This window comes from Nomascus leucogenys, chromosome 7b, assembly GCF_006542625.1.
Source record: "Nomascus leucogenys isolate Asia chromosome 7b, Asia_NLE_v1, whole genome shotgun sequence".
Classification (NCBI taxonomy): domain Eukaryota; kingdom Metazoa; phylum Chordata; class Mammalia; order Primates; family Hylobatidae; genus Nomascus; species Nomascus leucogenys.
This window is the reverse complement of record NC_044387.1, coordinates 49,788,555-49,927,435: the sequence shown is the minus strand read 5'-3', so window position 1 is coordinate 49,927,435 and position 138,881 is coordinate 49,788,555. Positions and strand designations below refer to the sequence as shown.

The following is a 138,881-nucleotide window of genomic DNA, read 5'->3' as shown; positions in this document are numbered from 1 at the left end:
CCATCCCACATGAATGCACACTGATTCTGATCCTATTCTCTGAGGGGAATAGACAAGACCTCAGTATCTGCTTCAATGGTGTAACTGTGCACCTGCAGCCATAGCATTCTGTTCCAGGAGATCCCCATCTGGCACAGATATTGCTAATGCCACTATTGCCTGTCTGGGTCTGTGCAAATCCAAATTCATGTTTCCAAATCATTCAACTATTGTAGAGATCAGTCCAGTAAACTGAAAAGGAGGATCCCAGAAGTAATCACAGGTACTGCGGGAGAGGAGAGAGCTGTCCCAGAGGGCACAGTCCTGTTGAAATTCCTCTGCTCCTTGGGAAGAAACAGCCCAGAAAAAGCCCCAGGGGCTGCGTCTCATCTGGGTTCCTGGATGAGGCACACCCCCTACTGCACTGAGATTCCACAGAAGCTGGGGGTGAAGTGCAAACACCATCTTTGGTTCATCCTTGGGATTTTCTTTTTATCACACACTCGTCATTTTGTCCACAATGTCCAAAATTTCTAAATTGCTGTCTAATAGATACAGAGGTTCTGCGTGAGCTGATGACAAAGCTCTGGGGTTGGATAGTGGTGATATTTGCACATTTTTACTGTACTTATTGCTGCTTAATTACACACTTGAAAATGATTAAAAGGATGAAACAGTTTGTTATGTTTATTTTACCATAATAAAAATATTGCATACTCTGGAAGCAAAGTAATACCAGTGTAATTTTGAAACTATACAACTTAAAAATAGAAATAATTGTGTACTAAGCACCATTTTCCCTGTTCTATATGCTACAACTCAACTTTCTCTATCTCTGTCTCTCATTCTTTCTCTAATTAACAATGATCTTGTGACTGGTCCAAAGTCACGCATTTCCAGTGTTTCAGGAATGTCCATTGAATCTGTTAATTTGTTGCCAGGAAATATACTCAAATTTCTCATGCTCGTATTTGATGGGCAGCTGTCTCCAGCCAGCATTTCTAAACCAGATCCTTTGTCAAGGCTTGCAAAGAATTTTATAAACAGTAGTCCCCAAGATGACAGTGTTCACTGTTGGCAGCAGGACTGTTTCCACGCAGTAGGGCTATGCTGGGTGTGCAGTGGAGCCGTGCACACTGTGCCCACGGGGCAGATTCTGTGCTGCTGACTCTGATCCCTGTGCTTGGGAGGACCATGTCCACTGCTGAGTCTACATCCAAATGTGATTCTCAAGAAAAAGGTCATTCATAGCTATTGGACACTGAGTCACATAGAGGAACAGATGGTAGCTGAGGACACCTTATCTCTGATGAGCATAAGGGGATTAGATCTGCTGGTGGAATAGGAAGCTGAAGAAACCTGTGGCTCTAAACATGGAATTTCCAGCCCTCAGTCTCTGCTGTCCATGCCCCTCTCATCTATATGTTCCTGGGAGATGTGGACCACTGGGGTTAGAGGTGAAGGGGATTGGGAAGTTTTCATGTTCTCTGTCACCATCTCCCTTACTTATCTAACACACTCTTCTACACCTACTTTATTTGAGCTTCTGCTCTACAAATGTGCCTGACCTCTAAATTAGAGACTTTTGAAAGTGCAGACGGATGCAGGAACTCGTCCATCTGGAGAACTTTCCACCACATGACGCAGTGAACATGTCTCCGCAAGGCTCCGAATTTCAAGGGATTTTGGGATTTCAAAGAAAACGAAATCTTTGGATGAACCACAATCCAAAAGGGAAGCATCACACATTTCGCTGCTGCTTGGGCCTCAGTGAGGACTGACTCAGCCAGTCTCAGGCTCCTGGAGACCTCCTGGGAGATCTGCATTAAGAAATTCTTTTCAGCACAATCTGGGGCAGGTAAGGGGCCCTTACTCTGATATTCTTCTCCTTGATAATTTTTCTTTCACAGAAGAATTAGGACCTTTGATTCTGGAAAGTTCAAAGCCCACAGACAAAGTCTCCTCAATCTCTCATGACAGCCTGTGCTGTGCATTCCCAAAAGGAAGAGCATCTTCCCTGCATGAAGAGCTAGGAGTAGAGAGGGAGCTTTTCCCAGGGTGAGCAGGGCAGAAGCCACGTTGGTCAGTGGGAAGGAAACATACTCAGCTCACGTCTGATCTGGAATGACTTATCCATACTTGTGCAGGGTCACCCGCATGTGAGCACGATCTATTTGCTCCATGAGTAAATACCTTGTATGACTCTTGGGTACAATCTTACCATAGGAAACATTTCTCTGCCTATTGCTTCAACCAGTGTTTTTCATAATTCACTGTAGGACACCTGCATAAGGTAAGCACGTCAGGTGTGGGATGTATTGAATAGGAAAAGCAGAGGATTCCTGTATCAATGCTCACAGCTTGTATTCATGGCCATAACTCATGGAAATGGAAAAAAAAAGAGAAAAAAATGATATTCTGCTCAAAAAAGCACTGAGACATACTATTGTATTAATATATCTACAACGTATTAATTGAGCTAATGGAACATTAACTTAGATAGATCATTTTTATGCCGGGATTCCTAAACCTTAAACATTGTATTAAAAATTATGTCAGGTTAAAAGGTCATCAAAAGGCCAATGTTTGATTAAACTCTGGAGTCTTTTACTTTGGGCTGCGATCGACCAATGAGTGCAGGGAGCTGGCTGCCCTCCCAGGCCCTGACTGGCTCCATGTCCAGGTAGAGCAGCGCTCCCCACACGCAGCTGGAGGAACTGATGAGGGGAAGCTGTTTGCATCAGGGCCTCAAATATTTGGCTCAGAATTTTCCCATGTCCCCTCCCCAAACCCAGGCTGGTCCCAGGACACTCAGAAGAGCTCATCATTATGGGTCTAGGACTTCCCTGGTCCTGCTCTTCTTTCTTCCTTCCCCAGTAGCCTTAGGATTGTCACTCCCTCTCATAAGCCCTTCCTTTCCCTGTCAAGTGCACTCCCTAAATTCTCTGCTCCTGGGCCAGCCAATCTCTAGAACTTCAGGGAAAGAAGTGCTGGGTCACCCACATGGGGATCCAGAAAGCTGGCTAAGGACGAGGCAGGGTAGGTCCTCACAGGGCTGCGTGGTGGGCATCGGGTAGAGGGGAGTCACGGGGACCCACTCCCCTGAGTGTCTTCAGGGCCAGGTGAACCAGGGAGGAGCTGGAACCTGGTTTGGACCCACACAAACCACACCTGTCCCCACACAGTAGCATCTTCCTGGAGGTCAAGAGTGATTTTGTTTGCTATGCTGCCCCAGATCACCTAATTTCTTACCTGTGAATTTCACACACTACACATCATGCCCATCCCGAAATTCTTCACTTGTGGGCAAATGTCACATCTGACCTGAACTGGTTTACATCCCAGATCCCCTTCAGGCTTCCCACTGTCCTTTCAGATCCTCACACACCCAAGACCTTTCCCTGCAGGGCACAGACACAGCTCCCTGCACACGCTTCCATCACTTGTCTCTTCACTCCTTCCTCAAAGGAACTCCACAGACTCTTCTTCAGGGAGGCCTCCTCCGATCACTGAAGCTACAGCAGCCAGCCAGTCAGCTTCTGTCGCAACTTTCCATGATTATCTGCATACAGCCTACAATTCCAAGTTTATTCTTCCATTTCACTATTTTTGATTGATTTACTTCTATTGATCATTGCGTTATCAGTCAGAAATGCTTTTTCACTACAAGAACATGCGTGGCAGGAACCAGGGAGCATCCAATTTTCTTCCACAAAAATAAGTCTGCATGTGCTTGGTGGTTGTTTTCCAGATGCTCTCCAGTTCCATAGGAAGCTCAAGTATTTCTAACTCTCCATTCCCTTTCAATGCGATGTTGACTTTGCTTTCATTGTTGTTGATGTAAGACCTCAGCATGGCTGCTGCAGCTCCAGCTATCACACCCATGTTCAAGAGAAAAAGCAAAGCACAAATCCAAATTAGTCCTTCCTTCATAAGAGGAAAGGTTCCCTGACAGCAACCTCAGCCATCTGACTCTTACATCCCATGGATCAGTGGTAGGCTACATGGTCACTCCTGGCTGGGAGACACTGGAAATTTGCCTGGCTTTCAATTGAATATAGGGGATGACACCTGGGTAGAAAGTGGTAGGGAGTATCTGCTGGGTCTGTAAACCCAGTCTGCCTACTGCACTGACCCAGCAACAGGACAGGAAACTCCTCAGAGCAAGGACTGTGTCTTCCTCATGCTGAATTCCTAAAATGCAGTCTTGCCAGGACAGAGAGGGTCGGGGTGAATATTTGTTGGGTGAATGAGCTTCTGTCTCTGTTGTATTGCAGGAGTCACCACCAATGCACATTGGCCCTGTATTTGTATCCAGAACCAGTCAAAGCCACCCCTGAGTCCTGCGTCCCTCAGTACCAAGCTCCAGTCCCCCTTCAGGACCACCCCCCACCCAGTGACACGTGCGGGGAGCCTCAGGAGAGCTCTGTCACCTCTTCCTTCACGTGGGAGTGTTTGTATTTCCATCAGAAATCTGAGTGCTTTGTGCCAGGTCCTGAGGCAGGAATGGGGCACACAGAGGACAGGAATTTCTTCCCTGAAGTCAGAAGTCCATGAATCAATAAATCACGGACCTGAGCAGCAGATTCTGAAGCTACGCCTGGACCCAGGAGGCCCCTTAGCCTCCAGCTGACAGTGTGGAGAGGCCACGAGGGGGCAGCAGAGAGTAACCTGGCAGAAACACCTGGGGATGGGGTGGGCCTGGTCATCAGGGAGATGCTGACATGCAGGGAGGGTCCGTGACCATGACCTGAGACCTGGAGGAAGGGAGTTTCTTCTTTTCTTAAACTGTTTGTCCTTGACACTGATGTCTAAAATCTGAATTCCTGGTTCTCAGATCTGACTCTTGGAGAAGGTGCCTATTTTTCTGACACAGATTCAGGCACCTTGCCCCTTCCCATGGCCCCAGCCCCCGTCACACTGTCACACATGCCATCCCATTCTGTAGTCACACATATCCCACCTCCATGCCCTTTGCTCTGGGACCTCCTATTCTACAGACACAGGGGCTGGCCACTCCTCCATGTCCACTGTCCCCAGTCTTTCCCGACAGTCCTGGCGAACCTCTAAAATTACAGCTCTTGATTTCCTTATGAGGCACAAAATACTTGCTCATTAACCTTTCATTGATTTCAGTTTTTATCCATTGATACATCTTCCCAGCAACTGAAGACAACTTAGTTGTAATAAACATTCACTTCCAGGGTCTTGGAGTTTGCAGCCCCCTCTCATTTTCTCATGAAGCAAACATTTCCTTCACCTCCTGATCTGTCTCTGGTCCTGACAGGACCTTGGGGATACTGAGGCACAGCACCTATGACCCGGCACTAGAACTCACAGTCAAGATAGAAACTTAACTGCATCCCATGGATCTTCCAACACTCCGTGTGCACTTGGCAATGAAGGAATTTCATTCTCCTCTAGCACTGAGGGGCTGTGCCCTGAGGTGGGGCTTGTACCTGTCAAAGGCTTCTGCTGGCCCCTGTAGAGTGGGAATGAAGAGGGTCCCTGCATTGAGCTCTGGAATGTGTCTTCAAAATGGGAGGCCTATACCAGACATCTCATGTCTGACATAAAATATTTACGACCAGGACATTTCTAGAGACACAGACAAAAGCTAACCACCTCCCTCCTGAGCCAGGATGGAAGAGAGGAGGGGACTGTGGACTTGATATAATTCCCCCATCACCACTGTGACTCTGGCAACCTCTTGAACAGGGCCAAAAACTATCCCATAAGAAGGACTTTGTACCCCCTAGAAAACGAAGAGAAAATCAGCTCTGAGCTTTTCCATGACCAACCCAGCCAAGCAGCAAGGATGGGCACAATCTGGGTAAAGATGTGAGCCCAGACCATGAGACCAGTGGGTGAAGGAAAATCGCATGGGCTGAGGGGGTGTGTAAGCAGGGGCTACCCCTCCTCTCTCTGTGTCCCTTGGACTGACCTCTTTTCTGGAAACCGCAAAGCTCCTCCAGCAGCAGCCCCTGACTCTGCTGATTTGCATCATGGGCTGTTCTCTTCAGCAAAGGTATAAGAGAGGCCTGGGAGGAACCTGCCCAGCCTGGGCCTCAGGAAGCAGGACTGGCGGTGCCTCAGCCATGGCCTGGACCCCTCTCCTTCTCGGCCTCCTGGCTCACTGCACAGGTGCTGTCCCAAGGGTCTCACCAACCTGCCCAGCCCCAGGACTCTGGGTCCAGTGTGTCCTTGACTCTGAGCTCAGGGGGACCCTTCTTGTGGTGGGCAGGATGCTCATGACCCTGCTGTGGGGTGAGGGGCTTTTGGGGCTGAGGTCCCCCCACACTCTGCTCAAAGGCTTGTGAGAGCCTGAGGGCAGCACCTGCCAGGACGAAGTAGTGGGTTTTCAGTTCAAAAGCTCCACGCAACAGGAAAGTCCACGGGCCACTGGGACTGAGGCTGATGGCAGGGGATACCATGAAGGTTCACAGACTCTCTGGAGATTGTCCAGGCCAGGAGCGCAGGGGATTTTAGAAGAAGGATCTTTCTCCTGCAAGCCAAAGTCTACCTTTTTTTTTCTTTTTATCTTTTCAGGCTCTGTGACCTCCTATGAGCTGACTCAGCCACGCCCAGTGTCAGTGGCCCCAGGACAGACAGCCAGGATCACCTGTGGGGGAAATGACATTGGAAATAAATATGTGTACTGGTACCAGCAGAAGCCAGGCCAGGCCCCTGTGCTGGTCATCTATGAGGATAGCAACCGGCCCTCAGGGATCCCTGAGCGATTCTCTGGCTCCAACTCAGGGAACACCGCCACCCTGACGATGAGCGCGGTCGAGGCTGGGGATGAGGCCGACTATTACTGTCAGGTGTGGGACAGCAGTAGTAAACATGACACAGTGACACAGGCAGATGGGGAAGTGAGACAAAAACACCCTCCCAGCCTCGGTCACCCTCTTGCTCCAGCACTGGGAGGCCTGTGGATAAAGCCATGAGTGAATCTGGCCCGGTTCACCTGGATCTGAGCCTTTCAGGCTGCCCTTCCCTCCAGCCCCCTCCAGGAGTCTCTACAGACCATACATCAGGCATACACATGGCCTGGAAAGACCAGAATCATCTGGTGACTTGGGGCTGTTGTGTGAGTTAGAGAATGAAGGCCTGGGTGGAAAGACAGACAGAGGCAACCTCTGTCCACTGTCCTGTCCCTGGATGGTCATATGGTGGGGACGGGGCCTGTCCTTGGACCAGCTGTCTGGATCAGGCTCCCAACTACTGCCCAATTCTGCTGAGGTCCTGGGCCTGAGGCTGCGTGGCAGTCTGTGATTCCCAACAGAGCAAACCAGAGGAGGGGACACTGTGAAGTCTGCCCAGATCCCCTCTTCAACATGACCCACCTGGCACTGCTGAGAAGCCCAGGAGCTCAGAGCTGTGCCCACACTGGGAAGTGCTGCTGGTTGCAGAAAGCTTCCTCAAGTTTATGTCCCTTCTCAGTGAGGTTCGGTTTCATGAACCAAGATCTCAAATCCCTGCCTCAATGTAAGATGGCACTGAATGAAGGGCCTCCCAGCTCCAGAGCTCCCTGTGTGGACACCTCAGGCCTCAATGTCAACTCCATCACGAGTCAGGGTCTCCTTCTGCCCCGTGTTGCCTCCCTCACTCCCTTCTGAATCTTCTGTGCATGGACATCTCTGCTGCAGAGTTGGCTTCCAGTGAACCCCATCTAAGATGGCCAGCTGTCCCCATCATGGGTCATCAGGGACCTGAGGAGGCCACTATGCACTGGAAACTCTGGTTTCTGTCCAAATTTGCAGAGTAAATGTTGAAATGCCCAGTCTGATGTTTCCTTGAATTTTTATGGAATGAAAAGGGAGCCTGACATGCCAGGTGCTCTGGGTTGAGGGAGAGTTGGAGTCAGATCTCCCTGCAGGGAAGCCCGGGGCAGGGGGAGCAGCCTCACCACACACAGGAACCACAGATAACCCGCAGGGTGAGCTGCAGGATGGACGCTGCCCACCTCCACCCTCCACATCCTCTGTAAATGTTGCTCCTTTCTACAACTCCAACCAGATATGTAGATGTGGTGAACTAGGTAAACCACGGATCACTCATCACATCAAAACCCACTGCAGGACACCCTGGTCAACAAAGAACCCAATCACATCCCCATCAACTACATAGTTTCCAAATTTTCCATCTCCAGAAAAATAACAATAGAAATATACATGAAATTCGATGTAATTTATCTCATAAATTTCATGTTGATTACATGTGAAAATGGTAGTATTTTGCTCTACTGAAATAAATAAAATATATTTTATATATATCTGAATTTATTTGTCTTATCTTTTCATATTTAATGTGGTGACTGGACACTAGGGGGTCACAGGAGGATCGTGTCATACTGTTACGGGACCGAGCTCCTTACAACTCTTTCAGGTGACAGGTGCTGTCGAGTAACCTGCTGCAAGCAGCCCCATCTCCACCAGACCATGTAAGTGTGAACCCAGGAATAGGCACTGGAACAATAGCGAGACGAACCTGCTTGTGCGGAAGACAGTGCCCTTGAGCCCTGCTCCTGCTCCATCCTACATGTGCCGCATTCATTTCATGGTGTAATATTTCGTGCCCTCCCTGAGCTCATGACTGAGCAGATATGGCATGTCTGACTGTGTGGTTACTGGTGTCTCATGTGGTTCTGGATGTAACAAAGCCCTCGAATATAGAAGACGTTGTTTTCAAAAGGAAATAATTCTCTACTGCACATGACATAAACTTGTTGCTAAATCCCATGGGTCTACAGTAGGATTCTCCTCTGAAGCCTTGCCTTAAGCACAAGGTTTCAGTTCCTATGTCCAGTTCCTCTATTATGGTAGAGTCTGCTAGTTTCTATGGCACAACAGCAGGACACTCACTCCCCCACCTGCACCTGCTACAGAGCCTTTCTGCTCTTGGCCCCAAAACACTGGGTGACACAGTTCACAGACCCATGATTTATAGTGTCAGTATTCAGGCCTCAGGGGTCCCTGATGGCTTCTCTGGCTCCAAGTCTGGAAACACAGCCTCCACGACCATCTCTGGGTTCCAGGCTGAGGATGAGTCTGATTATTACTGCAACTCACATAGGAGACATGGCACTTTCCACAGTGGTCCAAGTTCATGGGGAATTGAGACCCAAACCTGCCCTGGGCTCTCAGGCTCTCTCTTGTTCTGAAGATGCTTCCTCACCCTGTGCAAGGGGCTTCTTGCAGCACCGCCTTGAGAATTTCCCCTCTCCCAGCTCCTCTCCTTTCTCACCAGGAAGTCCAAAAGGAAACCTGCTCTGCGGTTTCTCATCCAGGACAGTGACAGCTTCCTGATGCTTGTGTGCTGTGGTCCCTGAATGTGCAACTCTTCCTAGCTCTTCAAATGCAGGCACATAGTGAGAAAAGCTGCCTGACTGGTGCATTCACTGCTGTTTTTAGGAATGTCCTCACCCAAAATGCATCCTCCTCCCACACTGTGAAGAACAATCTGGACAGAAGTCATTACGGGGAGTTTCAAGAAACTGCATCTTATTCAATTGTGTCCACCATGGTCTGGTAAAGATGGCCCTCCTGGATGGACTATTCCTCTGCATGTCTGTCCTGAAGCAGTGACCACTGTGAGAAGATCTGAACATGTTTGTGAGGTATTAAGGACGAGAGGAAGCTGTTGTTTTTATTATTCTTTTGTTTTTGTTTTTGAAACAAACTTTTGCTCTGTCACCAGGCTGGAGTGCAGTGGCAGAATCTTGCCTTACTGAAATCTCAGCCTCCCAGGCTCTACCAATGCTCCCTGCCTCAGTCTCCTGAGTAGCTGAGATAACAGGCGCCTAGCTACTCCTGAGTAGCTGAGATAACTGGCTAATTTTTGTGTATTTAGTAGAGACGGGGTTTCACCATGTTGGCAAGGCTGGTCTTGAACTCCTGATCTCAGGTGATGCACCCACCTCAGCCTCTCAAAGGGATGGGAATACACGCATGAGCCACTGCACCTGGCCGTGTTTTTTTCTTTTTATTTTTGCTCCTCCTCTTTGCCTCAATACCTCAGGTTGCTGAGCTGGGGAGATTTTGAGTGACAGGCTCAGTGCTCCCTCAAAATCCTCCTGTCTCACATTGCTGAGGCCCTGTCCTGGAAACTCCCCAAAAGTGGATGGTGTCCCCATAGGTTGGGAGTTTTCAAAATGGCCCCACAGGGAAGAGTTAACCTGAGTCCATTCCTTCTTCCTCATTGACATCCAGCATTTGTAATTTCCATGGGTGTCAATACTTTTGTAGCTGAAATCTTTCTTAATCTACTAAAGGTGAGAATGAATTTAATAAATATTCAGACATTAGTTGCATCCAATATTTAAATTTTATGAGTCAATTGGTAGACATAGCCATTATTATATATAATTTAGGCTTCATAAATTTTGATTAAATAGATTTTATTAAAAACAAAGTTACCATTTTATTATGTGTTTAGACTATATCAACATGTTGTGTACCTGAAATATCCACAAGAAAATATATTTCAAAAACCAAATTGTATTTATTGTCTATTGTTGCACAAAAATTGCTCCCTAATAGTTAGCATGGTAAGAGAACATGTGTTTGTGATCTTGTCACTTCGGTGCATATGGAATTGAGAGCAGCTTAGTTTTGTGGTTCTGGTTCTGGGTTGGTCATGAAATTGCAGCCAAGCTGTCAGGCCAGGATGCATTCAGAGGCCAGAGCAGGTGGCCAGGCTCAGCCTGAGGGGCTTCCACCGTCCCTAACCTGTTTCGCTGATGTGGAAAACTCAGAGGAAAAGGAGAGAGTGAAGTGTAAGGTGCCTGTCCTGGTCCCCCATGTCAAAGACCATCCCATACATGCACCATTTCTTATTCTTTCCCGCAACATCCTAGGCATAGAGCACTGCCCATTCATTCTAAGGCTGTAGAGTATTCCACAGTAGAATTTTAGCCATGCAACCTCTAATGGTTAACACCATGATTTTGATCTTACAAATCACACTGCAGCAAGCATCACTATGCCGACTCCTTTGAGTTCTTGTGTGCATATGATCATAGGATAAATTTTCAGAAGTGGAATTACTGGGTCAAAAGGATGTGCATTTGTAATGTTTACCCATCGTTTTCACATTCCACTCCAGAGGGGTTCTACCAGTTTACAATGCCAGCCCTAAATATTGATTGGAATTCATTGGTGAAAGTGCAAATTTTTGCCAACCTATCAGGTATAAAAAAGTTATCTTGTTACACTTTTATTTTTGATTTCTCCTATTGTGCTTGAAGTTGAGCATTTGCTCAAATGTTTCAGTGCTCATTATTTTTTAAAATTTGGTAAACTTTTTCTTCAATGTATAAATAAGAAGTATTTTAGTCTTGCCACACATGAGTCAACTTTGGGGATACTATGTAGGTACTGACAGCACCATCTGCAATGTAATCATTAAAATATATAAAAACCATTTTTAACCCATTAACCATCCCCAGATAATAGCTGATTTCTTATTAGAAGTAATGCAAGCCAGAGTCAGTGGAGTTATATTTAGAAAATATTAAATGAAAAAACTTACTACCCAAAGCAATCTACAAACTCAATGCAATTCCTTTCAAAATACCAATGACATTATTCACAGAAATTTAAAAAAACCTCTAAAATTGGTATAAAACCAAGAAAGATCCTGAATAGCCAAAGCAATACTGAGCAAAATGAACACAGCTGAAGATATCACATTACTAGAATTAAAATATACTACAAACTATAGTAACCAAAACAGGAAGATATTGGCAATCAGACACTGAGACCAATATAACAGAATAGACAACCCAGAAATAAACCCATCTATCATACGGAGCCAACTGATTTTCAACAAAGCTGCCAAGAACATACACTGAGAAAATGGCACAATTTTCAATAAACGGTTCTAAGAAAACTGTATACTCATGTACAGAACAATGAAACTAGACACTTATCCCCCCATATAAAAATATCAACTACAAATGGATTAAAGACTCAAATATAAGACCCAGACTATAAAACTACTAGAAGGGAACTTAGAGAACATTGGGGAAGAACAATTCTTTAGGACATTGGTCTAGATAAAAGTTGTATGGCCAAGAGGCAACAACAAATAATAAAGATATGGGACATCATTAAACTAAAAAGCTCCTGAAAAGCAAAGGAAACAATCAACAGAGTAAAGACAACGTGTAGAATGAGAGAAAATATTTGCAAACTGCTCACCTGACAAGGACCTAATATTCAGTATAAGAAAATTAAAAACCTGAAATAACTAATCAGCAACAACAAAAAAACTAATCATACCATTAAATACTGGGCCAAGAATTTGAAGAGACTTTTCTCAATAGAAGACATACTAATGGCCAACAGGCGTATGAGAAAAATGTTGAACATCACTAATCAGCGAGGGGATTAAAATCAAAACCCCAGTGAGATATAATCTCACCCTAGCTGGAATGGCTACGATCAAAAAGACAAAAAATACAAACGCTGATGAAGATGTGCGACTTCATATTTCTCTAGTCCGATTCTCTGGGAACAATGAGAGTGCTCTCTTTGCTCTCCCTCTAGTAACTATTTTTCGCACACAAAAATATGGACCCTACTGGGAAATAATGCCTAAGACCACCAACACCTTAATTGTTTGTTCATCGCACTAGAAATGAAACTGTTTTCTGAATAATATTAACTTCTATCTGTGTCTATCACCATTGTATCAATGTTTGTGTGATCCTATAAAGTTTAGAAGGCTTAGAAGAATGCCCTTGCTTTTTGCAATACAAAAATGGCCTAACAGATACAGATGATATATAGATATAGATACAGATATAGATATAGATATAGATACAGATACAGATACAGATACAGATATAGATATAGATATAGATACAGATATATAGATATAGATATAGATGGTATAGACATAGATATAGATAGATAGGGGGTTGTATCTTGAAATTTGTTTCTCTAAGGGACTTATTTCACAGCTAATTTGAAATTGTTCTGGTTTTAAACATTGTAGAATGATAACACAATTGGTGAACCAATCATTCTGTGTTGAGGTTAACAGTATTATTTTACTTCAATTCTCACTAAATGAGAGTAGTTTTTATACGGAGGGGCCATGCCCTAACAATACCACATACTGGGGTTGTTCTCAGACTATGAGGTTCTGTCCACACCAAGCCAGGATGAGAATTTTATTTGTCAAACTGCTCTCTCCACTTGTTTGTATCCCATAATATCCCCCCAAAATGAGCATGATTTCATTTTTTGTGCTGCTTGTGTGTTCTCTTACATTTAATACATGTACCAAAAAGTTGTCTTTGTTTTTAAAATAAAATTTTATGCTATCTTTTAATCTATGTCCCTATAGAATAATCTTGATCCATACACATTTGTTATCACAGAAAGAACAAGATAAATTTCCTCTCTCTCGAATAAATGCCATGACCGCTGCTTTTGGGACATTATTTTTCTTAAATTATTTTTTATACAGAAATTCATATAACTTACTTTAAATTTCTTTTCAAAGTAATCACATTTCTTTCATGTGAAAAATTAAATACCTTCTTTTATCAAAAATTATCTTAATACAAAATATGTATTGTTTTACTTTTAGAAGAACTGGAAACTACCCACATGTTACTAACCTAAAAATACATGCTCTGGGTTTATATGGTGTTAACATTATTCCAAATTTTAGGGAAGAGGTATTTAAATGTCATGCACTTTGTTTTTAAATTTAGAAAATGTTTCAACCTTTTGCCTGGGCATGGTGGCTCATGCCTAGAATCCCTGCACTTTGGGAGGCCGAGGTGGGAGGATCACCTGAGCTCAGGAGCTCAAGACCAGCCTGGGCAACATGGTGAAACCCCATCTCTACAAAAACTTTCAAAAATTGGCCAGGCATGGTGGCACCACCTGCAGTCCCAGCTACTCGAGAGGCTGAGATGGGAGGATTGCTGGAGCCAGAGAAGTTGAGGCTACAGAAGGTAAACTGTTGAGGCTAAAACATGGTAAATATTTAATTGTTCACTTAAAAGAAATGTTGGTTACATTGAAAAGAAATTTGATTAACATAAGTTAGATAAATATCTGCTTAAAAAATAATTTAAGCGAGCTGTTAGCACTACTGCATTCCAGCCTGGACAACAGAGCAAAATCTGTTGAAAGAAAGAAAAAGAAGGACAGAAGGGAAGGGAAGAGGAAAGGGAAAGGGGAATGGGAAGAGGAAGACAGGGGGAGGGGGAGGGGTGGAGGAGGGAGAGGGAAGGGGAGAGAGAGAGAAGGAGACAGAGAGAGAAAGGAAAGAAATAAAGAAAAAGAGAAGAAAGAAAGAAAGAAAGAAAGAAAGAAAGAAAGAAAGAAAGAAAGAAAGAAAGAAGAAAGGGAAGGAAAAAAGGAAGGAAGGAAGGGGAAAGAAAGAAAAAATATTTCAAGCTTTTCAGTAGCAGAGACACTTTGTAATCAATAAGCAACAGAACCCCCCCAAAAAAATCTACAGTCTAACCAACAATACAATTATAAACTTCTGACTTCTGATTCAGATATCAAAACCATTTCAATAATAAATATATGGTATGAAAACCTCACAAAGGTCAAGTAGAATGTATTATATTTGAAAGAAATTACGAGTTGAGAGTAGGAAATTTATAAATTTAATCAAACAAATTAAAGCATTATGAGGAAGTTGTACTGCTAATGTATTATTTGGCAAGTGGAACACCAAGATATTCTTAAGGAAGTTGCAAGTATCATTTTTTTGAGACGGAATCTCGCTCTGTCGCCCAGGCTGGAGTGCAGTGGCGCGATCTCGGCTCACTGCAAGCTCCGCCTCCCGGGTTCACGCCATTCTCCTGCCTCGTCCTCCCGAGTAACTGGGACTACAGGCGCCCGCCCCCACGCCTGGCTAATTTTTTGTATTTTTAGTAGAGACAGGGTTTCACCATGTTAGGCAGGATGGTCTGCATCTCCTGACCTCTTGATGCGCCCGCCTCGGCCTCCCAAAGTGCTGGGGTTACAGGCGTGAGCCACCGCGCCCGGCCGCAAATATCTTTTAAGATGTTATCATTGAAGTGGATTTTAAAAGTGAGGACATGAACACCTTTAAAAAATATTCAGGGATAAAGAGAGAAAATTACATTTAGATTGTGTACATATATACAATGTATTTTAAAAGATAAGCTTGGCCAGGCGCAGTGGCTCACGCTTGTGATCCCAGCACTTTGGGAGGCTGAGGTGGGGGCGGATCATGAGGTCAGGAGATCCAGACCATCCTGGCCAACATGGTGAAACCCCGTCTCCACTAAAAATACAAAAATTAGCTGGGCGTGGTGGGGGACACCTGTAATCCCAGCTACTGGGGAGGGTGAAGCAGGAGAATCGCTTGAACCCAGGAGGCGGAGGTTGCAGTGAGCCGAGATTGCACCACTGCACTCCAGCCTGGCAGTAGAGTGAGACTCTATCAAAAAATAAAAAATAAAAAAATAAGCTTGTCTCTTTTTATTCCTTAAATAAAAGGAGCAGACACTTAAATTCCTTGCCTTTTATTTTAAAATTTAGAAAATGCTTACAGCTTCCCACAGTGAAATTTATACTAAGATAGATAATCTAATCAATGGATAATAATATCAAAACAGAATTCTTTGACAAATCTATTTTCTTGATTTTTAAGTCTAAATGTATACTCAAAAAATAAACTATTTATAATTGATTCTGCTGTTTGAAAATATTTACTGATCATTTACCTTGCACCAAGTGACCTCCAGCTCTGAAGATAAGTCAGCGGTAAAATATACAAAGTTGCCCAGCTTCGTTAAACTTAAATTCTAATGAGGAAAAAAGGAGTAATTGATCAGGGACTTTAAAACAGGAGTGTTGTGATATGGCTTGGAATTCTAACTCCATCCTGTGCTTGCTGTGTGGAGACTGGAGTGAAAAATAGGGCGATGACAGAAGCTTAAATTCATATAGAACATGGCTAGCCTGTATTTTGAAGGCCCCTGAAATAAGAATGTATAACAGTTTGCATTATTTCTCCAAGAAACCTCTGCAGTAGAACTTTGGCCTTGTGAGGGAAGTACTATAGTCACCAAGCGGTGAGGGTGGGAAGGTGAATTTGCAAATACCTTTTGGAATTACTGCACTTTAAAGGTAAAGCTGGCAGGATTTTCATACATGTCAGATCTGAAAATCTGTGTGTGTGTGTGTGTGTGTGTGTGTGTGTGTGTGTGTGTGAGAAAAAGAGAGAATTAGAACCAGACAGATACAGAGAGACAATGACAGAGCTGCAGAGACAGAGAGAATTAAAAGCGGACACCACGAATATTGAGCTGAGAAACTATAAAATGGGAATTACCATTAAACAGAATAGGAAAGAGCAGTTTTGGGGAAGTGTCAGTGGCTCCATGTGGACTTATGAATTTTGATATTCCCAAACCACATCCAAGTGGAGAAGTCCGACAGTGTTGTGTGTAGTCTACTGTTATGGTATCATATAAAATATCAGGAAATAAATGACACAAAAATTAGTAAGAAAGCAAAGATAAGAAAGATAAAAGTCCTGAGTCTAGTGGTTATCTAATACCTAAAATGTAGTAGGCTGGGCGTGGTGGCTCATGCCTGTAATTCCAGCACTTTGGGAGGCCAAGTTGGGCAGATCTCCTGGGGTTGGGAGTTGGAGGCCAGCCTGACCAACACAGAGACACCCCATCTCTACTAAAAGTACAAAATTAGCCAGGCGTGGTGGCGCATGCCTGTAATACTCAGGAGGCTGAGGCAAGAGAATTGCTTGAACCCAGGAGGTGGAGGTTGCAGTGAGTCGAGATCGCATCATTGCTCTCCAGCCTGGGCAACCAGAGCAAAACTTCGTCCAGAAAGAAAGAAAGAAAGAAAGAAAGAGAGAGAGAGAGAGAGAGAGAGAGAGAGAGGAAGGAAGGAAGGAAGGAAGGAAGGAAGGAAGGAAGGAAGGAAGGAAGGAAGGAAAGAAGAAAAGAAAAAGAAAATTAGCAAAGATGGGAAGAAACCAGCAAAAAAGTACTAGGGATAATTATCAAAAATGTCAAGAGGAAAGTAGGTTAAGTGTTCTAGAATTCTATCAAAGAAAGTTTTGGAAAAAAAGAGGGAGAGATCAACTGCATTAAATGCTGCTGATACATAAATTAAGCAAAGGCTGAGGAATGATGCTTCAATTCATCATTTAACAATATGGATACCGTTTGTGCTTTGATAAGAGCAATTTTCTTGGAATGAGTAGGTGAGAAACCATATTGAAGTGGTTTCTCAAAGGAACACCTGATCTCTGGATTCTTAAGGAAACTTTTTATTGAACAGTGGAGGCACAAATTGGATTAGTTTTAATCTCCGGGGTCGGGACACACTCTAAACATGTGCCTCTGCATGCCTCGCTTTTTAAAGCTAGGTATCCTATTGTCTTTCGATAACAAAATAATCACCTGCAAAACCAACACACATTGAATGCACACGCTTTACAAAGACTGATACTAGAGGTTGTTGGAGAGGATGTGGTTCCACGTAATAGCTTACGAGTCACTGATGGGCAAATAAGCTGGTAAAATATCTTTGGAAAACTCACCATACCTTTTATACTTAAATATTCAGATACCAAACACCAGAAAATCCATATTGTAATATATTTCCATGAGAAAAAACAAGAGACCTGTATTAAAATGTTGATTATTATTAAAAATAATCCCACTGGGTTTCCTGACTTTTTTATTAGCAAGTCAGTCGCTGCCTGTTTTCAGTAGCACAACCTCTATTTAACATATGTTTTGTATTTTTAATCAGCCACTTAGAAAAAATATTATATTTTATATCAATTCTACGTTCAGTGCCAAAACCAGCATTTTGTACATTTCACAGAATTATTTGTTGAATAAATAATGAATAACTTAAATAAGTTATAGTATCTATATATAAATAATATATCATCTCCGAATACAGTGATAACATTTGTTATGTAGAAAATGATTTCAATCTCAGTTAAAAATATTTTGGGCATAGGAGTTACTGTCATATAAAGATTCTCGCATTGTTTTGTTTGTATGAAAATGTTTGTAGTTAATGTACATTTTTGGTACTTAAGCCTTTTGCTCTTGCTGCCATAGCAAATAGTGTGCCGATTAAGAATATGAACCTGAGTTTTATTTCATTTTCACAGATTTCTTAATAAAATATATGCCACCTTATTTGGTTTAATACATAAGCAAAGAGCCATCCACTCCACCATTGCCACTTGTCCCTCCTCTAATACAGCTCCTTAAGATGTTACTGATAGCAGAGGACTTTGTGTTCAACCTAAGCACATTATAGCCCTTTTATTTTCAACTAGGTATGAGGTAAAATAATTCAGCACCAGTAAAACAAACACTCCTTAAATAATAACCCTTTTTCTTAGCCTGTTCAACAAAACGCAGCAAGACAGAGTACACTTCTCTTTCCCAGCAAATCAGTGTTGCCACTACACTCTCTACGCTCTGAAAACTTGTATTATTGGCTTTCTTACAAACACCCTTTGAGCTTATAATTTAGATGTCATCAAATAATGTACAAAAATATACGCTACTTCCTCCCCCTTCTCTTCTCTTCTTACCAGACTATTGCCAGTTTGCTTTTCTATCCAACTCCTTTCTCCTGTCTACTTGATTTTTAAAAGACTTTCTACATGTTTACTATCTTGGTATTGTAGAGGCCAACTATGTGGTCAAACTACACATATAGGAAGAGCTGAATTATGTGCAAGCATTTTTAAACAAACGATTCCTACTCAGTTTTCTGTGATTATTTCATATAATCAAACGTCTTCCAGATACACACCCCAAACGAATGGTTGTCAAGCTCTGCTTTGTGGTCTAATTTTATCAGAATTATCCAAAATTCTTATGATAAATACAGATGAATTAGCATAACTCCAGATTTATGAAATCAAAATTTCCAGAACCCAGGAATATGCATTGAAAAAATGTATTCCTCAGGTGGTGCTGATGTGATATGGGATCTGAGTTTAGAATCCAAGGAAGATTACCCTCCTTGGCCTCTAGTTGACCAGAGTTATCTAGTTGACCAGAGTTGCTCTCTTGTTATCCAGAGGCCCTCTTTCCCTTTCACATTCTGCCCTCTCTCCTTCTGCACCTTCCTCCTCTCCTCCCTCCACTTCTGCTCCTCCAGATCTCAAACCCTCCTCCATCGATTCTCCTAAAACTCCAAATAGTCAGTTGCCACTAAAGTCCCTCTGTCCCATGAACAAGATTTGTGGGCAAATGTAGAATTTAAGGTTGGACTGAGCTGAATCAAGAGCTGCAATTAAAGATTTCCCTAAACCCAGCAGGGACCAGCAAACACTGATAGAAGATTAGAGATTTCTTGTGAGTGCAAAGGGCTCAGATTGACCTGAAGCTATAGACCAAATCTTACGGTCCCCTCAAATTCATGTGTTAAAATCTAATTCCCTATATGATGGGATTTGGAGGTGAGGCCTTGGAAGGTGATTAGATTAGGAAAGCAGAGACTGTATGAATGGGATCAGTGTCCCTATCAAAGGGACTGCTGAGAGCTCCCTCATCTCTTCTGTCATGTGAGGACACAGTAAAAAGATGGCAGTCTATGAACAAGGAAGGCAGCCCTCACCAGACACGAAACCTGCTGACCAGTTGACATTGGATTTTACCATCTCCAGAAGCATGAGAAATGAATTTGTTTCTCTGCTACCTAGCGTAATGCATTATCTTTTGGCACCCAGATTGGCTAAAGTACCAACGTATCAACTTGTATGTGTAATTTTTGAAACTCTGATGCCAAATCTCTGATGGCAACAGGTGATTGATCTGCTGGAGGAATGGGCTGACATGATCCCTCTTTCCACAATAAGCCAGAGAGTAAAAACAAGCAAAAGTAGGTCAAGGTCTTCTAAAAGCCGTACCTGAAAGGTTTCCAGTAACAGTTGATTAGATGGTAATTCGATCACACAAACAACCACAGCAAAGAGACACAACTATCAGAGATGTTCAGGATAGCCTCTAAAACAACATCTGACAACATCAGGGAGTTAAAGAATACATGAAATTTCAAAAAGTCAAACTATTTAAATGTCATTGTAGAAACTTGTAATTTTAACACTATGGATAAATTCTAGGGCAGGTGGTGGCATGGCATGGCGAATTTGGGGCCCAAGTGCTGAGTTTCGAAGCTTCGGTTTTGATACCCTTTGGAGATGCCCCCTGGCCTCCTCACCCCTGCCCACCTGTCAGGAAGAGGCTGTCCTGGGCATCACCTCAGGGACAAACAGCCCAGAAGCCCAGTTGAGCGCAGACCTCCAAGGCTGGAGGAAGAAGCCGCCTCTGGGAGCAGGAGGAGCTGCTGGAACCCCTCCTCCCAGGCTTCTTTTCCTGCTCTCCAGCGCCTCTTGCAGGCAGGCAAACCACCCCAGCAGGAGCAGCAGCAGGCCCTTCAGCTGCAGGGCTGCAGCTCCGCCGAATGAGAGAAGCCTCTCTCTGGTGAGTCAGAGGAGCGCAGGCCATATACCCGGGTCTCTGCCTCCACGTTTCCCACCGTGCCCAGGACAGAGCCCAGCGTGGGAGATGCGGGCTGGGGCCGTGCTGGCCACCCCCTCTCTTCCACCTCTTGCTCCAGCCATGCTTTCAGCTCCAGGGCTGAGGCCAGTGGCTAGAGCAGGTCTCACGATGCCAGGTAGCTCCTCACTGGGCTGGTCCTTGGCAGGACCAGGACAGGGGCAGGAGGGACTTGGACCTGCCTTTAGCTCCAGTTCTGTCCCTGAAGGGGGCTCTTCCCCTGGTGCTGGCACTGGCTCATCAGCTGGTGCTGGAAGTTCCTGTATTGCTGCACATGGAATAGGAGCTGAGAAAGAAGAAAGACTCACCAACGTCAGTCACTGTCCACTGGAATTTTCACACACAGAATCAACCTCGCTGAATTTAAGGTATCCCAGCCCGAAAAGACTGCCCCTGCAAAGGCTCATAGACTATAGGCCACCTCACCGTGTGCCTGTGCCTCGATGAACTCCAGAGGCTCCAGCTGGACAAGGACAATGTGCAGATGTGGCGCCAATGGGATCAATGGCCCCAAATGGCCAGAGGTGCCTGGAGTGAAAGATGAGTGAGGTATTGCCCCTCACAAGAGGGCTTGAGCTGCGGGGATCCGCCCGCACACCCTGACCCAAATGACGCATGAATAAAATGTACACTGACACACAGTTATTCTGCTTTGCCAGTCCTGCTGAGTGTCCCCCGCCTGCACACCAAGGGAGGTTTGTCACTGCAGCCGGCCCTGAGCAGCTCGCACTGCAGGCATTTATTTAGTATAGAACTTACAACGGAAGCTTTGAGTAAATACTCCTGTGGATAATTAACATGGTTGAGAGTAGTTCTACGAATGATTAAAGCTCAGGTGCCATGGTTTAAAGTAAATACCATTGGGGGCAGTTTCCCGGGTCTACCTCCCCCCTCCTCCCCAAGAGGACCATCTGGCTCAAAGGTTAGTTAATGGAAGTAGGGTAAACAGACTTAACTGGGGAAGCCTCTATTGTCCCTAGCATTTACCCCATGAGCTAATGCTCTAAGGTAAGAAGCGGCTGCCTTCAGCCTGTTCCATTATTACAAGCTATGTAACCTTTCCGCCTTCCAAAAGGTTTGTGACTATTCCCTATAACTTTCCCTAATATTTCCCTTTAATATTTCTGCCACCATCCTGAGTGAATCCCAACAGATGAGCCTGCTTCGGCATTGTGGGAAAAGGCTCTCGCTCTGGGCCCTCCTGAAGCAGGAGCCTCAAGATGTGCGGATGCAGCAAGAGAACATCTTCCCCTCCTGAGCGTCTCCCACCGAGGGAGCTGGCTGCGGGGCTGTCCCTGGGATGTGGATGCCTGATTACCAGAGTTCTAAGTTCAGTTAGAGTCCATCACCAAGGAAGTGAAGTCACTTCTTTAAGTTTCCGTATCCTTGGCTCCTTCCTTCCATAAAACCTACTCAGAACTCTCTGGGCTGCTGGCTGCTCATCCTCCCCCCAGGTCAGCTCCTCACCTGTACACAGGTAAGTCCACCCAGTGTCTGCTTGTACACCTGTGCCTGATGTGCACCTGGGGCCTAGGAATCCACTTAGGGCCTGCGATCCAACAGGAGCCTAATGTTGATTAAAACTAATTTTGATTATTCCTATGGAGAAGGAAAGGCCTTCTAACAACAAGCAGCAGAGTTCCACATCAAATAGGTAAAAATGATCAAAATCTTGTAAAAGAAAAGTATCTTAATTTTAATCACTGAAATGTTAACTTTTTGATAAATAAGGTTATAATGAAAAATGAAACAATACTAATAAAACAACAGTTGCAGGAAATGCTACTGAGTTTGGTTGTTTGTGGTTTGAACACTGAAAGGTCCCACCTAGTTATGGTCATAATTGCCTACCTTAATCTTCTTGTTCTTATGAGTAATAGAAAAAACACAATGACAGTGATGGTGATGATGGTTGAAATACACAACTGAAGTTTAGCGGCAGAAACATCAGGTGCCCCCAATTACAATGCAGCTGTTCTTACTGGGGTGAGAAAAAAAATCTTGTTTTCAATATATACGGGAAGCAGGAGTGCATGTAGATATGACTGCATTTCTCTGGACTTATGTTTTTCACAGAAGAGCTACAGTTTATCCTGCACTCTCCATTCTGTGATCAAAAACCATGGAACAGAGAAGAGCATTTCAACCTGAGACTCAATTATAAGAATTGCGTGTGCCCCACCTCCCTGCAACCATATATGCCACCTCTCTGTGCTGAGCCAGAGGGGTTCACATATGGCACAGACTGAGGCTGGACTCAATAGTCCTTACCCTCGCAGGTGACAGGCGTTCTGGGGTCACTTGGAGGAGGGAAGCTCCTGGGCTCTGTCTTCTCCACCAGCAGGGGGCAGCAGAGCTGCAGACAGAAGAGAGGCTGAGGCTGCCCAGAAGGAGCCTAAGAGGGAGGCCAGCCCTGAAGGCTCAAGAAGTGTCAAAGGATCAGTCCTCAATTTGGAAGTCCAGTAAAGTGCATCCTATCCCCCCGGGCTGCAGTAACTCCGTCCTGACTGTAAGACTCACACAGCGTCACTCAGGACATTGACAGGAGCCCAGGGACAGTGAGAGCCTCACCTGGGAAATGCAGCTGGAGGTGCCTGGGCCCGGGTGTCAGCCCGGGCAGCTTCCACAGGGCTGGGATTCCCTGGGAGACACCCCGAGGTCGAGGTGCTCTAGGAGGGGGCCACGGTTTGAGAAGACAGGGTTTCCAGGGCCTGAGCTCTTCACCTGGTATTGCTGCCTGAGCCTCCTGCCACTCTCATGGTCTTGTCCCTCTCTGATCAACAGCATTCTGGGGAGCTGAGCCCTCAGTCCTGGGAACTTCCAGAGACACCCCCACCCCTTCTCCCTCCGCCTTTCCTTCCATCTCCAGGCACACTCTGACTCAGGGGGCAGCTCCTGTGCTCAGGGGAGTCTCAGGTGGGTGGGGTGGTGCACTCAGGACCCTGGCTCCAGGATGTGGCATTTCCAGCCTCCTGGAGGAGATGCTCTCCACAGGGAAGGGGATTCTCACCTGCCTCAGGCCACAGCTCTGGCCACCAGGTGGTCTTTGGTTCAGTGACGGGATACACCTCATTGCAGGAACAATGCACCCACCCTGCAGACCCCACACCCTGTCCAAAGGCTGTGTCCCTGGGATGCTCACAGAGACCATGGGGCTTAAAGTTGAATTTCCCACCAATATTTCATGTAAACTTGTAAAAAGCACAAGAAAACCACACTGGACTGAGAACTCTGGTGCTATTTTGGTGCTTTTTACAAGTTTACATAAAATATTGATTGGAAAAATAAACAATGGCAGAGCTGAGGATGGCAATGGCTGGTCTACTGTGGGGATGGGGATGGCCTAAAAGGATCAGCACCATTGGTGAAATGACATCAGACGTCCTGATGACTCCACATGGGTGACTGGTTCCTTAAATGACTCAACTATTCTCACTGAAATACTTAAAAAGTGTCCTAATGACACAATCCATCATTTAGATGAAATGACCAGGATGGGACATTTCCTCCAGCCAGGAAGACTGTGGACAAATTCATGAACTGGGCTGGCCCAGTTCACCTGGATCTGAGAACCCCTGGATCTGAGTCCCTCCAGCCCTCCAGGCAGACTCTGAAGAGGGAGCGTTAAGAGTGGATTCGGAATTAGGTGACCAGGATGTATTGGGGTGTGGGGACTCAGCCGTGACTTAGGGAAATGGGGCCTGATTGAATCATCGGACTGAGGTAGACATCCATCAGTTGGGCTCTGGATTTCCATAGGTCATGACAAGCCAGTCCTTGGCCTGAATATCCTGGATCAGTCCCCAGAACTGCCCAGCTTAGGCTCAAGTCATTCTCTACAGAAAAACCAGTGGAGTGGACACTGTAGGATCTGCCCAGATTCTTTCTTCTGAGCTCACCCACCCAGCACTGCTGGGAGCTTGTGGCAGCTGAAAGCTGTGCCTTCCCTGGGAACTGCGGCTTAGTGCAGAAAACTGCCTCCTCCAGGTTTATGCCCTTCCTCAGCAAGGTTAGGTTTCATGACTGCCTGAGGCCAAGTTCTCAAGACTCTGCCTCAATATAGGAGGAACTGAAAATCCTCCCAGCTCCACAGCTCCCTGTAGGAAAGACTGAGACCTCAGTGTGGGTCAGGGTCTCCTGCCTGGTGTTGCCTCCCTCACATCCTCTGTGCATGAATTCCTCATCTCAGAGTCTGCTTCCAGGGAACCCAAATTAAGATCCCCAGCCATCCCCAACATGGGCCATGAGGGACCTCAGGAGGCCACTGCACACTGGAAAGCACCCGTTTATTCCTAAATTAGCACTGTGAGTATCCAAATGCCCAATAAGAGCTGAGTGTTTCTTGCCTTTGTATGGAATGAGAAGGGAGCCTGACTCGCCAGGTGCTCTGGGTTCTGAGGGAGAGTTGGAGTCAGATCTCCCTGCAGGGAAACCCAGGGCAGGAGGAGCAGCCTCACCCCATGCAGGGACCACAGATGCACCCGCAGGCTGAGCTGCAGGATGGACACTGCCCACCTCCACCCTCCACATCCTGTGCAAAAAATCATTCTTTCCACCCCTCCTTCAGCCTATCAAAGTTGACACTTAAAAAGCCACCACAGCCCACCCTTGTCAACAGGAAACCCATTCACATCTCCATCAGCCACACAATCTCCACAGATACTTCCAAAAATAATAACAAAGCCATGCAAAGTGTATGATACATATCATAAATAATTGTACTTAGATATATGAAAATGATACTCTTTTTGATATGCTAAGTAAATAAAATATATTATTTAAACTCATTGACTTCTTCTCTTTGTATTTATAACATGATGACTAGACAGTGGGATTCCCATGAGGCTCACATCATATTGTGATTGAACAGGGCTGGTCTGCACGGCTTCAGGTTACAGGGGCTGTGGAGTGACCTGGTGCAGGAAGCCCCATCTCCATCCATAGGACATCAGTGTGAACCCAGGCAGAGGCGCTGGTATAAGACAGATGAGAACACAGGCGTGAACCACCTGCTTGTGCAGGGGACTGAGCCTTCACTTTGAGCCAAAGAAGTTTCTTTTCCTATCTTCAATCCTGAACAAGAGGGCTTTCTGGATGTCTTTTTGTTTTCAGGTTTGTGCCCCTTCAGGTTTGGGGCTGTCTGGAGTCCCAGCCAGGTGACAGTGAGGAAATCCAGGAGTCTCACACTGACCCTGTTGCATTTCATCTGCTGGGGCCCCTGTCTGCATCTGCCTGGCTGTGAGCCTCAGCCAAGCTCACCTGCACCCTGAGCAGTGAGCACAGCACCTACACCATTGAATGGTATCAACAGAGACCAAGGAGGTCCCCCCAGTGTATAATGGAGGTTAAGAGTGATGGCAGCGACAGCAAGGGGAACAAGATCCCCAGTCACTTATTGGGCTCCAGGCCTGGGGCTGAATGCTACTTAATTATCTTCAACCTCCAATCTGAGGATGAGGCCAAGTATTACTGTGGAGAGAGCCACATGTTTGATGGTGAGGATGGGTGAGCCACAGTGACACAAAGAAGTGAGGCCAAAACATACCCCCTCCCCTTCCTCTTCAAGGACTGAGAGTGAGAAGCCCTATGTCATCTCCATTGACCCTGAGAATGTTGACTCTCCCCCTTGCAAATTTCATCGTCTCACATGTCCTCCCTCAAGACACCCCTAGGCAGAGGCAGATGCAGGCCACGATTGAGGCCATTTTGATAACTCATCATTCTGTTTCCACCACACCAGCCTGTGAGGACCACGTCGGGAGAGACCAGAACAGCCCAGGCAGGAAAAGGGCCCCGAGAGAGGGGCCGGGCTGAGATGACTGCATCCAGTGAGTGCCATTGCACCCTGTGCCCCTGCCTGAGGGGACTGTCATGGGGCTCTGCCTGAGGAGGCAACATGGATCTTGACATGTCCCCAGCCATTTATGAGAACTGTAGTTGTGTGCATCCTCATTAACACTCAATATTATTGTCAGCTTTTGTTTAAAGTCACTCTAATAGATCTGTAGCGATTCCTATTAATTTTTTAACTTGTATTTTCTTAGTAACATCAGGCTGAGCATCTTTTCAGGTGCTTGTTACCTGTATATCTTCTTTGGTGAAAAGCTTAATCAAATCTTCATCTATTTTTAAAATTTACTTTTCCCCACATTCCCCTTCATGCAATATTTTTCAAAACTGGTGAATAAATGAAAGTTTTGCTGACATTTAAAAACTCACAGAATTGTTCACCACCAGACTGTGGCTATTAGAAGGGTAAAGGATATCCCTAGACAGAAGGAAAGTGATGTCACATTGAAATGTGAATTTACACAAAAAAGTGAAAACATCAGGCTGGGCCCAGTGGCTCATGTCTGTAATTTCAGCACTTTGGGAGACTGAGGCAGGAGTATTGCTTGAGCACAGGAGTTTGAGGCTGATGTGAGGTATGATCCTACCACTGCAGTCCAGCCTGGGCAACATATTAAGAATCTGTCTCTATTTTAAAAAAAGGAAATTAAAAAATTAAACATCAGATACGGTAACTACATAGATACTTGTGAAAACCTCTGTATTATGTTAATGCCAATAAAATACAGTTCACTGATCAAAGATAAAGTAATAAAATACATTGTGATTTATAATGAAAATAAGGGCAAGTTATATGACAAAGAGAGCGCAAAAGCTGTGGTGAGTGAAGAACCTGTTACCAAGGTCTCATATGGGAATGTGTAACAACTGCAGGTAGATTTTCATAAGATCTCTATATACATAAACCCTAAAGTAGTCATTAAATCAAACCTTTTGATCAAAAAAGAATTAGAGCTAATAAGCTATATTAGGGTTATCCACAGAAACAAAATCGATAAGATACATATGTGTGTATGACATACATATGTGTATATACACATGCATGTATGTGTATATATTGAGAGAGAGAGAGAAACTTAACAGAAGAAATTGGTTCATAGGATTGTCACGTCTGACAAGGATAAAAATCTCGGGCAGGCTGAAGGCTGGAAATTCAGGTAAGAGTTGATGTTGCAGTCCTGAGCCTGAATTCAGCAAGACAGGACTTAAGAAATCCTCAGTGTTTGCTCTAAACACTTTCCTTTTTTTTTTCTTTTCTTTTTTTTTTTTTTTGAGACAGAGTCTCACTCTGTCACCCAGGCTGGGTTACAGCGGTGCGATCTCAGCTCACTGCAATTGCCGCCTCCCAGCTTCAGGTGATTCTTGTGCCTCATCCTCCCAGGTAGCTGGGATTACAGGTGTGCACCATCACACCCATCTAATTTTTGTATTTTTAGTAGAGACCGGGTTTCTCCATGATGACCAGGCTGGTCTCGAACTCCTGGCCTCAAGTGATCCTCCTGCCTCCCTGGCCTCCCAAAGTGCTGGGATTACAGATGTGAGCCACCAGGCCTGGCCTGCTCTATACACTTTCTGCTCATTAATGAGGCCCACCAAATTGTGATGAGTAATCTGCTTATACAAAGTCTACTGAGTTAAATGTGAGTCATATCTGGAAAATATCTTCACATAAACTTCTATGTTTGTATTGGACAAAATCAACCTGGAACCACATCCTAGTCAATGTGCCACTTAAAATTAACCATCACTTAAGCCAGCATGAAGATAGAAAGGAATCATTTTTTAAAACAATCGAAAACAGAGACAGAGAAAGGGAAAGAAAAACAGGGAACATATCCATAGACTGTATTTTTTAAGTCATTTTTTGAGGTTTTCTATTGTTTTCCTGTTTTCTATTTCATTGATATTTGGCTCTTAACTATATTAATACCTTTTCTCTATTTAACTTGAATTTCAATGCTCTCCTTTTCCTTAGATTTATGAGGTAGCACCTTAGTTTATTTTAGATCTTGCTTCTTTCCACTGCCAAACATTCAATCCAATAGATTTATTTAAAACTACTTACTTATATCCATTTTTAAAATTTTAATACATTGTGTTTTTGTGTTTAAAAAGTTCAGTATTTTCTAATTTTGTTGTGATTTTTTTCTTTGACTTGGGAAATATGTAGTTTTATCTTCCTTCATTTCCAAAAAATTGAAGATTTACCACAGCTCATCATGTATCAATTCCATTTAATTAGTTAATTATGCATTAAATCATACCTTGCATGAGCTTCATCTTTTCAAATTTGTTAATATTTGTTTTGTGGCCTAGAATAGGAAGTATCATGAAAAATGTTCCCTGTGTATTTGAAATAGCAATGTTTATTCTGCTGTTGTGGGTGTAGTTTTCTACAAATTTAATTAGCCTAAGTTGGCTAATAGTTCAAATATATATTCCTACTTTTTTGTGTATTTATTTTGTAGGTCTGTGACAGAGAGCTATTCAAATGAACAACACTAATTGCAGAATTTCCCATTGCTTCTTTTGAGAGAGGAAAATTTCCAGTCGTGGTTCTTAATACCTTTATTCTCCTGACAAAAGGTCACGAGACATTATATTTTGGCTTTTAAAAATCATAAATCTGGCTAAGACATCCATGAACAAATTTGAAGACATACACATTGAATAAAATATGAAAATTAAAAGAAAGGTAACTGCATATGTAAAACATTGCTATCACAGCACCTGACTCATGGGAAATGGATAAAAAGTATTATAAATTCAATTACATTTACTTACACATTAAACAAATATGAATTTAAACCAATTCACTGAACTGTCTCATATACTATTTAGGTGACGAAGATTGATTGGTGCACAAAAAAGACAAGAATACCTGCTCTCAGGGTGACATCATGGAAGATGGTGGAGCAGGAAGCTCCAGCAAATGGTCCCTCCTGTGAAATTACTTGAAGTAGCAAGAGTCATGAAATTAACTCTCATAAAACAATAGAATCTTGTCCCACATTTGCAGTATTCAGGGATGTGCCAATGAAGAGAGAGACATAAAATAATCCCTGTCAGGTCAATTTCTGGCCATGGAAATAATTGAACAGAAACTGCATGGATCACTCTGACAAGGAAGCTGGTCCTTACCAAAATATTTTGGAAATGTCACTACGCAATTGAATAACAGCACCTTTCAGCAAGCAACATCAGCAAAGGCAGAGAAGAGAGACAATCTGATTTTGAGAGTGACAATATCATAACATCCAAAATACCCAGATCTCAAGAAAAGTTTACAAAGCAGACAAACGTAAAAGAAAGCACGACCCACTAAAAGGAAAGAAATAAATCAACTGCATGCATTCCTGAGGAAGCACAGGCATTGCACGTGCTACACAAATACTTCAAATGAACTGCCTGTATGTGCTCAAAAAGCAAAAGGACTCCATGGAAACTGAACTAAAGGAAAGCAGGGAAATGATGTTTGAACAAGCATGAAATATCAATAATGACAAGTTTTATAAAGGAACCAAGCAGAAATACTGAAACTGCAAAGTTCAATAGCTGAAATCAAAATCTCTCCAGAGGAGTTAAGTGGTGGTGTGAGCAGACAGAATAATCGGTGAACTTGAAGATACATCATTGAAATTACACAGGATGAACATAAATTTAAAAAAAAAAGAATAAATGAAATGAACAAAGCCTAAGAGACATATGAGACAACATCAAGCACATCAATATTGCTTTATGGGAGTTTCAGAAAGAGAAGAAAAATAGGAAAGGAAAAATAAAATACATAAAGAAAAGTAGCTCAAAACTTCTAAGTTTGATGAAAGATTAGAATCTATACTTTCGAGGAGCTCAATAAACTCCAAGCAAGTTAAACTGAAATCCGCAGTGAGACACATTCTGATCAAAGCATCAAAAGCCAAATACAAAAGGAAAGGTGTAAATAGTAACAAAAGGAGAGTTGGGGTAGCTAAAGTAATTTCAGACAATACAGGCTTCAAGTTAAAAATGCTTACAAGAGACAAAGAAAGGCGTTATAATTGATGAAATAATCAACTAGTCAAAAAGATAGAATAATTATACACCAAGGGATAGCACTTCAAAATACATAAAGGAAGACCAATTCGAAAAAAAATATGTAGATCTATAATATAACTTGGAGACTTCACTTCTCCACTTTTATTGACCATCTAGGCCGGGCATGGTGGCTCATGCCTGTAATCCCAGCACTTTGGGAGTCTGAGGCGGGTGGATCACAAGGTTAAGAGATCGAGACCATCCTGGCTAACACGATGAAACCCTGTCTCTACTAAAAATACAAAAAAAAAAAAAAATTAGCTGGGCATGATGGTGGGTGCCTGTAGTCCCAGCTACTCGGGAGGCTGAGGCAGGAGAATGGCATGGACCCAGGAGGCGGAGCTTGCAGTGAGCAGAGATCATGCCACTGCACTCCAGCCTGGGCGACAGAGCAAGACTCCATCTCCAAAAAAAAAAAGAAGATAATGAGAGGAGACACAAATAAGTAAAATCAGAAATTTGGGACAATAGTACAAAGCTTATGGAAATTTAAATTATAATAGAAGAACACATAAGCAATTGTATGCTAAATCTTAGAAGCTATGGACAAATTCATAGTAAACACAGATTGCCAATCTGACTCAAGAAAAAAGAGAAAAAAAAGAGAAAAAAATATTGAAAATAAGGGAAGTAAATCAGCAATGGAAACTTCCCAAAAAAGAAAAACTCAAAACCAGATGGCCTCACTGGTAATTCTGCTAAATTTAAAAAGGAATTGATATCAACCATAATCAATCTCTTCCCAAAATAGATTAGGAGGAAGTACTTCCCAGCACATTCGAAGACCCTAGCATTAGCCTGACACCAAAGGCAAACAAGGATAGTATTAAAAAAAAACTAAAGGCTAATATTCCTTAAGAATAAGCATGCAAAAATCCTCAGCAAAATAAAAGCAAACCAAATCCAACGTTAAGGGGAATAAAGGATTTCAAAGATGGTTCTACATAAGAACACGAATCAATGTAATACACATTAACAGAGTGACAGAAAAAGTGTATGATCATCTGAGTAGATGCAGAAAAAGTGTTTCACAAAATTCACATTTTCCTGACTTAAAAAAAAAACAACTCAGCAAACTCGGAATAGAAGGAAACTTCTACAAACTAATAAAGGACCTTTATCTAAAGCCGCAGTGTACATCACATTAAATAGTGGAAGAGTAAAAGCTTCCCTACTACGAGGGACAAAACAAGGACTCCTGCCTTCACAACTATTATTTGACTTTTGTACAGAAGTTTTAGTCAAAGCTCTTAGGCAAAGAAAGAAACAATAGGTATCTAGAATGGAAATGAAGGAGTTAAATCATCCCTATTTGCACAGAACCCCATTCTAAATGTACAATATCCCAAAGAATACACGCACAGAAAAACTAACAAAGTGAATAAACACATTGAACAAAGTTTCAAGGTACAGGAACAACTCCTGGACTCGCCACAACTTTTTTCTGTTATCCTGGGCATTAGTTCTCTTGGCCTCAATGTTATCTTTAAAACTGGGACGCTTATACTGCAGTTAAGAAATTCTTTTCTAAAAAAAGAAAAAAATCCAAGAAGACACAAAAAGAACCTGTTAGTTAAAGATGCAATAAGTGAATCTCAGAGGGTGGACACAGGTTGGTGGGGTCCTGTCCATCTCTGGGGGCATTTTCTGGAGTGTGGGAATGCATGTTCCCAGATGTATTAGCGAGATACTCGCAATTTTCTCAAAACAACAGACAAGGATAGTGTAGAAATCCTCCCACCACAAATTGTGAACAGTGTGTGATGAAATAAAAATAATAGTCATAGAAAAAGATGGCGATGATGATGATAATGACTTAAGTACACAACTAAGGTTTAGTGATAGAAACATCAGGTGTTCCCAAATTCAATGCAGCTTTTCTTATAAGAACGGGGACACCAGTCTTAGTTCCCATATATTTAGGAATTGAGGGTCCCCATGAGGTGTCGCTGCATTTCTCTGGACTTTTATGTTTATCACAGAAGAGCTACAGCTTACCCTGCACTCTCCAGCCTGCAATCAAAAATCATAGACCAAAGAACATTTCAGCACAAGACTCTATTATGGGAATTGCACCTCCCCACCTTCCTGAAACCATATACACGACCTTTCTGTGCTGACATGAGAAAACCACAGTGGATCACACTGGACTCCTTTGTCCCCACCCTCCCAGATGACAGGTGCTGTGGGGTCACCCAGAGGAGAAAAGTTCTCCTAGGCTCAGTCTCGTCCACCAGCAGGGGGCAGCAGAGCTGCAGCCAGGAGCAGCCAGAGGCTGGGGCTGCCCAGGTGGAGCCTAAGGGGTAGGCAGCCCTGGGAGGTCTACAGGTGTCCAAAGTTCAGTAGTAAGATTGGAAGTCAGGACAGTCCATCCTATTGCTTCTGGTTACAGCGACCATGTTCTGAGGGTCAGACTCAAACAGCATCACCCAGGACACTGACAAGAGCCGGGGCACAATGAGAGCCTCACCTGGGAAATGCAGCTGGAGGCACCTGGGCCCAGGTGTCAGTCTGGGCAGCTCCCACAGTGCTGGAATCCCCTGGAAGATGCCCCAATGTTGAGGTGCTCTAGGAGGGGGCCCAGTATGAGAGGATGGGCCTCCCAGGGCTCAAGTCCTTCACCCAGGATGGCCGCCTGAGCGTCCTGCCACTCTCAGGGCCTCGCCCCTCCCTCTCCAGCAGTGTCCTGGGGAGCTGAACCCTGTCCTGGGCACTTCCAGGGATGCCTGACCCCTCCTCCCTCTGCCTCTCCTTCCAGCTCGAGGCTGACTCTGACTCAGGGGGCAGCTCCTGTGCACAGGTGAGTCTCAGGTGGGTGGGGTGGCACATTCAGGGCCCCAGTTCCTGGGTGGGGCATCCCCAGCCTCCTGGAGATGCTCTGCAGAGGGAAGGGGATTCTCACCTGATTCAGGCCGCAGCTCTGACCACGAGGCTGTCCTTGGCTCAGTGACAGAGTCTGCTGCATTGCAGAGACCAGGGACCACCCACCATCCAGAGCTCACACTCTGTGCAAAGGCTGTGTCCCTGGGATGTTTGCAGAGACCACTGGGCCTAAAGTTGAATTTCCCATCAATATTTCATGTAAACTTGTAAAAAGCACCAGAAAAACACACTGGACTGAGAACCCCAATGCTTTTCTGGTGCCTTTTTCAAGTTTACACAAAATACTCATAGGAAAAAATAAATAAATAATGGAAGAGCTGAGGATGGCAATGGCTGATCTATGTGGGGATGAGGGATGGCCTAGAAGGCGCAGCACCATGACTGAAATCAGAGCAGATGTCCAGATGACACCACAAGGGTGTGGGGTTGCTTAAATGAACCACCTACTCCTAATAAATAATTAACAAATATCCTGATGACACAGTACATTATTTAGATGAAATGGCCAGGATGGGACTAAGTAATTCTGGGGGACCCAGAGAGGAGATGAAGGAGAGGGAATATGGTGGGTCCTTTGTCCACCTGCTGCTGAGTCAGGTTTCATCAATGATCTCTCAGCAGGGCCAAACTCAGCCCCAAGCCAGGTTCCTAGAAGGCCCGCAGCCCTGCTGAGCCTGGCCCAGGACATAACACAGGTCAGAGAGGTTTGGGACAGTGGTCATATGGCCAGTCCCCAGGAAGGTGACTGTGATCACAGGCCTCAGAGGTCGAGGCTAATTTTCGGACCAAAGACCCAACTCCTTCTTCAGTCATCTGTGCTGCCCCCACAGCTAGTTTGAGTGACATCCTTCAATGAGGAGTCCCAGAGGATAGAAATTTGCATGAACACCAAGCACTTACTGCCCCGTAGGGCCTGGGAAGGAATAAGAGAGGCCTGAGGAGCCCAGCTGTGCTGTGGGCTCAGGAGTCAGAGCTCTGGGTGTCTCACCATGGCCTGGACCCCTCTCCTGCTCCCCCTCCTCACTTTCTGCACAGGTGCTGCTCCCAGGCCCTGCCCCAGGCTCAGTCCCCACAGACCCCAAGTTGGCCCTGCCCTGAACCCTGTGCAAAGCCCAGACACAGCCTTAGGGTGGGACCCCTGGGAATGGGCTCTTGATCTTCAAAAGCCCCCTCTCCTGTTTTCCTTGCAGGCTCTGTGGCCTCCTATGAGCTGACACAGCCACCCTCGGTGTCAGTGTCCCCAGGACAGACGGCCAAGATCACCTGCTCTGGAGATGCATTGCCAAAAAAATATGCTTATTGGTACCAGCAGAAGTCAGGCCAGACCCCTGTGCTGATCATCTATGAGGACAGCAAACGACCCTCTGGGATCCCTGAGAGATTCTCTGGCTCCAGCTCAGGGACAATGGCCACCTTGACTATCAGTGGGACCCAGGTGGAGGATGAAGCTGACTACTACTGTTACTCAGCAGACAGTAGTGGTAATCATAGCACAGTGACACTGACAGATGGGGAAGTGAGACACAAACCCCTTCTTCATCTATTTTACCCTCTCCCTCCAGCCCCAGGACCACTGTGGACCAAGCCATAAGCAGGTCTGGCAGAGTCCACCTGGTTAAGAGATCCCTAAGCTGCCTTTCCCTCCACTCCTCTAGGCAGACTTTGCAGGAATGAGTCAGGAGTGGATTTGGGCCTGGCAGGGCCAGACTGTCCTGTGTTTCCTTGCCCACGGTTTGAGTTGTGAATGGAGAGTATGAGTGGAAAGACAGACACAGCGGGACATCCATGCAGGCATGAAAAGCCCAGAGCGACAGGGTAAACTTTCGGCTCTCAGTTCAATGCAGTCTTTGTTTTATCTCTTGGAAGAAGCATCTCTCCAGTGCAACTAAGACTCTAGACTCACAGAGCCCGAGGTTGTGGGGGAGGACATTAAATTTTGCTAATGGATCACTAAGGACATTTTTGAGTGGAGCCACTACAATTTATTCCTTGATTCCTGGACTCATGGATCCTGACTGTGGGAGAAATAGTACTGCATATTGGGCACTGCTGCACAGCGCATGCCCCATCCTCAAAGACATTGCCCAACTCTACATGTTTTTGCCATCCTGCTGCCACAGTAACTGAGCCTTCAAGCAGACACTAAGCCATTCATATAAGCCAGATGCCACAGAATATTGTTGAAGATGGTAAGACACTTGAATGCCATGAGGATGGGCCCATGGTTGCTGTTTGTTTGCTGTGATATGAGTTCCTTGGTCAAAGCCCCATGTGGAATACCATCATGGTGGCTGAAGCATTCTGTAATCCAGAGATAAAAGGTTTGGCAGAAGCACTGTAGTCAAAGAAAGCAAATCCCTATCTATGCTAAGTGTGTATTCTGGCAAGAGCAAAGAGCTATCCCTGCCATGAAGGAACAGCTTTAGTGAAATTAATATCAACCAGGCATCCTATAGGGATCTTCCTGTTGGTCTTTACTGTTGGCAGATGGTCACTCAGCAGTAGCTACAGCCAGGTCAGCTCTAGTGAGTGGTAGTCCACTTTGATGAGCCCATGGACAGCTTCCTTTTCTGCAACCATAGGGCATCTGTTATTGAGCCAATTGGGCAATGACGGCAGGGGTTGGGGCAGACTGCCAGGTGTCCAGAGAGTCACCCATCCTACCAACCTGTTTAGCAAAATCAATTCCTTCTCATGTCAGACTTTACAAAATATTCACATAGGAGATAAATATCCTCATGCTTTCTGCTTGCTCACACATCTCTCCCTCAGACATAGTTGTGATCAATATTCTGATTGTATTTCCTGTGTCCCTGAACATCCTTGATCATCTGCCAAGTCCCTGAGTCACAGCCCATGAATTAGGAACCCCTGCCCATCTCTCTTTGCAGATGACATGAACCACATACACTGCTCTAAGTTCTGCCTTAAGGAGAGTGTTCCTCCACCACTGCTATTCAGGGAAGCCCAGAGGCCAGGTGGGATACTAGCACCGTCCACAGCAGGGATGGCTGCATGTCCTGCAGAAACCTCTGTAACCCCAGCCTAAGTGCCTCCTCCTAGGCAGCTGGTCCCAAGGAGCCCCTCAGGAGGCCAAGGCTGTAAGGTGAGAGGACGGCCACGGGGCAGAAGTTGGCCCGTGTCTATTTGGCCGCCTCTTCATGCAACCTGTTTGTCCGTTGTGACCTGATCCATCAGTTCTCAGGTACAGCCCAGCCATGTGATGGGGAGGCCGCTGTAAATGGCCACCTTGGACTGGGGGTCAGATAACACCCAGCTCATTGGCAGCTTGTGTCCCATGGTGAGCTCTGTGGCCACAGTCACAAAGAGCCCCTGCTGAGGCCCAGGAGCCTCCCCAGTCCTTCTCTAATGGAGCTTTCTGCTCATTTAGAAAAATAACAACGGGGAGGTTGCTCGCCTACCTCAGGTCTAGGGTCACTAGGGCCACCTAGACCACATCCATGATCTTGTCTGATTATTCTGATTCCTTGTTGGCTCAGCTATGCATTAGCGTAACCAAGCCACAGTGTCTTAGGCACTAAAATGCCACTACTTGGCCCCTGCCTACCCTGGGATCCTGTCAACCACATCTTGGTATCCAATTCAGTTTTAGCACCACTAAGAGAAATCTATTTTTATACTGAGAACAGGAAACATTAGTTATTTCAGTTGTGGAAATTTTATATGACAATAGTGTGGAAACGTTTTCAAAGACATTTTATGAAGAGTGAAAGACCTTCCATTAAACCACTCAATAAATTGCTCTGTAAATGACCAGCCCAAACCCTGAGTTCAGACCAGGCACTGCCTCGGTGTTGGGACCTTCTGGGAATGGGTCTCTGTCATCAACCCCTCTGTACCCTCCTGTCTGCACAGCCCTGGGCCTCCTACATGCAGGGACAGCTCCCCTCAGTGTCGGTGGCCCTAGGACAGATGACCATGATCATATGCTCTGGAGATAACCTCGGAATAAACACACATTTTGGAACAAGCAGAAGCCAAGCCAGGCCTCAAAGTTGGTCCTCTAGCATAACAGCAACCAGCCCTCAGAGACCTCTGCTTAATTTTTAGGCCACAAACTAGTGAACATGGCCACCCTGACCATCGGCAGTGTCCAGGCCAGGGACAAAGCTGACTATTACTGTGCCTCAGATTGTGACAGTGGGGGCAGCTGGCAGGGACTCACAGTGACACAGACAGATGGGGACTTGCAACAGAACTGTCCCACCTTGGCTTGCCTCTCACTCTCACCTGTCCTCTGAGCAGCTGTAGGTCAGGCCTCAGAGTCAGGTGTCTTCTCTGGTCCTAAACTGGCCCCTGCAGGGCTGGAGATTCATAACAGCTTTTCCATACTCTCAGGGTCTACATGTGTTCAAAAAAACCTGTACAGGAGGAAGCTCGTTGAAGCTGCAAGGACCTTTTACAGGTTTGTAGAACGCATGAGAACTTCAGGAATCCATATAGTGTCACATGGCTCCATGTGTAATCACATGTCACACAGGGAAGGAGAGAGCTGTTTCACAGGGTGCAATCCTACTGGAATTCCTCTTTTCCTTGCGTAGAAACAGCTTAGTGGAGGCCGTGTCTCTAGATGAGTTGACCCCACATTCTAATGGGGCACCTGAGGCCTGAGGAGGACAGGAGACCCAGCCCCTACGGGCCTCAGGACCGTTCCTGTCCTGACATTCCACAGAAACTGCAGAGGAAGTGCAGAACCAACCTTTGATCGCACCTGGGGACTGTCTTCAGGGAACACTGACCTTTCCCAGTCCCCAAATTCCCAGCACCTGTCTGACCTGACTGGGTGTGCCTCCAGCTCCCCGATAGCTTGGATTTTATCTCTGGGCTCTGGGCTGCTTTCTGAGGAGCTCACTAATAAGTCCTTGGTGCCAAGTGCAGGACTTGCCCCTCTGCTCCATATCCCGGGTCTGCAGGCACAGGGGGCAGGTCCTGCTAGGTGAGGCTGGCACCCTCTTCCAGGAGGGATCTCTCATCCCAGGCCCTAGGGCCAGGTTCACTGGGCTTTCTTTTCTCACTTGGAATCTCTTAGTCTTTTTGTTTCCTTCTTTAAGAGTACAACGGCTTTTTGATGAAATCATGTGTATACATCAAAGTTAACAGATTACTGTCACAAGCGCATATATATACACATCCTCTTCCTAGATGGGGTAACTGTGGACACTCTGCCATAGTCGTCTTTTTGTTTGTCTCTCTCTCTCTATCACAAGTGAGAACATTAATAGCACTCTTCTATGCAGACCATAATCATATTCTGCTGTTGCACAAGAATGATTCTTATAGTTGCTTAATTTCCTTGCCTTTCAGGACCCTGAAGTTTCCCATGCTCACATTTGGTTGCTATGTCTCTCTGATCCAACAGTATTCCTTGGAAGCCGAGGCTTATGAAACATTTTGCAAAAAGTTCCACAAGAAAACTCAAGTTCCTGGTGCACAGTTGGACTCTGTTCATTGTGTGCAGTAGAACTTTGTTCCAGTGTTGAGTCCATTTTATGTTTTGACCATCAAAGGGAAGGGCATATTATGACTTTTGGGGACTGAGTCAATGGAGGAAAGATAGCAGCCTATGATGACCTTATGCACTGACGTGTATGCGGCCAGTGTCTATAGATGGATTTGGAACTTGAAGGAGCTGTCCATTCTGCAGATGGAATTTCCAGTGCCGCATCTCCACCACCCAGCCACTAGGACTCGGCAGGCGCTCTGTAAGAGGAAGCCCTTCACTGCCAATCAGCCATTACACAGGTGAAGGTGAGGGAGACTTAATAGCTATTAACTCTCAAAACAAACTGAGAAATGAACTTAGGTTCACAAAGTGACTTTGCGGGAACAGCCTGAGGAAGCAAGTTAATTAGTAGCAGAAGGTTTTGCCCAGAGCAGGAGGAATCACAGGATCATTGAGGACCTAGTGATACCATGGTGTGGAGGTGCTGTGAAGCATGGTGACATTCAAGAAAACCTGTTCTCTACAAACACCTACCTACCCACAGGCACAGCAGACACCCCAGCTATGCCAAAGGCTCTGTCTTCCTCTAGAGTAAGAGCCTGGTAGCAACCAGGTATCCTCTGAAATGCAGGTGCCCCATCACTCAGCTCTGCACGACTGAAACAAAAGGAAAACTGCCAGGGAACTTTCCAGAAAACAGTCAACCTGCTTGTGCTGGTGCATTGATGGTGACCCAGGATCAATGGAAGTAACAGAGCTTAATATCCCCATGGCTGCATGATGGACACCGGGAGAGAAGTGTGGAGGCCGATTAACCACCACTCTAAGTGGCTTCAGCCCCAGGTAAGGAGGAACAAGTGAGGGAGCTGAGCCCACTTGTGTCTAATCGGTCCCAGCCTCAGCAGCTGCATCCTGGAGACCAACAGGGAGTGTGTGCGCTCAGCCCCTCCCAGGTTGCTGAGCATAACCAAGAAATTTCCCTCTGCACACCTGACGCACCACACGCCTGCCCGCACCACACACCTGCCCCCATCTCCTCACTTACAAGACGATATCAAATCAGACACGGACTGGTCTGGGTCCCAGATCCCCTCAGGTTGCCGCCATCCTCTCAGATCCCCACACACAGCAGACTCTTCCCCTCACACTCCTGTTCCAGGTTACTCTTCTCCAATATGATGGGGGTTTGCTTTCACTGTTTCTGTATTTTTTGTATTTTCATGAGTAAGCTGAGCCCCTTGTACCTGGTCTTGAGTCAGGCAGGGGCCACACAGAGAAGAGGAATTCCTCCTCGGGGGCCAGCAGTCCACGGATCAAGGCATCAGAGACCTGAGCAGCAGGTTCTGTTCCTATGCCTGGACCCAGGAGGCCCATGAGCCTCCAGCAGCCAGTATGGAGCAGCCACTCGGGGGCAGCAAAGAGTCACCTGGGAAAACCACCTCGGGATGGGGTGGGTCTGGGCATCAGGGAGATGCTGACATGCAGGGAGGGTCAGTGACCATGACCTGACACCTGGAGGGAAAATAGGTCCTTCTTTTTCCAGAGTATTGTCTTTGACACTGATGTAAAAATTCTAGCATCAAATTTTATCTTCAGCTCTTGTAGACGCTCCTATTTCCCTGACAAAGGTCCAGGCACTTGACTTCCCCACACGCCCTCTCCTCACACACCCAGTTGTGCTAAAATGCTGTCCCTGTCATGCACAGTGTCCTTCCTGAGGTGACACGTGTCCCCCTCCCTGCCCTTTGCTCCGGGAGCCCCTGTCCTGTAGACACAGCAGCTTCTCCTTCCCCGGCTGCTCCCCATCTCCACCGTCCCTGGGCTCTCCCATCTCTCTCCTGGGAAAGCTGCCAAATCACAGCTCTCAATTTCCTTGTGAGGCACAAAATAGTTGCTCATTAACCTTCTGTTGACTTAATTAAGTTTTTAACCCCTTGATTTGTTTTCCCCAGCAACTGAAGACAACTTAGTCATAATAAACATTCACTTCCAGGGGTCTTGCAGTTTGCCGACCCCCCTCATTCTCTCATGGAGCAAACACTTTCTTGACCTCCTTATGTGTCCTTGGTCCTTACAGCACCCTGGGGACACTGAGGCACAGCATCTATGACCTGCCCTGGAGCTCAGAGCCAACGAAGAAACTTACCACATCCCATGGATCTTCCAACACTCCATGTGCACTTGGCAACCAAGAAATTTTATTCTTCTCTAGCACTGAGGAGCTGTGCCCTGGGGTGGGGTCTGTACCTATCCAAGGCACGTGCTGTCACCTGTAGAGTGTGGATAGAGGGTCCTTGCATTAGTTTCTGGAAAGTGTCTTCAAAAACGGATTTAGGCCTACACCCAAAATCTCTCTGACACAAATTATTTATGATCAGGATACATCTAGAGGCCTAGACCAAAATTCACCACCTCCCTCCTGAGCCAGAATGGAATGGAGGAGGGGACTGGGGACCCCAGATAATTTCCCCATCACCACTGTGAGTCTATGGCCACCTCCTGCAACAGTCAGGGACAATCCCATAGGAAGGGCTTCATGTATCCTACGAAAAACACCCAAAGTCATTTATGAGCTCTACCATGACCAAGAGAGCCCAGGAGTCGGGCTGAGCACAGTGTGGTGTGGACATATCTGCAGAGACTGTGGAACTAGTTTGTAAAGGAGATCCTGTAGGCTGAGGGTGGGAGTGCAAGGCCACTCCTCCCCCTCTCTGCATCCTTTGGGGCTGAGCCCTTCTCTGGAAACCACAAAGCTCCTCCGGTAACAGCCCTTGACTCTGCTGATTTGCATCACAGGCTGCTTTCTTCAGCAAGGGGATAAGAGAGGGCTGAAAGGAACCTGCCCAGTCTGGGCCTCAGGAAGCAGCATCGGGGGTGCCTCAGCCATGGCCTGGACCGCTCTCCTTCTGAGCCTCCTTGCTCACTTTACAGGTGCTGCCCCGAGTGTCCCAGCCACCTACCCAGCTCCAAGGCTCTGGGTCCAGCCTGGCCTGACAGTGATCTCAGCAGGGCCCTGCCTGTGGTGTGCAGGATGCTTGTGATCCTGCTGCAGGTGGAGGGGCTGCTGGAGGTGAAATCCCCCCACACTGTTCTTCTGTGCTCACCGTCCCCTGAGGGCACTTTTATTCCTGAAACTCAGGCCAGGCAGGTAGGAAGGCAGTCTTGGGTTGAGCCCCTCAGTTTCAAGTCTATTCTATTCTCTCCCCTTTTCTTGCAGGTTCTGTGGCCTCCTATGAGCTGACTCAGCCACTCTCAGTGTCAGTGGCCCCAGGACAGACGGCCAGGATCACCTGTGGGGGAAACAACATTGGAAGTAAAGCTGTGCAGTGGCACCAGCAGAAGCCAGGCCAGGCCCCTGTGCCGGTCATCTATGGCAATAGCAACCGGCCCTCAGGGATCCCTGAGCGATTCTCTGGCTCCAACTCGGGGAACACCGCCACCCTGATCATCAGCGGAGCCCAAGCCGGGGATGAGGCCGACTATTACTGTCAGGTGTGGGACAGCAGTAGTAAACATCACACAGTGACACAGGCAGATGAGGAAGTGAGACACAAACCCTTTTGCCATCTATGTCACCCTCTTTCTCTAATTCGAGGAGGACTATGAACAAAGCCTTAAGCAGATCTGCTTAAATTCTCTTTAATCTCTGCCCCCAGCCTGTCCCTCCCTCCAGTCCTTCAGGCAGGGTCTGCAGAAAGTGCATCAGTAGTTCATTTAGGGTGATGTGATCAGGATAGACCGGTGTTTTGGCGACTCAGCTGTGACTTGGGAAAATAGGGCCTGCATGGAAGATCAGACCGAGGTAGACATCCACAGTTGTCTCTGGATTTCCACAGGCGGTGACAGGCCAGTCCTTGCCCCAAATGTCCTAGATCAGTCCCCGGAACTGCCCAGCTCAGGCTCCCGTGGTAGCCTGTCATTCTTTATTTTTTTATTTATTTATTTATTTATTTTTATTTTTTTTATACTTTAGGGTTTTAGGGTACATGTGCACAATGTGCAGGTTTGTTACATATGTATCCATGTGCCATGTTGATTTCCTGCACCCATTAACTCGTCATTTAGCATTAGGTGTATCTCCTAATGCTGTCCCTCCCCCCTCCCCCCACCCCACAACAGTCCCCGGAGTGTGATGTTCCCCTTCCTGTGTCCATGAGTTCTCATTGTTCAATTCCCACCTATGAGAGAGAACATGCGGTGTTTGGTTTTTTGTCCTTGCGATAGTTTACTGAGAATGATGTTTTCCAGTTTCATCCATGTCCCTACAAAGGACACGAACTCATCATTTTTTATGGCTGCATAGTATTCCATGGTGTATATGTGCCACATTTTCTTAATCCAGTCTATCGTTGTTGGACATTTGGGTTGGTTCCAACTCTTTGCTATTGTGAATAGTGCCGCAATAAACATACGTGTGCATGTGTCTTTATAGCAGCATGATTTATAGTCCTTTGGGTATATACCCAGTAATGGGATGGCTGGGTCAAATGGTATTTCTAGTTCGAGATCCCTGAGGAATCGCCACACTGACTTCCACAATGGTTGAACTAGTTTACAGTCCCACCAACAGTGTAAAAGTGTTCCTATTTCTCCACATCCTCTCCAGCACCTGTTGTTTCCTGATTTTTTAATGATGGCCATTCTAACTGGTGTGAGATGGTATCTCACTGTGGTTTTGATTTGCATTTCTCTGATGGCCAGTGATGATGAGCATTTCTTCATGTGTTTTCTGGCTGCATAAATGTCTTCCAATGACTTTCTTCACAGAATTGGAAAAAACTACTTTAAAGTTCATATGGAACCAAAAAAGAGCCCGCATCGCCAAGTCAATCCTAAGCCAAAAGAACAAAGCTGGAGGCATCACGCTACCTGACTTTAAACTATACTACAAGGCTACAGTAACCAAAACAGCATGGTACTGGTACCACAACAGAGACATAGATCAATGGAACAGAACAGAGCCCTCAGAAATGATGCCGCATAGCTACAACTATCTGATCTTTGACAAACCTGACAAAAACAAGAAATGGGGAAAGGATTCCCTATTTAATAAATGGTGCTGGGAAAACTGGCTAGCCATATGTAGAAAGCTGCAACTGGATCCCTTCCTTACACCTTATACAAAAATTAATTCAAGATGGATTAAAGACTTATATGTTAGACCTAAAATCATTAAAATCCTACAAGAAAACCTAGGCAATACCATTCAGGATATAGGCGTGGGCAAGGACTTCATGTCTAAAACACCAAAAGCAATGGCAACAAAAGCCAAAATCGACAAATGGGATCTCATTAAACTAAAGAGCTTCTGCACAGCAAAAAAAACTATCATCAGAATGAACAGGCAACCTACAGAATGGGAGAAAATTTTTGCAACCTACTCATCTGACAAAGGGCTAATATCCAGAATCTACAATGAACTCAAACAAATTTACAAGAAAAAAACAAACAACCCCATCAAAAAGTGGGCAGAGGACATGAACAAACACTTCTCAAAGGTAGCCTGTCATTCTTTAGAGAAACACCAATGGAGTAGACACTGTGGGACCTGCCCAGATCCCCTGTTCTGAGCTCACCCAGTAAGCACTACTGGGAGCTTCTGGCAGGTCAGAGCTGTGTCCTCACTGGAAAGTGCTGTTTGGTGCAGAAAACAGACTCCTCCAGGTCTATGCCCTTTCTCAGTGAGCTTAGGTTTCATGACTGCCTAAGGCCAAGTTCTCGACTCTGCCTCAATATAGGAGGACCTGAAAATCCTCCCAGCTCCACAGCTCCCTGTAGGAAAGACTTGAGACCTCAATGAGGGTCAGTGTCTCCTGCCCGGTGTTGCCTCCCTCACCTCCTTTCACATCCTCTGTGCATGCAATTCCTCATCTCAGAGTCAGCTTCCAGGGAACCCAATTAAGAGCCCCAGCCATCCCCAACATTGGCCATGCGGGACTTCAGGAGGCCACTGTACGCTGAAAAGCACCTGTTTATTCCTAAATTAGCACTGTGAGTATCCACATGCCCAATGAGATCTGAGTGTTTCTTGCATTTGTATGGAATGAGAAGGGAGCCTGACTCGCCAGGTGCTCTGGGTTCTGAGGGAGAGTTGGAGTCAGATCTCTCTGCACGGAAACCCAGGGCAGGAGGAGCAGCCTCACCCCATGCAGGGACCACAAATGTACCCGCAGGCTGAGCTGCAGGAGGGACACTGCCCACCTCCACCCTCCATGTCCTGTAGAAAAAATCATTCTTTCCACCCCTCCTTCAGCCTATCAAAGTTGACACTTAAAAAGCCACCACATCCTGCCCTTGTCAACAGGAAACCCATTCACATCTCCATCAGCCACACAATCTCCAAGATTCTTCCAAAAATAATAACAATAGCCATGCAAAGTATATGATATATATCATAAATAATTGTACTTAGATATATGAGAATGATACTCTTTTTGATACGCTAGGTAAATGAAATACATTATTTAAACTCATTGACTTCTTTGTATTTATAACATGATGACTAGACGGTGGGATTCCCATGAGGCTCACATCATATTGTGATTGAACAGGGCTGGTCTGCACGGCTTCAGGTTACAGGGGCTGTGGAGTGACCTGGTGCAGGAAAGCCCGTCTCCATCCATAGGACATCAGTGTGAACCCAGGGAGAGAAGCTGGTATAAGAGAGATGAGAACACAGGTGTGAACCACCTGCTTGTGCAGGGGACTAAGCCTTCACTTTGAGCCAAAGAAGTTTTCTTTCTCAGGTTCAATCCTGAACAAGAGGGCTTTCTGGACTTCTGTTTTCAGGCTTGTGCCCCTTCAGGTTGGGGCTGTCTGGAGTCCCAGCCAGGGGACACTGAGGAAATCCAGGAGTCTCACACTGACTTTGTTGCATTTCATCTGCTGGGGCCATCCCAAACTGCTGGGTACCATTTCCTTTCCTGGTGCTCAAATAGCTGCTCCATGCACTTGTCATGGTTTTATAGCTCAATCTAGGTGGGAAGACAGGATAATGTACGTTACAATATTTAAATAGTACCTGAATCCCTTAATAGTTATTTTAATATGGAACATTAAAAGAGTTGCATCATAGGCAATGGGGAAAGATGAAGAAAGATTAAAAGCATTTGGAGGAAAAATAAAAATGTGTTTATTGAATGTCTGTGTGTCTTCAGTGTCGAAGGGTTGAGAGAGGTCAGCGTTAGGTTGTCCTGAGGATGTGCTCAGATAGGGGAAGGCAAGAAAGCAGGAAGCACGCATCTCTGTGACCTGACACATAAATCACAGTAAAATGGAAGTAAATCTTTCAATAAATCTTTCACAATAATATCACTCTGGTGCACATAGAAAGGCCTGTTACCAAACTTTCCCTTTCCCCTGCTGGGTCCTATCCCCATGGGTCACCTGTGTGCAGAGTGGACACTGTGGTCCCCATTTCTCAGGCTGAGAACCAGAGGCTGGGAAGGACAAGTCACCTGCTCATGAGTGGGAGGAGCAGGATTGGGAGCAGTGGACTCGGGCTCAGGACTGCGGCCCTGGTCGGTGCTCCTTGTTCCATCCACAGGGTCCCACCCACATGTGCCCGTGTGGAAGTGGATGCACTGCCTGGGGTGGCTGATGTGCTCCAGGGATTCGATGCTGCAGATGCTTGAGGACAAAGCGTGGGGGTGGGAATGGGACGAGGCTGCAGCTGGGCAGACCAGGGACCAACGCCACCCAGCAGAGGTTTCCAGTGGGGGTGGGCAGCCCCATTTCCTGAGAATAGAGAGAACCTGGCAATGAGTGCCAGAAAGAGGTTACTTCGAGGTGTGCCCAGGCCTGGTGATTCAGAAACACAGGCACCACCCAGCAGAGACACTGAGGGCCAGGAGCTCACTCAGGTGAGGGGCTGCAGCTCTTCCTCTCCTGAGCAAATCACGTGCAAAGAAATCAACTTCCTGTCATCAGAATAGACAATTAGGGACTTTAGTCTCCTCGGCTGAGCCCCACTGTCAAGGGAAGCAGAATTCTCTGAGCCCAGGCCCAAGTGAGAATGGGGTGAGGAGAGGAGCTCAGGGTGCAGATTTGCATGGAGGCCCCGCCCTCCTCTGAGGCAGAGGGGATAAGACAGGGCTGGGGGCAGGCCCAGTGCTGGGGTCTCAGGAGGCAGCGCTCTCAGAACGTCACCACCATGGCCTGGGCTCTGCTCCTCCTCACCCTCCTCACTCAGGGCACAGGTGACGCCTCCAGGGAAGGGGCCATGGGGACCTCTGGACTGATCCTTGGTCTCCTGCTCCTCAGGCTCACCTGGGCCCAGCACTGACTCACTGGAATGTGTTTTTTCCTTTTTCCAGGGTCCTGGACCCAGTCTGCCCTGACTCAGCCTCGCTCAGTGTCTGGGTCTCCTGGACAGTCGGTCACCATCTCCTGCAGTGGAACCAGCAGTGACGTTGGTGGTTATAACTATGTCTCCTGGTACCAGCAGCACCCAGGCACAGCCCCCAAACTCATGATTTATCATGTCAGTAATCGGCACTCTGGGGTCCCTGATTGCTTCTCTGGCTCCAAGTCTGGCAACACGGCCTCCCTGACCATCTCTGGGCTCCAGGCTGAGGACAAGGCTGATTATTACTGCAGCTCATATGCAGGCAGCAACAATTTCCACAGTGTTTTAAGTCAATGAGGAAGTAAGATCAAAACCTGCCCTGGCTCTCAGGCCCCCTCCTTGCTCTGCAGATGCTTCCTCACCCTGTGCAAGAGTTTCTTGCAGCACAGCCTTGAGAATTCTCCTCTCTCAGCTCCTCTCCTTTCCCACCGTGAGGTCTAAAAGGAAACCTGCTCTGTGTTTTCTCGTTCAGGACAGTGACAGCTTCCTGATGATTGTGTGCTCTGGTCCCTTAACGTGCAACTATTCCTAGCTCTTCAACGCAGGAACACAGGGACAAGGAGTTTCCTGCTTGGTGCAGTCCCTCCTGTTTTCAGGAACACCCTCATTCTAAATGCATCCCCCATCTGTCACACTGTGCAGATCAATCTGGACAGAAGCCATCAGGGGGATGGCTTCCAGTTTCCAGGAATCACATCATATTCCACTCTAGTGTCCAACACGCTCTAATGAAGATGGCCCTCCTGGCTGGTCTATTCCTCTGCACCTGGGACCTGAAGCAGTGACCACTTTGAGAAGACCTGAAGATGTTTTTGAGGGATTAAGAACAAAGAGGATGCTGCCGTTTTCTTTTTATTCCCCCTGCTCTTTGCCGCAATTCCTCAGGTTGCTGAGCTGGGGAGATTTTGAGTGACAGGCTCAGTGCTCTCGCAGAATTCTCCTCCCCTCACATCGCTGAGGCCCTGTCCTGGAAACTCCTCACAAGTGGACGGTCCCCCCATAGGATGGGAGATTCCAAAATGGCTCCACAGGAAAGAGTTAACCTGAGTCTGCCTCCCTTTCTCGTGGACATCAAGGATTTCTCATTTTCATGGCTGTCAATACTTTTGTACCTGGAATTCCTAATAATCTAATGGTGAGAATTGACTTAGAACATATTCAGACATTAGCTGGGTCCAATATTTAAATTTTCTGAGCCAGCTGTTACATATAGCTATTATATATAGTTTAGGCTCCTTAAACTTCAATTATACAGATTATATTTAAAACAAAGTAACTAGTTTACTATATATATTTACAAAGTAACTATTATATAACATCATGTCGTGTACCTGAAATATAAACGCTAAAATTTATTTCAAAAACCAGAGTGTATTGTCTATTGATGCATAAAAAACACTCACAAAACTTACTACACTAAGAGAACACATATCTATAACCTTGTGACTTGGATGCACCTAGAATTGGGAGTAGCTTAGTTTGGTCATTCTCACTCCTGGTTAATCACGAGGTTGCAGCCAAGCTGTCAGGCCAGGCTGCATTCAGGCTACATCTGCCAAAGAGGTTAGGAACTCTGGAAGCCTCCCTCTGGCTGTGGAAGCCTCCCTCTGGCTGGGAGACTTCCGCAGTTCTTAACCTCTTTGGCAGATGTAGATCATCTCAAGGATAAAGGAGAGAGTGGAGTGAAGGCCCCTGTCCTTGTTCTCCCTGTAAAAAACCATCCCATGCATGCACTATTTCTTATTCTTTACTGAGACATCCTAGGCATAGAGCACTGCCCCATTCATTCAAAGGTTGTAGAGTATTCTATGGTAGGATTTTAGCCAACTCACCTTTAATGGTTATTACCACTATTTTGATCTTATAAATAACACTTCAGCAAACATCCTTATGTAGACTCCTTTGAGTTTATGTGTAGACATGACCATAGAATAAATTTCTAGAAGTCAAATTGCTGAGTCAAAAGGATGTATGCTTGTAATTTCCACTCACTGTCCTCAGATTGTCCTCTAGAGGGGTTATCTACAAATTTGCAATGTCAGCCATAAATATTTGAACAGAGTACACTGGGGAAAGTTTAAATTTTTTTCAACCTACCAGATTTAAAAATGTTATCTTTTTTTAGTTTTGATTTCTCCTGTTCTGCTTGAAGTTGAGCATTTTCTCAAATACTTCAGTGCTATTTATTTTTATAATTTGGTAAACATTTTCTTAAATGTCCAGATAAGAAGGATTTTGGTCCCTGGTTCCCAAGAGTCAACTTTGAGGATATTATGTAGGTATTTATAGCACCATTTATAGTGTAACCATTTAAAACTATAAAAACCACTCTCAGCTCTGGGGCCACGGAAAAACAGGTGGCAGGACAGAGATGGCCCACAGGGTGTGGTTTAACAGTCCCTGATTTGTAGGGTAATTTGAAGTTTGAGAATTCCACCAGCATATGTTCTAGTTGGAGATCTCTATTTGAAGGACACCGTATTTTACCTCCTATAGTGGCCTGAGGCTTTTGGATAAGAACATACTTGTATCATCTATTTAATTGGATCTCGGGTCTTCCCAGGACAGCCCTGTGTCACAGTCTCATGTTTTTCATCTCCATCCATCTGCTCTGAGTTTTCAGAAAGCTTTAGTATATCAGAAATAGACTCACCCTAGGTGGAAAATCAGAGGTACCGGGAGCAGCAAATGGTCAGGGAAGCTTGCACCAACTCGGGAATAAACCAGTACAGGCTCAGAGAAAAAGGTTATAAAATCAGCATTGTAGCTGAAACCAAAAACATGCATGATCTTTGAAGTTCTGGGGCTTATAAATAAGTAAATGAAGTTTAAGGTTTAAATGTGTTGCCAATTTATATAAAGCATGTAGATTTTAAAACTCAGAATGTAGCAATGAAATATGGAAGCTTGAGATTTTAAGCTGTTAAGGCCCTACAACAAATTGCCAGGAACTTGATAGTCACAATATGTTATGCTGGATATTATCATTTTCTCTAAATGAAATTTTTTTCCCTTTTTTCTTAGACATAAGGAAACATCTCACTGAACACCCTTCTTTTCCACTGTCAAACACCCTTACCCAGAAAGGAACTGTAACATTAAGTAGGCAACAATTGCTTTTTTTCATAACTATTGAGAGATTCCTTTATTTGCACATCAAAATGTTGATTGTCAATGCTAAAATTGGAATTAGTAGCTTAATATGCACACAAGAGATTAATTTTGTTTGGATTACCCCATTTCTGTCTATTATTTACCTTGGTTGACTCAGACATATCCTGCTTTTGGTATTGTTTGTTTTATTTTCTTTGCCAACTACATGTAAACCAAAAATAAAATTCTAATGCTCCCCCAACAACCCCACCGTCTGAGTGGACTCTCTTCTCTTGGTCAGGGCACTCCAAAGTTAATCTGAAAGACTGGCTCAGGCCATGGCAGAAAGGCGGTGTCAGACATGTTGCATTAAGCCCTTTTCCTTTTGGAATTCAGGAAAAGCCAACCTGCATTTAACATCAATACAAGTCTTAAGTCTGATAAGAAACATTTACAATCTATTCTCTCTGAAGCCTGCTACCTGGAGGCTTCCTCTGCATGATAAAACTTTGGTCTCCACAACTTATTATAACCCACACATTCTTTTCTATTGATAATAATACTTTCAACCAACTGCTATCAGAAAAATTTAAGATCTATCTATAATCCAGAAGGCCCCACAACCCTGCCTCCCATCCCCCTCTTGTTTTGACTTATCCTGCCTTTCTGGACTGAAGCAATGTATATCTTGAATGTATATAATTGATATATCTTATCTCCCTAAAATATGTAAAACGAAGCTATGCGCCAACCTCCTTGGGCACAAGCTCTCAGGGTCTCCTGAGGGTTGTGTCACCAGTCATGGTCACTGCTATTTGGCTCAGGATAAATATCTTAAAATATTTTACACAGTTGACTCTTTGTCAACATATGGCTGTTTTCAAAACACCATTTGACACCCAGACATAACCCGCGGCTAATGATTACAAAATTCAATTTTATGAGCATTTAAATTATTACTTTAAATTATTTCAAGAATGCCTGGATGTGATTTCCCCCACATCTAACTCACAAATGTTGCTGATGCTGACTTGCTCTTTTCTTTCAGTCTTAGCAAATAAAGAGGGAGTTTACTTTTCTTGATACCAGAAGATAACAGGAGAAAGGAGGTGAAACTCCCCAAAGCTGTTATCGTTTCCACCCTCAGGATGAATCACACATGGAGTCACCTGCACTTCATTTGGATGATAAATAAACAAGATGGATCTTAGAGTTGGTGCTGGTTTAGTCAATGATTTGGGATGTTGGGCTGAGGTGAATGTGTTTCACAGGTGAGAAAGACATGAGTTTTAGAGTCCATAGTGTGGAGGGTTATTGGCTGAAGTGTGCCCCGAGAATTCATACAATGAAGCTCTAATCACAGTGCATGAATGAATTGGAACATAGGGTCTTTAATGGGGTGATTAAGTGAAAATGAAGCCAGTAGGACGGGTTCTTACCCATCTGACTGGTGTCCTCTGAAGACGAAGAAATTTGAGCACACAAATGAGACACCATAGATGAGCATGCAGAGGAAAGATCACGTGAGGACACAGAAGAAGGGAGTGATTTGCAAGCCAAGGAGATGTTACAGTAGATAACTAGGCAGATGTGACAGGGCAGGAGACCCCCTGCCCCAGGAATGTCATGCAAGCATCAGATGATGGTCAGGTAGTTGTTAAACTGTCTCTCTGAATTAATAATTAGTCACAGCCGGCACCAAGGAAAGGCGGTCTCCCAATAGACAGAAAATACCTGAAGCTGGTGATCAGCAGCTCTCTGATAAGATCTCAGGCCTTGGGTGAGTGTCAAGCAGGCAAACTAAAAGGCAAAACAGAGGCCAGGCATGGTGGCTCACCCCTGTAATCCCAACACTTTGGGAGGCCGAGGTGAGCCAATCACTTGAGGTCCGGAGCTCTAGACCAGCCTGACCAACATGGTGAAAGCCCGTCTCTACTAAAAATGCAAAAATTAGCCAGGTGTGGTGGTGCATGCCTGTTATCCCAGCTACTCAGAAGGTTGAGCCAGGAGAATCACTTGAACCTGGGAGGTGGAGGTTGCAGTGAGCCGAGATCGCACCACTGCACCCCAGCCTGGGTGACAGAGCAAGGGTCCATCTGAAAAAAAAAAAAAAAAAGGCAAAATAGCAGAGTTTAACCTGGATCTGAGACTCCCATGCTGCCCTTCCCTCAAGCCCTACAGGCAGGCTCTGCAGAGAGTGAATCACCAGTAAATACACAAACAAATATGATTACGTTCCTTTTGTTTAGGAAGTAGAGGAATGATTGAATATATTAAGTAAAAACAAGGAATACCAACACAAAAGAAAAATTTAACTGTAAGTATGGTTAAAAATATACTGGGTGAGATAGACAAGTTAGATGTTGCAAAATAAAAGATTAGCAAACTGTATAGTGTAACACTAGAAACTATTCAAAATGAAACACATAACAAAAAATAATGATAAAAATAAACAGCATCAGTGAGATGTAGGAGAACTTCAGATAGGCTAACATATGTGTAATTGAAGTCCTCGGAATAGAAGATGGGGTAAGAATGAAAAGAAAAAATATTTGAATGAATAATAACAAAATATGTTCCACATTTGGTGAAAACCGTAAACTGATATAACCCAGAAGACCAATAAAACTTAAGCATAGGAAACACAAAGAAAACAACTCCAAAACACATCATAATCAAATTAATAAAATCTAGTGATGAAAAGTAGTCATTTAGGACAAAACTACAAAGAGCAGATTTCTCATTAGGAGCAATGCAAGCAAGAAGATAGTGAAGCAATGTCTTGAAAATAATAACATGCAAAATCCAACAACCTTGAATTCTTTATCCACCAGAAACATCTTTCAAAACTGGAGGCAAAATAAGACTTTTTCAGACACGTGAAATCCTACAGAATTGATCACCATTAGACTCTCGCTATTAGAAATGATAAAGACAGAGCGAGACTCTGTCTCAAAAAAAACAAACAAAAAAAAGAAATGAAAAATCAGATACAGTAGCTATCTGGATCAATTAGAAACCTCTGTATTATGTAATGTCTATAAAGAGAACAGTAATGTCTATAAAGAGAACTATTCAGAGAAAAAATAATAAGAATACAGTATGATTTGTAATAAAAATAAAAGCAAACTATATGACAAAGCAGAAAAGCGAAGGTGGGTGAAGAACATGTAATAATGGTTTTGTACTATATGTGAATATATAATAGCACCTGAAGGTAGATTTTGGTAAGTTATGTATTTACTGTACACCCTAAAACAACCATTAAAATAAAACCCCCTTAACAAAAAAGAATTATGGCTAGTAAGCTATATTACACTTGTCCACCAAAAATTAATAGGCTATGTATGGATATGAATATATATGTATAATGTATCTATATGGTGAGAGAGACAGAAACTTATTTTATGAAGCTGGTTCATACAATAGTGGTGGCTGACAGACAAAATCTGTTGGGCAGGCTATAGGCTGGAAATTTAGGTAAGAGTTGATATTGCCGTCCTGAGTTCAAATTCTGCAAGAAGCTAATGTTTCCCCAAGACAGCATAAGTTGTTGTTATGCACACTGGCTCCAACTCGAGGAGAGTGTCCACCCTGACCATTAGCAGAGCTCATGCCAAGAACAAGGCTGACCATTAATGTCAATCACTGGGAAACTTCAGTATTTATTCCAAAAACCTTGAACTCATTAATGAGACTCACATACATTGTGGAAAGTAGTATTGATACAGGAGATAAAAATTATTTAGGCAGATAGTGAGGGAGGGTGACAGGGTCCTCAGCAGAGCTTCTCGTCTAACAAAAAGCAGCCCTAAAAATCTTTTTTTTTTATAACAAAGAGCAGCCTGAAGAAACCATGCTGCAAACATAGATAAGCAAGCTGGAAGCTTGCATGGGGCAATGCCAGCAGCTATGCCAATAGAAAAGGGCTACCTGGGAGTCAGGCATGTCCAACATGGAGGCTCCATCTTCCCTTTTTTTGTTACCATGTGTATAGCAATAGACAAATGGGCAACATGGAGCAGCTCAGGCAGATAACCCTGCGTAATAAAAGATTAGGGCAGGTTTGGCCAGAAATGTGCACCTTATGCAAATGGTACACCTAGTCCTAATCAGTTTTTCATGCCCTGTGCAAGTAGCCCACCTGGTCTAACCAGTCTTTGACACCCACCTTATGTAGATCAGATACTGTCTCCTCACCAGCTCATCTATAAAATTCCCTACATTTCACTGCAGATCCGGCAACCCACTTTTCTGGGTCCCCTCTCTGCAGCAGAGAGCTATTATCTTTCTTTCACCTATTAAACTTCTGCTGTCAACCTCATTTGTTGTAAGACCACGTCCTAGTTTTCCATGGCCCTGAGACAATGAACTTTGAATATTCCACCAGACAATGAGGCCGTTTCAATAAGCTTATACAAAGTCTACTGGTTTGAATATTTATCACATTTGAAAAATATCTTCATGACAATGTCTATACTGGTGCTTAATAAAATCAATCTGGTACCATGTCTTAGCCAATCTGACACTTAAAATTAACCATCACTTAAGCCAGGAGCTAAAGAAAAACAATTTTTAAAAATAAATTTCAAAACAGAGAAAAAGGAAAGAGGAACAATGAACATGTAAGACAAATAGAAAAAAAAAGCAAGATGGTATATTTTAACAAAGTATATTCCTAATCACATTAACTATAAATGGTCTAAATACCACAATTAAAAGGCAGGTATTATCATCTATATTCTAAAGGAGTTCAGGTAGGATTGGTATGCTTTCTTCCATAAAAATGTGATACCAGCGAAGCTATTTGGGTATAGGTGGGCTTTTCTTAGCACGGAGATTTGAAATTGCTACTTTGATATCTTTAAGTGTCATAGACCTGTTCAGATTTTCTATGTATTCATGAGTCAATTTTCATAATTTATGTCTTTCCAGACATTTTACTTCACTTATCTATAATTTTGGCATTTATTGTTTATAATATTCCCTATAACCACTCTCACCCTTTTAGTGTCAATAGTGATGTCATTATTTTAGCCATGGTTTTGGCAACTTGTGTTTCTTTTTCTTTTTCTATCATGTTCACTTTACCTAAAGATAAAAATCTATTGATTTTATTAATCTTTTTGAAGAGCCAAGTGTTTTTGTTTTTTTTTTTTGAGGTTTTCTATTTTTTCCTGTTTTCTATTTCGTGAATGTTTGGCTGTGATCCCTATTATTACCCTCTATTCGCTTAGAATGTGAATGTTCGCCTTTTTTAGGTTTATGAGGTAGAAGCTTAGATTATTTTCTTTAAGTCTTTCTTCTTTCCAATACTAAGCATTTAATGCCATAGTTTTTCTTCAAAGCAGACTTAGCCGCAATCCTTAAATTTTAATATGCTGTGTTTTTATGTTTAAAAAAGTTCAGTATCTTCTCATTTATGTTGTGATTTTTCTTTGATTCCTGGATTACTTCACATGTTCTTTCACTTTCAAATAATTGAAGATTTCCCATGGTTCTTCAGGTATTAATTCAAGTTAATTAGTTAATTCTGTATTAAATTATATCTTCTATGATTTTCATCCTTTCAAATTTACTAATATTTGATTTATAGCCTAAACTATGAACTCTCATGAAAAATGTTCCATATGTATTTGAAAAGATAACATGTATTCGGCTGTTGTGGGTGCAGTTTTCTAAAAACTTATTATAATTAAGATAACTTGGCAAACGGTTCAAATCTATATTCTTACTAGATTTCTGCGTAGTTATTTTGTAGATCTCTGAGACAGAGCTATTGAAACGAACAACACAAACTGTAGAATTTCCCAATGATTATTTTGAGAGAGATCGTTTTTAAAATCATGGATCTAAATAATGTATACTCCTCACAAAATGTCTTCTATGATTTCCCAATACTAATCAAGGGAAGAAGGCAGAGTTAAACTCACAGTTGTAGATACCACGGGAACAGTGAGTGATCATGTGATGTGCCTCCAGAGGTTAGGCTAATGTAGTTAGAGTGGTTTATTTATTTATTTATTTATTTATTTATTTTTTGAGACGGAGTCTCACTCTGTCACCCAGGCTAGAGTGCAGTGGTGCTATCTCGGCTCACTGCAAGCTCCGCGTCCCGGGTTCATGCCATTCTCCTGCCTCAGCCTCCTGAGTAGCTGGGACTACAGGCACTCGCCACCACGCCCGGCTAATTTTTTGTATTTTTTAGTAGAGACGGGGTTTCACCGTGTTAGCCAGGATGGTCTCGATCTCCTGACCTCGTGATATGCCCGCCTGGGCCTCCCAAAGTGCTGGGATTACAGGTGTGAGCCACCGCACCCAGCTGGTTTTTTTATTTTTTAAAATCACACAGTTGGGCTAAAATATCCATGAAAAAATTTGAAGCATGTACCTTGAATAAAATATGAAAATCAAAAAAGTTAATTGCACACGTACAACATTGTTACCATGATGCCTGCCGCATGGGAAATGAACAAAAAGTGTTATTAATTCAATTCTATTTTCTTACACATTCAATGAATATGTATTGAAACAAATTCACTGAATGGTCCCAGATACTGAATAGGTCCTTGAGATGTACTGGCAAACAAGCCAAAAAAAAAAAAAACAAAAAAAAAAAACCTGTTCTCCAGGTGGCCTCATGGAAGATGGTGGAGTAAGAAGCTCCAAGAAATGACACTTAAGTCATTTGTACTTTTGGCATTAATTGCTTGTAATAGTTTCCCTAACCATTTTAACTTTTGTAAGGTTGGTAGTCATGGCACTCGTTTATCATGGTTTTAGTACCTTGTGTCTTTCAAGTTTTCCTAGTTAGTCTACCTAAAAGTAAAATCAATAGATTGTATTTATCTTTTTGAAGAGCCAAGCTTTGTTTTTTAGAGGTCGTCTATTGTTTTTGTTTGCTATTTCATTAATATTTGGCTCTGATCTTTTTTATTATCTTTTTTTGCTTCAAATATAAATGCTCACCTTTTGCTTAAATTTATGAGGTACAAGCTTAGAGAATTCATTTTAGATCTTTCTTCCTTCCAACATTAAGCATTAAATGCAATAGATTTCCTTCAAAGCACTGATCCAAGCTGTATTTCTTAAGTTTTGATATGTTGTCTTTTTGTGTTTTAAAGGTTCAGTATCTCCTAATTTATGTTGTGTTTTTTCTTTAGCTCATGGATTACTTCGTTGTCTGTTCTTTCCTGCTCAAATAATTGAAGATTTCCCATAGTTCATCAGGTATGAATCCAATTTAATTAGTTATTTTGGCATTAAATAATACCTTCTATGATATTCATCCATTGAAATTCACTAAGATGTGATTTGTAATCTAGAACACAGATTATTTTAAAATCATTTAAAAATGTGCCAAATGTATTAAAAGCATAACGGGTATTCTGCTCTCATGTTTGAAAGTGTAGTGGGTATTCTGCCATCGCGGGTGTAGTTTTCCAAAAATTTAATTAGGATAAATTGGCTATTTGGGAGGCCGAGGCAAGCAGGTCATCTGAGGTCAGGAGTTCGAGACCAGCCTGGCCAACATGGTGAAACCCCGTCTCTACTAAAAAAAATACAAAAATTAGCCAGGCATGGTGGCAGGCGCCTTAATCCCAGCTACTTGGGAGACAGAGGCAGGAGAATCATTTGAACCCAGGAGGCAGAGGTTGCTGTGAGCCTAGATAAAGCCATTGCACTCAAACCTGGGGGATACGAGCGAGACTTCTCTCAAAAAAAAAAAAAAAAGATAAATTGGCTAACCATTCAAGTCTGTATCTTTATTGAATTTCTGCATAGCTGTTGTGTAGATCACTATCAGGGAGCTATTGGAATGATTTAACACTAATTTTAGAATTTCCAATTAATTATTTGAGAGAGGAAATTTTCATGGGTCTAAATATTTTATTCTTCTGACAAAAGGCCTTTTATGATTTCCCAAGACTAATCTAGGAAGAAAAGGCAGAGTTCAAGCCACAGTTGGTGATACCATGGGAGCACTGAATGATCATGTGAGGTGCCTCCACTGGTTAGGTGTATGTAAATGAAGATTTTTTAAAAAACAAATTTGGAGGCCGGGTGCGTGGCTTATGCCTGTAATCCCAGCACTTTGGGAGGCCAAGGTGGGCAGATCACGAGGTCAGGAGATCGAGACCATCCTGGCTAACACGGTGAAACCGCGTTTCTACTAAAAATAAAAAAATTAGCCGGGCATGGTGGCGGGCACCTGTAGTCCCAGCTACTCGGGAGGCTGAGGCAGGAGAATGGCATGAACCCAGGAGGTGGATCTTGCAGTGAACCAAGACCGTGCCACTGCACTCCAGCCTGGGTGACACAGCGAGACTCCATCTCAAAAAAAAAAAAATTAAAGAATTTAAAAAAAAAATAAGAAATAAAAAAAAAATAAGAAATAAAAAAATAATTGGGGCTAGTATGTCCAGAAAATTTGAGAAAATGTATGTTGAATAAAGCATGGAAATGAAAAGGAAGGTGATTGCATATGTATAACATTGCTACCACAAGGCCAGCCTCATGGGAAATAAAAACTGTTAGCAGTTCATTATGTTTACTTACACACTGAACAAACATGAATTGAAACCAATTCAATGAACTGTGCCAGATACTGTTTAGGTACTTGAGATGTATTGGTGAACAAAAGAGACAAAAGTACCTGCTCTCACAGTGGCATTATGAAAGATGATGGAGTAGGAAATTCCAGGAAACGGTCCTTTCTGTGAAATAACTACTGAAGGGGAAGAACCATCAGAATTAACCATAATCAAATGAGGAAATCTAGTCCCACATTCGTAGCATCCGGGGAAGTCCTGATGAAGAAAGAAACAGGCATAAGGAAATCTCTGCCAGGTTAATTTTTGGCCATAGAAGTAACTGAACAGAAATTTTACGGATCACTCTGATAATAAAGTCCTTGCAAAATTATTTTGGAAAAGTCACTACACAAATGAATAACTGCACCCTTCAGCAGCAACATCAGCCAAGGAGGAGTAGGGAGACAATCTGATTTTGAGAGTTACAACATCACACATTCAAAATACACAGATCTCAACAAAAAACTTAAAAAGCAGACAAAGTTAAAAGGAAGCATGACCCATTTACAGGAAAAAACTTAATGAACTGAATATATTCCCAAGGAAGCAGAGGCATTGGACAAATGACACAAATACTTCAAATAACCATTTACATATGTTCAAAAACTCAAGAAAACCATGCGAGTACAACCAAACAAAACTGAAAGAATGATGTTAGAACAAGTGAGAAATATCAATAAAGAAAAATAAGTTATAAAAGAAAGAACCCAAGCAGATTTTCTAGAACTGAGAAGTTCAATAGCTAAAATCAAAATTTCACCAGACGAGTCTAGCAGCAGTTTGAGCAGGCAGAAAAATAATCAGTAAACTTAAAGATACATTGTTGTAATTACGCAGAATGAGCATCAATTTTAAGAGAATAAATAAAATGAGCAGAGCCTAAGAGATACATGGGACATCATCAAGCGTATCAATATACGCATTGTGGGAGACTCAGAAGGAAGAGAAAAAAGAAAGTATAAAATACATGTAAAAATATGGCTAGAAACTTCCAAAATTGATGAAAGATATGAATCTATACTTTCAAGGAGCTCAGTGGCCTTCATCAGGTTAACCTGACACAGACTCACAGTGAGGCACAATATGCTCAAACCGTCAAAAACCAAACACAAAAGAAAAATATTGAAAGCAGCAAGAGAAAGAGACTTATCACAAACAGTAGATTCTCATGAAGATTAACATTTGGTCTTTGATCAGAAACAAAACAGTCCAAAAGGCAGCACAATAATCTATAAAGTGATTCATAAAAATATATTATCTACCAATTCTACATGTAGTCAAACAAATCTTCTAAAATAAAAAATAAAATAAGATAATCACAGATAAGCAAAATTTAGTAGACCTGGTAGATCTGCTCTACAAGAAACACTACGGGAAGTCCTTAAGTCTGAGAAAAGACACTACATAATTTGAATACATGTGAAGAATTAAAGATCTTTTGTAAATATAAAGCTAGTGCTGTTGTATTGTTGGTATGGAGCTGCTGTGTTTTCAATGTTGTTTATGAGATACATGGAAAAAATCAATAATTATAAAGCCATGTACATAGGCACAAAATGTTTAAAGATGTTATTTGTGACATTAACAAGGTCTAGAAGGAGAGGAAATGGAACTGGATAGGAACAGAATTAATGGATATTATTGAGACTAAGTTCGTAGCAATTCTAACAATTTTAAAACATTAATCATTACTCCAATGATAACTAGTAAAAACTAAATTGAGTGTATAAGGGAAAGAAAATGAAGAAGGAATCAAAATGGACTCAGAAGAAAATAAATAAAACACATGGGAAACAATTATTGGGGTAATTTAGGAACAACAACAACAAAAGATAAAACGTATGTAGAAAACAAACAGCAAAATGACAGACTTTCTTCGTTATCAGTGATTAAATATAAATGGATTAGATTCACCACTTGAAGCAAAATAACAAAACGAAATTTTTAAAAGTAAAAATTTCCCTGTACGAGGGAAGCTCCTGGGCTGAGTCTTGACCACCAGCAGGGAGCAGCAGAGCTGCAGCCAGGAGCAGTCAGGACAGAGGCTGGGGCTGCTCAGGTGGCACTTAAGAGGGAGGAAACCCTGGGGTGTCCACAGGACTGTCCACAGTCCATCCTACTGCTTCTGGCTACAGTGAGCATGTTCTGAGGGTGAGATTCAGCGCAGTGTCACTTTAGAACATTGACATGAGCCCGGGCACAGTGAGGACCTCACCTGGGAAATGCAGATGGAGGAGCTGGGCCCAGGTGTCAGTCTGGGCAGCTCCCACAAGGCTGGGATTCCCAAGGAGACGCCCCGAGGTCGAGGTGCTCTAGGAGGGGGGCACAGTGTGAGGGTATGGGGCTCCCAGGGCTCTAGTCCTTCTCCCAGGACGTCTGCCTGAGCCTCTTGCCAATCTGAGGGCCTCGTCCCTCCCTGTCCAGCAGTGTCCTGGGGAGCTGAGCCCCCTCTCCTGGGCACTTCCAGAGATGCCTGACCCCTCTTCCCTCTGCCTCTCCTTCCAGCTCCAGGCAGACTGTAACTCAGTGGGCAGCTCCTGTGCTCAGGGGAGTCTCAGGTGGGTGACGTGGGACATTCAGGGCCCTGGTCCCTGGATGGGGCATCTCCAGCCTCCTGAGGAGATGCTCTCCAGAGGGACGGGGATTCTCACCTGCCTTAAGCCACAGCTCTGACCCCAGAGCTGTCCTTGTCTCAGTGACAGGATCTGCCTGGGTAGAGGGACCGGGGACCACCCACCCTCCAGAGGTCATGGTCTGTGCACACACTGAGATCTTGGGACTCTGACAGAGAACAAGGAGCTTATAAAGTTGACTTCTCAGTCCGGCGTGGGTTTCTGGTACTTTTTCAAGTTTACATAATACATTGATGAGAAAAACAGTAAAGAATTGAAGAACTAAGAATGCCAATTTTTAGTCTATTTTGGGGGATGGGGATGTCATAGAAGGAGCAACACCAAATGTGAAATAAGACTAGACGTTGGGATGCATCCACAAAAGCAGGTGGTTGTTCGCCAAGCAAACTGCCACAAAGAAATGACTACCAGTGATCCTAATGGCTCTGAGCATTCTGATGAAATGGCCAGGAGGGGACCAAGTGAGTTTGGAGAGCCCAGAGGACAAAGAAGAGGAAGATGATGGGTCCCTGGTCCACCTGCTCCTGAGTCAGCTGTCATCAGTGATCTCTCAGCAGGGCCCAGCTCAGCCCCAGCCCAGGCTCCTGGGAGGTCCACAGCCCTGCTAAGCCTGGTCCAGGGCAGAACACAGACCAGAGAGGTTTGGGACAGTGGCTCCGTGGCCAAACCCTGGGATGGTGACTGTGACCAGAGGCCTTGGAAGTTGAGGCTGATTTTCTGACGAGCAAAGCAGATGGAGGAAGCTGGGGAACCCACCTCTTCCTCCTTGGTCTCCTGTGCTGCCCCCACAGCTGCTTTGAGTGACATCCCTCAATGAGGAGTCCAAGAGGATGTGCATTTGCATAAACACCACTCACTCACTGCCCCAAAGGGCCTGAGAGAGGGTAAGAGACACCTGGGGAGCCCAGATGTGCTGTGGGCTCAAGAGACAGAGCTCTAGGTATCTCACCATGGCTTGGACCCCTCTTCTGCTCCCCATCCTCAGGTGTTGCCCCCAGGTATTTTACACAAGTGTTGCCCCCAGGCCCTGCCCTAGGCTCAGCTCCCACTGAGCTGAGACTGCCCAGAACCCTGAGCTCACCCCAGGCACAGCCTCAGGGTGAGATCCTCTGGGAATAGGTTCTTCATCTTCAAGCCCCCTCTCCTCCCCTCTTTCACAGGTTCCATGGCCTCCTATGAGCTGACACAGCAGTCATTGCTGTCAGAGTCCCTGAGACACATGGCCAGGATCACCAGTTGTGGAAATAGAGTGGGGAAAATTATGCTCATTGGTACCAGCTAAAGCCAGGCCAGATCATTGTGCTGGCGATACATACAGACCCCAGTCATTGGGGTCTCTTAGTGATTATCGGGGTCTAGATCAGATCAGCCAACACAGTCACCCTGACCATCAGTGGGGCCCAGCTGAGGATGAGGCTATTAATGTCAACTGAGTGACAACAGTAGTACTCAATCTACGTTGACCCAGGCAGATGGGGAGGTGAGACAGACACAAACCCCTTCCCAAACTCTGTCTTCCTTTTCTTCCAGCCCCAGGAGGACTATGGACAAAGCCGTGAACAGGTCTGGCCCATGTCACCTAGATCTGGTCCCAGGCTGTTCTTCCCTCCAGCCCTCCAGTCAGGCTCTGCAGAGGGGAAGTCAGCAGTGAATTGGGATCTGGCAGAACAACTAAGACCTCTAGTCCAGCTGAGCAGAAGGTCAAGGGAGAAGATGTAAATTTTTGTTAGCAGGTCACTAAGGACATTAATGAGTGGAGCCACTCCAACTCACTCCTTGATTCCTGGACCATGATTTTGGCTGTGGGAGGAACAGCACCACATATTAGCCACTGACTGGCAAAATATACCCCATCCTGGAAGACATAGCCCCAATCCTACATGTCCTTGCCACCTCACTGGCATAGTAAATGAGTCTTCTAACAGCCATTAAACCATTCATTTAAGCCACATGCCTCAGAATGTTGAGGATGATGGCAAAACACTTGAATTCTATGAGGACGGGCCCATGACAGCCCTTCATTTGCTATTAAATCAGTTCCTTTGGCAGAGCCCCCTGTGGAATACCGTCACGGTAACTAAGGCATTGTGTAGTTCAGGGATGATGGTTTTGGCAGAAGCACTGCAGCCAAAGCAAATCCTTCTCTAGAGTAAATGTCGATTCTGCTACCAAAAAGAGCTATTGCTGCCATGATGGAAGAACTCTAAGGAAATTTATCCCAGCCAGATGCTTTCCTGCTTCCTGCAGAGAAGTGCATCCTATAGGGATCTTCCTGCTGGTCTCTGATGTTGGCAGATGGTCACTCAGCAGTGGCTACAGCCAGGTCAGCTCTAGTGAGTGGAAATCCACATTGGTGAGCCCATGGACAAGCCTCCACCCCTGCCACTGTGGGTGCTTTGTTAGTGAGCCCAATGGGCAATGACAGCAGTGGTTGGGAGAGGCTGCCTGGTGTTCACAGAACAAGTCACCTTACCCACCTGATTAGCAAAATCACTTCCTTCTCAGGTCAGACTTTGGTGAATATTTACATAGAAGAGAAATATACTCACGCCCCTGCCCACTGGGGGAGGTCTTCTCACCATCTCTTTTCCATATGTATTTGTGATGGATATTCTGATTGTGTTTCTCTCAAGTCCCTGACCATCCAGCCAAACTATGAGCCACAGGGCATGAATCAGGAAGCTCTGCCCATCTCTTCCCAGGTGGCATGAATTAGGTACACTGCTAACAATTTTAAAGAGAATGCTCCTCTACCACAGCTGTTCAGAAGCACCCAGAGGTCAAGTGGAGTACTAACGCTGTCCACACCAGTGGTGGCTGCATGTCCTGCAGAAACCTCTGTGACCCCAGCCTGAGTGCCTCCTCCGAGGCAGCTGGTCCCAGGAAGCCCCTCAGAAGGCCCAGCCTGTGGGTGAGAGGATGGCCATGGGGTAGGGGTTGGGTCGTTACTATTTGGCCACTTCTTCGTAATACTTGTGCCTTGTGACCTGGCCCATCAGGTCTCAGGTTCAGCCCTGTCATGTGATGGCCCCAGTGTGAGGCCACTACTAACGGCCACCTGGGGCTGTAGGTCAGACCACACCCAGCTCATAGGCAGCTCAGGTCTTGGGGTGAGCTCCAGGGCCAGAGTCATGCAGAGCCGCTGCTGAGGCCCAGGAGCCCTCACGGTCTTTCTCAAATGGAGCTTTCTGCTCATACAAGAAGATAAGAATGGGGAGGCTGCTCACCTACCTCCAGTTTGGGGCACTGGGACCACCCACCACCCCCATAATCTTGTCTGATTATTCTGATTCCTTCCTTGCCTCAGCTACGCATTATGGTAACGAAGCCACAGTGTCTTTGGCACAAAAATACCACTACTTGGCCCCTGCCAACCCGGGAATCTTCTCAACCACAGTCTTGGTACCCAATTCAGGTTTCAGAACCACTATGAGAAATCTATTTTTATGAGAAGTGTAAAATTTTATTATTTCCATTTTGGAAATTTTATAAGACGATTGTGTGAAAATATTTTTAAAGATAGTTTACCAAGAGTGGAAGATCTTTCATTAAACCACCCAGTAAATTGCTCACTGAATGGGCATGAAATTAAATCAGCAAATAAATACATTGCCCATCGTGACTGCTCACAATATCAACCAATAATTCATTCAAAGTTTGAAAATATGTACGCCCTGTTCTTACGAGTTGCACCACATAAGAGACATGGCACCATCAGTATTTGGGGGACAATGTCAGGGACATTGACATCCACAAAGAAACACAGCCTGAAAGGTTGAATGTGTGGCATAGGTATGTTTGAATCTCTTATACCTGTCAAAGAAGAATTTAAGATAGACATGAAAAAATAGTTTGTAACATGAGGGACGGTCCCCATCTGTATGATGTCAAAAATCTGGATTTATTGGAATCGTAAAACCAGAGGCCAATGCTTTTCTTATTGATTCCTTCCAATGTGCAATGCATATTGAAAACATTGGTGCTTAGGTTTCTCCAGCAGACACAATTAAAGTTATCATGGATGCAGTTGACATCATTCAGTGTAGACCTATAAATGCTGAGTCATCACCAGGGTAAGAACCTGCTGGGAGGGATAGATGGTGGTGGTGATGGCGATGGTGATGATGGCGGTGGTGATGGTGGTGGTGGTGATGGCGGTGGTGGTGATGGCGATGGTGATGATGGTGGTGGTGATGGCGGTGGTGGTGATGGCGATGGTGATGATGGCGGTGGTGATGGTGGTGGTGGTGATGGCGATGGTGATGATGGCGATGGTGATGATGGTGGTGGTGATGGCGGTGGTGGTGATGGCGGTGGTGATGGTGGTGGTGATGATGGAGGTGGTGGTGATGGCGGTGGTGATGGTGGTGGTGGTGATGGCGGTGGTGGTGATGGCAGTGGTGATGGCGGTGGTGGTGATGGCGGCGGTGATGGTGGTGGTGGTGGTGGTGGTGATGGCGGTGGTGGTGATGGCAGTGGTGATGGAGGTGGTGGTGATGGCGGTGGTGATGGTGGTGGTGGTGGTGGTGGTGATGATGGCAGTGATGGTGGTGATAGAGATGGTAGTGATGGAGGTGGTGGTGGTAATGGTGGTGATGGCGATGGTTGTGGTGGTGATGCTGATGGTGATGGTGGTGGTGGTGGTGGTGGTGGTGGTGATGGCAGGGGTAGTGGTGGTGGTGGTGATGGCAGGGGTGGTGATGGTGGTGATGGTGGTGGTGATGATGGTGGTGGTGATGGAGGTGGTGGTGATGGTGGTGGTGATGATGGCAGTGATGGTGGTGATAGAGATGGTAGTGATGGAGGTGGTGGTGGTAATGGTGGTGATGGCGATGGTTGTGGTGGTGATGCTGATGGTGATGGTGGTGGTGATGCTGGTGGTGAGGATGGCGGTGACGATGATGGTGATGATGCAAGTGGACAACTGAGCTTTAGTGCCAGAAACATCATGTATTCCCAGTGAATTGTAGTTTTCCCTATTGGGTGGAAAGAGCATCTGTCTTGGTTCTTAAATACACAGGAACTGTGGGTTCCTTTAGGGTGTCACAAATGTTTCTCTGCACCTTGACACCTCGCTGAGGACCTGCAGCTCATTCTGCTCTCTCCTTTATTCTTCCAAAAACCTTGATTCTCAGAAAGGCATTTAAATCCTCAGTCAGGGTTATAGTAATTGCACCTGCCTCACCTCCCTGGACACCACATTTGTAACCTCGCTGTACTGGGCATAGGAGGGCAGGGTGTGTTACACTGGTACAGAGTCAGGCTGGACTCCCCAGTTCCCAATTTTTCCCTCCACCTCCTTGCTCACTGCACAGGTGCTGCCCCCAGGGTCTCAGCAATTCATCCAGCCCCAGGGCTCTGGGTCCAGCCTGGCCCTGACTCTGAGCTCAGCAGGGCCCTGCCTGTGGTGGGCAGGATGCTCATGGCCCTGCTGCAGGTGGATGGGCTGGGGGGCTGAAATCCCCCCACACTGTGCTCCTATGCTCACACTGCCCTAAGGGCTCTTTCATCCCTGGAGCTGTGTCCAGGCCAGGCATGTGAGAAGATTTTCTTGGAGGTCAGTTTCTCAGTTTTAAGACTCTTCTCTCTCCTCTTTTCTCTCTCTGTAGCCTCCATGGCCTCCTATGAGCTGACTCAGCCACCCTTGATATCAGAGTCCATGAGACAGACAGGCAGGATCACCTGCCCTAGAGATAAATTGGGGGATAAATATCCTTCCTGGTACCAGCAGAAGCCAGGACGGGCCCCTGTGTTGGTCATCTATGAAGATAGCAGTCAACCATCAGGGATCGCTGAGTGATTCTCTGGCTCCAACTCAGGGAACATAGCCACCCTGACCATCAGTGGGGACCAGGCTAGGGACGAGGCTATTTACTGTGCTACACAGATCATGGCAGTGGGAGCAGCTGGCAGTGACTCACAGTGACATGGACAGATGGGGACATGGGACAGAAACCTCTCCCCCAACCTGGCTGTCACTCTGACCCACCCTCAGCAATGACATGGCCTTCATTTCAACGGATTCTGCCTGTTTCTCCTGCAGCCCAAGCAACAGGAGAATGGTGTCAGGCTTCCATTTGTATTGTAGTTTTCACAAATAATTCATTTGAAGTCCAAATATCTTGCCACTTGAAATCCAAGCCTCTGCAGAGACCAGCGCACAGGTTCAGGGCATGGAAAATGTCTCTAGACAACTTGGTTCCTGCACTGGAAATCAACCGTCTTTCCCCTCCCTTTCAACCCAAAGTGTGGCTGGCGCGCCCCCTACAGGCAGCTAAAAGAGCTGACCGGGAGATGCCGTCTCCCTAGGGACCCTGAGCATTTGGGCTAAGGATTTTCCCACGCCCTCCCTGGCAGGCTGGTCCCAGGACACTAAGAAGACTTATTGTTACAGGTCCAGGGCCTTTCTTATCTTCCTTTTCTCTCTCTTTCCCAAGTGACCTTGGAATTGTTACTCCCCATCTCAGCCCCTTCCCTTCTGCGTTAAGTGCACTTTGCAGATTCTGTGCTCCCAGGTCCTAGATCTGTAGAATTTCAGGGAAAGCAGTGCTGGTCACCCACATGGAATTCAAGACAGCGAGCCCAGGACCAGAGGCACAGGCAGCAGTGGGGGTCCCCACAGAGCTGCATGGTGGGCACCGGGTGGAGGTAAGAAACCAGGAACCACTCCCCTGAGAGTCTTCAGCCCCAGGTGAACTAGGGAGGGGTCAGTGGGCTGGGCTCAACCCACCAGGGCCTCCCCTGTCACTGCCCCAGCAGCATCATCCTGGAGGCCCCTATATGTGCTAAGCAGCTGCCAAAGAACCTGATTAATTACCTGGAAATTTCCCTTCACCACACCTGACCACACATGACTCCTGCTCCCAAATTACTAATTTATTAAAATGGCACAATTAGCCTAAATGGCCTGAATCCGGGTCCCCTTTCAGGTTTGCCGCTGTCCTCTCAGGTCCTCACACACACCAGACTCTTTCCACAGAGGCCTGACTCTGCTGTTTCCAACACAGATCCTGGGACTCGTTTTTCTCTATCAGTCCTGACAGCAGTTCCAGAGACACTTCCCCATTAAGATGTCCCCAGGCTCTTATTATTATACAACCTGCCTGTTATTTTCTGCCTAAATCTTTTTAATTATCCCCATAGCATTTACAACTGTAGGAATCTTCGCCTATTATTAATTTTATTAATTGATTGATTTGTGTTAACTATTTACTTAATTGGTCATGGATGCTTTTTTACCACAGAATCACACATAAAAAACAGAGACACAAACAGCTAAGGGCGTATTTCTCCCTGCAATAATACTCACCACTTTCACGAAGACACCAGGGTCTTTCTCACTGTTTGTTCCACCATCCCTATGATGTTGGCTTTATTTTCATCCCTGCTGATGTGTGACTTCAGGGTGGCTGCCGCGGCTCCAGCTATCACTCCCATATTCAAGGAGAAAAGGGCCTCATGAATCCAGTGCTCTTTCACAAGAGCAAAGCTTTCCTAAGAAGAATTTCACCCACTGATCTCACATCCCACTGATCGGGCCTGAGCCACATGGTCAACCCCAGCTGAGCAGGACCTGGGAATCACAGGCACCACTCTTTTCAGTGAATATAGAAGACAATGCTCAGGTGGAAGGTGACAGGGACTGTCTGCTGGGTCTGCAAACCCAGTTTTCCTGCACAGCCAAACCAGCACAATGAACAACTCACTTCAAGAAGGCCGTGTCTTGTTCCTGCTGAATTCCCCGCATGGAACGTGTCCCAGACCACAGTGGGTCTGGATTAACATTTGTTGGGTGGATGTTCTTCTGTCTCTGACTTTGGTGCAGGAGTCACCACTGTACGTTGGCCCTGCATCCACAGCGGGGACCAGTAAGAGCCAGTCCCTGAGTTCTGTGATCCCCGCCCTGCATGCCAAGCCCTGGTATTACCCCCATGACCACCCACCACCCAGACACATGTGCAGGCAGCCTCAGATGGACCTTCCTCCTCCTCTTCCAAATATTCATGTTCATATTGTCATGAGTAACCTGCACCCCTCGCACCTGGTATTGAGGCAGGCATGAGTCACAAAGAGAAGAGAACAACTTCCTCCATTGGCACCAGCAGTCCGCAGACCAGGGAATCAGGGACCTGAACAGAAGATTTTAATTATACACCCGGACCCAGGAGGCCCCTGAGCCTCCAGCAGCCAGTATGGAGCAGCCACCAGGGGACAGAACAGAGTCACCTGGCAAAGTCACCTGGAGATAGGGTAGACCTGGGTGACAAGGAGATACTGACAAGCAGGGAGGGTCAGTGACCACAATCTGAGATCTAGAAAGAAAGGTGTCATTTTCTACAGCGGCATCCTTAACATCGAGTACAAATTCTCCAGGCCTTGTGTTTCTCAGCTTTGTCTCTGGCCAATGTTGCATATTTTACACAGGTGCAGACACTTTGCTTCCCCCCACACACTGGCCCACTCTTCTGTGCTAAAATGCTGTTATTGCCACAAATGCCATCCTCCCCTGTGGGCACATGTGTTTCACCTCCCTCCTGTTTACTCTGAGAGCCCCCTCATTCTGCTACACAGCAAAGTTTTCTTTCAGCATCTAAGCTGTACCTGACCGTGACCACATACTGGGGGTGCATAGGCACAGCACCTGTGCCCTCCCTTAGGAGCTCACAGCCAAGGCCAGGAACTTACAGCATCTCCTGAGTCTTTCAACACTCCGTGTGCACATGACAAGGGTGAAGTTTGATTGTGGAAAGCACCACTCAGAAGCAATGGCAGGTCCCTGCACATGTGCCAGCCTTATGGTGTCACCTGTAGAGTGGGGTCATGAGGGCCACTGCATTGGGTTGAAAAGTGCCCTCCAGAGGGGGAGCTAGAACTACACCTAACATCTGGACTTTACCACAAAATATTTAAGGACAGGACACCCCTGGAGTCCTAAATTACCCAAGTTACTCTGAGCCAGTATCCAACAGAGGAAGGACCTTAGGTCTCAGAATAATCCCTCAGTCGCCATTGTAAGTAAGTCCCTGGCCATCTCCACGCAGGACAAGGAATGGCCACATGGGCAGGACATCATACTACCTGGAAAATGCACATAGAATTCCTCTGAGTTCTGCATGGCCAGATGAGCTCAGGAGTGAGGCCAGAACATAACCTACAGTGACGATGTCAACCCAGACGATGGGACCAGAAGGAGAATGAGAATTCTGTGTGCTGAGGGTGGGTCTTCAGGGGCCCCCCACCTCTCTCTGTCCCTTGGGGCTGAGCCCTTCTCTGGAAACCACACAGCTCCTCCTGCAGCAGCCTCTGACTGCTGATTTGCATCACGGGCCGCTCTCTCCGGCAAGGGGATAAGAGAGGCCTGGAAGAACCTGCCCAGCCTGGGCCTCGGGAAGCAGCATCAGAGGTGCCTCAGCCATGGCCTGGACCCCTCTCTTCCTCGGCCTCCTTGCTCACTGCACAGGTGCTGCCCCTAGGGTCCCAGCCACTGGTCCAGCCCCAGGGCTCTGGGTCCAGCCTGGCCCTGACTCTGAGCTCAGCAGGGCCCTGCCTGTGATGGGCAGGATGCTCATGGCCCTGCTGCAGGTGGATGGGCTGGGGGCGCTGAAATCCCCCCACACTGTGCTCCTGTGCTCACACTGCCCTAAGGGCTCTTTCATCCCTGGATCTGTGTCCAGGCCAGGCACGTGGGAAGATTTACCTGGAGTTCGGCTCCTCAGTTTCAAGCCTTTTCTCTCCCCTTTCTCTCCTGTAGGTTCTGTGGCTTCCTATGAGCTGACTCAGCCAGCCTCAGTGTCAGTGTCCCCAGGACAGACAGCCAGCAACACCTGCTCTGGAGATAAATTGGGGGATAAATACGCTTACTGGTATCAGCAGAAGCCAGGCCAGTCCCCTGTGCTGGTCATCTATCAAGATAGCAAGCGGCCCTCAGGGATCCCTGAGCGATTCTCTGGCTCCAACTCTGGGAACACGGCCACTCTGACCATCAGCGGGACCCAGGCTGTGGATGAGGCTATTACTGTCAGGCGTGGGACAGCAGCACTGCACACAGTGACACAAGCAGATGCAGAAGTGAGACAGAAACCTGCCCCCTCGGCCTGGTTCGCAAGACCCTTCCCTCTCTCCTGCCCTGTCACACTGAGCAGGAGGGAGCCTTCCATGTGGAACGGAAGTTTCCAGTCCTGTCCCTGCCCTTATGTTCCTGAGAGATGGGAGCAAGTTCCTGCCCACCTCTAGGCTCAGCTTATCCCTGAATAAACTAAGCTGGTCATTTTGATAATCAAATGCCAGCTCCCAAAAGACCCCAGAAACCCTGATATCTAAGTAGTACCAAGTGTATTAGTATCAAGGGAGACTAGCCCTAGGGTGGAATCATTTTAGTGTCTCAGAAGGCACAGGGCAGTGGAAAGTGTTTAGAAGGTTTCAAGATATGCACATGAGCAGTTAAAGGCAGGTCTTACAAGGAAGGAACCTACTAGAATTGGGGCCCATCTGTGACATCATAGCATAGCCTGGTGGACACAGAGAAGGGAAGGTCTTGAATCAAGTCTTGATCAGTAAATATTTATTGGATAAGTGAGCAATTTACATAGGTGAGAACTGTGTGCTCTCTTGAGCAGACCACTTACCTGGATAATTGGTTTTCAGGAATTTCCTGAAGCAATGAGTGACAGTCTTTATTGTTTTCACCCGCATCCACCTGGGAAAGAGTATCCTGGAACCAGCAGTTAACACTGACACAGTTGGTCTCAGTCCTCAGCACAAACATTCATTGCAGGCTGAAAAGTGATAATGGAAGAGAAAGGAGTTGATTAAATCCCTAGACACAAACAAATCCATGAGCAGAGAAGAGAGATGCGGGCTCAGCTGGCCCAGTCCCACAGGGGTCATTCCTCTTGTGATGGAAATGACCACATGAGGGTCCCCCAAGCGGTGTTGGGGGGCAGTCCAGATGGAGGGAACTGGCCTCCCAGGGCTCCCTGCTGCTTGGGCTGGGCAAAGGTTAGACGGATGGAAATCTGGTCCAGTCCTTCCCAGCAGCATCTCCAGGTTGCTCCTCCCTCTACTGGGGCTTCCCCTCCACTCCCCAGCACCGTCATTGCTTCCTCATCTTCTGTCTCCTCCCTGCCCCAAGGCCCTCCCTGTGCTCACCCTGGCTCCTCCCCCTGCCCCATGCCCGGCCTCTGCAGAGCAGCCTGGGCCCAGAGACTTGGGCAGAAGCTTCCGTCCCACCAGCTGCAGAACCTTCCCTACAGAACCAGGCCAGTCCCTGTGTCTCATATTTGTAGAGATCCCAGTCACCCTCAGAGACGACGGGTGGGAAACCAGCCCACAGTGACCTAGGCTGCTGGGCATATGGCCTTCAAGCTGGCCTTCAAGCCCACTTGGCTGCATCTCCGTGGCCATCTCCAGCATCCAGGCTGGGAGTCTGGAATCCTAGTTCCCCTGGCCCATTCACTCCCACTAGGTTTGCTTCTAAACTCCCTGGGCCTCAGCTTCCTAGTCTGCCCACCAGAAGCAGTGACAGGCATTTTCCAGGGCTGTGGTAAGGGCCCTGGAACGAACTCTCTCTCTCTCTCTCTCAGCCTCTGTTTCCTCATCAGTAGTGGGAAGACCCCCTGCCAGGTGGGCCAGTCCATGACATCTACAGAGGGAGCAGGAACCTCTCCTATTTCCTGGAGGAGAGCTGGGGTGGAGGCTGCAACCCAGGATCATCAGAGGAACTGGGGTCTTCGAGGCTCCTAGGGACCCCTTAAGGCGGGGGTCAGAGTGGCTTCAGGGGTCTTTTTTTTTTTTTTTTTTTTTTTGACAGAGTCTTTCTCTGTCCCCCAGGCTGGAGTGCAGCGGTGCGATCTCAGCTCACTGCAAGCTCCGCCTCCCGGGTTCATGCCATTCTCCTGCCTCAGCCTCCCATGTAGCTGGGACTACAGGCACCCGCCACCACGCCTGGCTAATTTTTTGTATTTTTAGTAGAGACGGGGTTTCACCGTGTTAGCCAGGATGGTCTCGATCTCCTGACCTCGTGATCCACCCGCCTCGACCTCCCAAAGTGCTGGGATTACAGGCATGAGCCACCACGCCCACCCGGCTTCAGGGGTCTTATTGCTTGGTCCAGACAGATGTTTCCAGTTGTGAAAAATGACTTCAGGGACAACAACAACAGAGATTCGCCTCTCCGGACACCAATGGTTGATGTGCCTGGAGTACTCCTCGTACCAGGCAGGGGAGAGAGTCCTAGACAGAGGAAGTTCTAGGTGTCACCTAGATTTCGGGCCTCGGGGCCTATATCGGGGTAGGTGATGTCACAGTGAGTTGATGCTCTGCAGCCCCTTCCCTAGGAGGTGGCAGAGGGAAGAGCTGGTGGTCCTCTGAGGTGTGAGTGAGTCCAACCCTGAGGGTCTTCCCAAGCTGGAGGTCCCTGGGTGTAGAGGGAAGAGGTTCTGGTCAAACAGGCCTGGTGTTGAATCCTGGTCCATTTATTCATTTGGTCAAGAAATATTCATGGGGGACCCACTATGTGCCAGGTGCCAATCCAGGTGACTGGGGACACAGTGTTGAGTGGGACAGTTGGCCCCTTCACTGCTAGAGGTATGATATTCTCAAGCGTCTCAAGCCAGGACTCAGGGCTCTACAACTGTGTGTCAGATATATAGCTTTTAAGTGCATGTCTCCAGAGACTGGTTTCCTGGAGTTCCAAGTGACAGCCATCACTCACCTTGAATGCAAAAGTTAAAGGAGCATCCAAAAACCTAGTGACCCAGATAAATAATACTTAATGCAATATTTTCAAAAATCGAAACTAATGCCCAACAAACCCACGATGAACAAAATTTCAGGATCTGACTCACTCTTCTCAGTGGTTTCCCTCTTGGTCCTACCCACAGTCCCACAGGTGAGTGAGTGCCCACGGGGATGCAAAACCAGAGTCAGGCCCCTGCACCCCCTTCTGCCTGGCCACCAGAGCCCTCCCCTGGGTCTTGCTTGGCCTTCCTCCAAGAGCTCCAGCCAGTTCCTGCGCAGGCTTCTTCTACTGCTGGTCTCTTCTGCCCCCTACTGGACTCTCCCCTTTTAGCTGCACTCCAGGCAGCTGGTGGAGGTTAAAGAACAGAAACCTCCCAAAACTCCACCCTCCAGTTCCAGGCTGGCTCCACCTCATGTCCTCCAGGTCTCTGGTTGCTATTAGTAAGTCCCAGGACACGGTCTTTACGCCAAGTCGCTGTGTGCCTCGGGCAAGAAACTCCCTCTCTCTGAGACTGTTTCCACCTTGAGAGAAGGAGCTAGAAGACCTCCCTGCCAGGTTGGCAAGCCCACTCTGTGACATCTACAAAGGGAGCAGGGATCTCTCCCATTTCCTGGAGGACAGCTGGGGTGGAGGCTGCAAGCCAGGATCACCAGAGGAGCTGGGGTCTTTGGGGTTCCTGAGGACTCCTCAGAGGGGGGATCAGGAGCTACAGAGCCAGCTTCTACCTCTGGGGACTCAAGAGATCCAGAACGTTTGTCACATCCCCAGCCAATAATTAGTCATCCTGTGCCTAAGACTCCCCCAGATCCCAAGAGTGAGAAGCTCAAGATGAGACAAGAAAGACCAGCCAGCTTGAATTTAGGGATGGTGGGGAGTGGGGAGCTGGGGACCCCTGGACCTGGGAGAGAGGAGTCTGCAGTGCCTGCAGGTGGAGTTTCTGGGACCTGGGGGATGGAGACTGGGCAGGGGACTGACCAGCAGGAGGCCAAGGTGGGGGACACCTTCAGACATGGAGCAGGGCAGAAGCAACTGGATGCGGTACACCCCTCTGCTTTGGGAGAGAAGGGCCAGGGCAGGACCCAGAGGGCTCTGCAGAGGCACCACAGACCCTGAGCAGGGGGTCCGCCAAGCAGGACAGCTGGACTTGGCCTCCTCTGCCCAGGCCTGGATCCAGCCCTTGCACATCTCAGTCCAGGAGGGCAGGGGGCAGGCCTGGGTGGCCAGAGCTGCAGCTGCACCTGCTGGGGAGGCCTAGTCCAGTCTGCCAGGGTCCCCAGCCAGACTCGGATTTCCGACTGCAGCCACCATGGGAGGATGTGGTCTGCGGTGGCGATGTCTGTCCAGAGGCCACAGTAGGTGCAAGGGTGGGGGTAGGGGCAGCAGCTGGGGATGCTACATTTAGGGACAGCCCCTTTTTATCCCCAAGACCTGGGACTGTCCCTGAAAGGAACCACAGCTTCTGGGTCCTGAGCAGTGGGTGAGTGTCATACCACAGAGGGGCTGGGAGGGAGCAGCTTCAGCCTAGATTCCCAGGGCAGACCCTGCCCCAGCCCCCAACATCCAACGAGCCCAAGATCAGAGGCAGGATAGGCCAAGCTCCCAGTGGAGGAGAAGCTGTGCTGGACCAGGGGTTTCCCAGGGCCCTCCCTTGTGCCCTGAATGATGTCTGTTAGGGCACCTACACCCTGTTACTGCTCAGTGCTTTGCCTATCTCCAAGGACAGGGATGTGTGGTGATTATTTCTATAATCCAGCCCCTAGCACCTGGCCCTCAAAAGTTGCCCAAGCAATGTGTATAAAGATCCAGCCTGGAGATCTTTGAAAACTGATTCGACGAGTCGAACCATTAAGTCATGATCACCATCCTCAACTTCATCTCTTTCCTCCTCCTCCTCCTCATTATCATCACCTTCAAGAACTGTTAAGGGTCTGAGACTTCATCCTATTTGCAGACTAAAAAGTAAGCCTGCAACAGTGTCACGGATGCTGGAAGAAGATACAAGACTCCTGGGTCAGAGACAACGAATAGTGTGTCTTTCACAGCAATAGCAGTTGCCAAGGTATCAGCATTGTCTTGCACCAGTTCCACAAGGTGATGCAAAGAGGGCCAGGTGACATCTGCATGCCAGAGCTCAGGGATCCCAAATATTTTGTACTTGACAGTAAGCATATATCTGTCTTTTGCTCCAAAGAGAGGCATTCTCTGTACCTTCCGAGGTTGTCCACTCTACAAACATCCTTGAAAAGATAATCCACAACAAAGGCAATCAGTGCCTTTGCCCGAGAGACATGCAGAAATGCAGGGATCCGTAGTAGACCACTGTCTCCCAACAACCATCAACTTTATCAATGAAATGAAGTCTCAGGCTATTTGTCTGTTACCATAGCCCACAAAAACGTCTGGCTTGATTGTCACCAAATGTATCAAGGAAGTTAAGGAGTATCTGACACAAAATGTGAACCAAGCAATTCTCAAAGGGGCCTCCCAGGAAATTCACTTTAGGAAGTCCTGGGAGGCTCCTCTGAGAGTTGCTAAAACAAAACATTGAGAGTCCTAGAGGGCTGCAGATCTGAACTTGAGCAGATATTTTTAAAGATTTTGTGGCAGAAAAAGTAACTGGAAAGCAAGAGGGCAGAGCAGGGGCCTTTCTCACCAGAGTATGGGGTCCTGAAGATCTCAAACATTTCTATACTAGGCTCTCAGGGCAACAGAAAAGATGAGAGCGGTGAATGGGGGGTAAAGGAGTGCAAATGACACAAGGGGCCACATGAAGCAAAAGAGGTTTATTCAACCAGATTTAGTCCATGTTTAATTGAGCCACTCCTTTGTGCCGAGCTCTGGGTTTTCCCATACACCAAGCAGTGTGTTACCACCTAGACCCAGAGAGCCATATCATCATCAGCAAAGGACGCCCTAGTGTCATGCAAGGACCAGGCCTCAGATTCCGACTCCAGACCTACTGCCTCTTGGCCCTGTGAAATTAAAAATGTAGGGAATCAGCCTGAGCAGCATTTCCTCATCTTCAAATGTGGGGACAGTAGATAATCTTAGCTCCCAGGATTAGTGCTTATAAAGCACCAGGGCTAAAGAGCATTGCTATTATTATTGTATTCTGCATCATATTCCCATATCATAGTCAAAAAGCACCTGCCAACTCAAAGCACCTGCCAGCCCTCTCCTCCTCCACCACTGCCGAATGGAGCCAGGCACGAATATTCCAGGTGGACAGATGAAATACAGGGAACGAGCCCCTTCCTAGATCCTAGCTTGCTCCCTACTTAAGGAATGACATTGGGCGCTGCATTCATCTTCTCTGGATGGTAGTTTTCTCACCTGTAAAACAGGGACACTTGCCCCAAGGACACACCACAAGTTGTTCTGAATCCGAAAGTAAGAGAAGAACAAAAAGAGAACCAGAACGTATTCGACACCCACTGAGTGCTTAGCAAACACATGGTTTCTTTTTTTTTTTTTTTTTTTTTTTTTTTGAGACAGAGTCTCGCTCTGTCACCCAGGCTGGAGTGCAGTGGTGCGATCTTGGCTCACTGCAAGCTCTGCCTCCCAGGTTCACGCCATTCTCCTGCCTCAGCCTCTCCGAGTAGCTGGGACTACAGGCGCCCGCCACCACGCCCGGCTAATTTTTTGTATTTTTAGTAGAGACGGGGTTTCACCGTGGTCTCGATCTCCTGACCTCATGATCCGCCCGCCTCGGCCTCCCAAAGTGCTGGCATTACAAGCGTGAGCCACCGCGCCTGGCCTGGTTTCTTTAACCCTCATAACCTTCATGCCGCAGAGGAACTCTCTCCCCATTTTACAGGTAAGGAAACTGAGGCCCAGAGTTAACCTAGGTCTGGATAGACTCCACATTTATGACTTCACCACTCTTCCTTGCCTGAAGGATATAGAATCACTCTCTGCAGGGCTCTTGCCTGACTCAGGAAAGGGCCACAGGGTAGCGGGCCAGGCTTAACCAACCCAGCCAAGAAAGGGCTGGTCCCAACTGGCTGGAGTGCAGTGTACAGGCACCCAGCCTGGAAGACTGATCAGAAAAGAAGCCACAGCTCCAGCCCCAGCCCCAATCCCCTGAGCTCAAGCCCTTGGGGACTCCTGCTGGGCAGCTCTCTAGGCCCTAGGGAGATGCTCCACAGAGCCAGGCTGCCCTTTGGGAAATGGGGAAGGGAAGTGGGTCAGGTGTGCACCACCCAGGGCCCCAGGGGCGGGGCCAGGCAGGCGGCTGTGGTGGGAGGCAGTTGAACCCTGGATTGTGACCGCATCAGGGCAGTTGGTAGATGTCCCTCTGGGAGAGATCCCCAGGGGTGACAGCCATGGACCCTGGAAGGGCCTGGGCTGGGGACAGGGACCAGAGCCAGTCCAGGGAGAGGACAGAGCCAATGGACTGGGGTGCACTGTAACAGCCCTGCTGGCGAGAGGGACCAGGGCACCGTCCTCCAGGGAGCCCACGCTGCAAGTCGGGCCAAAGGTGCCCCTGACCCTGAGGGCCAATGAGACCCAAGACAGGCCAAGTGGGTTGTGAGACTCCTGAGGAGCTGGGCCCTGGTCCCAGGCAGCGCTGGCCCCTGCTGCTCTTGGGTCTGGCCATGGTCGCCCATGGCCTGCTGCGCCCAATGGCTGCACCGCAGAGCGGGGACCCAGACCTTGGAGCCTCAGTTGGAAGCAGCCGATCCAGCCTGCAGAGCCTGTGGGGCAGGTAAGGGGCAAGAGATTCCAGGGGATGTGAGGGTCCTGCGGCAGAGCTGGGAAAGCGTGACCAAAGGGAGACAAGCCAGAGGAGTGAGGAGGAAGGTTAACCCCTAAGAGGGGCCTAGGCTGACACTGGCTTTAACTAATGGGTTGATATTTTGTCCATCACAGATTTGTTTGAATTATTGTTTTAAATATCATATTGATATTATTTTTCTTGATTTCTGGGTTTTCTGGCCCCACTTAAATTTTGCACCAGGGTCAGTGCCTCAATCACCTAGTCCTAGTCCTCTGGGTAGGGCAGGAACAGAGGCAGGGACAGTACATCCACAGGGGGTGGTGGCCACCGTCCCCACAGGGTGCCCAGGCCTGTTCCTCCTCCTCCTCCTCTCTGCCCATGTGCCTCCTGCCCAGTGAGGGCAGGGGCCACTCCCTGGAGAAGGCAGCAAGGGCTTGGCTTGGTCTCCCCCAAGGCCGTCTGTTGACCGACTTGCACGGAAATGCTAACTGGGGCCAGGCTCAGGGACACAGGGAGGGTGAGCTGAACCAAGGGGAGCTGTCCAGTCATTGGAACAGGCCCACGGCCCATGTTTGGAGAAATAAAGGGAGAGGGGATCTCCCTCTGTGGGATGATGCCCAGGTTGGTCTCACAGATCGAGGGGCACTGGCTGGTGATGGGTGCCCCCAAAAGACAGAGCAGCGTCAGAGGAGAGGAGAGCACAGGATGAGGCTGGGAGCTCCTGGGTGACTGGGAAGGGGAGGCAGGAAGACCATAGGGTCCGTGCCCCATCCCTAGTCCAGGACGAGTCCTTGGATGGATTTAAGTAGACTGATTATCAGAATCAGATTTGTGTTTTTGGAAAAATCAGCACCGGATTGGAGGCTGATGCGACGCCCGATTAGAGGAGGGAGGAGAGGGGGTGACGGCCAGGTCCAGGGTAGGTAGGGATCCTGGAGGAAGCTGTGCCCTGGGGATGGGGAGGACGCTCAGATTCAGAGCACCCAGGGACCCAGTTTCCTATGAAATGGGAGCATGAAGCTGAAGTGAGGGCTGAGCAGAGGGGAGCAGACATGCTCAGGAACCGCCTATGGGCGTTGAAAATGTATAACTGTTTTAGCAATAGGCGGCGAGTCAAAAAACAAAGTGAGTTTATCTAAATTGGGCAATTCCACTTCTAGGAATTTATCCTAAGGGTGGGTGGGGGGAATAATCAAAGCTGTAACCAAATCTTTATAACAAGGGTGGTTAGCTCAGCATTATTAATGATGGGAGAAAACTGGAAATAATCCAAATATCTATCAGAAAGGGTGTGAAAACACAATTGTATTTGGGGGTGGTGGTTGTTGTGGTTGTTGTTGTGAAACAGTCTTGCTCTGTTGCTCAGGCTGGAGTACAGTGGCGTGGCCACAGCTCACTGCAGCCTCAACCTCCAGGGCTCAAAAGATCCTCCAGCCTCAGCCTCCTGAGTAGCTAGGACTACAGTTGCAGGCCACTACACCTGGATAATTTTGATTAGGATTATTATTATTTTAGAGACAGAGCCTGGCTATATTGCTCAGGCCTGTCTCAAATTCCTAAGCTCAAGCAATCCTTCTGCCTCGATTTCCCATGTGCTGGAATTACAGGCGTGAGCCACTGCACCTGACCCAACTGTGTTTTTAAAGTATATATGCATTTTCAAAAACCTGTCAGAAAATATAGAAAAATGTCAATGGTGTGTCTGGCTGGCTGGTGGGATTTCACCTAATTTTAATTGTGGCTTTATAATTTTCTGGTTTTGTGAAGTTGTTCACAAAAAGAGACATTTCTTCTAATAAAATTTTTAATACAAGAGTAATGTACTCATGTACATTACTCTTTTTGTAATGAGTACATTACAAAATGTAATGACTTTTGTACATTACTCTTTTTTCTTGCCAAAAAAAAAAAAAGATTAAGCAGAGAAGTAGAAGTATATAAAGTAAAAGCAAGTGCTTCTTCTTACCATCTCCCACCTCTTCCCAGAGATAGCCACTGTCAGGTTGGTCAATATACTTCCAGAACTTTTCCTGTGTGTGTATGTGTCCCTGAAAACGCACACACACACACACACACACACAGTTGGTGTTGGGATTTTATTTTGCAAAAATAGAGCCATATTCTGCATACTACCAAATTTTAAAATAATCTATTATTGACACTTTCTGTATCAGTCCATATGGATTAACCACATTCATTGCTTATAAACTTTGCTTTATAAGCAAAGTTTAGATGAGCCAGAATTTATTTCCACTAAAACTCTAAATGACAAATGATGCTGCAGTGGAAATTCGTGTGTGTGTGCGTGTGTGTGTGTGTGTGTGTGTGTACAAAGTGCACTTATATATCTCCCCAGGATAGATGCCTAAAAGTGGAATTGCTGGATCAGAGAGAATGTACTTCTGAAATGTTATAGGTAGTGTTTCCAAAAGTCTGTGTCCACTCACTCCCGTGAACGGTAGTGCCTTTGCTCCTATATTCTTGCCAATAATGCAAAATTGTTGATCTTTTTATATTCTGCCCATCTGATAAGCAAAAAATTGAATGTGTTTGTTTTATTGTGTATTTTATTACTGGTGAAATTATTTTTTATATTTTTATTTATTGGTTTTATTTCATCTGTGAATTAACTAGTCATCATGTTGCCCGCTTTTCCATTCAGTTGCTTTCATCTTTTTATATATCAATAACAGATAGGGATATATTTGGGATTTTAACCACTCGTTTAGTGTATGTATTGTAAATATTTTTCCCTGGTCTGTTTTACGGGTCTTTTGTTTATGGGGTCTCCCACCATAAAACTGTGGTAAATTTTTATGTGTCGAACTGGTTTAACCTTTTCTTTATGGTTTCTGTGACCTCCGCCATGTGTAGGAAGTTGTCTTTATTTCAGTATTATAAAGTCATTTTTCTGTTTTATTCTGGTACTTTCAGTGTATTGGTGTTTTATTGTTTTTTTTCTTTACTTCCCCTGGAGTTTATTTTTGTGGATGTAGGAATAAGACCTTATTTTCCAAATAGGAAAGCCAATCATCACACATTTGTTGAATATAAATGTAACTTTTCTCAACTACTACATTACTGATTTATTACATTCTTTCTGTGGTTCTCGGTTTATTGAGCTATTCCTGCGCCCACCCTGTTTTGATTATTTTAGCTTTATAGTATGTTTGGTATCTGGTAGGGAAAGAACCCATCATTGTTACTTTTTCTCAAAATAGTCATGTCTATTATCCGTCATTTTTAGAGTTGGACTGCAGAATCGGTTCCCTAATTTTCAAAAATCATTCTTCTGGTGTTATGTTTGTAATATCACAGAATATGGGATTAATTTGAAAACTGCTATCTTTATAATGCTCAGTGTTTTTGTCCAGAGACATGATGTACTCTCCATTCACTCAGAGAAGTGGTTTAATATTTTATTCATGCAAATCTTGCACACTTTATGTTTTTTACTCATAAACGGTTTGTAAATATGATTTTATTGAAGTTATAAATTTTTTCACAATTTCATATCGTAAATGATTACTGTTTCTATAGCAAGGAACCCTATTAACTTTTGTATGTTGCTCTTGTATCCAGACACTTTAACTCTTGTATTAATTCCAGCAGTTCTTCAGCTGATTCTCTGTGTGTGTGTGTGTGTGTGTGTGTGTGTGTGTGTGTTTAGTCAACTATCACACCATTTGCCAAAACAATTTTCTCTCTTTTTCTATAATATTTATACCTCCTCCTCTCCCCCTTTTATGTCATTTCATTGGCTGGAATCTATACAATATACTGAATAATAAAAGTGAGACTAGACAACCTTGGCTTGTTTCTGACTCTAGATGTTTTGCCTTTAAATGTGAAGGTTGCTGTAAATTTGGGGAGATATTCTTCACTGAGTTAAGAAAATTTTCTTCAGTAACTTAATAAAAGGCTAAATGTTTGCTTTCTTTATATGAGAAACAAGTGTTGAATTTATATTACTATTATATTAAATTCTGTTTCAAAAATCTTCTGCACATGTCTTAAATACAAATGTATTAAATACAACCTGCTGCTAAGATGAAAGTTGCTGGCCCCGTCACAATGGGTATCTTCCAATGTAAATAAATTGCCTTGGGGAATAAAATCAGATTTGGAAAAACCTGAGGATTGTTGCCATCATAAACTCTTAGAGTGTGACCTGGGTGTTTTTCTTTTTCTCTGTAGGATGTTAATAGCATCTTGTGTCATGCTAGGATGTCTGGGACAGAGGGCAATACAATGAGGGGAAGGCATTCTGCGATGTCCCCAGGCCTCTGGCTTGAAGAGTAACTTGCTGAAGTGAGGACTCTGCGGAGGAGCAAGTTATACAGAAATAAGTTTAGTTGTGATCTGTTGAGTTGGAGGTGTCTACAGGGCATCCAAGCAGACATAGGTTGAGGAGACAGAATATATGTGAATCTGGAGCCAAGAAGAGAGGGAAGGGCTGGAAATAGGGATCTAAGGCTCCTGGACAGTTGTGAGTGTGCACAATGAGAGTCAGATGCAGAGAAAATTAGGAGAATACAGAGAGCAGAACCCAGGGTGGGGATCTGGGGGTCAGCAGTTGGGCATGGGCCTAGTAGCAAGGGAAGCCAAGGAGGCGGAGAGGGGGCAGTCTCAGACACCAAGGAGGGGAGAGTGACTAGAAAGAAAAGCTTCTTGCAGAGACACAAGGGGACGGGGAAGAATTGCAGACTGAACTGGGACAAAGGACTGTTGGCCTTAACCAGAGAGATTTGAGGGAGAGATGAGGCTGAGAGCCAGGGGATCCTGCCATATCCCAGCATAAAAACAGTACCTGACACAGATGGGTGCTTGGGAGGTGTTGTCGGATGAATGAGTGGACAGATGCATGGATGGATGATAGATTGATGGACAAACAGATGAATAGATGAACAGCTGGATGGACAATTGGATGGATGGGTAGACAGACAGAATGATCTGAGAGATCAGAAAACGCTTCATGCACAAAGTGGGACTGAACTGCATCTCCATGGGTAGAAAGCAGAGGAATCTCCACTCGGGTCAGGAATGACCCAGTGCTCTCAATCCAGGGAGAAAGCCAGCCTGGCTTGACTGGGGATACTTGTATGGGGGACTCAGAGGCCCTTTAAATGAGGCCAGACGAGGTTGGACAGGTCCAAGCCAACTCAGCACTCCTCTGCCACACTGCACAGGAGGGTATGTGTCACTCAGGGAGTTGCTGGGACCTATTGGTCCCAGTGTTGTCATCAGCACTGACAGCCTCAGAGAGGAAAGACACACACTGGGGTGACTCCAAGGCTGTGTGTAGCACTTGCCTTGGACAAAAGACAGGCACGGGGACACCTCTGGGGGACTGGCCACCCCTCTGCCTCATGCCTAGGTCCCAGCCCCGCCCACTGCAACCCTGTGCCCGTCATGCCCAGCAGGTTCCTGTTCCAGCCCAGCCCCCAGAGAGCAGACCCCAGGTGCTGGCCCCGGGGGTTTTGGTCTAAGCCTCAGTCACTGTGTTATGTCTTCGGAACTGGGACCGAGGTCACCGTCCTAGGTAAGTGGCTCTCAACCTTTCCCAGTCTGTCTCACCCTCTGCTGTCCCTGGAAAATCTGTTTTCTCTCTCTGGGGCTTCCTCCCCTCTGTCCTCCCAGCCTTAAGCACTGACCCTTACCTTTCTCCATGGGGCCTGGAGGAGGTGCGTTAGTCTCGGGGTAACCAGCAGGAAGGGCCCCCACAGTGGGAGCAGCCGCCTTCAGGTTCCAACGGCTGGATGCAGCCTGGTCCCGGGGCCTGAGCTGGGATTGGGCAAGGTCAGGGCTCCTCCTCTCTTCCAGGGCAGACGTCTGAGTGAGGGACAGAGGCTGGTTCTGATGAGGGGCCCTGCAGTGGCCTTAGGGATATTGCCCAGTGACCCCTGGGGTCAAGGCCAGAGGCTGCTGGGCTGGGCCTGGGGGCTGCTGAGTCTCATAGTCTAGGGGAGCAGCCCCAAGAAGAGCTGAGGGTCTAGGCTGAGGACTGGATGCCCATCCAGCCTGGGAGGGCCACACAGGGGCCTGGGGACACAGAGGTCACCCCAAGGGGAGACCAATGGAGGGCACAGAGAGGGCTCTGGGTCTAGGCTGCAGCTCTGTGGCCTGTGCTGGCTCATGAGGACATGGGGACACAGAGGGACGGGTGAGACTGGGTGAGGTGCCAGAATCCAACCCTCCCAGGACAGTCACCAGAAAGGAGACAGTTTCTTAGGGCAGAGATGTGTCTGTCCCTGAAGCCCCGTCACCTCTGGGGCCCAGTGTCTCTCTGTTCACGGATCGGCCTCCTGCCTTCCTCAAAGGGCATGTTAGACTCAGGAGATGACCACAGGGGAGCAAATGAGGGGTACAGAGAACTCCATGGCTACCAGGTGAAGTTTGGGGTCATCAGAGGCTGCTGGGCTGGGCCTGGGGGCTGCTGAGTCTCATAGACTGTAGGAGCAGCCCCAGAAACAGCTGAGGTGAAGGGTTCTGTGGTTGGGCTTGTGGAGACAGGAGACATCTCAGAGCCTCAGAGGAGCCCTGAGGCTTGTCTAGTTGGAGCCCACTCCTTGCCAGGACAGCCGAGTGGGCTGGGCTGGGGCAGAGCCCGGTGCCTGTGAGGGATAGGAAGCTCCAGTTCAAAGCAGGCTTGGGCCTCCCCACACACTGCCTGCCAGGACAGTCCTACGGGCTGAGCAGGGGACCCACAGTTCACGGAGGAGGCTCTAGGTCCTGGAAGAATAAAGTGGGCGGTGGAGGGGGGGTCTAGGGATGGAAATGAGGGATCCAGGGGTCAAGGCCAGATTTTAAACTCTGACTCCAGAGATCAGAGAAGAAGGAATACAGCCTGCCCTGGGTATATGAGGAAATTGAGGCTGTAGAGGAAAGGGGCTGGGCCAGGACACCTGGGAAAGGTGACTTGGAAGGGCTCCTAGGAAGGCACAGAGCTGTCAGCTCTCCACAGGGCATGAGTGGACAGGATGGGGAAAGGAGAGGAGAGAACCCTGGGTGGACCGGATGGCCACACTGTGAACCCTCCCAGAGACTTTAGACAGAGAGGGGCTCCACAACATCCCGGTGTTCTGTCTGCCCTCTCTCACCCGCTTCCCTGTCCACACAGGTCAGCCCAAGGCAGCCCCCTCGGTCACTCTGTTCCCGCCCTCCTCTGAGGAGCTCCAAGCCAACAAGGCCACAGTGGTGTGTCTCATAAGTGACTTCTACCCGGGAGCTGTGACAGTGGCCTGGAAGGCAGATGGCAGCCCCATCAAGGCAGGAGTGGAGACCACCAAACCCTCCAAACAGAGCAACAGCAAGTATGCAGCCAGCAGCTACCTGAGCCTGACGCCCGAGCAGTGGAGGTCCCACAGAAGCTACAGCTGCCAGGTCACGCACGAAGGGAGCACCGTGGAGAAGACAGTGGCCCCTGCAGAATGTTCATAGGTTCCCAGCCCCCACCCCACCCACAGGGGCCTGGAGCTGCAGGATCCCAGGGGAGGGTTCTCTCTCCCCATCCTAAGTCATCCAGCCCTTCTCCCTGCACTCATGAAACCCCAATAAATATCCTCATTGACAACCAGAAATCTTGTTTTATCTCATTTTTTCTTTTCTCACATAAATTCCTAGCCTCCCCGGGGTTCTCAGTGTGGGGTACAGGGAATTCTGCACCCAGTGTAAAAATCACCCAAGGGAGGAGGCTCACAGCCTCCCTGAGTCATCTCCCCAGAGGGTCCTTCCTCTCCCAGTCACCCCTTCCCCAACTCTCCACTGTACCCCTGAGCCACCAGCCTGGCATCAGTTCAGACCAGTCCCACACCCTCAATTTTACTTCTCAATAAATACCTGATCATGTAAAACCCAGCATTTCTAATGTGCAGTCTCTGTCTGGTCATGTGTCTGGGCTGAAGGATCACTGCTCAGGGACGGGGGCAGTTCCAGGTGAGATCCCATGTCTCTGTCATCCCACACCCCACCCAACCTGCCAGGGAACTGGGTGAGCTCCCTGTGCCAGTGGGAACCGCAATCCAGAGCGAAAATTGTCCTGCAGTCCTTGCCCACCTGGGAAGGGACAAGGGCCCAGTGAGAGGTTTGCTGGCGCCCTGTGGGGAGATTCGGGAGAAATTAAGGGGGTCCCCGGAGATCAGATGTGGGCTAGAGGCAGCAATAATGGAAAAAGGATACCCTTGATTCAAGGCCACGGTCTCAGCAGGAACAGAAGGTGAAATTCCCCATTGCATATGAGGAACCAGTCAGGAGAGTGTTTACTGGGTGAGGGATAAATAACTGTGCTGCCACTGGGAACTCTTAAAAACACTGGGAAAGGAAACATGCACGTGTCTAAGACTTGCACAATGCACATTGGCTAAGTAACCATACTGACAAATCCTGCACTAGGGAACCAGTTTAATATGATGAGCCACAGCATATCCAAAAGCATGTTGATCTCCTTCTCCACCTTTAGAAGACCCAAAACACTCGGAAAGATACCAGCGTTTCCTGACTAGTTTGGGGAATATGGGGTGAGGTTGATGCACAAGATGTTATGGGTATATGATCACATGGCTGTGGGTCGGGGATCAGGCTCAAGGTTAACACTAGCGTGGGGCTGGATGTCAAGCATGAAGGGTGTGGACCACTAAGTCAGGCGCAGGTAGAGTTAGCTTCTGACTGATTTGTGGATGGAGCTTGATGATGGTCAGCCTGCAGGAGCAGGAGGATGTGCGGAAATTGGGAAAATGAGAAAAGTCACCAATCCAAGCTCAAACTCTGCATCTATTGATTGCCTGGGGGAGGCTAGTCAGAGTTGAATTCAGGATGAGCTTCAGGGCTGGGTCAGACTGGATAAGAGCTGAGTGAATGTGGGCTGACGTCTCCAGGCAAGGCCTGGCCTCCACTAGGAGTCAGATCCCAGAAACCCTCCTGCCCGCGGAGCACCCTCTCCCTCCATAGCTCATGGTGGCGCAGCCTCCCCACCCCATCCCATGTACACCTGCTGCCTCATCTCAGAGACACTCATCCCAGTGTCTCTGACAGCAGATGATGTCAGCCTCCTGGGTGTGGAGACCCCAGCTGTCTTGGCGAGTCCTTAGTGCCTGGGTACTCTCAGACCCCCTGTCTCTGCCTCCAGCACATCAGGGATGTGGCAGCTGCCTTCACCAGAGCTGCTGGGTGATCCCGACAGGCCAGGGACAGAGCCTGCAAAGACAGGAAGCTCTGCAGTCACAACGAGGCAAAGAAAGAACCCCTCAGAGCTTGATCACAGCCACACCTGATCCAAATCCCAGCCTCTCATTAGAAGGAGGCTTGAGGGTTCTAGTTGCCACAGCACCTGTCTGAGCCCATTTCATGGAGGGGAAAACTGAGATGACCAAGGGCCAGATCCATAGCCCTGCTGGGTACAAGGCCATCCCCAGCAGCTGCCTAACCTCCTTTCACTGTGTTATAAGTTTCCATTATGGAAAACTTTGAACACATACATAAGGAGACAGAGAAATAATAACGCCCCCAAGTTCCCATCACCCAGCCCCCCAAATAAGCAATTCACAGACATTACTGATCCACCCACAGCAGAATAACCCCTCCATTACACAATACGAGACATCACATCTTTTCAGCTGTAAATATCCCATTTCTATGCTGGAAAGATATGGGCTTAAAAATAACTGCAATATTATTACCAAACCTAAATAGAAATTATCACTAATTCCCTAATATGAAGAAATAATCATGGGCTCCTCAAATCCCTCACAAATGCCAGAAGCGTACTGACTTAGTTATGTGTTGGTGCTGTTGTTATTTTGGGGTTTTTGGTTGTTCATTTCAGAATTCAATGTGGCATCAAATAGTGATGGGCGCATGTGCAGTCAGGCTGGTTGTCACTGGTGAATATCTCCTAAATTGCTCTAGTGCTTCCTGGCAAGGCAGGAGCTGCAGGAGTTGAGAGCTGTCTGGGGACCTTCCCACAGTTGGAATACAGCCACGCCTCCCAAAACAAGAACCCAGGGCTATCATCTACTTCTTTTTTTTTTCCCCCTGCAAAATGGTTCTAGCATGGAGGGACTTAACTGGATTCAGACTAGACATTGCAAAATAGCTTCCAAGGACAGGGAGCTGCTACCAGCGAAGTCACTCATGTCAGATTGCCACTCTTGTAATAATGTCAGCTGCATAGGATGGTCAATAGCTACATCCCTCAGAAGGGAAGGAAGGCAGAGGGTTGAGACTTCAGTTCGCCTCTTCTCATGAGTGCTGCAGAGTGTCTGTGATGTCAGGGGTCTGCAGCTGGGCTCTCTTCACCCAGGAGTGTGCTTCATGCTCTAGGAAGGAGCCACTTTGCACACAGAAGATCCAGGGCCCAGCCATCCTTCCAGGGTGAATAATTCATGTCTTCTCTCATGGTGAACTCTAGGATTCAAGACATCTAATGTTTTTGAAGCCACTATCATTATATTTAATTGATGATGACAGGTGGCCACCAATGATGAATATTTTCCCAGGGGAAGTCTCCCCAAGTGGCATCAGACTTCGTCACGTGGCCCCAGGGGATTAAATGTCTTATCATGTTCCTTTCTTATTTGTCTTATGTGTCTTTCCTGCCCCAGGCCTGGGATCCCCCACTGATCTCCCTTCCCTTAGTGAGAGGTGGTATTTGGAGACCACATTCTGGAGGCTCCCTCATGTCCCCCATTTGAAAAAGACAATGGCAGCCACCACCCCAGCTGTCCCACCCAACATGAGGCCAGATTCAGGGGTGCAGGGATGCTCCCAAGGTTACCCTAACAGATGTGACTGGCATTTCGTATTGGGACCAGCCAGGTCTCACTGACCAGGCCTATCCAACTAGAACTACTCCAGAAGGTGGGGCTGAAACCCACGAAGGTTCCCAGAACACTGCACTCCAGGGCAACCAGCCTCTCCATGGGAGGAGAGGGGCACCCTCTGCACCACCACATGATGTTACCAAAAGTTGAACCATGGCTTGGTTCAACTTTGCAGAGAAGAGACCACCTATCCCATCTGTGGAATTTCACTCCTTAGCGACACTAATGCCCTCTAATAAATTCAACCCTGGGCCTGAGTGAAGGTTGGCGCAAAAAACGAATTCAAGATCCCAGTGTCCTCCAGAAGCCTGGATTTCCAGGGATCCTGCTGTGGGTCACAGGATGTCACCAGTCCCCTTCTCTCTGTGGGTTGAGTGTGGGGGCCATGTGGACTCCCTCATGAGCAGATGCCACCAGGGCCAGTGGCCCCAGCTTCCTCCTTCACAGCTGCAGTGGGGGCTGGGGTTAGGGGCGTCCTAGGGAGGGTTTTTGTATGAGCCTGTGTCACAGTGTTGGGTGTTCGGCGGAGGGACCAAGCTGACCGTCCTAGGTGAGTCTCTTCTCCCCTCTCCTTCCCCGCTCTTGGGACAATTTCTGCTGTTTTTGTTTGTTTCTGTGTCTTGTCTCAGCTTGTGGTCAGGCTTTCTCCCTGGATCCCAGGCCTGAGCAAGGACCTCTGCCCTCCCTGTTCAGACCGTCGCCTGCCTCAGCAGGTCACTATGACCACTTCACCTCTGACCGCAGGGCCAGGGGACTGGATAGAATGACCTACTGAGCCTCATCTCTCTGTCTGTCTGTTTTTCTATCTGTCTCTCTGTCTGTCTGTCAGTCTGTCTGTCTCTCTGTCTGTCTGTCTGTCTGACAGGCGCAGGATGGGTCTCTAAGTCTTGTTCTGTTCTGCCCTCCTCAGTCTGGGTTCTTGTTGGAACAGCTTTGCCCTTGGGTTACTTGGGTTCCATCTCCTGGGGAATCGGGAACAAGGGGTCTGAGGGAGGCACCTCCTGGGAGACTTTAGAAGGACCCAGTGCCCTTGAGGCTGATGCTCAGAAGTCACAGGGATGGGACCCAGAACCAGAATCCAGACCCAGAATGAGGTAGGAGGTGGAGGGGCTGCCCTGGGTGTCTGGGGGCTGCCAGGGACTGAGCCCTGAGCCAGCCTGAGACTCAGGAAACCCCGTCAGGAGGGAGAAGGGAGAAGCAGACTCTGGACACCAGAAAGCCAGGGAAAGGATCACCAAAAGAGAGGATGTGAGGGAAGGGCGGGCTCCTGGGTCTCTTCAGGACATATCCCCTGTGCCCAGGGGGATCAGAGGGGCAGAGTCCACAGCGTGAAAGCCCCACTGCTATGACCAGATAGCCGAGACGTGGGGGGGATGCCAGAAAAGACTCCATGGAATAAGAGAAAGCCCAGGACAGCAGACAGGCTCTCTGATCCCCCCAGGCCCTTGCCCCATACACAGGCTCCAGAACACACATTTGGCTGGAACAGCCTGAGGGACCAAAAGGCCCCAGCATCCCACAGAGCTGAGGAGCCAGGCCAGAAAAGTAACCCCAGAGTTCGCTGTGCAGGAGAGACACAGAGCTCTTTTATCTGTCAGGATGGCAGGAGGGGACAGGGTCATGGTGCTGAGGGTCAGATGTCGGTGTGGGGGGCCAAGGCCCCGAGAGATCTCAGGACAGGTGATCAGGTGTCTAAGGCGAAACAGCTCCCAGTGCAGATCAGGACATGGTGGAAAACACCCTGACCCCTCTGCATGGCATAGGCCCTCGGACGCAGAGTCCCTGAACAAGGGCACCCCAACACCTCATCATATACTGAGGTCAGGGGCTCCACAGGTGGACACCAGAACTCTGACCCCCTGCCCCTCGTCCACCCCGCAGGTCAGCCCAAGGCCAAGCCCACAGTCACTCTGTTCCCACCCTCCTCTGAGGAGCTCCAAGCCAACAAGGCCACACTGGTGTGTCTCATAAGTGACTTCTACCCGGGAGCCGTGACAGTGGCCTGGAAGGCAGACGGCAGCCCCGTCAAGGCGGGAGTGGAGACCACCACACCCTCCAAACAGAGCAACAACAAGTACGCGGCCAGCAGCTACCTGAGCCTGACACCTGAGCAGTGGAAGTCCCACAGAAGCTACAGCTGCCAGGTCACGCATGAAGGGAGCACCGAGGAGAAGACAGTGGCCCCTGCAGAATGTTCATAGGTTCCCAGCCCCCACCCCACCCACAGGGACCTGGAGCTACAGGATCCCAGGGGAGGGGTCCCTCTCCCCATCCCAAGGCATCAAGCCCTTCTCCCTGCACTCAATAAACCCTCAATAAATATTCTCATTGTCAATCAGAAATCTTGTTTATCTCATTTTTTCTTTTCTCACATATAATTCCTAGCCTTTCCTGGGTTCTCAATTTGGGGTGGAAAGAATCCTGAACCCAGTGGAAAGTTGCGTAGGTGAAGGGGTTCTCAGTTCCCTGGGCATCTCTGCAGGTGGGGCCTTCCTCACCCAGACACCCCTTCCTCAGCTCTCCACTGTACCCCTGAGCCACCAGCCTGGCCTGGCTGGGACCAGGGGGGTGTCCCACTCTCCTAGATTTGGCCTTTCAATAGAAACCTAACCACGCATCACACGGCACTGCTCAAATGCCTTCTGTGTCTGCTCCGGTCTCTGTGCTGAAGAGTTGCTGGTCTGGGACAGGGGATAGGTCCGCTCTTGGTCAGATTCCAGGTCCTTGCCATGGCATCCCTGACCCTGTGCAACAAGCCAGTGACTCCAGTGAGCTGTCTGTGTCAGGGGAATCCATGATCCAGAGCTTCATGTTGTCCTGCAAGCATCTGGTGGGATGTAGCTCCTGCCAAACTGTGAAATACCACGGCCCAGCACCAGAATGCAGGACAGTCCTGACAGGGAAATCAGGAGAAGTGAAGGGGTCTCTGGGGAGTCCAGATGTGGGCTAGAGGCAGAAGTAAGAGTGAAGAGCACCTATGAGTCAATGTCATGGTCTCAGCAGGAACAGAGTTGAAAATCCTCATTCCACAGGAGACCGTTTAGCAGGAAAAGAGTCCATACTTGTGCTGCCACTGGGATGCCCTGAGAAGGCTTGGAGAATGAAACATACAGGTGCATTTCCTAGACTTGACAATGCACATTAGCCAGGCAAAGGCAATGAAAAGTTCTCTACTAGGGAAATAATTTCCTATGGTAAAGCTTAGCTTTTCTAAAGTCACATTTATCCATCTGGCACCTCTAAAAGCCCCATAATATTCTGCAAGATACTAGTATGTCGTGGAACTAGTTTATGGAACATAAAGTGAGATTTAAGAACAAAGGTGTTACGGGTATATGATCAGATGGCTGTAGGCTCTGGGTCAGGCTCAAGGAGTGAAGGAGGCCGTGTCAAATTCATGACGAGAGTTGGAGCTGGGCCAGACTGGGTCAGGGCTGTGTGAATGTGGGCGGAGGGCTACAGGCAAGGTCAGGCATCCATGAGCACTCAGCTCCCCCAGACCCTCCTGCCCACTGGGACCTTCTCCCTCCCTTGTTCACAGTGGTGGAGCCTTCCTACCCAAACTTCTATGGAGGCCCTGGATGACTGCGTTCTTAGTGCCCAGGCAAACTTAGACTCCCTGTCTCTGCCTCCAGCATATCAGGGATGTGGCAGCTGCCTTCACCAGAGCTGCTGGGTGGTCCCGACAGGCCAGGGACAGAGCCCACAAAGACAGGAAGCTCTGCAGTCACAATGAGGCAGAGAAAGGGCCCCTTGGTGCTTGATCACAGCACCACCCCTGATCCAAATCCCAGCCTCTGAATTAGAAGAAGGCTGAAGGGTTCTAGTGGCCACAAACCCTGTCTAAACCCATTTCACAAATGAGAAAATAAGACCACCCAAGGAGGACCAGTTCCATAGCCCTGCTGGGTACAAGGCCAAGGTCTACTCCACACCCAGCAGCTGTCCAAAGACTGACCTGTGTTATCAGTTTATATTATGAAAAACTTTGAACATATAAATAAGGAGACAGAAAAATAATAATGTCCCATGTTCTCGTCACCCAGCACTCAAAATAAGCAATTCACAGATGATGCCGACCCACCCACAGCAAAATAAATTCTCCCTTACACAACATGTAGAAAGAAATACCAGACATCAGATCTGTTCACCTGTAAGTACTCCATTACTGTCCTGGAAGGACATGGACCTTAAAATATAATATCATTTCCAAACCTAAATAGAAATTATCGCTAATTCCCTAACATCGAGAAATAAGCAGGGTCTCCTCAAACGCATCACAAACACCAGAAGTGCATTGACTTAGTTACATGTTGGTGCTGTTGGTATTTGGGGGTTTAAGTTTATATGAGGAGCAATATGGCATCAAATGGTGATGGGTGCACGTGCCGTCAGGCTGGTTGTCACTGGTGAATATCTCCTCAATTTCTCTAGAGCCTCCCAGCAAGACAGGAGCTGCAGGATCTGAGAGCTGTCTGGAGACCTTCCCCCGGCTGCAATACAGCCACGCCTCCTGGAGCAGGAACCTAGGGCTTCCCTCAGCGTATAATTCCTAGCCTTCCCTGGGTTCTCAATTTAGAGTGGAGGGAATTCTGCACCCAGTGGGAAACTCACCCAAGGGAGGAGGCTTACAGCCTCCCCGAGTCATCTCTCTGGATGGTCCTTCCTCTCCCAGTCACCCCTTCCCCAACTCTCCGCCATACCCCTGAGCCTCCAGCCTGACATCAGCTCAGACCAGTCCCATACCCTCCTCAATTTTACTTCTCAATAAAGACCTGATCATGTAAAACCCAGTTTCCAATGTGCCGTCTGTGTCTCATGTGCCTGTGCTGAAGGGTCACTGTTCCGGGACAGGGGTCAGTTTCAGGTGAGATCCCATGTCCCCGTCATCCCACGCCCCACCCAACCTGCCAGGGAACCGGGTGAGCTCCCTGTGCTAGTGGGAACCATGTTCCATAGCAGAAAGTTGTCCCTGCAGAGTGGTCCCTGAAATGCAGTTCTTGCCCACCTGGGAAGGATGTGGAGCCTAGTGAGGACAGAGTGGTGGCCCTGAGCAGGGCATCGGGGAGAAACGAGGAGTGTTCCAGGACCCCCTGCTTTGGGATAGAGACAGAAAACCCTTGAGCCCGGGCCAAGATCAGAGCAGGAACAGGGTTGAACTTCCCTGTCCCATCCATGATGCCCAGTTAGGAGACCATTCACTAGGTGCCATCACCTTACATTATATTACAACATTACATGGTTGTGCCATCAACAGGGAAACATGAAAAGGCTGGAAAATGGAACCCTTTAGTGTAGTTTACACTTTCACAATGCACATTAGCTATGAAAGATGCTGACAAGTTCTGCAGTTGGAAAACAGTTCATGTTATATAACCTTACAAGTCAAGAATTCTATTCAGTGTCCCAACCCACTTAGCCCTAGAATGTTCTTTAAGACACTGGTGTTCATGTCACTAGTACTGGGACATGGGCTGAGGCACACAGATGATTCGTTGTGATCAAATGGGCCAGGCTCAGGGTTAACACTGGCCAGATCAGAAAGAGAGCATAGGGCTGAGATCTCAACCATGAAGAGTCTCGAATTCTAAAGTTAGAGGGCGCAGTAGAGTTAGATTATGGTTATGGCTGGAGCCATGATGGCCAGCCTGTGTGAGGGTAGGACTCAGGTGGACTGGGTCAAATGAGAAAGTCACCATCCCAAGCACAGAATCGGCATCCATTGGTTGTCTGATGGAGGCTGTGTCAAAATCATACTCACCCAAGAATCAGGGCCAGGTCACACTAGGTCAGGGCAGGGTAAGTGTGACTTAAGGGCTACAGGCAGGTCAGGCTTTCACGGGACTCAGCTACCTTAGACCCCACCCCACCAGGGCCTACTCCCTCCCTCAATCATGTGGTTCAGCCCCTCCATGTGCACCTACACCCTGATGTCAGAGACACAATCGTCCCAGGGTCCCTGACAGCGAGTTAGGTGGCCTTGAGCGCTGGGAGATGCACTTCCCAGCCCTCCTCATCAGTCTTGGGCGCTGTCAGGCCCCTTCTTGGTGCCTCCAGCATATCAGCGATGTGGTAGGTGCCTTCACCAGAGCTGCTCGGTGGCCAGGCCAGGCCTGAGACAGAGCCTGCAAGGGCAGGGAACTCTAGGGCCATAGTGGGGCAGAGAAGGGGGTCCTCTTGGAGCCTAATCATAGAACCCCTGCTCCAAGTCACAACCTACAAGTTAGAAGGAAACTTAAGGGTCCTGATTCCCACCACCCTGTCTGGCCCCATTTCATAGATGTGAACGCTGAGACCCCTACAGCAAAGAGGACCACATTGATCTCCACCTTCTCAATGGCCCTGCTGGTTAGGGTGCCAGACTCCCCTCTGGATGTCCCCCTGGTGCTGTCCCAAGACTAATCTCTCTCATTACTGCCTTGTAAGATATTACAGGAAACTGATAGCAAGAAAATAAAAAAAAAAACAGGAGGATAATACAGCTCATGTTGACCCACCCACAATCAAGTAACCTCTTTTACACAGTTGTTTGAAGCAAATTGTAGACATCATGTCCATTAGTCTAAATATTCCATTTGTGTCTCTAAAAATATGGACCCCCCAAAAAACTACATCCTTACAAACCTAAATATAAATATCTAATTCTTTCATATCAAAAAAAGAGGCCGGGCGCGGTGGCTCACGCTTGTAATCCCAGTACTTTGGGAGGCTGAGGCAGGCGGATCACGAGGTCAGGAGATCGAGACCACGGTGAAACCCCATCTCTACTAAAGATACAAAAAAAAATTAGCCGGGCGTGGTGGCGGGCGCCTGTAGTCCCAGCTACTCGGAGAGGTTGAGGCAGGAGAATGGCGTGAACCCGGGAGGCGGAGCTTGCAGTGAGCCGAGATCGCGCCACTGCACTCCAGCCTGGGTGACAGAGTGAGACTCCATCTCAAAAAAAAAAAAGAATGTTTCCCATCAAATACTTCACAAATGTCCTATGCTTCTTTCACTAGACCTGTGTTTGTGTTGTTGTTATTCTGTGGTTTTCCATTTCATTTCTATGAGAATTCAATATGGTTTAAAATTGTGACCGGTGACTGTGTTTTTAGACCTGTTCTGTCTGCAGGTATCTTCCTAATTGATTTGTAATTTCCTTGCAAGGCAGGAGCTACAGGAGCTGGGGGCTGGTCCCAGGACCTTCCCATGGTCAGGATGCAGCCTGTGGCCTCCCCAAGCTGGAAACAAGTGCTCTTCTCTGCTTCTGCGTTTCCTGAAAATGGGTTCTTGGCCAGAAAGGTTTAACAAGGCTCAGTGTTACTTTGCAGCAAGACCGCTTGGCTACCGGGCTCCTATGTGGGGTCACCTATTTGTGACGTTAGCTGGGCTTCACACTTTGTATCCAGTGCCATTAGATGGTATATGGATGCAAGGTGACTGCACTTCAGTTCGACCAACTTTTCCTTCTACTGAGTGTCTGTAAAGGGTGTGCCCTCATATGTTCTGTGCTCCTCTGGGAGTGTGATTCTTATTTCAGTAAGAAATAGCATAGACATGTTGAGTCTTTCCTTTCATTTAGCATCTTAATAATGATGACCGTGTTGCCTGCCATCTTGTGAAGATGAACAATTATTTCATGGTGAGCTCAAAGTTATGTTACTGTTTGTGACTCACTTGAGTCCACCACAGTTCTATTTTATTGATGATGACAAATGACCCACCATGGCCCACTGGGTGCCTCTTCTGGTGGCCCCAGGATCCTCCTGAAAGAACCCAGGAGACCTCGATGGCTTTCTGCTCTCTGTTTACAATCTGTCCTGGGCACATCTTTCTCCTGCCTTGTGCCTGGAATTGCCCATTAACCCCAAGTGGACGAGTACCCATAAGTGGGAGGCAGGATTTAGTGATCACACTTGGGGTGCTTCTCACACAGCCCTTTTGAGTCAGACACTCCAGACATACCCAAAAATGAGATAAGACCCTGAAAGGGTAACAGGGGCTTAATTCCAACTTCTCCCTGGAGGTTGAGCCTGGCATTTCATACTGGAACCTAGTGAGACCCAGCCCAAACTAAGACAACACAAGGAGGATGCAAGTGAGACCCCCTGGAGTTGTGGTTGTGGTCACATTGGAGCTTCCCATAACTGCTGACTCTGGGGCAAGCTGCCCCTCCTCTAAGGCACTCGCTGGGGACACCTGAGGACTCCTCCTGCTCTTACCCTGTAGTCACACCAAGAGATCAGGGTTACAACAACCCTACAGAGAATCCCTGTCCCCTTCCATGTCACTTCACTCCTTTGTGAAGCAAATGCCCTCCAAGGAGCTCACTCCCATTCCTGGGTCACAGTCACATGGAAAACCTGATCCAGACACCAACTTCCTCAGGCCTCTCCATTTCCAGACGTCCCGTTACTGCATACGCGGGGTCGACTGTCCTATCTCAGCTTGAGAAGGGCAGGCAGGCGTGTGGACTCTGCTGAGCAAATGCCTTCCAGGGGCAGTGGTCTAGCTTCCTGCACCGTAGCTTCAGGTGGGGGATGGGGAGGGGGAGTTAGGGGCCCCAGGGAAGAGTTTGTGTATGAACCTGTGTCACGGCGTTTGGTATTTGGTGGAGGGACCCAGCTGACCATTTTAGATGAGTCTCTTCTTCCCTTTCCTTCCCTGCTCTTGCCAAGTTGGTGACAATTTTATTCTGATTTCGATCTTTGTCTGTGACTTGCCACAGCCTGTGGTCAGGGTTTCCTTTGGGACCTCGGTCCTGGGAGGCTGATCTCTCCCCTCCCTATTTAGACCCCTGTATGCCTCAGCTGGTCACTGAGACACCTTCATCTCCTCTGACCCCAGAGGCAGGGAGCTCCAAGACAAGGCCACACCGGTGTGTCTCATGAGTGACTTCTACCCGAGAACCATGACAGTAGCCTGGAAGGTAGATGGCATCACCATCACCCAGGGTGTGGAGACCACCACACCCTCCAAACACAGCAACAAGTATGCGGCCAGCGGCTACCTAAGACTGGCGCCTGACAATGGAAGTCCCACAACCTCTACAGCTGCCAGGTCACGCATGAAAGGAACACTGTGGAGAAGACAATGGCCCCTGCAGAATGTTCTTAGGTCCCCGACCCTCACCTACCCACGGGGGCCTAGAGCTGCAGGATCAGGGCATGTGTCTCTCCTCCCACCCCAAGTCATCCAGCCCTTCTCCCTGCACCCAGTAAACCCTCAATAAATATCCTCATTGTCCACCAGAAATCCTGCTGCCTCTCTTCATTTCTTATTTCATATTTAATTTGCAACCTCCGTGAATTCTAAGCGGGGATGAGGAAAATCCAGGTGCCCAGTTTATTGGGTGAGAAGTCCATGGTGGTGCCGTCACCAGGAACTTGTAGAAAGGTCTGGGAATGGAAACTCACAGGTGAATTTCACAGATTTTCACAATACAGGTTGGCTAAGTAAAGACACTTACAAGTCCTGCAATAGGGAAACGGGAAGTCCAGAATCCTGCTCACCGTCCCAGCCAACTTAGTGAGCCCTAGGATGCTCTGCAAGATACTGGTGTTCACGTCACTAGCTCTGGAACCTGGGGTGAGGCTGGGGCACACAGGTGATCAGTTGTGATCAGATGGGCTTAGGGTGAGGTTCAAAGTTAACCAGCACGTGGCTGAGATCTCAAAGATGAAGTTCTCAATTCTAAAGTCAGGCTCTGGGGTGGAGTGAGTGTGTGCTTAGTGTGTGGCTGAGCCTGTGATGGTCAGCTTGTGTGAGGGGAGGACTCCTGTGGACTGAGACAAATGAGCAAAGACACCGTCCCAGGCACAGAATGGGCATCCCATGGTTGTCGGGGAGAGTCTGTATCAGAGTCTCATTCTGGACTAGAGTCAAGGCTGGGTCACGCAAGGTCAGCATAGGGTGAACATGCCCTTGGGGCTATTGGCAAAGTCAGGCTTCCATGGGACCTCAACTGCCCCAAACACCCCCATCCCACCAAGACCCACTCCCTCCGTCACTCACGTTGTTCTATCCCCTCACCCCCTGCACCATGGTGCACCTGCAGCCTCACTCAAAGACACCCTCATCCCAGGGTCCCTGACAGTGGGCAATTTGGTCCCTTCAAGGCCTTGACAGCCTCAGTTAATCCATAGTGCCTGGGCTGGGACCCCCACTGTTTCTGGTTTATCAGGGACATGGCAGCAGCTGCTGGGTGGCCAGCCAGGGCAGGGACAGAGCTGCAAGGCACGGGGACTTTTTCCACAATGATGCAGAAAGAGACGGACCCCTTTGGAGCTCAGTCTCAGCCACCCCTGCCCCAAATCACAGCCATGAGCTGAATTGAATTTCAGGCGCCCAGAGTCCCTCAGCCTCTGTTTGACCCATTTCACAGCTATGAAAATTCAAGCCCATGGGAGACACTGTCGCAAGCTTCACCCTCTCTGTAAGTTGTACATTTTTATGATGAAGATCTCTGAACACAAAAATAGGGAGACAGAAGAATAGTAATGACTCCAAGGTTCCCATCACCCAGTCCCCAGCATCATCCATTTTCAGATAATGCGGACCCACCCATAGCAGAATAACTAAACTACTCCTTCAGGCAAGGGTGTGAAGCAAATACTAGTCATCACACTCTTAACTGGAGAGAATATCGAGGATTTCTTGACATCAAAAATAGTTAATGAGGGTCTTATCAAATGTCTTGTGAATATCATTGTGTCTATTTTTAGTTGACTTTGTGGAGCTGTTGCATATTCGTGGTTTAATTTCATTTCTATGTGGATTAAATACTTGATGTTATCATTGGTGAATGTGTTTTTAGACCCATTCCATCTGCAGGTGTCTCCCAGATGGCTCTGGCTTTCCCTGGCAAGGCAGGAGCTGCAGGATCAGAGAGCTGGTCCCGGGACCTCCCACAGTCAGGATGCAGCCGCCGCCTCCCTGAGCAGGAACCCAGTGCTTCCCTCAACCTCTCTTTTCCTGAAAAATGGTTCTAGCATCAAGAGGCTCAAGGGGGTTCAGGCTGGACATTGGCATAATCGCTTCCCAGGACATGTGGCTACTTCCAGCAAAGCCACCCATGTTGTGTTGTCATTCTTTTAGTGACATTAGCTGCATTTGATGATCAATAACTTCGCGCCTCAGATGAGAAGGAAGGCAGAGGGTCAAGACTTCAGTTCACCTCCTTCTCATGAGGGCTTCCTGAAGGCAGGGCACAGCAGCTGCACTGTGCACTCAGGAGTGAGCTTCATGCTTTGGGAAAAAGAAAAAATGTACATTCTTCCCTTTTGTTCAGCACTTTGATAACTGATGATCTGGTGCCCGGCCATCCTCCAGGGCACACAGCACAGTGTAGTACCGGAGTAAGCTCTAGCATGTGAGGACATCTGACATGCGGGCTCCCCTGCGGTTATACTGAATTGGCAATGAAAATGCGGCTACAAAACATAAACATTTACCCACTGGGCGCCTCCTCAGGTGGCATCTGATTTTCTCCCATTGCCCCAGGAGCTTCCGTGGCTCCTGATTTCTTGGAGGATGAGAGGTTCTGTCTCATCATGTCCCTTTCCGGCCCCAGGCCTGGGATCCCACACTGACCTCACGTCCCTTAGCAGAAGGTGATATTTGGAGACTACACTCGGGAGCTCCTTTATGTCCCCCACATTTGAATAAGGCAATGGCAGCCACTACCCCACCTCACCACCAGAGACCAGGTTGAGGGGTGCAGGAGATCCTTCCATTTTACCCTGGAGGATGGGGCTGGCATTTCCAGTGGGGACCAGCCAGGCCTCACTGGCCAGGCCCATCCCAACTAGGACAAGCCCAGGGAAGGTGGGGCTGAGACTCCCGGAGTCACAGCTCGGTTCATGGGAAGGTTCCCAGGACACCGCACTCTAGGGTAACCAGCTTCTCCCTGGAGGGAGAGGGAACTGTCTGCATCACCCCAGGGTGTCACCAAGCAGTCAGTGTTGAGTCAGCTCCACCAGGGAGACCATTTATCCCTGACCGCGGAAGTTCACTCCTAGTGACACAATGCCCTCCAATAAACTCATCCCCATGGCTGCATGATGGTTGGTGGGAAAACCAAATCCATTGTGCTCCAGGAACCAGGATTTCTAGGGATCCTGCTGCTGGTCACAGGATGTCACCTGTCCCCTTCTGTCTGTGGGGGTGAGTGTGGCAGCTGTGTGAATTCCCTCATGAGCAGATGCCACCAGGGGCTGTGGCCTCAGCTTCCTCCATCACAGCTACAGCGGGGGTTGGGGGTAGAGGCATCCAGGGAGGGTTTTTGTATGAGCCTGTGTCACAGCATTGGGTGTTCGGTGAAGGGACCAAGCTGACCATCCTAGGTGAGTCTCTTCCCCCTCCTTCCCTGCTCTCTCCAAGTTACTGGGAAATTTTCTGCTGCTTTTGTTCTTTTCTGTATCTTGTGTTGACCTATGGTGAAGCTTTCTCTCTGGAGCCTGGGCCCTGGTCAAGGATCTCTCCCCTCCCTATTCAGACCCTTGCCTCTGTGGGTCACCAAGACGCCTTCCCCTCTGACCTCAGAGGTAGGGCACTAGACTGGATGACCTACTGAGACTTATCTGTCTGTCTGTCTGCCAGGGCCAGGCTGCTTCCCTAAAACTTGCTCAGTTCTGCCCTCCCCAACGTGGGCTTCTGTCTGCCTAACGAGCTTTGTGCAAGGGAAACTGAGGCCCCATCTCATGGGAGAGAAGGAACAAGGGACTTGAAGGAGTGACCACCTGGGAGACTTTAGAAGGACCTGAAACCCTCAAAGCCAAGATTGGGGAATGAAATCTCAGAGTCTCAGGGCCCAGTCCCCTGGACTATGGGACTCTGGATCCAGGCTGGGAACAAGGTAGGAGGTGCAGGGGCCTCTCCAGGTTTCCGTGGGCTCCCAAGGAGAGAGCCCTGAGCCGGCCTGGGACCCATGAAGCCCTGTCAGGAGGGAGGGGAAGGCTCTGGACATGAAGGAGCCAGGTGAAGGGTCACAAAAGGACATGGCGTTCAGGGCGGTGGCTGATGGGTCTCTGCGGGAGGCACCCCAGAAGCAGGAACCCCTGAGTTCACCGACAGGCATATCCCAAGGCAGAAAAACTGTAGATTGGCCCTAAACCCAGAGATACTCTAACACAGACTCCACAGACAAAGAGCCCAGGACAGACAGACAGTGGGACTTGGGTGAGCAAAGGCCCTGACTCCACTGCAGAGGATCCAGGAGAGATGGATGTGGGTACAAACAGAGCGCTTAGGTGAGAGACCCACTCTACCCCAACCCAGAGCAGCTGTGTCAGGTGAGAAAAGTTTCCAGAGTGAATCTGACAAGAGGCTCACAGAGCTCAGAGAACACAGCCAGAGCCGGACTATGTCAGGATGACAGGGTGAGGCAGGGCCAGGCAATTGAAGGTCACTGTCTGTACAAAAGCCCAAGTCCTTGGAAGATTTCCAAACAGGCGATGGGCAGGGGCCAAGCTCAGAGGTTTTCTGACTGACAGAGTTCTTTTAGCAACATGATGTCACGCCCTTCTGAGACAGTGTGGACCACATCTGAGAGGTCCTGCACTGGTACTGGGAGGCCTGAACACTCCTCACACACTGAGGTCAGGGGCTCCCCAGGTGGACACCACGACTCTGACCTCCTGCCCCTCATCCATTCTGCAGGTCCGCTCAAGGCCACCCCCTCGGTCAGTCTGTCCCCGCCCTCCTCTGAGGAGCTCCAAGCCAACAAGGCCACACTGGTGTGTCTCATAAATCACTTCTACCTGGGAGCCATAGAAGGAAAATGGCACCCCGGTCACCAAGGGCATAGAGACAGCCACACTCTCCACACAGAGCAACAACTACGCGGCCAGCAGCTACCTGAGCCTGACGCCCAAGCAGTGGAAGTCCCACAGAAGCTACAGCTGCCAGGTCACGCACGAAGGGAGCACCGCGGAGAAGACAGTGGCCCGTGCACAATGTTCTTAGGCCCCCAACCCTCACCCCACCCACAGGGGCCTGGAGCTGCAGGATCCCAGGGCAGAGGTGTTCCCTCCCACCCCAAGTCATCCAGTCCTTCTGCTGACACCCAGTAAACCCTCAATAAATGTACTCCTTGTCAAGCAGAAAACATGCTGTCTCCTCATTTTTGTTTATCCACTTTCCATCCTAAATTTTTTTATCTCCAAAGATGAACAGAATCCTTTGGACTTGTGACAATGCAGCCTGGGAGCATCCTCATGTTTCTCTGAAGCATACTTTCTCCATCACCCTATCCACATAGAATGTTCCATAACAAGGAAATAGTCTTCAGAAGGATGCAGGCATATTCATTCTTACCTACGTCTCTGTTGTGCTTCCTGCTGCCCTGTGAGCACGTCCACCTCTGGCTGCCCGGGGACACACCCTCCTTACATCCCTATGGCCCCAGGAGAACATCTCAGCTCCCTTCCTTGTTGCCCTCGGCCCTCACTGTCCAGATGCAGTCCCTCTCTCAAGGTGTTTATCCATCACCCTCCAAGGCCATGCGGTCACCCCACCTATATTTCCTCTCATCAAAGCCTAGAGCATCTCCCCTTCTCCATGGGCACACTCTGTTCCCGTCATCCCAGGGACCCTGCCCTCTGCCCCCACAGGCCCTCCTTGTAACAATCACTGATGGGATGATTACCCCCTGGACCCTGGTCACTCACCCACATCCCCCTCTGGGCGCCTCTCATCCCACATGTGTCACTGGATACCCCAGCTGTATTCAACATTCCTAGGGGACAAGAGTTGGCTCTGCTCCTCACTGACGCCACTACGAATGCTTAATGTCCTGCTGAGCACAAGTTGTCAATTGACTGGTGAGTTCAAAGTCAAGAGTCAGATTCTGGGGTTATGCCAGGAGCTTGGGTGAAGCTGATTTGTCTTCTGAAGAACTCAGCATGGGATCTGAGCTATAATACACACACACATGGACACACACACAATGCACACAAACACACATGTCCATGTTGGGCATCCTTCTGGGAGGATCAGGAAGGTAGAAGGGGCTGCAGTCAGGCCCAGGTCAGGACATGAGCAAAGAAAAACTGAGACCTGCTGTCTCTTGGCTTTGGGACTAGGGGGTCGACCCTGGATATGGGAGGGTGGGGCAGGGTTTTCTGTCCAGGCCAAGAGTGAGACAGGAGAAGATGTTGACGAGATTCTGATCAGGGAGCAGCAGGCCACATCTCAGCGGTCAGAGGAGGTGCTTGCTGTGGGGAATACTGTTGGGGACTGCATGGTGCCAGGTCTGTGCCCAGGTGTGAGCTCTTCAGGTGATGGGCCCAGACCAGGAGGCAGGTCCAGGCTGTGTGTGGCCAGGCCCCACACCGCACATGCCCATCCACTGTGGGTGCCCCCCGTGCTGGTGACACTCTGGAGCACAGGCTGTGTGGGTCACTCTTGCATGTAGGGGACTGCAGAGTACACACATGTGGGTGCGTGTGTAAGCCGGGGGAGCTGAGGGGGACAGCAGAGATCCCCTACACGTAGAGCTCCTGGAGGAAGCCACACTGCCAATGAGGCCTATGACCTCCCTTGAGAAGCTCTCCTCTGGGCCATTGCAGCTCTAATCCAGCACACACAGCCTATAGGTAGGAAGCTGTCCCCATGGGATCAGGAGGGGGACTTGGGCAGTGACCTGTGAGCTGCTCCTTCAGGACTGCTGGGCCAAGGATGCTGGAGCTCAGGCCTTGCAGTGGGGTCTGTGTCTCTGTGGTCAACGTCATTCTTCCCACAACCCCCAATTCTCATTCCAAGCCCATCCCACCATGACCTCCAGTGCTGAGGATGTGGGGGACATCAAGGACCCTCCCCGCCATTCCTAACTTCTCAAAGGGGTCCCAGCTGCACCGTGTCAGTGGAGTCACCCAGCCGCTCACCTCCTCCTCCTCCCTGGCATTCCTGACACCAGCTGATCCAGGCCACCCAACTCTCCCTCAGAAATGCAATTACCTGGGAGACAATTCCACACACAGACCTGTCAACCCTTCCCATGACTGGGGTGGATGAACTCCTAAGCCCCCAAGAAAGTGATATTCAGGTCATTAGAAGGTGACCCCCTTCACCCCACCCGTGGCTCACCCACCCATGAGAAAAGGGGGCTGGATCCTGGGCCTTGTGAGCAGCTGCAGTGGCGGTGGGGGGAGGGGGGGCTGGGTCCGGTGTATCAGGAGGGTTTGTGTGCAGGGCTATATCACAGTGTAATGTGTTCGGCGGTGGCACCAAAGTGACCGTCCTCGGTGAGTCCCCTTTTCTATTCTTTTGGGTCTAGGGTGAGATCTGGGGAGCCTTTTCTGTCCTTTCTGTTCTCTCCAGGGCAGAGGTCTCAATCTCTCTGGGGTCTGCCACCATTGCCTTTTTTCCTGGACCCAAATTCTTCCAGCCTGTCCCTTCTTGGGCACCTGGTGGGGCACGATGGGAAGATCCCAGTGACATCTTCTTGTTCCCTGCTCAGGCCTGAACCTGCCGCTGTCACTCAGGGGGCATTCTCCCCTGGGCTCTGGGCGTGTGCAGAGCAGGGGCTCAGGCTGGGGCACCAGGGCCGTGGAACAGGGGAAGGATGCTGGAAACAGTTCAGCTTCCTAGGGTTCTGGGTCCCAACTATGGGGCTGCTTTAAACACCAAGAAGGGAGGCCTTTGACTGGGGACTTGGGGAAATGAAGGGGGACAAGGATGGAGGAAGAATATCCTGTGAGGTGGCCCCAGGGTGCTGGGTCCCTCCTCCTCCCCCAGGACAGGCAGGCTGCCATGGACAGGGTGGTTCTCAGGACACTCCGTCCAAGGTTAGAGCCTCCCCATCCCACCCAAAAAGAGAGACCCCAAGGCAGATGCTGAGGGAGGCACTCCTGGTGGGCGCAGGTGACAGGGACCTGTCAGGACAGACATTTGTCCTAGGACAGCCAGCTCTCCCAATGACAGGGAGACCCCATAGAGCAGACACAGCGCCAGGCTCAGAACAGAAAATATACCTCACATGCAAGCCCTCCATCTCCTGGACTCCCAGGGACCCGGCTCCCGGGACTGACACCCCCTCCCCACCAAGGGGCCTCTGTGGGAAAGTGGGGCAGAGACTGCAGTGATGGTGCCGGGGGACATGTGGGGAAGAAACTCACTTGTCAAAAGGGAGGAGAACCTAAAAACAGGACACAGACGCCCTCGTGAACAGACCCAGAGGAGGGACCTGGCAGGGGATGTTCAGACAGAGACGTCCCCCAAGGAAAGACGAGGGCTCAGGGCTGAACCCAGCCAGCGTCGGGGAGCATAGGTGAGGTGAGAGCTGGGTGATAAGGAGGGGAGAATCTGGAGAGGAGGCTGGAGCAGAAGAGGCCTGATTCTCCTCAGTCCTCACACGCTGAGGAGTTTCCCATCAGGAGGTAAGCATCCCCAACACCACCAAGTTGACCTCAGTACAGCAAGGGCCGGGCCTGAGGTCCCTATCCTGGGCCTTAGTCCTTCACCCACCTGAAAACTGAGGCCAGGGGCTCCCCAGGTGGACACCAGGACTCTGACCCCCTGCCCTTCATCCACCCCGCAGGTCAGCCCAAGGCTGCCCCCTCGGTCACTCTGTTCCCGCCCTCCTCTGAGGAGCTCCAAGCCAACAAGGCCACACTGGTGTGTCTCATAAATGACTTCTACCCGGGAGCCGTGGAAGTGGCCTGGAAGGCAGATGGCAGCCCGGTCAAGACGGGAGTGGAGACCACCAAACCCTCCAAACAGAGCAACAGCAAGTATGCGGCCAGCAGCTACCTGAGCCTGACGCCAGAGCAGTGGAGGTCCCACAGAAGCTACAGCTGCCAGGTCACGCACGAAGGGAGCACCGTGGAGAAGACAGTGGCCCCTGCAGAATGTTCATAGGTTCCCAGCCCTCACCCCACCCACAGGGGCCTGGAGCTGCAGGATCCCAGGAGAGGGGTCTCTCTCCCCATCCCAAGTCATCCAGCCCTTCTCCCTGCACTCAATAAACCCTCAATAAATATCCTCAATCAACCAAAAACCCTGGGTTTTGTGTTTTGTTTCTGTTTATACATTTTCTACCCTAAATTGATCCAACCTGCAAGATGAACAAAATTCTTTTAGCCTTGTGGGAATGGAATCTGGATTGTTTTTGAGGGGTAGTTCCACCATCACCTAGAAAGGCCCAGAGAATATTCCAGAACAGAGCCTTGGGCAGCAGCCCCAGGATTGCCCCTCTTTCCCATACGTGCTGTGTTTGTGTGGACATGTCCACCTCCAGCGGCCTGGGGCGACCTCTCCTTGGCTCCTCATGGCCTCCAGAAGAACGAGTTCCCTCCACAGATCATCAGGCCTCATCCCCTGGACAGCCTCCCTCTCTCAAGGGGTCCTTCCTTCTCCAGTCCATGGGACCTCGGTCTCCCCTACTCCTTAGGGGCCCACCCTGTTCCTGACTCCCAGGACCCTGCTCTCCACCCCCATATCTATCTCTGAAGCAGGCACAGACTGGACCCTGACCCTCTGGACCCAGGTCACTCACTCCACAGGCCAGCTGGGTACCCCTGGTCCCACATGTGTCACCAGTGTCCCAGTTATACTCAAGTCCCCTGGGAGATAAGGGTCAACTCTACTCTCTCTCATCCCTAAGTAACCAGCCCAAAACTGACCACACCTCAAGTACCTAATGTCCAGTTATCCATGGATGGTCAGTGGGGCTGGGGAGGTCAAAGTCAATCATGAGATTCCAGAGTGGTGCCATAGACGTGCCTGTAACCCAATTAGTCTTTTTAAGAGCTGTATGTGGGATCTAAGAACCGGGTTGATGACTGGCCCAGGAGGTAGCACAGGATGGGGGGCCTGGGCTATGAGACAAACACACATACACACATGTTCACAAACATAAACACACATGAACACCTCATAGGCACACAGGTATTCACAAACAAACATGCCTGCATGCAAATACATACACATATACTGTCCTGTGCTATTTAGAATCATTACCACATAGGCATCCCACTAGGGGCTGTGCTGGGCATCCAGGACCCTCCCAGGGGACTTGGTTCTCCATAGGGGACCAGTTCCACCTTCCCTGTGGCATAAACAGGCTTCTCACTTCTTCCATGGTGACAGTCTCCAAAGGAGCTGAGCCAGGACACATGGCTTCCTCCAGGACAGAGAGTAGCAGGCGACCCAGATGTGATGTGCAGACATGCCTCCTCCCTCTCCCCTCTCCTTCTGGGGGTGGAGGGATCCCTAACTTCCAGTAAAGTGTGCATCCATGCATGGAGGGGCCATCCCCCTCACCCTCCTATCGGCCAGACCTGCTTCATGACAGAGCCGCTGGACCTGGGCACCCGAGCAGCTGCAGCGGGGAATGGGTCGGGTGTGTCAGGAGGGGTTTGTGTGTGGGGCTGTGTCACTGTGTGCTGTGTTCGGAGGAGGCACCCAGCTGATCGTCCTCGGTAAGTTTCCCTGCTTCTCTCCTCTTTGACATCCCAAGTGAAATACGGGGAGATTTTCCCTTTCCTGTCTGTCGAAGCCTAAGGTCTAAGCCTGTCTGGATGTCTGGAATCTTTGCCCCTCCTCGCCTGGGCTCCTGGGTCAGTGTTGTAACCCATCCTCTCCTGGGGTCCCGTCCTCTTCTGTGGTTCTGTCCTCCGTAGGTCCCAGTTATGGGGCTGCGTTAAACACAGTGACAGGGGGCTTTTGACTGAGGACTTGGAGAGATGGGGGAGGAAACGGGAGGAGGACAAAGATAGAGGAAGAATATCCCATAAGAAGGTGGCCCCACAGCGCTGGGTCGCACACCATCCCCCAAGACAGGCAGGACACCACAGACAGGGTGGCGGGTCTCAGAAAACTCAGGCCCTAAACGTGGACGCTTACCAATTCCTCCACTGGAGAAAGACCCCAGAGCAGATGCCCAGGACAAGGACTCCGGGTTGGGACGGTGACTGGGAGGGGTGCCTGCTTGTCAGGGAAAACCCACTGGAGAGTCAGATCCCCCAAATAACTTCGCACGACATGGAGACTCTTTCGAACAGACACAGCTCCACGTTCAGCTCAGGGAGTCAAAAAAAATGCCTCAAATGGAGGCCTTTCATCTACTGGAATCCAGCCCCCGGGACTGACACCCTGTCTCACCAGGGAGCCCAGTGGGGTCTCTGCAGGGAGGTGGGGTGGGGGCTGCAATGATGGTGCCAGGGAGATGTGTGGGTAAGAAACCCACTCCCTGTGAGAGAGAAGAGCCTGAACCCAGGACCAACAGCTGCCCTGCATGAAGAGATGAGAACAAGGGGAACTGGTAGGAGGTGTTCAGACAGACACCCCCAAGACAGACAAACACCCAGGGTGAGATGTGGTCCTGGACTCCATCCCATCCAGTGTGGAGCCAGCACAGGTGGGGGTCTATAGGTGATGGAACATATGAAAAAGAGACAGATCCAAGAGGGGGTCTGTGACTCCCCGAAAGTGGGGGGAACTCCCATCTGACAGTGAGTGTCTCCACCCACTGCTGACCTGACCTCAGTCCAGCAAGGGTCCGGCCTGAGGTCCCTGCCCTGGGCCTTAGTCCCATACCCACTTCAAGACTGAGGCCAGAGGCTCCCCAGGTGGACACCAGGACTCTGACCCCCTGCCCCTCCTCCACCCCGCAGGTCAGCCCAAAGTTGCCCCCTTGGTCACTCTGTTCCCACCCTCCTCTGAGGAGCTTCAAGCCAACAAGGCCACACTGGTGTGTCTCATAAGTGACTTCTACCCGGGAGCCGTGACAGTGGCCTGGAAGGCAGACGGCAGTCCCGTCAAGGCGGGAGTGGAGACCACCAAACCCTCCAAACAGAGCAACAACAAGTACGCGGCCAGCAGCTACCTGAGCCTGACACCTGAGCAGTGGAAGTCCCACAGAAGCTACAGCTGCCAGGTCACACACGAAGGGAGCACCGTGGAGAAGACAGTGGCCCCTGCAGAATGCTCTTAGGACCTTGACCCTGACCCCACCCGCAGGGGCCTGGAGCTGCAGGTTCCCAGGGGAGGGGTCTCTGCCCCCATCCCAAGTCATCCAGCCCTTCTCAATAAATATCCTCATTGTCAACCAGAAATCCTGCTCCCTCTCTTCTTATCTCACGTATAATCTGAGGCCTCCCCTGGGTTCTCAGGGTTGGGTGGGGGGAATCCTGGCACCCAGTGAGAAAGTAGCCCTGAGGGAGAGGCTCACAGCCTCCCAGGGGGTCTCCTGGTGAAATAGGCCAGGATAGAAGTCTGATCACTGAACACCAGTCCCTCTGCCCTTTCATTCCTCCCCCTTCTCCTCAAAGCATAGCCCCCCACTCCCTGCCTCCTTCCTGGATGGAGTTGTCTCTGGCTGGACCTCTGGTTACACCCTCTATCTCTGCCCTAACAGAGACCCTTCACCCACCATCTCTTTTCCCAGCCTGAAAACCCTGCTCCAAGCCTGGAGCCTCTTTGCCCCTGGCCCTCGCCCCTGGAATGCCCTCCTCCCTCTGTGCCCAGATCAGCTCCCACCCACCCTCACCCTCTCCCTGTCATCCCTGAGAGCCAGACTGTCCAGGACACTCCAGCACCGCTGACTTCTCAAGCTGTTAAATGAGGGACCCACCTCGATTCCTCACCTGACAGCAGGTTCAGACACTTAAGAGGAAGCCAGGAAGGAAACTCACACAAAAGGCCTACAGGAGGCTCGAGACACTTGCAAAAGATAGGCTCTGAACTCCCTAGGAACCAGTGCAAGGAGGGTAATAGGCACTCCATCATTTCTGTAAATTTAAACAAACCCTTTGCTGAAGGGAAGGTGGTGTTCTCAATGCTGAGGCCAGGCATCTCGTCACAACTAAAAGTGGGAACATGTTCTATCCAAGGCCTCGGTAGTAATGGGATGTGAACCTTGACACACGCACAGGTAACTATCTGGCAGCCCTTAGACATGGTGATTCTCTCAAGTGCGTGAACAGAAAGTCACTGGCCATCTTTGGGAACATCATTTTTGGGAACACTTCTCCATTGGATCCTGGGCCTTCACTGGAAAACCAGGTCCCTCATCCGGACTTTCTCTGTGAGGTTCCCTGAGTCTGGAGCTCCAGCTGCTCTCTGAGAGGAAGGTGTGGGGGGAGAGAACACGACCCAGCCCCCCCCAGCCCCTCCTGCATGGTCCCTCCTCTGTAGAGTGGGGGCACCTGCAGGAGTCAGGCCTGGGTCACTGTGGGTGGGGCCTGGGAGGGGCCCTCGTGGCATCCTGGGGAGTCTCTCCCACGGCTCCTGTTTGACTTTCCTGTGACTGCTGGCTGCTATCACAAATGACCCCTAATTTAGTGCCTTAAAACATCACACATTGATTCTCTCCCAGGTCTGGAGGTCAGAAGTCCAAAATGAGTCCTTGGGGGCTAAAATCAGAGTCCCAGCAGGGCTGGCTCCTTCTGGGGACTCTGGGGAGAATTCGTTTCCAGGACTTTTCCAGCTTCTAGAGGACAACCTCAGCTCCTGGCCCCTTCCTCCAACTTCAGAGCCTGAGCTCAGCATCTTCAAATCTCTCTCTCACTCTTCTCTCCCTCCCTACCTTCCTCTCTCCCTCTCTTCCTTCTTCCCTCTCTCCCTCTGTCTCCCTCCATCCTCACATCTCGTCCTCTCACTCTGACCCTCCTGCCTCCCTCTTTCTTTTATAAAGACCCCAGCTTGGACCCACCTGGATAACCCAGGATCATTTCCCACCTCAGGCTCTTTAACGACATGACATCTGCAAAGTCCCTGTGGCCACACAACATGACACATAGGTCCAGGATTGGGACACGACTGTCTCCAGGGTGCCTAATTTAGCCGACCACAGCCCCTTTCCCGAGTTCCTCTCCCTTTCTCCATGCCCTGCCCAGTCCAGGCTGAGCCACTCCTGGGGGCCGTCCCAGGCCAGCCCAGCCCTCCCTATCCCTGGTCTCTTGTGGCCCCTTCTCCTCCTGGGGTTCCAGGAAGGCACTGGGAGTTCAGCCATAGCTGTAGGGCACTGTCTTCCGGCAGGCCCCCTGAGGCTAAATGCCTCCAGGCCAAATCACCCTTGGAGGAAGATCCTATTGTGATCCTCACCCTAGGATGGTGACATCACAGCCCAAAGAGCCTGAGTGACCTGCCACAGGCCACAGTAGGGACTCAAACCTGGTCCACCCAACTGCAGGTCTCAGCTCTGGACCCCAGGTGCCTGGCTGCCCTCAGCCCACCTGGCCACGCCCACCCACTTCATCCAGCTTCCTCCCTGGAGAGCTCAGAGCCCACTGGACCCAGGCCCCCATCCTGGGACCCAGCATTCAAGTGACAGAGTTATTGGGCCAACAAGGGTTGGAGGGGGACAGGGACCTCAAGTCAGAGTAGCCAGATTCCTCATGCCCCTTCTCTTTCCTCCGGGTCAAATATCAGGGTCAGGGCACTCAGGGGAGGGACCATGAGAGAGTCCCCTTTTCCTAGAGACCCCATCCCAGTCCTGGTTCTGGATCCAGGGCTTACGGTGTCCCCCACCTCCAGGAGAGTCAGTCCCTGGCAGGTGGCTCCCCAAGCCCAATCTCCTCCATTCCTGGTCCCAGTTGCTCCCTCAACATCCCAAAATTCCTGACATCTTCAGTCAGGGACTGCTCTCCCAAGGGAAGAGCACATGGGTCTCTGGGCTGTGAGAAAGAGGAACCCCGGTCCTCTCGGGGCCCAGCACCGAGCACATTAAGTGTTCAAGGGGGGCTGTTGAGTGGTGGCAAGGTGAGACTCTTTGTACAACCCCGGATTCAGGTTCGTGTACCCGATATGCAGTGGAGGTCAAAAACTGAGACGCACGTGCTTGGAGATAGACAAAGATTTATTTCATTTGGCCAAAGTAAGAAGACAGGAGAGCAAATTCCTCAACTCCATGTTAACAAAAGGATGAAGCAGGGAGTTTTTATGTGGCTAAGGAGTGAGGGAGGGGGCATTGCAGGGGAAAAGTCTGTGCTTCTTCAGTCTCAGGTAGTACCTTAAGCAACCAGACTTGTGGGCTACAGCGGCTGGTCTCTACATCCCTAAAAGCATTCAGTCCTGCAAAATACTTTCGTGACTCTAAAGTTATCTCCTCCTTCTTGACAAAGAAACAGGACATCCGCAGCTTATGATCATATTGTGTGAACAAGGGATGCAAAAAGCAAGCAGTTAACTTGTACAAGCAGGCAAGGGCCAAATCAGAATTTTCTTTATTTCAGTCACAAAAATGCTGGGTACTGAAATCCCAACGCACCTGGTGTCACTCCCAGGGCACAGGCTAGGACAACACACGCCCGTCCCTGGAGAACTCTGGTCTGGCTCCCCCTTCTCCCACTGCTGACCCTCTTAGTCTACCTCTGCTCCTCCCTTCCCCCACTGGAGAACCTCCCAGGGTTTCCATTTCCTCCAGGATAGCACGTGCTGCCCTGTGAGGAGTCGCTAAAGTCAAGAGCAAGGTGGCAGGGGGCTTTCGAGCAAGAGGCAACCTGACTTCAGAGACCCTCAGCCCCCGCATGCCCTTTGAGGGAGCAGCTGCCCCAGGCACAGGCAGGCTCCAGGCTGTCAGGAGGGGAGCATGTGGTCCTCTTCCACTCACCTCCCGAACCTCCCCTGCTCCCTGCACCCATTTCCCTGTGGCCGCATTTCCCTGTGGTCATTGTAATCAGACCCCACTCCAGTCCCCTTCCCCACTGACTCTGGGAGCTGGGGTTGATGCTGGGGCTGGGGCTGGGGCTGGGGCAGTGACCAGCCCCTGGTGACCCTGGCCCCGTCCAGGTACCAGGCCACTGGCCACCAATCAACTATGGTTTCCTGAGCACCCATATGTGCCCAGCCTGGGCTTGGGACCCAGGCCTGGTCCTGCCTGGCCCACTGCAGCAGTAATGGTGGGCTCTTCCTGGAGAGAACCTGGACCAGTCTCTCTGCCTCAACATCTCAGTATGAAGGGCCAGGGACCCTCCTGATGGTCACCTTAGGAGCACAGATGTGATCCTGCCAGGAAGAAGTAATAAAATGCGGATGCTGCCTTCCCTCTGGCTGCCACCTCCCTCTCTCCTGCCTTTTACAAGTGGTAATCCAGGGCTCCTGGCCTCCACGGTCCCCTCCCTTCCTGCCTCAAGCCCAGCGGTCTCACTGCCACCCCATCACGGCCCCAGTGGCCTGCACAAGGCTCAATCCAAGGGTCCCCTCACTGTCCTCCTGTTGACCTCAGGATGGGGTTGGCAACTCACGTCGTTCTTGTCATCTTGAAACCCCTCACCCACCCACCCCCCCACCAAGGTCCTCTCCTCTATGGTCCCCTCCCACTTTGTTCTGCTGCTGCCCCATCAGGGCCACTGGGAGCTGGCACCCTTGGTGACTCTTTCTTTCACTGTGTGACTCATGAACTACCGGAATGTAAAAGGGTTCCTTGCTCCTTCCCTGGCCCCGGCCCCGGCCCTCAGCGCTGTGGTGCCTCAGGCTTGATGGCCACCCAGGGTTGCTGACCATGCTGTCCTGGTGCAGCCCTGCCCAACATGGCTCTGGGGCACCACAGGAGCCCAAAGGCAGGGGCTGCACCCCTCACGTCCTCCGATGTTCAGCCAGGTGCTGGGCTGGGTATCACTGAGCCCCTCAGTGGCCACTGCTCAACAATGAAACTGCTCCCGGCTCTGCTGAAGACGCTACCTCACCTGCCACCTGGCCCAGGGCCACTTCCAGGGAAACCCTGCACTGGTGTCTGTCTTCTCTATGTCATGGGATCCCAGACCACCCCAGGAGGCACGTGTCCATGCCCCGCACACCTTACAGGTGAGGAGACGGAGGTTCAGAGACCAGCAGCCTGCCCAAGTCCCACAGCTGCCCGGGGCTGCACAGATGATCGACACTGGGACTCTGATCCAAGGTCATCCCAGAGCCAGCCCCTTGCCTAAGGCGTGCAGAGGAGGCTGAGCCTGCCCAGGTCCTGCAGGTGTTCAGGGCAGCAGAGTGGGTGCCCAGGCCCCTGACCTGCGGCCACCCTCCCCTCCTGAGGCCGTGCCTGGGCAAAGCCAAGACATAGTGCTGAGTGCATGAACCCCCTTGTGGCTCTGTGGGATGGGGAGACCTGGGCTCCTCATTCTCTGTTGACTCAGTGGGTGAAGGAGGCAGGCAGGAGGGGAGCCATGGGGGTGCCCTCTGAGTCTACAAAGCAGAGCCAGGACAGGTGTTCATGTGCCCATTTCACAGATGAGAGGACTGAGGCTCCGGTGGGAGAGGTGATGACCCACCGAGGGTACACAGTAAGTTACTGGCTGACCCACGCCCAGCCTCTTTTCATGACTCCTCAGCCCTAAGGGCTTTTCATTCATTCATTCATTCATTCATTCATCCATTCATTTGTTCAGACTCACTCATTCATTCATTCAACAAACTCTCAGCTGTGGGCCAGGGGCTGGTGCATGCAGCCCAGGACCGCCTGCCCTGGAGGAGCTCACGAGCTTGGAGAATGACATGGAGACACTACTGCCCCCACCCTGTCAAGTCTCCAAGGTTGGCACTCTGCCCAGGGAGTGTCTGGGGCAGCAGGAGCATCTCCCCACACTCAGGAAAAGATTTAACTGAAAGAACCATCTGAGAGAGCCCCAGCTGTGATCCCTGGGCCACAGTGGGAACATCACAGTCCCTCACTGACCCTCACAGTGACCCTGAGGCCTAAAGCTGCCATTGCCCACCTCACAGAGGGGACGTGAACCATGATGGATGCACCCGGGCTGCCCAGGCTCCACCTAGTTCGGGAGTAGCCGAGTTGGGCCTTAGCCCATGCCTGTCTTCACGTGCCATTGTGTCTAGCTCAGACCTGGGCCAGCCCCTCAGGAGTGATGGCCTCATGACACGGAAGGAGGGTTGGTCCGTGCTGGGGGAACCCCTCAAGGTAGAGGGAAGAGTGTCACAGTGGGGGATGGGGTGAGAGGAACTCGTCCTGGCCCTGGCCCTGCTTAGCTGCAGCCTGGGCTGAGGGAGGTGTTCTGAGTCAGATCAGGGAGGGGCCCTGTGGCTTTCTCTACCGCAAAGCCAAAGCCCAGAATAGCCGGGGTGGGGGAGGTGCAGGGGCCCTGCTGGAGGGGAGGGGAGGTGGCTGCTCAGGGCCCTGGGGAGGAGAGGACTGGGAGCTACTATGAGCTGAGTGGGTGACTCTCCCATCTGGCCCAGCCTCCTGTGGGGCCTGCAAAGCCACCAAGACAGTGTCCCCAGCCAGACCTGGACAAAGGCACCCTTACCCTTCAACCCCCATATTCACTGAATCGAGGGGCAGGAAGAGGGACATCAAGACTCACCTGGGAACAAGCAAACCAGCCCCAGTTGCCCCACAGTGAGGCCACCAGATCCCAGGCAAGCCCCCATTCCTCAACACAAAGGTCCAAAATCAAGTTTCCAGCCAACTAGAACATGCGAATTTTGGGGACATAGAGAAAATAATCACCGTCCACTTGCAATGCCCACCGCTAATGACACAGCACAATGCTGAGAACGTTGCCCCTCCCTCCTGACATGTCATCCTCTTCTCCAGAGTCTCTGTCACACCAGGGCCAGGTTCTGGATTCCCCACCCACCCCGCCTCCAGGACACGAGCCCTTGATGTTGACCCCACACCCTGGGCTCCATCCCTGACCTCAGGACCAGCTTTTACGGCCCTGAAAGAGTCACGTGTCATGACATGACCCTGGTCCTCTTCCCTGTGCTGAATGAGACGTGAAGGAAAAATGGCCCCGAATCTGCCCGGGGTCCCCCGTGCCACACGTGAGATGATCCAGTTCCCTCGGGGATTCAGAAGCATCCCTAGCCAGCATCAATGGAGGCCAGGAAGGCTAGGTCTTTCCCCAAAAGGCTTAGTTATGCCAACACCTCAAAAGGCACCCGTACCTCTTGTTAACCCAAGCATGAGGACTCCCTCTTTCTGGGGTGATCTGGGGAAACCGCTCTCCTACATGGTCATCTTGAGGATTGCAGATGGGCCACTGAAATGTCAACACAGTGACATGAGCAGGAGCGGTAGGGCCAGAATCAGGGCCAGTCTTTGTCACTTGGTCACTTGGGACCACATCAAACCTAACCGTTTGGCCAGTAATTTCACAAGGGTGGTCTCGCCAGGAACCACGTGGCCTGGGGAAGGTCTGAGGGGAGGGGGATGACCTGCATCTTGCGTTTTCCAGGACATTCCCAGTTTGTGCCACTGACTCTGAGAGCTGAGGTGGATGCTGGAGCAGTGTCCAGCCCCTGGTGACCCTAGCCCCATCCAGGTCCCCAGACCACTGGCCACCAATCAGCTGCAGTTTCCCAGGCGCCTGTGTGTACCCAGCCTCAGCTCGGGACCCAGGCCTGGCCATGCCTGGCCCATTGCAGCGGCAATGGTGGGCTGTGCCCAGAGACCCAGGCCAGGGCTGCCTCCAGGACCCCCACCCACCTCTGTCCGAGAGCCTCGTGAAGTTGTTAATAGTGCCGCTGCCACTCCCAGGAACATCCCAGTTTAAACAACAAATTTTGGTTGCCCAAGCTCAGAGCAACTCTTTGCTAAATGACTGAATGACATTCTTTATAATGGCTAATAATGAGGGGAAGGAAGCCAAGCCCAGCCACCTAGCACCGTGGTAAGCGGTGCTGGACATTACAATGGGGGCCAGGGGCCAGGAGAGCCTCACTAGGGGCCACATCCAGGCAGTCACCATGACGTTCCCGGTCCCCTGCCTGGAGCCCCTAGGAATGAGCTCACTCAGGCCCAGCTCACAAGAGAACTGGGGGTGGCCCTAATACCATCTCCCACTCAGCAACAGCACAGCACGTCCAGAGACCAGCAAGGGACAGCTCCTCTGGGCAGCCCTAGTTCCTGGGGAGACCACAGGCAGCAGGGAGAATGCCTCCTGGCTTTGGGACAGGAGCCAGGGAGGGGCTGGGTGACTTCTGTGGCTGGCAACACAGAGCCCCCGTGTCAACTCCAGGAAAGAGTAGCCCACAGCCAGGACGACCCACCAGGGCACCCGCAGTGTGCCTCTTTCCATACAGGCCATCCTTCATGGTGACCCTCTCTTCCTGTAGCAACACCAACACCTTTGATCTGGCCATGGGTCCCTCCCGCTTCTCACATCAGGTCTGATGTCCACTGAGCATCCAATGTGCCAGTTGCTGTGCCAGGCACCAAAGCCTGGACCCCTCACTGGTGTCACTAGGATGGGCCCTCCCTGCCCACCCAGTGCCCAGCCTGTGCAGAGACATGTTGGGGCCTTCTGACTATGGAGATGATAGAGTGAGAAAGGGGCCTCATCTTCACAGTTGCAGGCCAAAGGGGAGCCTCCCACTCAGACCCCTAGACACATCCTCTCTTGACCTGTCTGGGGAGGAGGATGGGAAGTGGTGGTCAGACTTGGCCTGGGGTCCCACAGGGGACAGAAAGTTTGCAAAGGTCTGGGCAGCAGAGAGCAGCTCCCAGAGGGAAGGGGTGCTGGGCCCCAGGGGCTGCTAGGCAGAGTAGCTGAAGAAGGTGAGACCCCAGACTGGCCAGGTAAGTAAGCCCCCTTCTCAGGGGCTGCCCAGAGTGAAGTCACATGTTCAGCTCTCTCCTCAGCACCTCCTGCTCCTGGAAACCCAGCAGGGTTAAGGCAGGCACAGCCAGGTTCAGAGAGCTCGTGTTTAGGGGAGAGGGAAATCAACTCAACAGACAAGGAACTATGTCATGTAGGAGGTGGGATTTGTGCTGGGGAGAAATAGGGCAGACAATGGGGAGTAGGGAGCACCTGGCCGGGGTCTCACGGGGGGACGACGTCCCAGGGGCTGGAGGCAGCCAGCGACTGAGGAGCCCTGACTAGAGCCAGGCCCCTGTGGCTGGAGTTAGTGGCTCGAGCTCAGCCTCAGTTTCCCCTCTGTGCAGCTGGTTGATAATAATGAAAGTGACTCCCTGGGTGGGGGGAGGGGCAATCAGATGGAAAATAGACGTTTTGTTTGTCTCTGTCGTTGGTTGTTTTCATCCTTGGGCTGTTCCAGCCCCAGACAGCCTCAGGCCAGCCCCCTGCCCATGCTGGGCTCCCCACCAGCCCTGGAACCCTCACCCCAGTGCAGCTGGCCTGGTGAAACCAAGAGTGCCTGAGGCCTGAAATAGCTGGGAAACCCCACCAAGCCTCAGCCCTGGCAGCAGGTGCCTCCTTCTCCCCAGGGTGGGGGGTAGGGGGGGATTCAGTTTCCAAAGCTTCCACCAGCCCAGCTGGAGAACGGTCCTGTGTCCCACCACCAAGACACCCAAGCCCCGTGCCCAGGCTTGAGTTAGACAGGGTCTGGAGATCATGGTCAATCAATGGTCAGAAGTAGCACCTTCTGCTCCAGAAGCTTCTATTCATGCAGGCCCTACCCCCCCGCCATGGCTCCCCAGGAACTGTTCTAAATGCCAGGTCCAGAGCTGTGGCCAATTGGGGGGCACAGCCAGACACTTGGAGCTCAGAGGGGCCCGGGGTGGGCAGGGCTGGCCAGGGCTGGACAGGGGACCCTGCTGATTGCACATCACCTGCGGCCCCCAGGTCTTGGACCCTTCAAGGGAGCTGGGCCAAGTATGGGGAGGGGAAGGGAAACAAGAACCCTTCCAAGAGCTTCCCTGGGAGCCCAGAGCCTGAGGCAGTAACAAAGCTCCTGGAAGCACAGCTGCCAAGAGGACTTCCAGGGTCCCTCCCCAGTGGACAGGACCTCAGACTGGTCAGTCACTCGTTTGTGTGTCTGTCCATCTGTATATCTGAACATGCACACACACACACACACACACTCATCCTTCCACAAGCCCCCTGAGGCCTGGCCTGTGCAGGGCTCTTGACACGTGGTGTCCCAGGCAAGGCAGGACTGCTCCAGCCCAGCCCCAGCTGAGACCTGGAGTATGCCTTCTCATGGGAGGAGGGGGCTGCGGCCCTGGGGTGCCCCATTCCCTGTCCAGTCTTCCCTATGCTGGGTCTAGATGCTGAGGTCAAAGAGAGGTTGACAGGTGTGAGGGACAGGCCACTGTGGTGAGACTTAACGCCCCCTGCCCAATGGGTGACCAGATCCTACCCACTGCCCCCATTACAGGCCTCCCTGTCTTTCTCCATGTGGAGGAAAGTCTCCCAGGATATTCCAGGCTCCAGGTTCTGATGAGAGTATGGGAGGGGACCAAGTACCCAGCCTCAGGGCCTGGGTTCATCCCTGCAGATGGCAAATCCCATCCACCTGTGGGACTTTGCTCATTCTTCGAGGACACCAGCCTGGAGCTCCCTTGGCCCAGGAAAGCCAGGAGCCAGGCCCGCCACACATAGCCATTGCACATGTCACCTGACACATGAGACGTGAAGTGTAGGGTGGGCAGGCCAGGGATGAGTGCCCCCACCTCTGCCTTCCTCCCCACAGGCCCACCCACGAGGCTGAGCAGGGTGGCCCTAGACCCAGCACCACCTTCAATCGGCTCATCCACTGGCATCCCCCACCACCGTCCCCTCAACATGCACAGGATGCCAGCCACCCAGGCCAGTTCCTGAGGTGAAGCAAGCAAGGGGGGTACTTGTCCCCACCCAGCCCAGAGCTCAGATTGCAGATGAGACCCCCTTTACAAGAAGACAAGGGGCAGGAGATACTGGGGATTCCATGTGGTCAGCAAAGGTGGTCTGGTGGCAGCAGCAACCTCAAACAGGCCTAGGAGCTGGACCAAGGGCTGAAGGGCAGAGAGAGGACGGGTGTGTTAGGGGTGAGTGTGAGCAAAGGTATAGGAGTGACCACAGCATCCCTTCTTCCCACAGGGCCACAGCAGGGCACAAGGGCCCTCATGGAAGCACCCTGAAAGCTCACCTCAAAGGCCCCATACTCTGTCCCCCATGTCACCTGGCCTACCACCCTACTTAATACCCAGGAAGGCCTTGGAGTCTGTGCCACATGGATGGGCTCCAAGATGGACCGGGCTTCCATGGGGGAAGGGGACAAGGGAGAAAGGAGGTCTGGGCCCTGAATTGGAAACAGGTAGTGACCACCTGGTGGAGGACAGGGAATGAGCAGAGTATGCTGGGAGCCAGGCCCAAGGCAGGGCCCCGCAGGGTGCACAGTTCTCTGGGGTGGACAGTGGACCAAGGCCGTGAACATTCATGCTAGTCCAGGCCAGTGGACCAGAGTGTCCCAAGCCCCAGAGCTCTGCAGAGGGGCAGGGGCAGGGCCCAGAGACAGCAAGGCTGACAGTAGAGGCCTTAAACCTCAGGTCTTACCAGATCTGCGACTCCTAAAGGTAGCTGCATCCTGTGTTGAGATGCTATTGAGTGGCCTTATTGTCCCTGTACTATTTACAAAACACGTGGACACGTGTTACCCACCTGAGCCACTCAGGTATTCTGTGAGGCCACAGCCAGAATCATGGTCCCATTTCACAGGTAGGAAAACTGAGGCTCAGAGCAGTTAGATCCCAAAGAGTCAGAGCCAGCTCTGTGGTGTCCTGACTTCCAGCCCAGGGGCTCCCATCTGACAAATGGGGAAACAGACCAGGAGAGCAAGGGACCTGCCTGAGCTCATACAGGCGCCCCTGTGTGGAGGGGCCCGTGTGGAGGGGCCCGTGTGGAGGGGCCCGTGTGGAGGGGACCTGTATGGAGGATGCCATGTGGAGGGGCCCATGTGTGGAGGGGGCCTGTATGGAGGGGGCCTGTGTGGAGGGATCATGTGTGGAGGGGCCCATCGAGAGGGCGCCAGGCGGAGGGGCCCACATGGAGGGGATCTGTATGGAGGGCGCCTTCGTGGAGGGGGCCTGTGTGGAGGGATCATATGTGGAGGGGCCCGTGTGGAAGGCATCGTGTGGAGGGGCTCGTGTGGAGGGGCCTGCGTGGAGGAGACCTGTATGGAGGGTGCCTGTGTGGACCACTGCCCTCTGCCAGAGGCCAGATTGTTCACTTCCTCCACCATTCCACAGCCCCAGCCCCATTTCAGGGGTGCAGAAAAGAGGCCTGAAAGCAGCATGGATGAGAGTTAGGGCTACAGACCCTGATGGCCATTCCTTCCCTGAACCCTGGGAGATGCGAGGAAGGAGGTGGCTGCAAAGGGCTGCGGGAGCCCAGAGCATTGTTCTTCCCAGAGGGGCATCTGCCCCAGACCCCAGTGTCAGACAGAAAAGGGGTCCCCCCCATGCTCAGCCCTCAACCCCTGACCTTGGGCAATTTGCTTCTCTTCTGTAGCCCTCAGTTTCCTCATCTGCCCAAGGGGGTGATGACAGTCCCTCCCCACAAGGTAGGTTTGCGGATGAATTGAGAGGATGCCTAAGCTGTGCCTGGTCTATGGGGACCCTCACCTACCCTCAGTCATTGCTCTTGCCTGGGCCTGCGGGTGACACTGTGTGAACCTGGGCAAATGCCTTTGCCTTCCTGGGCCCAGCCTTCCCTCTGGTCAGGGAGGAACTGGGTCAGGGACCCCGAGTGCCAGCCATTCAGGAAACCAGCAGATTCCTGGGTGAAGGGGTTGGCCAGGGAGGCCTAAGGTGGGAGTGGGGTGGGGGCCAGGCCAAGGGATGGGGATGGAGGGATTGGCTTCCCCAGCTCTGGTGGCCCTGCCTGCAGCTGGCCACCCCTGGAAATCCCCAGGCTAAATTTAACCCCAAGTTGGCTGAAACCAGAACTCAGAGTGACAAAAGAAGAAAAATAAGAGGAAGAGAAACTGAGCCCATGGCCACCCGGGCGTGGGATGAGTGACAAACAGGCCCAGGTGTGGCCCAGGAGCATGGGGCAGTTTCAGGGCTGCTGCTGGATGTTTGTGCAGCTCACAGGTGGGGGCAGTAGAGCCTGCGCCCCCGCCCCACCCCACCCACTCCCAGTCCAGCCCCTGGGCCTGATGCTGCCCCCTGGCTGCCTCCCCACACCCTGAGCTCCATCCTGGGTCCCAGGGTCCACCAGAAGTCATCTCAGAACCAGCCAGCAGTGGCCCTGATTGTCAGCAGGGCCTCAGGGAGGGGGTTGGCCAGGGCAGGCCTCTGGAGCCCCCACCCCAGGCCCTTCCCTGGGCAGAACGAGTGGGTGAGGGAGTGATGAGCAACCACAGGCCTCCTAACTTCCCAAGCTGGCGATTCTGAGAGGCCTCAAGGCTGAGACACAATTCGGCCTTTTAGGCCCTCCTGAACGTGTCCCGTCTCCACAGCCTGGAAACGCACTCTCTTTTGACCCAGAAATCCTGCTCATAAGAATTTATCGTGGAGATGCCAGGGGGCCAGTGCATGTGGATGCAAGGCCAGGAAGCTAACAGCAAAACATGACAGAAAAGAGCCCAAGAGCAGATGCCAGGCAGATGCCAGCCTCATATCCACATCCCCAGATGGCCTTGGAGAAGGGCCATAGACAGATGTTCACAACAGGGCAAGAAGAAGTGAGGAAAGAAGTTCCCATCTTTGTGATAAGCACATGATTTCATGCAGAGAAAGATCTGGAAGGCGCCATACCAATGCACTAACAGGGCCTCTTGGGCAGTGCAGGAGCAGAGACTTGCTTTATATTCCTCTTCATTTAATTTTTCCTGTTTTGGGATTTTATAATCGGAGAACAAAACATTAAACCAATTTTAAGATGTGAGATCCTATAAAAATGCTGTATTCGATGATGCGAATGGCACCTGAAAAGGCTTGAACATATTATCCCAAAGAGGCCACCAGACAAGACGTGACCTGTGTGTGCACGAATCCCTGCATTTGTATCCGTACCTAGACGCACCTCTATATCCACATCTATTCCCTGGGGGTACCCATTGTGGGGATAAACTGCAAGTAATACTGGTTTTCATTTTGTACATATAACTTTTTTCATTTTTTGACAATAATTATACATTTATTGTTACGAAAAATAGAAGGTTTTGTCACTTAAATCAGCATGTTTATTCCAATTCACTTAACATTCAGCAAATATTTCTTGTGTGTCTGCTACACCCACGATAGTCAGGGTGCAGGCTTTGAGATTACACTGATGAGAAGACCGAGTGGTCTCTCTTGAGGAGTAGCACAATGGGGGATTATATGGAAAGAGGTCACTATGATCCTAACATGGATTCACATCCTGTATGTCTTAGGTGCTGCCCAAAGCCCTGAAGTTGTCTCACAGCTCCAGCCAGCTCAGAGGCACGAAGCCCAGGGAAAGCTGCTGAGTCATAAAAATGGAAAGAGAGGGCATTCTGGGGGGGGGGGGATGAGTACCTTGCAGCAGACATTTAGCAAAGAGGATTGGAAAATGCACCCCCCTTAAAATACAGTTAAACACAGAGGAGGGAGCAACTGCAAACAAAAAGTTTAAGCAATTTCTGCAAAGAGCAATAAAAGCCATAGAGCAGCTTCGGACAAGGTCAGGTCAGGATCAGCAGAAGTTGGGAAGGAAAGAAGGAAACCAGGATAGACTTGGAGAGTTTTTGCCAGTTCCTCAGGCAGGAAGAATTGTATGGCAGGTCAGAGCATACTTCTGGGAAGACCTCGGTTGACGAGTTTCTCTGCCACTTAGAGATGACAATTTACCTTGGTAACTAATTTCTCTCCTCATGTTCCCATCTATTTGATATTGATAATATGAGTAGCTACCTCCCATGTGTATAATAGGAAATGTATGGGAGAATGCATATTAATTCCTGAATGGAATATCTGGTTCCATGAATGATAGAAATCGGTTAGAATTTATTATTGGAAACTCACCCTGCACTACCTATAGTTGGTTTATTTTAATTATACTTATACTCATTATATAGTAACTCATATATATTTGTCATTTCTTTTCTTATATTCAAAAAGTCTCTACATGAATAAACTATCCACCTATGGTCATTGCTAGATATCTGTTCTATACATAGCAAGGAGCCAGATGCCCTATCTTACTTGTTCGCTTTCTAGCTTCTCCCTAGAAAAAGAAATACAAGTTTTTAACCCAATTCTATGAGTCTAGTACTGCGACCCAAAACCCAAAGGGCAGGAACTCAACAGCCACCTCTCCATCCTGCCTGCCTCCCACCCCACATTCCCCTTCCAGAACCCTCACTGATGAGGGAAAAGATGATGTCCCCAAGAGGCGCAGCCCGTTACCACATCTTCAAACTCCATCTCCCCAGCAGCCATCCAAGTGCCTGACTTCAAGGCTCTCAATAAACAGTCTGAATGAGGAAAGAAAGGGAGGGAGGGAAAGAAGAGGGGAGGGAGAAAGGGGCAGGTGGATGGATGTATAGATGTGTGAGTGATTGATTGGTGGATGAGTGGGTGGATTGGTAGGTGAATGGATGAGTGTATAGTTGGGTGGGCGAGTGGATGGGAGGATAGATGAGTGGGTGGACTGGTGGGTACATGTGTGGGTGGGTAGTTGGATGGGTAAATGGATGGGTGAATAGTTGGATGAGTAGGTAAATTCTAACCATGCAAAGCACAGATTGGTGTCTGGCAGCGCTGTGTAGAGGAGATTGGGTTCCAATCCCTGCCCTGATCCTGACTCTAGTGTGATCTTGTGCCCTTTCCTTAATGCCTTGAAGCCTTTTCCCTTCATCTGCCTTGCCCATCTCACAAACTGCTGGGAAGAACACTGGAAGGACATATGCACATGAAGACGCTTTAGAAACCCTAGCAAGCTTCTCAGGTGTGACCTTAGCATTGGAGGGAACTTGAAGGTCATTGGGTTGACTCTCCCCATGGTTGGATCACAGTTCATGGTAAGAACCTAAGCTTAGAGCCCAGACAGACCTGGGTTTGTGTCCTGGCTCCACCACTTGTCTGAGTGTGTGACTGTCCTCCCTGTGTACTCCTCTGTGATGTGGAGGTGATGATGGTGGCAGCTTCCCCTCAGTGCTATTTGAGGATTCAGTGGGATCATCATGGAAAGCCCTGGGTACAGCACCCAGCAGGGGTGCCATGAAGAATCTAAGGTCTGCCCTCTGGGGTCCCAAAAAAGAGGCCCAATCTTGCCTTTCCAGAGCAGGGTACCCTAGAGGCCATGGCATTGAAGGAGGGCTCTAGGATGTCCAGCTCATGGGTTCACAAAACCCTGAAAAGTGCTTGTATATATGCTCATTGCAGGGAAAGATCTGTGGCTTTATACAGAAAGAGGCCATGACCCATAAAGGGTTAACAACAGTCCATCTAATCCAGGACTCTCACTTAGGAAACTGAGACCTATGTTCTGTCCAAGGGCACTCTGTGGGTCAGGGGACAGCAAAGCACAGACATTCAGCCCAGCATGGAGGCCCCTCCCCACCCAGGAGCAGAAGCCTGCCTTGGAACGCCAGACCTGAGATAGGATTACTGCCACCTGGGAACAGCATACACTGGTGAGAGGCAGGGGCAGGGAGAACACCACGAGGATGGGGAAAGGGAACCACAGGGCCCACTGTTTGAATCAAATAGTAGAATTGTAAGAAAATTGCAACTGTCTTTTAAAACCTGTCTTTCAAGGTTGTTAAAATGAGGTTTTAATAACAAAACTGTGGGAGAAAGAGGTGGCTGATGTCAGAAACGTTTCAACCCACTCCCCGGGAGGACCTGCAGTTCTCTAGTTCGTGAGTTTCTGCTAACAAAAAGCACACTAAAAGAGGGGCCAAAACAAATGGAAATCAAGCTTATCAAACACAGATGACATGGAGTTGACCAAAGCATCTGGAGCCGAGATTCCAGGAAGCAGATCTCTCTCCTTTCTCTGGGATCATCCTAGGAGAGGTTCCAGGGCCCCCTGGCAGAGAGGTGCCACCAGGGACCTCAAACTTCAGGTGCAGGTGGGGGCAACAGGCGTAGTTGAGGCTACAGGGACACAGGTGTCAGCACAGCATAAGAGAGGGCCACCTTGTTTGTTTTCTGACTTCCTCTTAAAATACAGTTTATTGCCCTTGATCTTTAGTTTCAAATAGTAACTATTCACAGTAAACAATGTGACACAGTAAACAACGTGTACAGAAAAACAAACAGGAGAAAACAATTTGCCCCTTGTACTTCACCCAGAAGAGCCACTGCTAATATTTTGATGTATTTCCTTCTATTTTAGTTGCAAACTGTAACAACCATTAAATAAATAAATACAATGAATTTGTAAAGTTTACAAAGTAATAATAGGAGTGATGATTGCACAACGTCGTGAATGTACTAAATGCCACTGAATTGTACGCTTTAAAATGGTGAATTCCACATAATGTGAGTTTCACATCTATTAGCCTCCCAGGCTAAGAATACTGCCAAGACCTCAGGAACCAGGGAATTCATCATCTCTTTCCTTTTCCTTAAAGTTTGACCTCCTGTGTGTGCCCTTCAACAAACTGTTTTTCAGCTTGTCCTGCTTTTGAACTTCATACGGATTGAAGGAGACCGTGTATTTTCCATGGTTTGCTTTTTCTCAACACTCTCTTTGATATTGATGTTGATGAATTATTCATTTTCACTGCTGACTACAAGCCCACTGTGTGGAGGTCCCATCACTCAGCTGTCCACTCTGCTGCCACTGACACATGGGCAGTTTTGCCCAGGAGCAGGGCATCACAAATACCCAATTGCAGTCCAGTGTGACAGTTTTTCCAGGGTCTGTCATTGTACAACACATCATTTCACTTTGTTTTTCAAACATAGTGAATTCTTTCCTAATTAAAGAAGAAAAGAGTATAAAGAAAAAGTTTCCAGTGCAGCCTAGAGATCTGTACTGGTTGTATGTGGAATTCCAGACTCAGCCTTGCATTTCACATAGCAGAGGAGGAGGAGGAGGAGGAGGGGGAGGGGAGGGGGAGGGGAGGAGGGGAGGGGGAGGGGGAGGGGAGGGGGAGGGGGAGGGGGAGGGGGGAGGGGGAGGGGGAGGGGAGGAGGGGGGAGGGGAAGGGGAAGGAGGAGGGGGGGGAAGCAGGAGGAGAAGGGGGGAAGGAGGAGGGGAGGGGAAGGGGAGGGGAGGAGGAGGGGAGGAGGAGGGGAGGAGGAGGAGGAGGGGAGGAGGGGGAAAGAAGGAAGAAAGAAGAAGGCAGAAGAAGAAGAAAAGAAGAGGAGGAGGAGGAGAAGGAGGAGGAGAAGAAGGAGGAGGAGGAGAAGAAGGAGGAGGAGGAGGAGGAAAGAAGAAGGAGGAGGAGGAGGAATAGACAGACTGACAAAGATTCTCTACTGTTGTCACTTAACAACATATCCAGCAGGTGTGGATAAACCTGGGTGTGCATCACACTGGGAACAAGCAGCTCCAACAACACTGAGGCAGCCTCTTCCCAAGTCTGCTGGACAATTAGGCTGCTTTGCTCAGGTCGTTCACTGTTCTGAGCAGGACACAGCCAAAGGCCTTCACCCCCACCTCTGTGCAAGGATCCGACTTGGGGTTGACCCTCTCTGCAAAGATCAAAGGTCGTGCCTGTCTAAGGCCTTGGATGCATGTCCCAGACTGACTTCCAGAAAGGAGAGCCTGAACTGCCCTGCTGAGTGCCCAAAGAGGCCCCCCTGCATCCACGAAAGGGACCCATGAGGGTGTGGAAGGAGAGGCACCCACAGGCACTGGGCTCCCACCTGCCCCACCTGCCCCACCTGACCCCAGCTCTACACTGAGACTGGGGAGATAGGGAGGCCCCCAGGGCCTCCTCCAAACTCCCCAGAGCATCCACTGTGAGGTGACCTGAACCAGGCCTCAAGCTCCCTCCTCAGGGAGGCCTCAGACTCCTCCACCTCCGCAGGCTCCACCGTGGCTGCTCTGTGTCTCTCTCTGGCAGCACCAACCACCCCCACTGCTACTGACACCACCACTGGAGGAGAAGGCTCAGGGCTATGAGCTCAGCCTCTGGATGCTCTCGGGATCTAGGGAGGCAGGAGGGCTGCAAGTAGGGGCTGGGAGAGCTACTCCAGGTCAGGGGTCTATGGGCTGGAGTCTGTGAGGTGTGCACATGTGGGGCTGAGGGATGGCTGGAGAGGCCCTGTTGGTGGCCACTGTCTCCACCTTCAGAGCCCAGGAAGGAGATTTGGTCCCTCCTGCATCAGATAATCCCTAGCTCCTTAGTTCCCAAGGCTTCAGTCCCTAGCCTGGCCTTCCTGGGGTGGCTGCCCTTGCTGTGGGAGGCTGGGGGGATCTCCAGCCCAGCACCTCCAGCGGCAGGGCCTGGTGCCCCCAGCTCTGCACTGGCCCAAGTCTCAGATCCTGGGCTGTCAGCCCCTCATGGGTCCCAGGTGCCCAGCCCAGCTGCCCCAGGAGCCAGGGGGTTCTGGGGGACACCAAAAGAATCTTAGAGAATGGACCCCACCTCTCAGCCACACAGAAAAACTAAGACCCAGAGGGGACAAAGGACTTGTCATGGGTCCAGCTGTGAGCCTGGCTGCTGCCAGTCTTAAGGCCCAGTGCTCCCCTACAGGGTGCTGTCACACACCCTTGGCCCTGGTGAGGTCCCCTCTTAGCTGGGATCCAGCCCCATGACCAGCACCCCGAGGCTGCAAAGGGTGCTAGGCTCCAGCACCCCAAGACTCCACATTGGCCACTCTGAACAGAGGAGCCCTTGGGTCTTTGGGGAGGTTAGAGAGCCGGCACCCCCACCCCAGTCTACCCGGCCCCGGGCTCCTCTCTGGATAGGGGGCCCCAGTGCAGTTCACACAGGCCCTGCCCGTGTTCCTTCCTCAGGGCACGCGTGGCTGAAGCTCGCTCAACACTAAACATCCCAGCCCAGTTTATTGAATGTGAGGGACACGCAGGGTCTGGGCAGAGCAGCCGTCCCTTCCTGCCTCCCCTCCTTCCAGCCCTAGAGCCAGAGTGACCCCACTGTCCTGTGCCCACCCCCAGCCCACGGAGCCTCAGGACCACTCTTGGGGCAGGGAGCTCGGGGCTATAGGAAGATTGCCCCAGAGCAGGATGGCTGAGTGTTCAGGAATCCAGCCATGTGGTCACCGTGCACTGTACAGTGTCACCTGAACAGGGATGTCACCACGTGAAGGCATCCTGGCTGCATCCTTGGCTGACATATCCTAACTGTGCCTGTACAAGGGGCTCCACACACACACATACACAGTCACACTTACACACCCATTCATGCTCACACATTTATCCACACACATTCATACTCATTCATCCACACACTCACACACACGCATTCACACACTCACACCCACTCACATGCACTGGCCAGAGCCAGCATCGATAGCGCCCTCTAGTGGCTGCTGTTGTCCCTTCTCTAGGTCTCTGTCTTATCTGTCACAACCCCCAGGAGTCTTCATCCAGAAATCCCAGGCTGCATGAGTCTGGCAAGATCATTATCTCCTTTCACAGAGAGGGATGTGACCTGGCCAAGGTCCCTCATCAGGAAAGTGGTACAGCCCTCCCCCCAACCCACCACCAATGGTCTGGGTACTCAGATTCCAACTAACTCCAGCTCCTAAGGCCCTGTCAGAGCCCAGAGGCTGGGCCCTCTCCCAAGGGAGGGGCTGGAGCAGAGGATTTGGGGGCCCTTGTACGCCCACCTCTCACATACACAGGGTGCATGGTCCACCAGGAGGGAAGAAGGCACCTTGGGGGAGAGGAATTTCCAGGCCAGAGAGTCCCAGGGACGGCTCTCCTCTGTGCCAGGTGGGATGGGGTGTAGGAGGGGAGGGCCTGGGCTCTAGGAAAACACAGAAATGCCAAGAACATTGACACACAGCAGTAACAAATGCTGGCCTGCTGTCAACTATCACATGCTTTTACTAAGAGAGGAAAATACAACTGATCAGGTTAGATTCCCCTCCATTTCCCTCCCCCTTTTCCCTGGGAGAAACCCAGTGCTGCTCACTCCACATGCCACCATTCAACAGCTCTGGATGTGGCTTTACACCCAGGGGACCCAGTGGTGGCCTCGGGGGCCAAGCTCTGGAACCAAGTGCCATTGGGTGACAGAGGCCTGGAACAAACACCACATGATGCTGTCATTTGTGATGTGATGAGTTCTTTACGAAAACAACAGGGTCAAACGGGAGACGGTGACAACTGCTGGTTTAGCTGGATGGTCAGGAAGGGACACCCGAGTGAATGAGGGGACCAGCCAGTTGCCTGAGGAGGAGCGCTCCTGGCGGCAGGAACAGCAAGTGCGAAGGCCTTGGGGTGGGACTCTGCTGACGAACTGAAGAAACAGCAAGGAGGCCATGTGGCCAGATCCAAGAAGAGAGGAGGGGTGAGGGAGGGAAGGGTTAGAGGGAGCTGGGTGGTGGGGTGGGGGGGGTCCTTGGGGCCTTACAGACCGTGCTGAGCAGTTTGCATTTTGTTCTCAGTTTTCAAATGCACCTGAACATTATGTGGAACCTGTCACGCTCCTTCTAACTTGCTACATGTATATGTCTAGTACTAGGAGATGCAACTAGGTACACAAGACAGAGCTCCATGGTTCAATGTACAAATAGATGCCGGTCCCAGCCCGTCCCCAGTGGATGGACATCTGGGCTGTCCGGGTTATTCATTCACAAACACAGGCCAGTGAGCCCCTGCAGGTCCCTGTGCATACATCATGCCTCCCAGGGACACGCACTCACCCTGTAACTGGAGAGACACATGTCTACATTTGGGTTTACTATGAACTGGGCTCTCCCCAGAGCAGCCAGACTAATGCACAGCCAACAAGGCCACCATCTCATGCCCCACAACCATACCCTGCCTTGGAACCGTGGATGCTTGGGATGTTCCTATCCCAGAGAGCACAGCCATCTGGCACCAAATGAGAACCCAGGTAAAGCCCAAGGGCGAGGCCCAGCCCACCGAGCATCACTCGAAGGTCACCAGACCCTGCCACCCTGATGCCCATTCTGCTCATGCCTCGTTGACGTTGGCCTGAGCCTCAGTTTCCCCATGGTTTTATTCAGAGGTTGCAGTCCTGGTCCCTACTCTTTTAAGTGTGCACAGACTGGGGCCCTTCCCAACACTGCTAGCATGGGGACAGAGACCCTTGGTGGCCGAGGAGGGTGAAGTGGGCCACTGGAGCCGGGATGGGATTGCAGGGCATAAGGGGGCCACCGGGTTGGGTGGTGCGACCCCTGGAAAGCACAGGGAACTGTGCCCCTCCGGAGGATTCCCGCCCTCAGAGCCCCTCCCCTCTGTGCCCCGGAGCAGAAGCTGAGCCTGGGCTGTGTCCATGGCAGAGGAAATGCTCCCTCCGTTGGGAACAGTGTGGCCGGCTTCTGGGCTTGCGGAAGGAGAGGGAAAATTCTGGGTGGGCGATAGAGGGGCCCAGGTCCCTCTGGTCATGACCTTGAAGTTGCCCAGATGACCAGGAAGGAGGAGGGTGCTTCTCTCTGTCAAGAAGATCTGAGCTTCTCTTCCCTAGAATCAGCTCCTCTTCTATCCCCCTAAAAATGTACAGGAATTTTGCAGGTTAAACGAGTGGGAAGTTTACTAACCAGTTTGGGAAGAATTGACACCTTTCAATCCATGAATATCCTCTGTCTTTCCCATTAGTATACTGTAATAATTTTCAAGAAAGTTGTACAATTTTCCCCATAAACAGCTTGGACATCTCTGTAGATGAACCCCTAGTTTACTGATGTACATTTGTTATGAGTTTTTGCAGGGAGCGGGTGGGGGGAGGTGTTTGTTTTGGTTTTGTTTAGAGACAGGGTCTGGCTCTGTCAGCCAGGCTGGAGTGCAGTGGCACAGTTGTGGCTCACTGCTGCCTCCAATTCCTGAGCTCAAGTGATCCTCCCACCTCAGCCTCCTGAGTAGCTGGGACTACAGGCATGCACCACCACGCCTGGCTAATTTTTAATTTGAAATTTTTTTGGTAGAGACAGAGTCTTGCTATGTTTTCCAGGCTGGTCTCAGACTCCTGGGCTCAAATAATCCACTCGCCTCAGCCTGCCAAAGTGCTGGGATTACAGGTGTGAGCCACTGTGCCCAGTCCAACTGATATTTTTAATGTGATTGTAAACTGTATCCCTCTTTAATATTTTCCATTCATCTGCTGATGTACAAAAATATATTAAATGATAGGCTTATATATTTGAAATCAGATCTGGTAAATCTGCTACACTTTCTTATAGTTCTAAAACTGTATCTGTGCAGTCTGTAGGATTTGCTGCACACTTAAACATGTCATCTGTGAATGGTGACAATTTTGTTGCCATCTTCTCAATTCCTATACCTTTCATTTTTTTCTTTCACCTTACTCCCCCTGCTGGTATTCAGTACAATGTGCCACAGAAGGGAAGATGATGGGCATCCTTGCCTTGTCACAAAGGATATTTATATACAGTTCACTATTAAACACGATGCCTGCTGTAGGTTCCTTGCAGGAGTCTCTCACCAGATTAAGGAAGTTATTTTATATTTCTTGTATGATAAGAGGTTTCTGAAAATCATTTCTCAGATTTTATTCAATGTTTTTTCTGCATCATTTATTGTGATTTTTTTCTCTTTTAATATTGCAATTTGTCATTCTTCTAATGTCGAACCAATTTTTCATCCTTGGAATGCATGGACCAGACTTGTCCATTATGTACTAGCCAGCACTATATCTGGAACTAGTGTGAATAAGGCATCGTTTATTCTTTAGAATTGTTTTATTCTCTGGAGGAGCGTGTGTAAGGTTGGAATTTCCTACCAGTGAAGCTCTCTGAGCCAGTTTTGGGGTTGTTTTTGTTTGTTTGTTTTGAGACAGAGTCTCGCTCTTTGGCCCAGGCTGGAGTGCAGTAGCGCCATCTCAGCTCACTGCAACCTCCACCTCCCAGGCTCAAGTGATTCTCCTGCCTCAGCCTCTGGAGTAGCTGGGATTACAGGCTCGTGCCACCACACTCAGCTAATTTTTGTATATTTAGTAGAGAAGAGGTTACATCCTGTTGGCCAGGCTGGTCACAAACCCCTGACCTCAAGTGATCTGCCCACCTTGGCCTCCTAAAGTGCTGGGATTACAGGTGTGAGCCACCGCACCCCGCCTAACCCAGTTTTCTTTGTGGAAATATTTGTCACTATGTACTCAATACCCTTAGAAGAATTGAGATTTTCTACTTCTTGAGTCAAATATATGTGTTTGATTAGATTTTTCTAAGAATATTCTTATTTCATCTCAAAGTATTGGCATAATGTTGTTTAAATTGACTCCATTACCCATTTTAGGTATTCCACATCTATAAAAACAACCCCCGCCCCCCAGCCCTTTTTACATTCAATATGGGTGATTTGTGCCTTCTTTCTTCTGTTTTTTTTTTTTTTTTTTTTTTTTTTTTTTTTTTTTTATATAGAGTCTCGCTCTGTCACGTAGGCTGAAGTGCAGAGGTGCAGTGGTGCGATCTTGGCTCACTGCAACCTCTGCCTCCCTGGTTCAAGTGATTCTCCTGCCTCAGCCTCCCGAGTAGCTGGGATTACAGGTGAGTGCCACCACACCCGGCTAATTTTTAGTAGAGACAGGGTTTCGCCATGTTGGCCAGACTGGTCTTGAACTCCTGACAAGTGATCCGCCCACCTCAGCCTCCCAAAGTGCTGGAATTACAGGCGTGAGCCACCACACCCAGTCCTTTCTTCTGTTCTTGATAAATTCACCAAATCGTTTTCAATTTCTGTAATATCGTAAAGGAACCAACTGCCACTTTCTTGCTGCATCATCCCACTGAATATATGATCTACTTCTTTAATACTTGTTCTTCCCTTATTTCCTTCATTCAATTTTTCAAGATTATTTTACTGCATTTTTCTGAGATCTATGCTTAGCTCATTCCTTTTCAGCTCATCTATTTTCTATAAAATTTCTATACATATTTTAAGGTAATCAGTTTCCCGCTATGTACTATGTTAGTTGTATCTCACAAGGTTTTTATGTAATTATTTCATTATTGCTTAGTTCAAAATGTGACCTAATTTCCAATTTGAGAATCTCTCTAAATCACTGGGAACATATTTCCTCATTTCCAAGCATATGACGATGTTCTAGTTATACTTTTGTGACTGATTTCTAGTATTTTGCTTACAGAACATATGTGGAATGTTCTGGTCCTTTGAAATTTGTTTAAGCTTGCTGTGCAGCCCCATGTGTGGTCCATGTCTTAGTCCATTTGGGCTGTTATAACAAAATCCCATTAAATGGGTGGCTCATAAACAACAGAAATTTATTTTTAGTAGTTTTGGAGGCTGAAAAGTCCCAAATCAAGGCACCAGCAGATTCAGTGTCTGGTGAGGACCTGTTTCTTGGTTCACAGAGGGTGTCTTCTTGCTGTGTCCTCATATGATGGAAAGGACCAGGCAGCTCTGAGGCTTCTTTTATAAGGGCACTAATCCCATTCATAAGGGCCCTGGCCTCATGACCTAGTTGCCTCCCAGTGGCCCCACTTCCCTAACACCATCACATTAGGTTTCAACATATGAATTCTGGGAACACAAGAATTCAGACCACAGTAGTCAATTTTTGCCCATGGTCCTTTTTTTTTTTTTTTTCCTTTTTTTTTTTTTTTTCTTTGAGATGGAGTCTCACTCTGTTGCCCAGGCTAGAGTGCAATGGCACTATCTCAGCTCACTGCAAGCTCCGCCTCCCAGGTTCAAGCGATTCTCCTGCCTCAGCTTCCTGAGTAGCTAAGATTACAAGCATGTGCCACCACGCCCGGCTAATTTTTTTTGTATTTTTAGTAGAGACAGGGTTTCCCCATGTTGGTCAGGCTGGTCTCGAACTCCCGACCTTAGGTGATCCATCTGCCTCGGCCTCTGAAAGTGCTGGGATTGCAGGCATGAGCCACCGTGCCTGGCCAGTCCTTTTCTGCTTGAAGAGAATATACACCCCATAACTCTGGATGCGATGTTCCATAGATAAGTCCATTAGCTCAAGTCGATTAAGTCTTCTAATCTTCTGATATCTTCTTCAAGTTATTTCAGGTAATGCTTCTTGGTCATAAAGTTTTAAAATTTGATGTCAACATAATGATATCAATCTTCCTTGGAGTAGAAATTTCATGGTATCTTTTTAGCCATTCTCTATCTTAGCCCACCATTCTGGAAATAGGAGCTCTTCTCCAAAAGGCTTTCTTCAGGCATCATTTCTGAAACATTCTCTTATATTATGCAAGAGTTGTGTCTGTTCTCCTTGCGTTTCCAACAGTATAGTCACATCTCTGTATGGGATTTCTTGGCCTTTTCTACACAGTATCTGAGGCAGGGGCAGCACTGCCGGGTGCCCCTCCCCCCATGCTTCCAGAGCACACATGTAACATCTGTTATAGACCATATCAGAGAGCCATCCTGCAGGTCCCAGAAACACGACTCAAATGGCCTCAGACAAAGAGGGAGTTATTGCCTTGCGTAACTGGAAATCCACACATGGGGCACTCAGGGCTGCCTGAACCCGGAGGCCCAGCCCTGTTTCTCTGGGATTCTCTCTGCCCTGTCTTCATCTCCACATTGGCTGGCTTCCCTCATGGAGGCAAACAGCTCTGGCAGAGCAGCGCCTCATCCCGTACACGACGCCATCCAAAGAAGGAGGAGGTCGGGACCAAAATCCCAGGGGATGCAGAGAGGCCTATTCCTGATGACCAAGACCAGGGCTGAGGCCTACTGGCCTTCCTCAGGGCAACCAGGCGCGGGGTGGCGCAAGCCTCAGGCCTAGCACAGGCAGATGATCACCCCTACCCCCATCCTGCCAGGCCAGGGACAGTGGAGATTCCTGAGCAAGCACAGCTCAAGAACCAACCAAAAATTCCGGCAAGAAGAACACACTTGGCAGAACTCTGGGGAGATGCAGCAGGAACCAGGTCCAAGGCCTCTGGTGTAAGGGTCTCTCCACCTGAGCATGGGGTGAGGAGTCCATGCTGGGGACAGCTCAGCATCAGGAAGTTGGGGCTGTGGGCAGACCTGTCCTGGCCCTCAGCAGCCAGGTCCCTGCTCTGTCTCCTGCCTGGAGTCCTGAAGACTTCCCTTGTGTCCACTCTCAGCCTGATTTTCCCACCTCTGCCCCTGCCCTGGCCCTGCTGCAGATGTTACAGAGGGAGGAGACCATGGGATTTGGGTCACACATTGGTCCAATTTCAGGTCCAGTCACTTCCGCCAGGGATATTTGGAAAGATACGTAACACCTTTGGGGGTAATGGCTACTTCAAGCTCATGTGTACCATGTTTTGTTGATTTGAGGATTAAATGAACATGTAAGTGAATGTCCTGTCATGTTTCTGGGCACAGGATATGGGCTCAGCACTGGTCACCCCTTCCCTTCCTTTTGGATCAGAGACAGAGCCTGTCCCCTAGTCCTTAAGCACTGGGGACTGACCTCACATACACTGCAGGTCACCCAGAGATACACAGGCCAGCATCTACATTAGGCTGAGCCCAGAGGGATGGAGTCACAGTCACACAAGGGAAAAGGTTGAAGAAAAGGGAGGGTCGGGCCAGATGTGGGTGGGGTGGCTCACACCTGTAATCCCACCACTTTGGGAGGACGAGGAGGGAGGATTACTTGAGGCCAGGAGTTCCAGACCAGCCCTGGCAACAAAGTGAGACCCATTTCTCTATTAAAACAATTTTTTTTTTAAATCAGCCATGCACTTGTAGTCTCAGCTGCTGGGGAGGCTGAGGCAGGAGGATCAGCTGAACCCAAGAGTTCAAAGCTGCAGTGAGCTATGATCACACCCAATGCACTCCAGCCTGGGCAAGAGAAAAGAAAGAAAAAAGAAAAGAAGAAAGAGAGCGAGAGAGGAAAGGAGAGAGGGAGGGAGGGAGGAAGAGAAAGAGAGAGAGAGCAAAAGAGATTGAGAGAGAGAGAGAGAGAGAGAGTTGGCTTTGGGGCCTGAAGAAGGCAGGACAACCATTACAGGACCCAACCAGAGTTCCTCCACCAAAGTCACATGATTGAGCCTTTTTAACAACCAGAACTCATGGGACAATCACTATGGCCACAGATGTGTAGCCTGTGAAAGACGAGTGGCTGCAAGTCACACCACCAGCCATGAACACAAAGCCTGGTGGGCCTTTGTGGCTGGAGGCAAGACGTGCCTCAGTGGAGTGGGCCACGTGGACGCATCTCCCAAGTCACACACGAGGTGGCCAGTGCTGAGTGGGAACAGACAATGAGAAGTCTCTGCAGCAAGCCTGGGCTCCAGTGCAGGTGTCTCTTCCACTTGGACCTTATAATCTGGCACATTCAGTGAAATCCAAAGTGTCCGCACGGAGCATCTGGCAAGCAGCAGAAGAATCACCGTGCAGACCTCTAGGACGTGGGAGCAAGTCTGCACCCTCTTCTGCAGGCGACTCTGCTTCCTCTGAGAAACAGCTTCTGCTCACCACTGGGCCTTAGTGGAAACTGAATGCCTACCCATAGGACACCAGGCAA

General features: G+C 48.9%; 2 protein-coding genes, 1 pseudogene and 2 gene segments (V, D, J or C); 4 read left to right on the top strand and 1 right to left on the bottom strand.

Moving 5' to 3' along the window:
* The first annotated feature begins 6,077 nt into the window (after positions 1–6,077).
* LOC115835851 lies at positions 6,078–9,313 on the top strand. The segment is given in 3 exon segments: positions 6,078–6,123; positions 6,529–6,854; positions 9,212–9,313. Coding segments are annotated over 3 exon segments (474 nt in total).
* A 10,944-nt stretch (positions 9,314–20,257) lies between these two features.
* On the bottom strand, positions 20,258–23,627 carry LOC115835850 (annotated as a pseudogene).
* A 10,703-nt stretch (positions 23,628–34,330) lies between these two features.
* Positions 34,331–37,499, top strand: LOC115835849. The segment is given in 3 exon segments: positions 34,331–34,399; positions 34,555–34,859; positions 37,488–37,499. Coding segments are annotated over 3 exon segments (363 nt in total).
* Positions 37,500–41,713: 4,214 nt separating this feature from the next.
* On the top strand, positions 41,714–67,295 carry LOC115835848. The gene is made up of 7 exons (XM_030815166.1): positions 41,714–41,759; positions 42,046–42,333; positions 54,213–54,216; positions 60,319–60,324; positions 61,368–61,420; positions 62,656–62,766; positions 67,105–67,295. Exons 1-7 carry the CDS (start codon positions 41,714–41,716, stop codon positions 67,293–67,295), a joined length of 699 nt encoding a protein of 232 aa, XP_030671026.1.
* A 3,614-nt stretch (positions 67,296–70,909) lies between these two features.
* Positions 70,910–92,106, top strand: IGLL5 (immunoglobulin lambda like polypeptide 5). Of its 6 annotated transcripts, XM_030815954.1 has the most exons (4): positions 70,910–70,955; positions 71,247–71,542; positions 90,282–90,321; positions 91,653–92,106. In XM_030815954.1, the coding sequence occupies exons 1-4, from the start codon at positions 70,910–70,912 to the stop codon at positions 91,970–91,972; spliced, it is 702 nt and encodes a 233-aa protein (XP_030671814.1). In that variant the 3' UTR covers positions 91,973–92,106. The 6 variants fall into 6 exon arrangements, with proteins under 6 accessions (XP_030671814.1, XP_030671816.1, XP_030671815.1 ...); XM_030815956.1 differs by lacking the exons at positions 70,910–70,955; positions 71,247–71,542; positions 90,282–90,321; positions 91,653–92,106 and adding exons at positions 78,463–78,942; positions 84,378–84,496; positions 86,075–86,811; XM_030815955.1 differs by lacking the exons at positions 70,910–70,955; positions 71,247–71,542; positions 90,282–90,321; positions 91,653–92,106 and adding exons at positions 78,463–78,942; positions 84,375–84,496; positions 86,075–86,802.
* Positions 92,107–138,881: the final 46,775 nt, after the last annotated feature.

Excerpts from the sequence above, each read along its gene's own strand:
- LOC115835848 (XM_030815166.1), top strand. The coding sequence starts at position 41,714 with ATGGCCTGGACCGCTCTCCTTCTGAGCCTCCTTGCTCACTTTACAG. Across the intron at positions 41,760-42,045 it reads CCTCCTTGCTCACTTTACAG|GTTCTGTGGCCTCCTATGAG; the intron begins GTGCTGCCCCGA and ends CTTTTCTTGCAG. Across the intron at positions 61,421-62,655 it reads TGTGCTCAGGGGAGTCTCAG|GTTCCATGGCCTCCTATGAG; the intron begins GTGGGTGACGTG and ends CCTCTTTCACAG.
- IGLL5 (XM_030815954.1), top strand. The coding sequence starts at position 70,910 with ATGGCCTGGACCCCTCTCTTCCTCGGCCTCCTTGCTCACTGCACAG. Across the intron at positions 70,956-71,246 it reads CCTCCTTGCTCACTGCACAG|GTTCTGTGGCTTCCTATGAG; the intron begins GTGCTGCCCCTA and ends TCTCTCCTGTAG. Across the intron at positions 90,322-91,652 it reads GACCAAGCTGACCGTCCTAG|GTCAGCCCAAGGCCAAGCCC; the intron begins GTGAGTCTCTTC and ends TCCACCCCGCAG.